This window comes from Mobula birostris, chromosome 11, assembly GCF_030028105.1.
Source record: "Mobula birostris isolate sMobBir1 chromosome 11, sMobBir1.hap1, whole genome shotgun sequence".
NCBI classification, from domain to species: Eukaryota; Metazoa; Chordata; class Chondrichthyes; order Myliobatiformes; family Myliobatidae; genus Mobula; species Mobula birostris.
This window is the reverse complement of record NC_092380.1, coordinates 30054177-30198355: the sequence shown is the minus strand read 5'-3', so window position 1 is coordinate 30198355 and position 144179 is coordinate 30054177. Positions and strand designations below refer to the sequence as shown.

At 43.2% G+C, this 144179-nt stretch overlaps 1 protein-coding gene across 3 annotated transcripts; it reads left to right on the top strand.

Moving 5' to 3' along the window:
* Positions 1 to 74453: 74453 nt before the first annotated feature.
* dlgap5 (discs, large (Drosophila) homolog-associated protein 5) lies at positions 74454 to 141690 on the top strand. Of its 3 annotated transcripts, none has more exons than XM_072273071.1 (18): positions 74454 to 74699; positions 93991 to 94199; positions 98490 to 98594; positions 101290 to 101419; positions 104616 to 104690; positions 106412 to 106482; positions 108307 to 108605; positions 111768 to 111892; positions 112228 to 112318; positions 113143 to 113231; positions 115256 to 115416; positions 116166 to 116255; positions 117310 to 117508; positions 124795 to 124984; positions 126501 to 126543; positions 127796 to 128051; positions 139816 to 139907; positions 140719 to 141690. In XM_072273071.1, the coding sequence occupies exons 1-18, from the start codon at positions 74510 to 74512 to the stop codon at positions 140836 to 140838; spliced, it is 2535 nt and encodes an 844-aa protein (XP_072129172.1). In that variant the 5' UTR covers positions 74454 to 74509; the 3' UTR covers positions 140839 to 141690. The 3 variants fall into 3 exon arrangements, with proteins under 3 accessions (XP_072129172.1, XP_072129171.1, XP_072129173.1); XM_072273070.1 differs by having other exon boundaries at positions 74455 to 74699; positions 117307 to 117508; XM_072273072.1 differs by lacking the exon at positions 74454 to 74699 and adding an exon at positions 87538 to 87627 and having other exon boundaries at positions 117307 to 117508.
* Positions 141691 to 144179: the final 2489 nt, after the last annotated feature.

Sequence of the window (144179 nt, the reverse complement as noted above, 5' to 3'; positions counted from 1 at the left end):
GTTCAGAACCATTAATAGAGGCATATTTTTAGTATCCATCAGTAGGTAGTTGTTGGCTTGAAAGGCATGACAAAATACTTGTGATAACCTCTCTATAGTGCATGTAAATCTAATAAATGATACCTATACTGCAAATTTGCATAACATCCTACATAAAATACGGATCCAATAAGTTTTCTGTCACCTTATAGTTAGCCAGCTAATCAAACTATAATCAATAAATTTATTGGGTGCATCATTTATATACGATAAAAAGATGCAAGTGCAAACATCCAGGCATAAACAGACTGATAGTTTGGATCGTGATTCATAATATTCATGCATTATAGATCAGAACATTCAAACCAAGATTCCCCTTATGCAGCTGTGCAGAGCTTTGCAAATTTGTTTAACTGGCTCAGATCAGGAGGTCTAACTAAAGCAGAATACTAAAGAACTCGGTGCTATTACCTTGTCTCCAACTGATTCTAACACTCGAGCTCCTCAAGTTAAATTGATTTTTCATTAACTTTATATTTTAGCTACTGTATACATTTGTTTGCTTCTGCATTTGTCCTTATCAATACCATATAAATTAAGACCAATGTTTCCCTGTTATTCAACACCTCTGTTTATATCATCTTGTCTAAATACTTACAATACGATACTGATTTCTTAACAACACATGCAAGTCTCCAGCCACGCATCCATGCATGCTGCCACCTACCTGTGTCATACACTGCAAGTTAACACATATAGTAATATAGACGCGCAGCCAATACTGATGTATTCACTCTGTTCCTGATTAATGCAATATATTAGCTCTATTTCCATAATCATTACCTTACAAACATTATTCCCAAATATATTGTGACTGCAAAGATGAATGAATGGCCTGATAAACATACCAGCTCCATATTACAAATTCATACATTGCCTATTTGTGGGTCACTGTCAGCTGAATTTCTAGTCAGACATTGAGTCCTGACTGTCAGTAAGAAATGAAAGCTCCTGGACAGAAATTCTAACTCCGTAAATCTGAGTGATTTTCTTAAATGTATAGTTCCATTGCAAGGCTGTGCCCTTTAATTACTGAGTAAAAAGGTTGCTGCAATATATTTCACCCATGCAATCATCAGGCAAGCTCTTAAATTAAGTATTGTGGGATTTGGGGCTTACTTTGGTAGTCGTACAATGCAATAATACTAATATTCCATTTATCAATATCATGGGCGCGCACACATTCTCTCTCTGTCTCACTCACACACACACACACACACTCACATTCTCTCTCTGTCTCACACACACACACATCACACCACTTCTTGCAAAGGTACAGAACCCACAGTTTCAAAAGCCCTGAAGACTTGCAAATTTCAATCCACCAAATGTTTGGTCCCCCATGAAACGTCTGACTGAAAAGCAGCCAGCATTTCCAAATAGATTCCACGTCAGATAATGGTGACAAATTTATATTGCTTTTATTTTTCTCACCCTCCAGTGCTGATTTATTTCTCTGCTTTTTAACCACGTTTTTTTTCTCTCTCCATCGTTCTCTTCCAATACAGAATGCTCCTATTCCTTACTGGATTCTTTGAATCACAAACCATCCCTTTTATTGTAAAATAGAGCTAACTTAAAGGTTCAGGTTCACACGCACAAGCACACACAGACACACGCACACACACGCACAAGCACACACACACACTCATTCACATACACACTGAATACAGAGAGAGATTTTGTTTACCTTCCCCCCTCAGGAAGCAAGGTTAAAAATGTGTCATACCTCAGCAGAAAGGCTCCTTCCATCTTCAGGGATGACCCACAAATGGCTCCTCTTGCCAACATGTGAAAGAAAAATCCCCTTAAATGAAATTTGGAGGACTGAGTAGAATCTAGCTGCTGTGACTTCTGCAGTGCTGTTGGTTGGTTCTGCGCTTGAACAGCTAACTCCACTTATAGTCTCACTGGCTGGCTGGCTGGCTGGCTAGCTCGCTCTCACGCTCTCGTTCTCTCTCTCTCTCCTCTCTCTCTCTCTCTCTCTCTCTCCCTCCCTCTCTCCTTCTCTCTAGCTCTAGTGTTTCTGCTCCAGACACACACATACATAGGCGTCTATATATTCACATGGATATGTGGGTATCCTGCACACGCAGACACGCATACACATCCGTGCATGCACAGAGAAGGAGAGAGAGAAGTCTGCTGCTGGCGCTGATGCCTGGAGCTCCTGCAGCAAGCTGCAATTTTATTGGCATTTAAACGAAAGTGATTAATTCAGCCTGGCTTGATTGAAAAGGTTTAGCTTTAACGCTGCAACATGCTGCTCTCAGCTGGAGTGGGGTTTTTCTGGACAGTCACACTGAATTGGAAAGATATCGAATATTAAAACAAATTTGTATGTTATTTGCAGACCTGGAGCCCTGTCTATGTTTCTGCTCTGCTTTTCAACACTGATTCATTTTAAGGAGAAAGCTGTTTCTCCTTTTCTGCAAGTTCCTACAAACAGTATTTGCTTTCTGTGATGCTCTTCCCAGTGCAAACCCCACTCCATCTCTACCCCCATTTGAAAGCAGGTGGGAACTTTTCCAAAGGTACCTGTCCTGTACTCACATTTGCCAGGAAGTCTCAGGGACATGTCCAAGAGTGAGGGCTCCTAACCTTATTTCTGTGTCAGCCTTAGGAAATGCAGCCAGTCGCCACCAGGCACCTTCCTCTGACTGAACATAGAACATAGTACAACACAGTACAGGCCCTTCGGTCCACAATATTATGCCGACCTCTTAACCTACTCTAAGATCAATCTAACCCTTCCATCCTACATAGCGCTCCATTTTTCTATCATCCATGTGCCTATCTAAGTGTCTCTCAAATGCCCCTAATGTATCTGCCTCTACCAGCACCCCTGGCAGGGCTTTCCACGCACCCACAACTCTGTGTTAAAAACTTACCTCTGACATCCCCCCTATACTTTCCTCCAATCACCTCAAAATCATGCCCCCTCGTATTAGCAATTTGGTACAGGGTCACCAAAAATCTCTACTGGGATGGGACGATTCTGTTTTGAAATTCAAGTTTAAAGTAAATTTATTATCAAAGAGCGTACATGTCACCATATACAACCTTGAGATTCATTTTCTTGCAGGCATTCACAGTAGAACAGAGAGATACAATAGGATCAATGAAAAATTGATTCCTCCCAAGACTATGGTCAACACGCTCCTAGAAGACAGCGGCACAGCTAATGTAGATGAACGGAACACACTGATGAGGGAGAGGGAGAAGTGGAGAGTCCATCATTGTGCCCGACGCCGGCCCCCTAGGCCTGAGTCGACGTAGTAGTAGTAGCAATGAAAAATTACACACAAGGACTGACAAACAACTAACGTGCAAAAGAAAACAAACTGCACAAATACAAAATAATAATAGCAACAAGAATAAATCACTAATAAGAGGAATAATTAATAATAATAGAAAAACAAATAATAAGAAAGGCACTCTCCAAAAACTAGCATGATGTAAAGAAAATACAAGAGATTTGCTGTTCATGTTAATTAGTGTCCATTGTGAGTCATGATGTGGAGATCCTCACTGAGATTAAAGTATTTCAATTTTATCATCACCAATAGAGAAGGATGTAAGAGCAAGATGAAAAATTTATTTATTCAAAGAATGGTAAATCCTTGGAATTCTCAACTGGTGAGCAATAGGTTTGTTTTTGGACACAAAGGGAATCAGGAGATATTGGGACGCTGGGAAAGTAGGCAAGGGATAGGATCAGTTTATTGAATGGTAGCACGGACAGGATGGGCCGAATGGCATATTCCTGCTCCTATTTCTGAGTCCAACTAATCCTTGCTGAAGAGGAAAAGGTTCTCTGGCAGGTTTTCCCAACTGAAGTTTTCTAGACCTAGTCTGCAAACATTAACAGAATAGAAATTTCAAACTGGTGCAATTGAGAAGGGAATACCAATAGACTGGGGAGTCAAGAACGAAGGAACAACGAACACAGAATGGAGGAACTAGGGTGGCACGGTCGCACAGTGGTTAGTGTAATGCTATTCCAACACCAGCGAGCCAGGTTGAATTCTCATAGCTGTCTGTAAGGAGTTTTGTACGTTCTCCATATGACCACTTGGATCTCCTCCGAGTGCTCTGGTTTCCTCCCACGTTCCAACGCCAGCGAGCCAGGTTGAATTCCCATAGCTGTCTGTAAGGAGTTTTGTACGTTCTCCATATGACCACTTGGATCTCCTCCGAGTGCTCTGGTTTCCTCCCACATTCCAACGCCAGCGAGCCAGGTTGAATTCCCATAGCTGTCTGTAAGGAGTTTTGTACGTTCTCCATATGACCACTTGGATCTCCTCCGAGTGCTCTGGTTTCCTCCCACATTCCAAAGACATACAGGTTAGTAGGTTATTTGGTCAGACAGGTATAATTAGCTCACTGAGTGGGAAGGGCCTAACCGTGCTTTATCTCTAAATAAACTCAGCATATATGGAGAGGAAAGAGCAATCGACATTTCGGGCCGAGGCCTTTCATCAGGACTGGAATATGGTTTTGGAGTACGGTCTGGCTATTAATGAATCGAAGTATTTTAAGCAGAGGATTATTACCTTCTTCCTAGTTAGCAATGGATATTTGAAGTTTGTGGGTAATGAAGGTTCAGATTGATATATTTTTAGCTATAAAGGAAACAGGTGATCTGACAAACAGGCAGAGGAATAAATGAGACACAAAATCTTACTGAAAAGTGAAACAGACTCAAAATGGTTATATAAAGACACAGAAGACTGCAGAAGCTGGAACCTGCAACAACAAATAATCAGTTAGGGGAACTCAGCCGGTCGAGCAGCATCTCTAGGGGAAAGGAATCATTGACATTTCAGATCAGAGTCCTGATGTAGGGTTTCAACCCAAAACGTCAACAGTTCCCTTCCTCCCTGTTTGACCCACTGAACTTCACCAGCAGACTGTGTGGCCCACTGCTGCTTGCAGTTTTTTGTTTGTGTATGTCAGCACCTCCCAAACCTGTGACCAAGATGGATAAGGGCAGCAGATGCAAGGGAAAGCCATTCTGCCGCTTCCCCTTCACGTTACACACAAACTTCCTGACTTGGAAATATATTCTCATTCCCAATCACCAATATGCTTACCAACAGATGCCATTGCATCTGTCATGCACCTGGCCCTAACATACCAAGAGAACAAGGACACATGTCGGAATGCTGTCTCCGGATTTCAGGTCGACATTCAACGCTATTGTCCCAAAGACCTTGGTGAACAGACTCCTCAGTCTAAATACACCACTGTTGGACTTCCAAGCCAATAGACCTCAGATAGTCAGGATGCACAACCGCTCCTCCTTCCCCATCGTCCTCCACCCGGGTGCTGACGATGTGAAGAAGGGTGTTTCCCAGGGCTGTCTGCTGAGCCCATTGCAGTTCACTCTGCTCCCACGCAACTGCAAGGGCAAATCCCCGAGTAATCACATTGTCAAGTTCACTGATGACACGACAGTGGTGGGACTCATCGCCAACAGTGATGAGATGACCTACGGAGAGGAGGTGGAAGAGCTCAAGGCCTGGAACCAGCAAATAGCCTCCTCTTCAATGTCAACAAGACAAAGGAGATGGTTATCGAATTCAGGAGAACTCGCTCCACTCACACCCTTCTTCACATCGTCAGCACAGCAGTTTCAAACTCCTGAGGGTGCCCATCTTGCACAGCCCCTCATGGTCCTAGAACACATCCTACACAATCAGGAAAGCTCACCAATGCCCCTTATTTCTGAGGAGGCTGAAGAGACCACGTCCATTCTTAAGTCATCCTACAGACGTGCAGTAGAGAGCATCCTGACAGGCTGCTTGGTGTGGAAACTGCCCTGTGGCAGACAGGAAGACTCTACAACAGATAGTCAAAACTGCTTAACGCATCATCGACAACAGCTTACCCACCATCAAGAACATATATACAGAAGGGTGCTGGAAAAGGGCCAGTAACATCATGAAGCATCCCACCCATCCTGCTCATGGACTGTTGATCCCACTGTCATCATGGAGGAGGTCACATACCATCCGCACCAGGACACCAGACTCAAAACAGTTACTTTTCCCAAGCAGTAAGGATCGACACCTCCACCTGCTAACCCACCCCTCCACACCCCCCACCACCAATACTTAATCATTTCATGTCAGTCACCTTATCTACAGACATTCCTGTGCCTGGAATCACTTTATGGACATACAATCAATCTATATATATAAGCTATCTTATTTATTGTGTTTTTTTATTATTGTGTTCTTTATCTTTTATGAGTTTTTTGTGCTGCATTGGATCCAGAGTAACAATTACTTTGTTCTTCTTTGCACTTGTCTACTGGAAATGACATTAAACAAGCATGAATCTTGAATCGTCAATCTTCATCACTGTTGATTGTATGCCGTGGAACCATCTCCCAACTTCACTGTGAAGCACTTTCACCAAAAGGACACGGTGGCTGAAAAAGGCAGCTCACTGTCACTGTCAAAAGCAATGCGTAATGCTCAATAAATGTCACGATCTTTTAGAGTATGGAAAGTATTCTGTTACTGTTATTTTCCTCCTTTGCAAGATCATTCGCCATGTTCCATGTACCATACCAGACTGATTGTGAGAATATAGCGAATACAACTGTATGATAGCGCAGTGAATCGCTTCGGCCTCTTTTGACATGGGTTTTTGAGTGTGCACGTCTTTCATCTCAGCGAGTCTGGTTCATGGATCTCATAGTATAAATTACCCAGTGTAGACCCTTATTTACATGACCTGTAAGAACGTTTAATCTTACTACTCCATTGTCATTCTTGCTTCACGCATACTTAGAACTGTTATAGACATCCAGCAGCAGAAGCAAGCTCATAATTTTTCTTGCCAGTAGAGATACAGCGATGAAAAGATGGTGCTACAAGATGGTGGAGGAGTATACAGTAGCTATAATTGGATTAAGTCAACAACATTAGCAATACCCCTCTACTGGTAAGAAATTTAAGTTACTTTCTCCCTGAGTACGTGAAGTATTGGTTGCTTAAAGACTATTTTGAAGACTGTACCACATGATTAAACGTTCTCTGAGTTACAACAGCATTTATAAGAAGTTCAGAGAGACAAGTTGTGGAGAGTTGTTGACTACGGAAGATACAGAATCAGATGTTGATATCCAGGAACTTAAAGCTGCTCACCGTTTCCACTGCTGACGCCTCAACTAGTGCATATTCTCCTGACTTCCCCTTGCTGAAGCCCTCAGCTAGTTCCTTGACTCTCATGTATATGTTTGCTCACTGCAGGTGGACGTTTGGAATCAATGGAGAATACCTCCCATGCCAACAGCACAGCCTCAGAGAGACGCACACATATTCCTCTGCCAGACACCTGGCAGACAAGTGCACATAGAGCCAATATCAGAAAATTGCACACCTTCAGCCTGTAATTTTCCAACCATTAACCTAAAGGTACTGATGTGACAACTTTGAGCCGCGATACCTGGCATGTGTGCGTTTCTGAGAAACTGCCAAAAGAAAGTCACCCTCACAGAAAACTAAGTTGAAAGGCGTTGAGGAGTAAGAAACCTGCAATATTAAAATGAAGATTCTGAGATGTAAGGCAGGGTATTTGTTAAAGGAAAGGTGCTATTTCCTTCAAAATGAAGGGCCTATTAGTAAGAGGAATAGCCTCAGAATATGAGATCTTCTATCTAGGACCAAGATGTGGGGAAATTTCTACACTATAGAGAGGAGGATCTTTGGAATTCTCAAAAGTAGTAGGTCCATGGATGCAAGAATGAGAGGGAGTCAGAAGCAGAAAATGCAGGAAATACTCATCAAGTCAGACAGCATCTGTGAAGAAAAAAACAGAGTTCACAATGTCAGGTCAAAGACCCTTCATCGGAAATGGGAAAGTGAGAAGACAAGCCAGTTTTAAGTTATTGAAAGGGTGGGGAAAGGATGCAAAAGGACAAAGACCGTATCTCTGATAGGGTACGGACAGAGTTGCCAGGGTGGTTCTGCATAGAGATGTTTGTTTGATAGATTAATAAGGGCAGTCAGAAGGAGAGAAGATAAACAGAGAGGCATGTAAACACAGGCCACAGCTGTTTTCGAATAGCTGATTGAGGGGTAGAGGACCCACCGAGAGAGGAAAAACTCAGTTACGTTACAGATTACCTTGCAATAGAATTACCAGTTCTGATACAAACTAGAGAGAGCAAGAAATTGTTTAATTTGATATTGATCCTGTTGGTTACTAAGGGAAGCAGTGAATTTAGGGAGGATAGATGGGGAGGTGAATCAGACTTGATCTTATTGAACGGTGAGGCAGGTTTGAAGGGCTGTGAGAAACATTGCAGACTTGTCTTTCCCTGAATGCTACTGGGAGACTGTTCCCCAGGTGACAGCTCCTGAGCTTTGCCAGCTGGCTTCACAGCAGGACCTATATACAACTAATCTCGTACAAACCTCACAATAGCATGGGCCTATTTCCAGCCTGTAAAGTAATCAACTGTGGGAACACCTCTCCTCCTCCTTGTCCCACAGGTGGTGAAGGTAGTTGTAAGCGTCCCCCTTTGCTTCCCTTTCCCCTTTCCAGAGGGGTTGGCATGGCAACTGATCTGCCCGTGACCACAAGAAAATGCAGAGAGTTGCAGACACAGCTCAACACATCACGGAAAACAGTTTCCCCCCCCCCCCCAGGGACGCCGTCTATGCTTCTTGCATCCAGCATAGTCAAAGACCCCACCTACCCCAGGCACTCTCTCATCCCCTCTCTCCCATAGGGTGGAAGATACAAAAGCCTGAAAACACGTACCACCAGGCGTCTAACCCAGTGTGAGATTATTAATTCAGTGTAAGATGATAAGATGGACCGTTGATCTCACAATCATCCTCGTCATGATCTTGCACTTTATTATCTATCTGTTGTGCACTTTCTCTGTAGATGTCACACTTTATTCTGCATTCTGTTATTGTTTTAACTTATACAACCTCAATGCACTAAGAAACGAAGAAATCGTTACTGTATACACTCGGTAGCCATTTTCTTAACTACCTCCTGTACCTAATAAAGTGGCCACTTGTATGTCCATGGTCTTCTGCTGCTGTAGCCCATCCACTTCAAGGTTCAATGTGTTGTGTGTTCAGAGATGTTGTTCTGCACACCTCTGTTGTAATATGTGGTTATTTGAGTTACTGTCAACTTCCTGTCAGCTTGAACCAGTCTGGCCATCCTCTTCTGACCTCTCTCATTAACAAGGTGTTATCGCCCACAGAACTGCCACTCACTGGATTGTTTTTGTTTTTGCACCATTATCTCTAAACTCTAGAGACTGTTGTGGGTGAAAATCCCAGGAGATCAGCAGTTTCTGAGATACTCAAACCACCCTATCATTCAACAATTACCAACAATCATTCCACGGTCAGAGTCACTTAGATCACATTTCTTCCCCAGTCTGATGTTTGGCCTGAACAGCAACTGAACCTCTTGACCATGCCTGCATGCTTTTATGCATTGAGTTGCTGCCACATGATTGGCCGATTAGATGTTTGCATTAAGAATCTTTTAAGAGACTCTTGGATAGGTACATGGAGCTTAGAAAAATATAGGCATCCGTTAGTCTCATGGGACCATGGATTTGCGCCTTGGAAGGTTTCCAGGGCGCAGGCCTGGGCAAGGTTGTATGGAAGACTAGCAGTTGCCGATGCTGCAAGTCTCCCCTCTCCACACCACTGATGTTGTCCAAGGGAAGGGCATTAGGACCCATACAGCTTGGCATTGGTGTCGTCGCAGAGCAATGTGTGGTTAAGTGTCTTGCTCAAGGACACAACATGCTGCCTCAGCCAAGGCTCGAACTAGCAACCTTCAAATCACTAGACGAACGCCTTAACCACTTGGCCACGCGCCAACACGTGTGATAATTTAAGTAATTTCTAAAGTAAGTACATGTTCAGCACAGCATTGTGGGCTGAAGGGCCTGTATTGTGCTGTAAGTTTTCTATGCTTCTATTAACAAGCAGGTGTACAGGTGTACCTAATAAAGTGGCCACTGATTGTATTTTCAGTTCCTTTTAGTAAGGTGCCTTTTAAACAGTTTCCCCAGCCCTCAGAGAAAATGCTCCTGTCCTATTTCTCAAGCGGAAAATAGTCCACTGATCACTTGTACACACACAAACCCTTAAGAGGCAGGCTCTATGTGAAATTTAATAATCCTGATTAAACTGGCAGAACCACATGAGTCCTTAGAGCCTGCATGGCAGTAAAGTGTGATGTGGTATTTCTAGTGAGAATACGGACATGATCTGGAGACACGGAGATAGAGAACGGAGGTCGCAAATATTATCATTCACGTTTTGGAGTAATCTCTCTTTCCCCATGTGACGAAGATTGTAGATAAAAGTGAAAACCACATAAAGAAACATAAGTGGAGAGCAGCACACACAAAAACCCTGGAGGAGCTTAGCAGGTCAGGTAGCATCCAGCATGAAAATAAATAATTGGCGTTTTGGGCCCAGACCCTTCATCAGAAGGGGTAAGAAACCAGAGTAAGAAGTTGGGGGTGGGAAAGGAGCACAAGTTGACAGGTGATAGGTGAAGTAGGGTGAGGGGGAAGGTAGATGAGACCATAAGACTATAAGATATAGGAGCAGAATTAGGCCATCTAGCCCATCGAGTCTGTTCCGCCATTCAATCATGGCTGATGAGCGGCCAAGGGGAGGTGTGAATGAAGTTAGAAGCTGGGAGGCCATAGGTAGAAGGTGCAAAGAGCTGTAGTACATGGAATCTGATAAGAGAAGAGAGTGGATCCGGGGAGAAAGGGAGGGAGGAGGGACAAGATGGACAAGTGAGCAGTAGAGAAAGGCGAGCGGGGAGTCAGAATGGGCAAGGAAAAAGAGAGGACAGGGTAGGCAAGAAGCTGGAGAAATTGACGTTGATGCTAACGGGTTGGAGGCTACCCAGACAGAAAATAAGGTATTTCTCCTCCAGCTGGCAGTGGAGGAGGGCAGATGAAGGACATATAAAGATTGAAAATGAACTGCCATATTTCTAAATCTGTATTGCATACACTGAGGAACAAGGGGTTATCCAAGAGTTAAATCACCCTTTTTTGATCCTTTTCACAGTGGAATCAAATGCAAAATTTGGTAAGGTAGTAGGGAGAATGGTAATGGGACACTGGGGGAAGGGAGGTGAAGAGGAAAGAAGGGCCATTCCCTCCAACGCCCTTCTATTAGAAACCATTAACATCACAGGTGTTGAGAGTTGAGAATTGCAGAATTGGGAGAAGGTTTTTTCCACCGACTTTGTCTGAACAGTCACAGAGTAACACACCACAGAAACAGGCCCTTTGGTCCATCTAGACCAAGATACCCATCCACGCTAGTCCCAATTAACGGGTGTTTAACCCACAACCTCTCCTATCGATATAGTTATCCAAATATTGTTGATATTCCTGCCTCAACTATTCCTCTCGTACCTCATTCCATAAATGTACTAATCTCTGCATCAAAATGTTGCCCTTTTAAATCTTTCCCTCTTGATCTTGACACTCCAAACCTACGAAAATGTCCAGGTGTATTCACCCTATCTACACCCCTCATGATTTTAGGTATTACTCAAGATTAATTTTTTATCAAAGAGTGTACAAGTTATACACCTTGAGATTTGTTTGCTCACAAGTAGCCACAAAGCAAGAAACCCAAAAGAACCCAATTAGATTATGAAGACATGTAGTCCCCTTTTATTGTCATTTAGTAATGCATGCATTAAGAAATGATACATTATTTCCTCTGGTGTGATATCATAAAACACAGGACAAACCAAGACTGAAAAAACTGACAAAACCACATAATTATACATATAGTTACAACAGTGCACAATACCATAACTTGATGAAGAAAGTCCGTGAGCACAGTAAAGTTCAAAGTTTCTCAAATGTCCCACATCTCACACAGTCCGGAGAGGGAAGAAAAACTCTCCCTGCCATGCCGACCACAATCCGACTCTGAGTCATCCGAAAACTTCGAGCTCTGATCAGCTCTCCGACACCGAGTACTGAGCGCCATCTCTGTCCGAGCGATTTGACCTCTTTCTCGGTTGCCAAAAGCAGGCAAGGCCGGGGATTTTGAGGCCTACCCTCTGAAAGATTCCCGACCGTACAGTAACGACAGCAGCAAACGGCGTTTCAGATATTTCTCCAGATGTTCGTCTGTGATTTCACGTCCATTCTCCATCAAATCAGAATTGTCCACGGCCCCTATTTAACGGATACGACATCATTTTTAACCGGAGAGCTCCTCCCGCCAAGAGAACAAAATTAAAAGAACAAAAAGAATAAGAATAATAAAAGATCAAAACTCGATGCACAAGAGAAAGGAAAAAGTACAAATCATGCAAACAATTGAAGCAAACAACAGCATTTCAAACCAAAATTGCATCTCCAGATCCGAACCCCGGAGCAGCCCAAAGCCTCGCTTATCAGTTCATCATATTAGCTGGCATGGAGCGCAGCAGCCAGGACAGACTTCATTGCCTCAATGCCATGGAGTTGACCATCGTGGAGAGCGAGTGAAATCAGCTTTCGTCCCAACCAACCCTCTGCCTTTTCAGTCTATCTGGGCCAGCATTTGAATTGACCAAACAACAGAACAGCAAGAGGCTACACGCCCTGGAGAGAGGAATGAACCTTGCAGAGAGCAAGCGAAATCAGCTCTTGCCTCTGATCTGAGCCGGTATTTAAATTGTCCAAACAGCGAATCATACCTTGTACTAGGCCTAGACCGCGCTGTCCAACAACTCTCTCTGGGCCCAGGCTTCGCCGTCCAGCCTGAAGCCACTCTCAAGCACTTCAGCTCAGCTCAGTGCCCGAAGCGATCCAACCTCACTCCCTGACTGGCTGTACGACCATCGGATCTCCAACTGCAACGATTCTGCTACAAACCATCTTGGCTTATCCTCCGAGCTCGCCTCGCCATATGTTCTATGGAGGGGAATAATAGTCAACGTTTCAGGCTGAAACTTTCAGCATGGTTAGAGAGGAAGGTGGCAGATGCCAGAATAAGGTGAGGAGAGTGGATGGAAGACCCTCTCTCCACCTTCTTATTCTAGCTTCTGCCCCTTTCCTTTTCAGTTCCTCCAGTATTTTGTGTGTGTTGCTCTGGATTTTCTGCATCTGCAGAATCTCTTGCATTTATTATGCATTCTATGTATTCCATTCAATCAAGTATCATCACCTCCAGTGTACTGATTGTATGCAAGTGCTTCATACTTTATGTAATGGCTTAACAATCATCAAAGCTGATATAATGTTTTCATATAACTGCATCTGGTTTGTTCATGGACAAGGAAAAATTAAGTACTCTGCTACAGTTAGCTATCAAGGAACAGGGAAACTACCAACGTCACACCAATATTAGTGATCATCAGAGTGAGACAACAATAGATGTACACAGTGATGAACAGGAGAGTGATGATACAGGACTAGTGGAGATGATGATATGTCTGTAAATGTACGCAGTGAAGAACAAGACAGTGATGATACAGGACTAGTGAAGATGATATGTCTGTAAATGTATACAGTGATGAACAGGATAGACATGATACAGAGCTAGTGGAGATGATGATATATCTGTAACATAGAAACATAGAAAACCTACAGCACCATACAGGCCCTTCGGCCCGCAATGTTGTACCGAACATGCACTTACTTTAGAAATTACCTCGGGTTACGCATAGCCCTCTATTTTTCTAAGCTCCATGTACCTATCCAGGAGCCTCTTAAAAGGTCCTATTATATCTGTCTCCACCACAGTCACCGGCAGCCCATTCCACACACTCATCACTCTCTGTGTAAAAAACTTAGCCCTGACATCCCCTCTCTACCTACTTCCAAGCACCTTAAAACTGTGACCTCTCCTATTAGCCATTTCAGCCTTGGGGAAAAGCCTCTGACTATCCACACGATCAATGCCTCTCATCATCTTATACACCTCTACCAGGTCACCTCTCATCCTCTGTCATTCCAAGGAGAAAAGGCCGAATTCACTCAACCTATTCTCATAAGGCATGCTCCCCAATCCAGGCAACATCCTTGTAAATCTCCTCTGCACCCTTTCTATGGTTTCCACATCCTTCCTGTAGTGAGGTGACCGGAACTAAGCACAATACTCCAAGTGGAGTCTGACCAGGGTTCTATATAGCTGCAACATTAACTCTCGGCTCCTAAACGAAATCCCATGGTTGATGAAGGTCAATGTACTGTATGCCTTCTTAACCATAGAGTCAACCTGTGCAGCAGCTTTGAGTGTCCTATGGACACGGACCCCAAGATCCCTCTGATCCTCCACACTGCCAAGAGTCTTACCATTAATATTATCGATGTCCCGCTGTAACCTCTGACGGCCTCCACACTATCCACAACACCCCCAACATTTGTGTCATCAGCAAATTTACTAAGCCATCCCTCCACTTCCTCATCCAGGCCATTTAAAAAGATCACGAAGAGAAGAGGCCCCAGAACAGATCCCTGAGGCACACCACTGGTCACCAGCCTCCATGCAGAATATGACCTATCTACAACCACTCTTTACAAGCCAATTCTGGATCCACAAAGCAAGGTCCCTTTGGATCCCATGCCTCCTTACTTTCTCAATAAGCCTTGCATGGGGTACCTTATCAAATACCTTGCTGAAATCTATATATACCACATCTACTACTCTACCTTCATCAATGTATTTAGCCACATCCTCAAAACATTCAATCAGGCTTATAAGGCACGAGCTGCCTTTGACAAGGCCATGCTGACTATTCCTAATCATATTATGCCTCTCCAAATGTTCATAAATCCTGACTCTCAGGATCTTCTGCATCAACTTACCAACCACTGAAATAAGACTCACTGGTTTATAGTTTCCTAGGCTATCTCCATTCCCTTTCTTGAATAAGGGAACAACATCTGCAACCTTCCAATCCCCCAGAACCTCTCCTGTCCCCATTGATGATGCAAAGATCATTGCCAGAGGCTCAGCAATCTCCTTCCTCACCTCCCACAGTAGCCTGGGGTACATCTCTTCCGGTTCCGGTGACTTATCCAACTTGATGCTTTCCAAAAGCGCCAGCAAATCCTATTTCTTAATGTCTATATGCTCAAGCTTTTCAGTCTGCTGAAAGTCATCCCTACAATCACCAAGATCCTTTTCCATAGTGAATACTGAAGCAAAGTATTCATTAAGTACCTCCGCTATCTCCTCCGGTTCCGTACACACTTTTCCACTGTCACACTTGATTGGTCCATTTCTCTCATGTCTTATCCTCTTGCTCTTCACATACTTCTAGAATGCCTTGGGGTTTTCCTTAATCCTGCTCTTCAAGGCCTTCTCATGGCCCCTTCTGGCTCTCCTAATTTCATTCTTAAGCTCCTTGCTGCTAGCCTTATATTTTCTAGACCTTTATCATTACCTAGTTTTTTGAACCTTTCATAATCTTTTGACTAGATTTTGAACAGCCTTTATACACCATGGTTCCTATACCCTGCCATCCTTTCCCTGTCTCACTGGAACGTGCCCATGCAGAACACCACGCAAATATCCCCTGAGCATTTGCAACATTTCTGCTGTACATTTCCCTGAGAACATCTGTTCCTAATTTATGCTTCCAATTTCCTGCCTGATAGCCTCATATTTCCCCTTACTCCAATTAAACGATTTCCTATCTTGTCTGTTCCTATCCCTCTCCAATGCTATGGTAAAGGAGATAGAATTGTGATCACTATCTCCAAAATGCTCTCCCACTGAGAGACCTGACACCTGACCAGGTTCTTTTCCCAATACCAGATCAAGTACAGCCTCTCCTCTTGTAGGCTTATCTACATATTGTGTCAGGAAACCTTCCTGAACACACCAAAAAAACTCCACCCCATCTAAGCCCCTTGCTCTAGGGGGATGCCAATCAATATTGGAGAAGTTAAAATCTCCCACCACAACAACTCTGTTATTATTGCATCTTTACAGAATCTGTCTCCCTATCTGCTCCTTGATGTCCCTGATACTACTGGGTGCTCTATGAAAAAAAAAGTAGAGTTATTGACCCTTTGTTGTTCCTAACTTCCACCCTCAGAGACTCAGTAAACAATCCCTCTATGACTTCCTCCTTTTCTGCAGCCATGACACTATCTCTGATCAGCAGTGCCATGCCCCCACCTCTTTTGTCTCCCTCCCTGTCCTTTCTGAAACATCTAAAGCCTGGCACTCTAAGTAGCCATTCCTGCCCCTGAATCATCCAAGTCTCTGTAATGGCCACAACATCATAGCTCCAAGTACTGATCCACGCTCTAAGCTCATCCGCTTTGTTCATGATTGATGTACACAGTGATTATACAAGGCTGTGGAAATAATGATATGTCAGTAGATGTACACAGTGATGAACAGGACAGTGATGACACCTTCAGCTAGTGAAGGTGATGATATGTCTGTAGATGTTCACAGTGATGATACAAGGCTGGTGGAGATGATGATATGTCTGTAGATGTTCACAGTGATGATACAAGGCTGGTGGAGATGATGATATGTCTGTAGATGTTCACAGTGATGATACAAGGCTGGTGGAGATGATGATATGTCTGTAGATGTTCACAGTGATGATACAAGGCTGGTGGAGATGATGATATGTCTGTAGATGTACGCAGTGATGATACAGAGCTAGTGGAGATGGAGGACAGGGATAGTAACAAGAGGCTCAGCTAAGTTAAGGATAGGATTTATCTTACAGGAGTGAGATAAGTCAGCTGGTCGAATAGTATCACAACAACAACCTTGTACTCAATGTCAGTAAAACTAAGGAATTGATTGTGAACTTCAGCTAGGAGATGTCAAGGGAACACACTTCTATAATCATTAAGGGATTAGCAGTGGGATGGTGAAGCAGTTTCAGATTACTAGATGTCAACGATTCCCTGACGATCTATCCTCAGCCCAACATATTGATACAATTAAAAAGAAGGCAGGACCATGGCTATATTTCATCGGGAGCTTGAGAAATTTGGTATGTCACTAAAGACATTCTCAAATCTCTACTGAGGTGCCATGGAGAGCATCCTAACTGGTTGCATCACTGCCTCATATGGAGGGGTCTCTGCCTGGGGTTGGGAGAAGCTGCAAAATGTTGAAAACTCCATCATGGGCACTGGCCTCACCAGCGTCGGAATCAGAATCAGAATCAGGTTCAAGTTAAATATCACCGGCATGGGTCACGAAATTTGTTAACTTTGCAGCAGCGTGATAAATCAACACAAAAAAACTGAATTGCAGTAAGTATATATATATACACGTATATTAAATAGTTAAATTAAGATAAGTTGTGCAAAAAACAGGAATTTTTTAAAAAGTAGTGAGGTAGTGTTCATGGTTTCAATGTCCATTTATAAATCGGATGGCAGCAGGGAAGAATCTGTCCCTGAATCCCTGAATGTGTTGCTTTTGGGCTTCTGTACCTCCTACCTGATGGTAAAAATGATGGCGCATTGATGAAGCTTCGAGGAAAACTTCAAAAAAGCGATGCCTCAAAAAGGCAGCATCCATCATTAAGGACCCCATCACTCAGAACATGCCCTCTTCTCATTGCTAGTATCACAGAGGAAGTACAGGAGCCTGAAGATACACACTCAGTGTTTCAGGAACAGCTTTCCAACCCCCTTTCCCACTATCAGATTTCTGAATGGACAATGAGCTTACCTCACTATTTTTTCTCTCTTTTGCTTTATTTATTTATCTATCTAACTATCTATCAATATCTATTTCAAAGGATCAAAGGTTAATTTAATGCCAGAGAAATGTATACAATACACATCCTGAAATGCTTACAACAAATTTCACGATATATGTTAGTGATATTAAACCTGATTCTGATTCTGGAAGGCAGAACATGTGGGGGAAAGGATGTAGTGATAGGAGAACATGCAAACTCCACATAGACAGCACCGGAGGTCAGGAATAAACTGGAGTGAGGTTATGTGGCACCAGTTGTCTCACTGTGCCAGGCCCACTACTGAGCAGGGGGCGCATGACGTCAGCACAGATCTAGGTTGGGGTAGGGAGGGAAAGCGATCGTCGACAGAAATATTTAACCCGGCTGAGTGGTAAGCCCAGTGATATCTCACAGTAACAGTGACTGCAGTCTGAAAGAATCATGTATCAAACTGAGTCCTTTACACTTGTGTGCAATAAACAATCTTCAACCTTGAATTCTGAAATTTGGCTCCATTGCTACTGACCAAAAATGAATTCCTGGATGACAGAGTTCACAACTCAAAAGAAATTAAGGTAGCAGATAAAGAAAGCATTGAAAAATTGGAGTCAGTCAAAATAAGCTGATTTCACTTGTATGTGTAAGTACACTCAGAGACCACTCCTGTACCTAATAAAGTGGCCACAGAGTGAGTGTTTGTGGTCTTCTGCTGCTGTAGCCCATCCACTTCAAGGTTCAACATGTTGTGCATTCAGAGATGCTCTTCTGCACACCACTGTTATAACACCTGGTTATTTGAGTTATTGACAACTGCCTCTCAGCTTAAACCAGTCTGGCCATTCTCCTCTGGCCCCTCTCATTAACAAGGCGTTTACACCCACAGAACTGCTGCTCACTGGATGCTTTCTTTTTTGTTTCTCGCACCATTCTCTGTAAACTCTAGAGTCTGATGTGTGTGAAAATTCCAGGAGATCGGCAGTTTCTGAGATACTCACGCCACCCTGTCTGGCACCAACAATCATTCCACAGTCAAAGTCACTTAGATCACATTTCTTCCCCATTCTGATGTTTGGTCTGAACAACAACTGAACCTCCTGACCATGTCTGCATACTTTCATGCATTAAGTTGCTGCCACATGATTGGCTGGTGTATGAAGTGGACACTGAGAGTATATGCGTAAAACATGACTTCCACATTTAGCTAGTATGGACAGGTGTGTTTTTTTTCATTTATCCCTTTCTACTTCCCGTCCCTTTTGCTGTTAACTCTCTCCTAGCCATTTCCTCATTACAGGCCCTACCCACTTTTTCTTACTGCCTACTTCAAAGCCATTAAATCTTCAGCTTATTTTCAGCACGGACTAGAAGGGCCGAGATGGCTTGTTTCTGTGCTGTAATTGTTACATGGTTATATGGTTATTTTAGTTTTTGTAAGTGCTCACCAACCCACAACTTTCAATCAGTTACTATTGTTAGATAAGACCATAAGATATAAGTGCGAAATAGGCCATTCAGCCCATTGAGTCTGCTCCACCATTCAATCATGGCTGATCCAATTCTTCCAGTCATCCCAACTCCTCTGTCTTCTCCCCATACCCTTTGATGCCCTGGCTAATCAAGAACCTATCTACCTCTGCCTTAAATGCACCCAATGACTTGGCCTCCACAGCCACTCGTGGCAACAAGTCCCACGGATTTACCACGCTCTGACTAAAGTAATTTTTCTGCATCTCTGTTCTAAATGGACGCCCTTCAATCCTGAAGTTGTGCCCTCTTGTCCTAGATACCCCTACCTTGGGAAATAACTTCGCCATTTCTAATCTGTTCAGGCCTTTTAACATTTGGAATGTTTCTATGAGATCCCCCCCTCATTCTCCTGAACTCCAGGGAATACAGCCCAAGAGTTGCCAGATGTTCCTCATACAGTAACCCTTTCATTCCTGGAATTATCCTCGTGAACCTTCTCTGAACTCTCTCCAATGTCAGTATATCCTTTCTAAAATAAGGAGCCCAAAACAGCACACATACTCCGTGTGGATTCACAAGTGCCTTATAGAGCCTCAACATCACATCCCTGCTCTTATATTCTAAGCCTCTAGAAATGAATGCAACATTGCATTTGCCTTCTTCACAACCAAATCAACCTGGAGGTTGACCTTAACTCCCAAGTCCCTTTGCATCTCTGCATTTTGAATGCACTCTCCATCTAAATAATAGTCTGCCCATTTATTTCCTCAACAAAAGTGCATGACCATACACTTTCCAACATTGTATTTCATTTGCCACTTCTTTGCCCATTCCCCCAACTATCTAAGTCTCTCTGCAGGCTCTCTGTTTCCTCAACACTACCTGCTCCTCCATCTATCTTTGTATCATCGGCAAATTTAGCCACAAATCCATTAATCCCATAGTCCAAATCATTGACATACATTATAAAAAGCAGCGGTCCCAACACCGACCCCTGTGGAACACCACTGGTAACCAGCAGCCAGCCAGAATAGGATCCCTTTATTTCCACTCTCTGCTCTCTGCCAATCAACCAATGCTCCACCCATGCTAGTAACTTCCCTGTAATTTCATGGGCTCTTATCTTGCTAAGCAGTTTCCTGTGTGGCGCCTTGTCAAAGGCCTTCTGAAAATCCAAGTACACCACATCCACTACATCTCCTTTGTCTACCCTGCTTGTAATTTCCTCAAATTGCAACATCTCTGACGATCATTCAATAAAGATCAGAAAATTATTTAACTGTTAGCTTTCCCATTTGTTGCATGGAGCGTACTTGTTCAATGTTAAAGTCAAATCTTTGTTCATTAATGTCGGAACCAAGTCACATTGTAATTAGATCCTCCAGGCAGTGGTGGCGCTGATGCTACCAATTCCAGGTCTCCCAGATCCTCAATCTCTGCCTGTCAGAAAATCCGTTAGATTGTTGTGTAAGTGATGGATCACTCGATCTCTTTGTTTCTGCTTTACAGTGGCTGCTAGTCCTAACGAAAAGGGTTAAAAATTCTTCTCTGCCATCCACCTGAATCAGAATCAGGTTTAATATCACTCGCATATGTCGTGAAATGTGTTGTTTTGCAACAGCAGTAAGTGACCATTCAAAGTATATCCACTGAGAAAAACTGGAAACCAAGCAGTCGTAGGAGAACGTGAAAACTCCACCCAGACAGCACAAGAGGGCAGGATTGAACCTGGGAGTGACCTCAGGTTCAATTAGGTTCACTGTGCCACCTCTGGAAATAGAGCGACTTGAGGGGTAATCTTTTGAGATTAGAAAAGAATATACGTAGAGGGAGGAACCAGAACTAAGAAACACAAATCTAAGATGGACACTGATAAGGCAGTGTGGTAGCGTAGTGGTTAGATCCATGCCTTACAGTACCAGTGACCCGGGTTCAGTTCCCGTTGCTGTCTTTGAGGAGTTTGTACGTTCTCCCCGTGACCTAGTGGGTTTCCTTCAAGTACTCCAGTTTCTGCCCAAAGACGTACCAGTTAGTAGGTTAATTGGTCATTGTTATTGTCCCGTGATTAGGCTAGGGTTAAATCGGAGAATGGCTGGGCAACACAGCTAGAAGAGCTTATTCTGTCCCGTATTTCAATCAATCCATCAATAAATAAATAAATACATCCAATAGGAGTTTCAAAGAAACTTCCTTTCCCCGATGCAGGCAGGTTAGAACTCACTGCCAGAAAGAGCAACTGACTTAAGTTGATAGACATAGATCGAGTGTACAGCCAGAGAATTTTTCCCAAGAGGCATAATTTTAAGGCGATTGGAGGAAGTATGGAGGGGGGAGTGGCATTCAGAAGCAGGTTTTTTACACAGAGATTGGTGGGTGTGTGGAACCTGCTGCCAGGGTGGTGGTAGAGGCAGATACATTACAGATAATTAGGAGGCACATGGACTCATTAAGGGAGGTGCCAACTCTTCAGATGATTAAAAACAAATATCTGATCCTTCATATTTCTACTCAACACACACAAAATGCTGGAGGAACTCAGTAGGCCAAGTAACATCTGTGGAAAAGAGTACAGTCAACGTTTCAGGCCAAGACCCTGATTAGAGTGTCCAGTAGAATGGTTATTTTCCTCGTAGTTTAACTTTCCTCTGCTTGCTATATTTTTATAGAATCACCTACAGATGGGAAATTGTTCAGTAAGTTTACATCAATTACAGTACAATTGGTTCTGTATTTTTCTGGAAGCATCTTGGGTTTTTTCTGCCGTGTGTGTCACATCACTGAATCTATTTTATAGTTTAACTGTTATTCCTGGAATTTTTTTTGGTTCTCTTCAGTCTGAGTATGAGACGAACACTACCGCCTTTTCCTTGGCCTTTTCTTTGGGTCGACACGTTGCTGTTGCAGTTAGCGCAATTGCTTTATAGTGGCAGTGAACACCAATCGGGGTTCGATTCCTGTCGCTGCCTGTAAGGAGTTCGTACGTTTTCCCCGTTCACCTCCCACAATCCAAAGACGTGCATGTTCAGGTTAGTAAGTGGGCACGCTATACTGGCACTGGAAACGGGGTGACCCTTCCATGCTGCCCGCAGCACATCCTTGGACTGGGTTGGTCATGCAGACAAAATGCACATTTCACTATATATTTGTAACAAATGAAGATCATCTCTGAAAAATGATCTTTGTTTGCCTTTCTTTGTTTGTTGTAACAATTAACAAATCACCGTAGGCAACGATATGCTTCATTCTTGAATTCTGCACAACCTTTGGATTTCAAAAGCATCAGGATCCAACCCCACTAAGGAAAATCGTTAATCCATGCAAACAGGATTATAAAAAGGCCTGCATTCCCACGTTGTTGCAAACGAGGTATTATGCAAGTAAGTATTATACCTCAGCCTATAGCAATTAGCAGAGTAGATGCAAGAAATATTTAACCTGATACAGACATCCCACCCTGCAAAAACTCATTTCAGGGAGGTAGCACCATCAATTTGGGAGAGGTGGGATGTCTGCAATGGAGTAGCTCCTTAGCAGCGAGCCAGCTAGTTTAAATAACGTTAGCTATGCTAATGAACGAATGACACCTGTTAAACTCACCTCAACATGTCTTTCACAGTCTTAACCCACCATGGGCAATAGAAAAGTCACTGTTGCAAACAGTGCAGCGAGCAACACTGTCATTATTTTGACCCCTGTCAGGCAGGGGTACACTTTAGTGTAGTCTGGGTGATGAACGTTTTATATTTTCTTTTTTTGGAACACTCTACCATGGCGCGCTCTCACTCTCTCTCTCTCTCGTGGTCACTCATGCGCTGTCTCGCGCTCTGGCTTGCTTTCTCTCTTGCTCTCTCGTTTGTGCGCTCTCGCTTGCTTGCTCTTGCTCTCTCTCTCTCTCGTGGTCGCTCTCATGCTTTCTCTTGCTTTCTCTCGCTCGCTCTCAAAAAAATTGATTTCCATGATATTGTATATAATTTGCGGGCATCAGGGAGCCACTATTAATATACAGGAGACGCCCGGAACTTCCGGGAGAGGTGGGATGTCTGCCTGATATGTGGGCCCTTGTTTCCTTTCAAAGATGCTAACTAATCTGCCATCTTCTCACTTTGTGTTGAGATGGCATCAAAAGCAGATATCATTTGTGCTGACTGAGCTGAGATTCAACATTCAAATTTATGTATCACTTGCACGTCGAAACATACAGTAAAAGGTGTCATTTGTGTTAACAACGAAGATGTGCTGGGGGCAGCCTGCAAGTGTCACCATACAGTTCGGCACCAACGTAGCAAGCCCATAATGCTCGGCAAAACAACACAAAACACAACAAACAACAAAACAACAATAACGAAACAAACCCCCTTCCTCCCTGCTACTCCACCCCCCCCCCGACACCTCCAACTCCAACTTTGGGCTTCAGCTTTCAGAGTTTTGATTGACCTTCAGTGTCGACCCCCCCAGAGTAGCCAGTGACTGGACCCTAAGCTCCAGGCTTGCCAACTGGCCGTCCCTCATGCCTCCTGCTCATATGCACATCCAATGTCAAGACCCACCGATCTGGGACAGTCCGACATCTATGGATACCCTTCATCACCCATCCACTTAGCTGGCCTTTAAACCGTCTCCGGTCTCCAGCTTCCAGCGGACTCCAACTCGGGCTCGTAGACATTGGGCTTTGATGTCCCCAGTGCACCAGAGTAACTCCATTCATTTTGTCAACATAAATTATTAGAATAGTGGTGGCTAACACACTTGGCCTTCTGCCACCCACCCTGGGTGCCCATTTTGTGGGCAAATCTAACCCAGATCACGCTATACGAGAAAGATATACCAGACCCTTTGGGCTGAGTCCTGATAAAGGGTCTTGGCCTGAAACGTTGCCTGTTTATTCACTTACATAGATGCTGCCTGACCTCCAGCAATTTGTGTGTCTAGTTTTGCATTTTGTGCACACACAATATTTAAAAATTACTAATCTTGTAAAGCTTCCTTATATCAAACGATAAAGGCTAAACGTTTGTTGACAGCTATGTTTGACAATTGTAATCATTTATCTATGATCAGCAATGCAGTGCGATGATGTATTAAGTATTCCAAAATGATCCATCAAGTAAGAGGACATCGCAGAGCAGTTAACACTTCTAAATTCACTTTTCAAATGTCACTTAGACACATATCTTATCTGTGTTTCATATGGCTGGGAATTCAGTTAGACAGATCGGTGAAGATCCACATGACACTGTCCAACCTAAGTTACGCCTAACTTAGTCACCCACCTTGGGAGAAAGTGATCCTGATGAAGGGTCTCGGCTCAAAACATTAACTGCATATTGCCACCCGTGGGTGCTGCCTGACCTGTTGAGTTCCTCCAGCATTTTGTGTGTGTTGCTCTGAGTTACCCATATATGGTGTCCAGTTCTGGTCGTCTCATTATAGGAAGGATGTGGAAGCTTTAGAGAGGGTGCAGAGAAAAGTTACCAGGATCCTGCCTGGATTAGGTGTTATGTCTTATAAGGAAAAGTTGAGTAAGCTGGGGCATTTCTCTTTGAAGCGAGGAAGGATGAGAGATGATTTATTAGAGGCATACATAATGTTAAGGGGTACAGATAGTGTGGATAGCTTCCACATTTTCCCCCAGGGTGGGAACAGCTAATTCACAAGAGCGTAACTTTAAGGTGATTGGAGGAAAGTCTGAGGTGGATGGCAGAGGTAAGAGTTTCCACACAGGGAGTAGTGGGTGCATTGAACACACTGCCAGAGATGGTCATAGAGGCAGCTACATTAGGGACATTTAAAAGTTTGTTATATAGGCAAATGGATGATAGAAAATGGAGGCACATACGGGAGTGAAGGGTTAGATTGATCCTGGAGTGGGTTAAAAGATCAGCACGATATTGTAGACCGAAAGGCCTGAATTTTGCTGCACAGTTCTATCTTCAATGATCTATGTTCATGTAGGATAGATGGTGTTAATATTAATTGAAAGTGTCAGCAACTCCAGACAGATCACTGAGAAGAAAGGTTGGCAGGTCATGTTTAAGACTTTGATTTGGTGTATACTCTGGAGTTCTGGTCACCACATTACAGGAAGGACATGAAGTCTTTGGAGGAGATGCAGAAGTGGTTTACCAGAGCATTGCCAGTTCAGGGTGCATTAACTATAAGGAGAGGTTGGACAAAGTTTTCCCTGGAGTTTCAGAGATCCCGGTGAAACACAGCGACACCCTGCTGGCCACAAATAAAACTACCAACTACTCTATTAATGACATTTTTTCTGGAAAATGATCACTGCAATCAATGACCTGTAACCTCCCTTTCAGAGTTGAGTCTTTGAAATGGCTTCTCAACCCGGCACTTTTGCGGTGTGAACTGAAGTCGAAGGTAAAGCATGGTTGAGGCATGGCAAATACAGGCCAAATTGAGGCAGTCGGGCCCAGGGCCAAAGACTTGGAGCGAGCCAATGTTTGACAATTGCCGGAGTAGACTTGGAGCCAATTCAAAGCGGTAGAACCAAGCTGAGGCAAAGTCAAGGTGGTGTGGCCCCAGCCCAAGAGCAAAGAATAAAGCTGATGTTTAACTATTTACGCACTGGGCTAGATTGGAAAGGTCAGGTACAGGCCAAATCAGAGTGATGGGGCCTAGGTCCGAGGGCGAGGAGCAACCCTTTGTTTGGCCGGTTTAAGCACCGGGCCAGATTGAAAAGGTCAGGGTGTCAGAGGTCAGGTGAGGCACGGCCTGGTATTCAGTTCACTGCTTGGTGAGGTTTAGTCAGCCCTGCACTGAACTGTAAGGCTGTGGCCTGCAACTAACATGCTCCTAGAGAGGCTGAGGTGATGACGATCTTTGTGGCTGCGAACTCACCTTCGTGAACTTTAGTTCAGTGTGTTATTTGCTTTCTTTTTGTTCTTTGCATGACTTGATCTCTTTTTTTTTGCACATGAGTGTTTGATGGTCTTCTTTTTAATGGTTTACTTTGTTTTGTGGCTGCCTGGAAGGAGATAAACCTCAAGGTTGTATGTAGTGTACACACATTGATGATGAATGTACTTTGAACTTTGAACTTTGAGATTGAGGGGAGTCCGGAAAGAAGTTTACAAAATTATAAGGGACATAGATATGGTTGATGGAGCCTTTTTCCCAGGGCAGACAATCTACCCTGCTATGATCTTGGATTTATCATTGACCTACTCTTGTAGCTTTTACAGTTTATTCTGCATTGCCATTGTTTTACCTTGTTCTACCTCCATACATTGGGTGATGATCCGATCAGTATGAACAGTATGCAAGACAATCTTTACACTGTGTCTCAGTACAGGCAACAATAATAAACCAATACCAACACAATAAAGGCATAGCTTTAAAGTGAAGGGGGAAAAGTTTCAAGAATATTTATGAAGCCAGTTGTTTTCACACACACAGAGCAGTTCGTGCCCAAAACATGCCACCAGGGATGGTGGTGGAAGCAAATATGACACCAACTTTTAGGAAGCATTTAGATAATAACACAACAGTCAGGACCTGTAGAGATGTGGACCATGTGCAGGCAGATGGGATTAGTTTAAATTCACATCGTAGCATAGTCACTGAGGGCTGAAGGGCCTGTACCTGTGGAGGGATGTGGACCCTGTGCAGACAGATGGGATTAGTTTAAATCTGCATCATATTCAGTATAGGCTTTGTGGGCTGAAGGGCCAGTCCTGCACTGTTCTATCTTCTATAAAAGATAAGATCAGTTTTATTTGTCACATGTATATCAAAACATACAATGAAGTGCGCCATTTGCGTCCAATCAAATCAGCGAGGATTGTGTCGTGCAGCTCCAACTTAACATGCCCACAACTCACTAACTAACATGTATGTCTTTGGAAAGTGGGAGGAAATCAGAGAACCCAGAGGAAATCTGTGTATTCAAGGGGAGAGCGTACAGACTTACACACCGTTCAGAACCATTGACCCTGTAAAGCATTGTGCTAACCACTCGACATACCTCTCCCTTTCATACTCTATGCTTTCCCTTCCTGTTCACTCGCTCATTCCACAGCTCCAACCAGACTTTAGCAATTCCACATTCCCTCAGCCGAGACTCTGGATTGTTGCCACATAGAAATCAGGCATAATGTTAAGGTAAGAGGAAAAATGGCAGCAAGGATTCAGGAGATAAACTCAGGAGCTAGAACACCCTGGAAAGCCTTTGCAAATTCTCATTCTCACCCTGTCTCCTTGCCCAGTGGGGAGTAACCAAGTACATCTCAAAAGCTAATGAAAAACAGTCTTCGCACACAATCTCTGCCACAAACCTGGGCCTGTGAAAGAAAGGGATCTTATATTTAGTAGCCACTTTTTTAGATACACCGGTACATCTGCTCGTTAATGCAAGTATCTAATCAGCCAATCGTGTGGCAGCAACTCAATGCATAAAAGCTTGCAGGCACGGTCAAGAGGTTCAGTTGTTGTTCAGACCAAGCATCAGAATGGGGAAGAAATGTGATCTAGGTGACCTTGACCATGGAATGATTGTTGGTGCCAGATAGAGTGATTTGAGTATCCCAGAATCTGCTGATCTCCTGGGATTTTTCACACAAGAGTCTCTAGAGTTTATGGGGAATGGCACAAAAAAACAGAAAAAAATCTAGTGAGCAGTAATTCTCTGGGCAAGAATGCCTTGATAATGAGAGAGGTCAGAGGAGAATAGCCAGACTGGTTCAAGCCGACAGGAAGGTGACAATAACTCAAATAACCACATGTTACAACAGTGGTGTGCAGAAGAGCACCTCTGAAAGCACAACATGTCAAACTTTGAAGTAGATGGGCTACAACAACAGAAGACCTCAAACGTACACTTAACGGCCTCATTATTAGGTGCAGAAGGTACCTAATATGGTGGCCACTGAGTGTATACCTTAAAATGGCAATCTTAAAGAAAGCAGTTATGATTAAGATCAGATTACCTGTGGAGGCCACCTGGAGGAAAAAGACAAACACAAGAGATTCTGCAGATGCTGGGAATCCTGAGCAACACAGACGAAATGCTGGAGGAACTCAGCAAGTCAGGCAGCATCTGTGGAGAGGAATAAACAGTCGATGTTTCAGGCCAACAGCTTTCATTAGGACTGGAAACCTTGCTTTCTAGGAAGGTAGCAGGCTGAAATGTTGGCCATTTATTCCTCTCCATAGATACTGCCTGGTCTGCTGGGTTCCTCCTGCATTTTGCATGTGTGTTGTAAGAGACAAAATGGAGAGCAGATGCTGGAGCAACACACAAAATGCTGGAGAAACTCAGCGGGTCATGCAGCATCTGTGGAAGGACGTGAATAGTCGAAGTTCAAAGTTCAAGTTCAAAGTAAATTTATTATCAAAGTACATATATGTCACCATATGCCCTGAGATTCATTTTCTTGCGGGCAATTACAGTAAATACAAGAAACACAATAGAATCAATGAAAGGCCACGCCCCACAGAGCAGACAACAGCCAGTGTGAAAACAAAACAACAGACTGAGCAAATACAAACAGAAAGACACATAAAAAATCATAAGCAATAAATATCAAGAACATGAGATGTAGTGTCTTTGAAAGTAGGTTCAATTCAATGATGGGGTGAGTGAAGTTATCTCCTCTGGTTGAAGAGCCTGATGGTTGAGAGGTAACAACTGTGCCTAAACCTCGTGGTGTGGGTCCTGAGGCTCCTGTACCTTCTTCCTGATGGCAGCAATGAGAAGAGAGCATGGGATGGATGTTGGGGGTCCTTGATGATGGATACTGCTTTCCTATGACAGCACTCTATGTTGATGTACTCGGTAATGGGGGCAGTTTAACCACTATAGACTGGACATACACATTGAGCTTTTTAGGCTTTTCCATACAAGGGTATTTGTGCTTCCATACCAGGTCATGGTGAAAACAGTCAATATACTCTCCACCGCATATGGTCCACATCCCTCCACAGGTACTATAAAGCTTATCAATTTAGATGAAATGCCAAATCTTCGCAAACTCCTAAGAAAGTAGAAGTGCTGTGATGCTTTCTATGTAATGGCACGTATCTGCTGGTCCCAAGACAGGTCCTCTGAAATGATAACACCAAGGAATTTAAAGTTGCTGACCCTCTCCACCTCTGATTCCCCCCATGAGGACTGGCTCATGGACCTCTGGATTCTTCCTCTTGAAGTCAATAATCAGCTCTTTAGTCTTGCTGATATTGAGTGAGAGGCTGTTGTTGTTGGGGAACCACTTGCCACATTTTTCAATCTCCCTCCTATATGCTGATTCATCACCATCCTTGATTAGGCTAATGACAGTGATGTCATCGGCAAACTTAAATATGGCATTGGAGCTGTGCTTAGCTCCACAGTCGTAAGTGTAAAGCGAGTAGAGCAGGGCACTAAGCACACAGCCTAGTGGTGCACCTGTGCTGATGAAGATCACGGAGGAGATGTTATTGCCAATCCGAACTGACTGAGGTCTGCAAGTGAGGAAATTGAGGATCAAGTTGCACAAGGGGGAATTGTAGCCAAGGACTTGAAGCTTATTGATTAGTTTTGTGGAGATGATAGTATTGAATGCGGAGCTGCAGTTGATGAAGAGCATCCTGATGTATGCGTCTTTGCTGTCCAGATGTTCCAGGATTGAGTGAAGAGCCAGTGGAATGTTGACTGTTGCGATGATAGGAAAATTGGAGCAATCCAAGTCACTTCTCAGTGGCAGGAGTTAACATTTTTCATCAACAACCTCTCAAAGTAGTTTGTCACAGTGAACGCAAGTGCTAATAGATGATAGTCATTGAGGCAGGTTACCACGTTCTTCTTCAGCACCAGTATAACTGAAGCCTGCTTGAAGCAGGTGGGTACCTAAGACTGCCAAAATGAGAGGTTAAAGATATCGGTGAACACTCCAGCAATTGATCAGCAGAGATCTTTGGTATCTGGCCAGGTACCCCGCTCTAGGCTGGATACTTTCCATGGGTTCACCTCCTAAAGGATGTTCTCATGTGGGCCTCAGGGACTGAAATCATAGGGTCGTTGGGGCTGTGGGAGTTCATGAAGGTGCCTCCATGTTCAATGGTCAAAGCGAGCAAAAAAGGCATTGGGCTCATCTGGGAGAGAAGCCTTGTTGTCACCTATGTCACTTGGTTTCACTTTATAGGAAGTGAAAGCATTCAAGCCCCTGCCACGGCTGTCAAGCACAAACATCCTCCAGTGGTTCAAGTTCGGTCTGGAATTGCTAATTGCTACTTTGTATGTAAGCTGGCTTTCCAGAGATTGTTTTGGTTCGAGACCCTTTGCCCTTGACCCTTCAAATGTGGACTCTTTACTTCCCACCCAGAAGAGATTACCCAGCTATGTAACAATGAAGGGGAATCCTAGAAATACTCAATAGATCAGCTGTCTCCTCATTGCTACCATCAGGGAAGTGGTACAGGAGCCTGAAGACACACACTCAACTATCTCCACCACCCAGGACATGCTGTCTCCTCATTGCAACCATCAAGGATGAGGTACAAGAGCCTGAAAACACACACTCAATGTTTCAGGAACAGTATCTTCTCTACTGTCAGAGTTCTGAATGGAAAATGGACCCTTGAGCATGACTTCACTATTTTCGCTCGCTTTCTGATCTATTTCTTTAATTTGATACTACTAGATTCATTTACTTTTAGGCGTTCACAGTAGAACAAAGAAATATAATAAAATCAATGAAACAGAGATTGATAAACAAGCAATGTGCAAAACAAACCATGCAAGTACAAATTTAAAAATCAAATAATAAGAATAATAAATAAATAAATAATGCTGACAACATGAGTTGTAGTGTCCATTGGCTGTGGAAACAGCTCAGTGTTGAGGTGAGTGAAATTATCCGCACTGGTTCAGAAGTCTGAAGGTTGAAGGGTAATGAAGTCTGGTTCTTTGCTTGTGAAGATCAGGATAGATGAAGTCATTTCACCTGTTCTCTATCACTGCAGGACCTTTCTTCCTGCCTGTGTTGTGTAAGTTTATAGTGAGGATCAGTGTGCGTGGACTGATTCCACTCTTTAGGCCAGGAGTCATTCCACAATGGCACAGGGAGCTGCGACGACCATGCAAGGCTGTAGGATGAGTATTGGAGTTTTCCTTCTCCGAGACACACTGCCCAGCAAGCCTAACGAGTCCCAACAAACTGGGTTTTGAATCAGAGTTGTTCTTCTCCCAGGCTGGCTGCCGGCTGAAGCTGATGAGCCCAGACTGCCCGCCCAGTTATACCGCTGGACACTGGGTCACACTATGACATAGCAGACTCAGTAAGAACAGGGACACCACTTGAAGGCGTTGCTATGGGTGTAGTAGTGTAGGAGAGGCCATCTATGAGTGACCACCTGCATGACAAGCCAAACAGTGGTCCTGCAGCAATCACTATACCTGGAAAGGAGGGGTTTGGGAGACACTTCACCTTCCTTAAGTGATAAGGACATCCAGTCCAGGACTCACCCGTCCATTGAAGGCCCTTGTCCTTCCCTTGGACAACATCAGTGTCGTGGAGAGGGGAGACTTGCAGCATGGGCAACTGCCGGTCTTCCATCCAACCTTGTCCAGGCCTGCAACCCTGAAGAGTGAAGACTTCCCAGGTGCAGATCCATGGTCTCGCAAGACTAGCGGATGCCTAAATATATTATTATATTTTATATTAAGTTTATGTATTGCGCGTGTACTGTTGCCATGAAACAACAAACTTCATGACATAATAATTCAGTGGTAATAATCCTGATTCTGATTCTGAAAAGCTGCAGAGGGAGAGGCAGGCAGACAAGCAGACAGAGTTCACATTTCAGCTCTGGGTTTTAAACAGCAGTTCAATGTAAGACTTGGGATTCAGAATCCAACTGGAATGCAGAGTTTCTCATTACCACCCCCTTATCATTTCCCAAACGGGTGATCCCAGAGCCTGGCATGTACCTACAGTATGTCATTGAAGTAAAGAAAGAAATTGTGCACAGAGAACTTCACAAGCTCAGGATGCCTCAAGATGCTTTACACATAATGAATTTCAGGACACCGTTATGTTTATTGTGTTTTTTATGCTTATTGCATTTTTAAGCTGTGTCAGATCCAGAGAAATGTCTATTTTATTCTCTTTTACGCTTAACATGCTGACAAAGAATACAGTCAAAGCAGCAGCTAATTTGTACACAGAAGGTTCCAACAAAAACCAGTATGACCATTGCCCCATGGCATAGCCTCCCAAATGTGGTTGCACTAGTCAATAAGGTGGTTAAAAAGAAGGCATCTACCATGCGTTCCTTTTGTATTGGAGGCACTAATTTCAAGGGATCAGAAGGCAATATTGCAGCTTTATAAAACTCTGGTCTGGACACACGTGGAGTAGTGCTATCAATTTTGTTCGCTCCTTTACAGGAAGAATGAGGAGGCTATGGATTGGTTTATCAGGATGCTGCCTGGATTAGAGGGTCTGTGCTATAAGGAGAAGTTGGACATACTTGATTTTCTTTCTCTGGAACAGTGGAGACCGAAGGGAGGGAGACCTGATAGATTTTATAAAATGACGAGAGGCATATTTAGAGTAGACAGCTGGTATCTTTTCCATGCCATAATGTCTAATACTAGAGGGCTCCCAGCTTCTCACTTAATTCTCCCTCCCTCAACCACCCACCTTCCCCCCTCACTTAGCTTCACCTATCATCTATTAGCTTCTACACATTTCCCTCCCCCACATTCTTATTCTGGCTTTTCCCCCTCCCTTTCCAGTGCCTCAGCCTGAAACCTCAACTCTTTATTCCTGACTTGCTGAGTTCCTCCAGCACTTTGTGTGTGTGTTGCTCTGGATTCCCAGTACCTGCAGAATCTCTTCTGTTTATAATACCAGAGGGCATGCCTTTAAGGTGAGAGGGTGTAAGTTCATCAGAGCTGTGTAGGAGAAGTTTCTTATGCAGAAGGTGGTGGGTGCCTGGAATATGCTGCCAGGTTTGGTGGTGGAGGCAGGTGAGATAGAGGCATTTAAGAGGCTCTTAGAAAGGCACATGAATATACAGAGTATGGAAGGATATGGCAGAAGGGATTAGTAATACGACACAGTGGGTAGAAGGGCCTGTTCCTGTGCTGAACTATCACCAGATGTTGATTAGGAACAAAAATCAGTTGAGACTTCATGCAAGGTACTCTACCTCATGTAGCCTGGGTTGATGAGTAAGGACCTTGTTTGACTATCTCATCTGAACAATGGCACCTCCTTCAGGGCAGCACTGGAAATCAGGTGGGTCTTTATGCTCGTGTCTTGGGAGTGAGATTTGAACCCACAACACTCTATTTCAAACAGGTGAGCACTACCCACCATCCCATGACTGGCACCCATCCAAAGCAACTTGGGTTGAGATGTATATTCACTTTCCAGGGCCTGAGGTGCTTATTGCTGACCTCAGCTCTCTCGTACAGCAGCGTGACCTTTCCAATGGATCAGAGTTGTTTGTGACAAAGTTAAGCTTCCAATCAATATTACTTGTTCCAGTTCTTGTTGTGAACAAGTAAACAGTGAGGTCTTGTAGGTACGTGTTAAATCAATGTAAGACAATGGGGTTATGTTAACTGGCTTGATTGAGTTTCAGGAAGCTTGCAGACAAGATTGAGGCTGTCACTTACCACCTCAAACATAGTCATGGGTTTAGATGATCAATCAATAGTTGGGATATTTGTGCACTCAGAGAGTCAGCGCTCACAGCATTCATTTTGGATGTCTGGGATCTCTGTCTCCAGAAGCTTTTAGATCATCAGTGTGAATTGTTTTGTCCCAACAAAAGTATCTGAAAAAAAAATCATCACATGCAGATAATGTCACCTAGTAGCATAGAAGCACAAATGTTGAAAGCATTGGAGATTGGAATGGAGAGCATTGGGGATTGGACTAGGGGGCATTGGGAATTGGAATGAAAAGTATTGGGATGTGGAATGGAGAGCATTGAAGATTGGAGTGGGGAGCATTGAGGACTAGAATGGGGAGAATTGGGGATTGGAATGGAAAGCATTGGGAATTGGAATAGAGATCACTGGGAACTGGAATGGAGAGTATTGGGGATTGGAATGGTAAAGCATTGGGAATTGGAATGGAAAGCATCGGGGATTGGAATGGAGAGCACTGGGGATTGGAGTGGAAAGCACTGGGGATTGGAATGGAGCGTAATGGGGATTGGAATAGAAAGCATTGGGAATTGGAATGGAAAGCATTGGGAAATGGAATGGAAAGCATTGGGGATTGGAATGGAGAGCATTGGGGATTGGCAGGAATGACAAGGAGAATGATAGAAAGAAGAACTAGAATTCACTCCTTAACATCAGTTTCTGCAACTCATTGGTATATTCTTTTAGTTCATAAGAATTGTACCTGTGTTTGGAAATCCTCTGGAGTTTATAAATCTTTTGTAATTCAGAAATCTTTTATACATCAGAATTTCTGTGTGTTTTTAATGTGTGTGAAGAACTAATGTCTAAATTGAAACATGGATCATTAAAATAAAATAAACTGTGTTTAATCTACTTTCTTAGCTGGAAGTATCTCCTTGTTGGTAGAGGGAGGGAGCCCACCACTACAATAGAGAGGTATTGGCAGCTAAGCTCACCACAAAGACTAGCCATGGAAGAAAGCTGATCATTGAAGAGTGGGTGGATACATCATGTGCCATGCCATATGACATGGACGATCATGGTCTTTCCAGGACCATGATTGTTCTTGGCAATCTTTTCAACAGAAGTCGTTTGCCATTGACTTCTTCTGGGCAGTGTCTTTACAAGACAGGTGACCCTAGCCATTATCAATATTCTTCAGACATTGTCTGCCTGGCATCAGTGGTTACATAACCAGGACTTGTGATATGCACCAGCTGCTCATATGACCATCCACCGCCTGATCCCATGGCTTCACGTGATCCTGATCAGGGGGCTAAGCAGATGCTACACCTTGCCCAAGGGTGACCTGCAGGCTAGTGGAGAGCCTTACACCTCCTTTAGTAGAGATGTATCTCCACCCTGCCACCCAGAGAATAACCTCCCTAAAGTGAGAGTACCAGTGGATACTGTCACCAGATAAGGCTTCAAATCTCCTTTTGAGTTTATGTCTTTGTGGGCAGGAACCCAATACCATCACAAAGCTAAAAAAGGGGAGCTAGTATGTGTTATAACTTGGTGAAGATTATTGCCCTAATATTATCAGGCTGAATTCACGGCATTTTAATTTCTTTTCCATTGCATGAATTTATGGTGAATAAACTGTTGCCAATGATGCTGGGAGTTTACTTTCAAATCAAATAATGACAGCATTAAAAAATAAACAGCTAATTGAATTATACTGCTTAGTGCAAACTCTTTGCCTCTTCTTGTGATAACCACGACTCATTAAATCACATCTCTCTTGCTCAGTGGCAGCCTTCTCAATGCAGACCGGGCAACGAGTGCAAGCAGTGCAGATCGCCTGAGCTTTGTGTAACTACTGCCATCAAGATGCAGCGTGGAAGACAACAGAACAGAAAGAAGTACCTTTGGGAAAACAGTGGGAGTCACTGAGTAGCAATAATATACTCTGCTGGAACTCTGTGTGGATCACAGGAATCATTCAGATGTGCAAATTATTTACAAGTCGCTGCAGCAAACCAAACTCAGTCTCTGTTTATCTACCAGGCACAGGCCAAGGATGGTCTTTCATTCTTACTACCTGTGGACGGGATATACCGTACGGGCTTTCTATGCAGTACAGTTTCTCGCTGCTTAAACCACTTCTGGCAAACTTTGATTCAAGTTCAAGTTTATTTATCGTGTGTACATTGAAATGGCCGTTTGCATTAACAACCAACACACACAAGGAGGGTGGTCTGCCTGCAAGTATAGCACCAGTAAAGCATGCCCACCATGCTCAGCAGAACAACATAGAACACTCTGAAATAGAACACAACAGGCAACAATGCAAGCCCCTTTCCTCCTTCCCACCCTCCCACGCTCACATGGTCCTCCAACGCTCGGACTAGGACAGTCCGTTTTCAGCCTCCAGTCTCCAGCAAGCCCACAATGTTCAGCAGAACAACACAGAACACGATGAGCAACAGCTAAACTAACCTTATTACACACACACACACACACACACACACACACACACGCACACACACACACACACACACACACACACACTTCTTTAACCCCAGGGTTAAACTCTCTTCGGAGAGGTTTTCCTAACTCTGAAATTTGCAGTCCAACTCAACACAGCCCACGAAAGCCTGAGATGAATCATGGAATGACCAAGGTGGGTTATTCAGCCCCCTGTGCCTATTACCAGGTCTAGGGCAGAGTATCAGTTTAGTCTCTGTTACTTATTTCACCCCAAGCATATATCTTCCTGAACTCTGCCTTGGACAGTTCCAAGCCCAGTTGTAAAAGAAGGAGGGTTGGGCAGGGGGATAGCAACCCGATCACATAAAAACCCAGAGCTACAGAAAGGCCAGCAGGAGCTCCAAAGACCTCATCCCTGGGAGAGGAGGGATCTTTGAAGATGGGCTACACCTGGGACAACTTGCAAAACTGGCCCAGGACAGATGATTCTAGTGAGCCGCTATCAGCGGTCTATGCCCCAGATGGGGTGATGGGCTAAGATATCTTCCTGAGGTAAAGATGAACTTGATTAAATATTAAATACACAACACTCCTTCCTGCTTAGCTATAAACTCCAACTCAATAGAGAATGCATCTCAACTAAATAAACAATATACTATATAATACAACTACTATATACAGACATCTGCAGCATTGTAAACTTTAAATTGTCCCATTCAGGTCTAAAAATTTAATCATTGTGGAGGATTTCTTACTCTTGTGGGATAACGTCTTTCCTGACCAGGGGGGTCACTCTGCTTTGCTGGTGAGACTTGTGGCTGTGAAACAATCTCAGTTTCTGGGGCCTCTTCCATGGTGGTTGTAGGAGTTGACTCTGGGACTGCAGGAAGTGGTTCTGATAGTGGTCGCCACCTTTCTTCTTCAGTTCTCTCTTTGGATCTACTACAGTCTTTATTCCCATTTCTTTTTCTTTCTCACATTCCTTCTGTCTTTCATACCATTCCCTTTCTCGTTCATATTCTTTCTCTCCATCTCTTTCCTCCTTTTTCTTCTAGTTTGTGCATCTTGATCTTGGGAAGATGCATTTAGTTCACTGGAGTATTCTCTTATTAATCTTTCTATTGCTACCTTTACAATCTGATCTCTGCTCTTGGTTTCTGCATCTACAACATCATCTGACAAATCCTCTGTTTTTGTCTCCCCATTGACTCCTTTTTCTTTGGTCTTCCATTCATCCAGCTGGGTATTTTGCAAGTACAGTAGCTTTTTGTTCATGCAATAACCTTAATGCACGCGGAGTGGATTCTGGTTCTTTGTACTCAGAAAAGCCGAATGTTTGCAACTTTCCTGAAGCTCCTTGAACTCTCTTCTAGCTTAAAACTAAGTAACATTTCACAAGTAACTACCTGGCTAACATATCAGAAGCTTTCTCAGATATGTTGCCTATGAAAACGGTTGTACTCAGACAACACTTTCTCTAAGCAGCATGGTCCTTCCTTGGTCCAATATACTTTCCAACCAAAGGCACAGAGGGTGACACCAACACCTAGAAACAAAGGAACATAGAAAATAGGTGCAGGAGTAGGTCATTTGGCCCTTTGAGCCTGCACCGCCATTCAGTATGATTATGGCTGATCATCTAACTCAGAACCCTGAACCAGCCTTCCCTCCATACCCCCTGATCCCTTTAGCCACAATGGCCATATCTAACTTCCTCTTAAATATAGCCAATGAACTGGCCTCAACTGTTTCCTGTGGCAGAGAATTCCACAAATTCACCACTCTCTGTGTGAAAAAGTTTTTCCTCATCTCGGTCCTAAAAGTCTTCCCCTTTATCCTTAAACTGTGAACCCTTGTTCTGGACTTCCCCAAAATCGGGAACAATCTTCCTGCGTCTAGTCTGTCCAATCCTTTTAGGATTTTATATGTTTCAATAAGGTGCCCTCTCAATCTTCTAAATTCCAGCGAGTATAAGCCTAGTCGATCCAGTCTTTCATCATATGAAAGTCCTGCCATCCCAGGAATCAATCTGGTGAACCTTCTTTGTACTCCGTCTATGGCAAGGATGTCTTTCCTCAGATTAGGGGACCAAAACTGCATACAATACTCCAGGTGTGGTCTCACCAAGGCCTTGTACAACTGCAGTAGTACCTCCCTGCTCCTGTACTCGAATCCTCTCGCTATAAATGCCAGCATACCATTCGCCTTTTTCACCGCCCGCTGTACCTGCATGCCCACTTTCAATGACTGGTGTATAATGACACCCAGGTCTCATTGCACCTCCCCTTTTCCTAATCGGCCACCATTCAGATAATAATCTGTTTTCCTGTTTTTGCCACCAAAGTGGATAACTTCACATTTATCCACATTAAATTGCATCTGCCAGGAATTTGCCCACTCACCCAACCTATCCAAGTCACCCTGCATCCTCTTAGCATCCTCCTCACAGCTAACACTGCCGCCCAGCTTCGTGTCATCCTCAAACTTGGAGATACTGCATTTAATTCCCTCATCCAAGTCATTAATATATATTGTAAACAACTGGGGTCCCAGCACTGAACCTTGCGGTACCCCACTAGTCACTGCCTGCCATTCTGAAAAGGTCCCGTTTATTCCCACTCTTTGCTTCCTGTCCGCTAACCAATTCTCCATCCACATCAATACCATACCCCCAATACCGTTTGCACACTAATCTCCTGTGTGGTATTTGGAGGGCATGGCCCAGATCCGGGTCAGGATCCGTTCAGCAGTCTTATCACAGTTGGAAAGAAGCTGTTCCCAAATCTGGCCGTACGAGTCTTCAAGCTCCTGAGCCTTCTCCCGGAGGGAAGAGGGACGAAAAGTGTGTTGGCTGGGTGGGTCGTGTCCTTGATTATCCTGGTAGCACTGCTCCGACAGCGTGTGGTGTAAAGTGAGTCCACGGACGGAAGATTGGTTTGTGTGATGTGCTTCGCTGTGTTCACGATCTTCTGCAGCTTCTTTCGGTCTTGGACAGGACAACTTCCATACCAGGTTGTGATGCACCCTAGAAGAATGCTTTCTACAGTGCATCTATAAAAATTAGTGAGGGTATTAGGGGACAGGCCAAATTTCTTTAGTTTTCTCAGGAAGTAAAGGCGCTAGTGGGCCTTCTTGGCAGTGAACTCTGCTTAGTTGGACCAAGTCAGGTCATCTGTGGTATTGACCCTGAGGAACTTAAAGCTTTTGACCTGTTCCACTTGCGCACCACCGATGTAAATTGGGTCGTGCGGTCCGCTACTCCTTCTGAAGTCAACAACCAATTCCTTCATCTTGCTGACGTTGAGGGATAGGTTATTGTCTTTGCACCATGCCACCAGGTTCTTAATTTCCTCTCTGTACTCAAACTCATCATTAACCGAGATGCGGCCTACAATTGTTGTGTCATCAGCAAACTTATATATGGAGTTCGATGGAAACTTGGCTACACAATCATGGGTGTACAGTGAGTACAGCAGGGGGCTGAGTACACAGCCTTGTGGGGCACCGGTGCTCAGAGTGATTGTAGAGGAGAACTTGTCCCCTATTTTTACAGCCTGGGTCCTGTCTGTAAGGAAGTTGAAGATCCAGCTGCAGATCTGAAAGCTGAGGCCCAGGTTCCAGAGCTTAGGAATCAGTTTATTTGGAATGATGGTATTAAAGGCAGAGCTGTAGTCAATGAAAAGGAGCCTTACGTATGCGCCTTTATTCTCCATGTATTCTAAGGAGGAATGTAGGGCCAGAGAGATGGCGTCTGCCGTTGACCTGTTGCTCCAGTAGGCGAATTGCAAAGCATCGAGGTTGACCGGTAGGCTGTGGTTGATGTGTGCCATAACCAATCTTTCAAAGCACTTCATAGCAATTGATGTCAGAGCCACAGGTCGATAGTCATTCAGGCATGCCACCTTGCTCTTCTTCGGCACTGGGATTATCGTTGCCTTCTTAAAACACGAGGGGATCTTAGACTGAAGCAAGGAGCAGTTGAAGATGTCAGCAATAGTTATTGCTTATTTGTTTGTTTGTTTGTCTGTTTGTTTATTTATTTGTTTGTTTGTTTGTTTGCTTGTTTTTGTATTTACGCAGCTTGTTGTCTTTTGCACATCGGTTGAATGCCCAAGTTGGTGCAGTCTTTCATTGATTCTATTATAATCATTATTCTATCCTGGATTTATTGAGTATACCCGAAAGAAAATGAACCTTAGGGTTGTATATGATGGCATATGTATTTTGATGACGTTTACTTTGAACTATGAACCCACAATTCTCTGTTATTAACTAGAATCATTTGAACCTTCTGTCTGAAGTGGAATGCTCCAGCATTCCTGTGTAAACCACTGATGCAAATCTCTCCGGAAGTACACAGTCATTCGTTGACCATGAAGCGTTATGTTATCCCACTCTGTGCCAATTTACTCATGAAGCCTTCTCAGGGGATAGCATGCTTTTACAAAGATTACTTGTGTCAAAACATGAAGGCATCTTGACTTTGGGTGGTTTTAAAAGCATCTTGCAACCCCTTGATGTTTGGAGCAAGTTTTATGGTAAAAATCAATGGCCCCTGATTTATCTTGTTAACCCATTCATTACCATATTTTATTTTATTTAGAGACAGTCCCTACAAGCCCATGTGCCTAATTATAGTCATTCAATACACTGACGACCCTCTATGTGTAAATGTGGCCCCTGACTCTGTGTCATATGTACATCAAAACATTTGCATCAACAACCAACACAGTCGAAGGATGCACAGGGGGCAGCCCACGAGCGCCACCATGCCCCTGGCTTCAACACAGCATGCCTACAACTTACCGTCCCTAACCAATATGTCTGGTAGAACAAAAATGGCCAAAAGGTCAGGCACCATTCGTGGAAAAACAGAGCTGATGTTTCAGATAGACAAAACTTCATCAGCAATAATGCCATACTTGTTTATGGAAGCACACATTTTACTTAGACAGGCCATTGGGCCCATCTTGTCCATGCATGATTATCATAAGCCTATACTGAAACAAGTATCTTTCTCAGCATTGCATAGAATTAATGAAACTGAACTGAATTATGGTTGAGAATATAACAGGTAAAGTTGCTAAAATAACTTTTTTTTTAACTGTAGTAATTTGCAAAATTCAATTCTGAAATTGGGTTTGTTTTGGAGAAAAGGATGAAAAGGATTGGCTTTGTCACATGTACATCGAAACATCAAAACATACAGTGAAACACATAATCAGCGTCAACGACCAACACAATCCAAGGATGTTCTGGGGGCAACACGAAAGTGCTTGCCGACGTAGCATTCCCACAACTCACCAACCCTAATCTATATGCCCTTGGAAGGTGGGAAGAAATCGAAGCACCCAGAGGAAGTCCATGTGGTCATGGGAAGAACATACAAATTCCTTACAGACAGTGGCAGAATTGAATCGAGATCGCTCAGTGAGTTTTCCAAAAACAGTTGTTTTTGTACATAGAACACAGAACATAGAAATCTAAGCACATTACAGGCCCTTCAGCCCACAATGTTCTGCCAACCATGTAACCTACTCTAGGAACTGCCTAGGATTACCCTACCACATAGCCCTCTATTTTTACAAGCTTCATATCGAAGAGTCTCTTAAAAGACCTCATTATATCCGCCTCCACCACCGTCACCAGCAGTGCATTCCACGCACCCACCACTCTCTGTGTGAAAAACTTACCCCTGACCTCCCCCCTGTACCTACTTCCAAGCACCTTAAAACTATACCCCTTATGTTAGCCATTTCAGCCCTGGGAAGAGGCCTCTAGCTATCCACATGATCAATGCCTCTCTTCATCTTATACACCTCTAGAAACTTTTTAGATTTCCGTAGCAGGTGTGATGCCACTTGAACCTGGCTATTTCACACTGAAGTTTGCTATTCATATGGGATGGCCATGAGTCCAGATTTTCCTTTGTTGCTCTTGTAACAATAAAACAATCATAAGTCTATGTTTCATTCTTTGGATCACAAAAGCATCAGGATTCAACACAACTCAGCCTTCATACTTCTCAGGACTGGAAAAGAATTCCTGCTCGTTCCTCTCCATTAAAGATCAATGCCTTATCCAGAGACCTCGCTTCCTGTTTCTGCATTCCTTAACAAGGAAAACATCCTCACTACATCTTACCTGTCAAACCCAATCAGAGCTTCAGTAAGATCACCTCTCATTCATTAACCAACCTCCACAATGTCTGCAACCAAGTGAACTTTCCCTGCACAGCTTCCAAGGCATGTACACCTTTCATTTTGGAAAAAAAAACGGTCAGAACTGTTCAACTTAATTGCTCCTTGAGGTAGCGAGTTCCAAATTCTCACCACTCTCCACAAAGGAAATATTTTGACAGACCAATATAGATTTTCCCATTTTATTGCAGTGAAAATCAATGGTTTATTAAGTGATTAGAGTTGCTTGGTTAATAAAAATCTTTAAACCCTTCCACCGAACATTTCCTCCCTGTTTAATATTTTAGGTTTGTGAAATTCCCTCGATGCTTGGAGTTCTATCTTTAGCCTTTCTTTCCTGTCAATATCTGACAGGTGACTGCCTCTAGAACTCTTCTTCTCTGAAGAAGAAAGATGCAAGTAAAGCCTACAAAGGATCACATAGATGCGTTGCATTGATAGAAAGTAAGATGTGCCTTTTTAAAGCATCCTTCACAACCTCTGAATGTCTCAAATCTCTATAAACCAAACTAAGGATCTTTGAAGTGTATCAGCATTGCAATGGAACGAGGTTTTTCAAACTCACACGTCAACATCAAGAAATATGCAACCTAGAGTAACAAAATGCTGGAGGTCCAGCAGCATCATTGGAGAGGAATAAAGAGTCAATGTTTCAGGCAGAAGACACACAAAGTGCTGGAAGAACTCAGCAGGTCAGTCAGCATCCATAGAGAGGTGAACACACACAAAATGCTGGAATAATTCCTACAAGGATTCTGCCACAATTATGTGCAGGCCCCTTGCTGCAAAATGCACGAGCCCCCAAAGTCTGTGCAACAGGGCCAGACCTGCACGGGTAAATGCACAGAGAGGCTTCAACTGTCTTCTTAGACAGTGGAGGTGCAGGGTGAAATCAGTTGAATAGCGGATTTTAGGATGGGAGTTTAAGGGGCAAAATAGTACCTGAGGACGGGGGAGAAGATGGAATATGGTGATGAGAATGATAATCATTCCAAATGCATTTAAATGTATTAGAAATTCGCAGAGGTTTGTTGGTCAGGGCATGACATGCAACAAAAAACTACATCTGTCAATTAAAAAGAATAAAGAATTATATAAAAATAAAGTTGGAGATTAATGTACAGATATGGAATATAATGTGCACAAATACATGAATAACCGGATGTATTTACAAAATAAAGAGCATTGTAAAAAGTAGTTAGAAGTGTTTACAGTGGAGTGCAGTGATGGGGGAAGTAGACAGAGGGAAATGGGGGGCTAACTAGAATGGTGATCAGATTAACTTCCTGGGGGAAAAACATTTTAAGATGGAGGGAAGTTTTAATTTTATTAGCTCTATAGCACTTTCTAGAAGGGAGCTTTTGGAAAAGGCAGTTTGCAGGGTGGGTAGTAGCCGTAATGTTTTATCCTGCCTGCTTAATTGTCCTGCGCATATACAAGCCCTGCAGTGATGGTGGAATGCAGCCAATGAACTTTTCTGCTGAGCTGGCAGCTCACTGTAGTTTTCATACGTTGTGAGGGGAAGCTGCACCAAACCAGACAGTAATGGCTGATGTGAGGATGCTCTCTGTGATGGCAGTGTAGAATTGCACCAGTATGTTCTGGGAGTACTACTACATTGACTCAGGCCTTGGGGGCCGGCCTCAGGCACAATGACGGACTCTCCACTTCTCCCTCTCCCTCATCAGTGTGTTCAGTTTATCTACATTAGCCACGCCGCTGTCTTCTAGGAGCGTGTTGACCATAGTCTTGGGAGGACACCCAGGGATCATCCTCCCGTGCTTGGGCTCCCATATGATGACTAGGCTGGCAGGTAGCTCAGGGTGGCGTGTTCTGGGAGGATGGAATTCTACCATCAGCTGCAGAAATACATTGTCAACAAACCCTTTTTTGTTAATGAAGGAGAAATAGTTCTCCCACTCTCAGCCCTATGAAGTAATCATGCATGAGGCAGGACTGCAAGAATCAGTGGGAGAGAAAGTGGATTATGTGGATGCAGACGGGAGGGACACTATCATAGGATAATATAGGATTGTGGAGAAAGCCAATACATCACGGGTGCGTCCCTCCTCACCATCAGTATCTATATAAGGTGCTGCCTCAAGTAGACAACATCTGTCTTCAAAGATCTCCACCATCCAGACCATGCCATCTTCTCACGGCTACCATCAGGCAGGAGGTCCAGAATCCTGAAACTCCACACCACCTGGCAGGAGTTCTAGAATCCTGAAACTCCATACCACCCAGCAGGATTTCTAGAATGCTGAAATCCCACACCACCCAGCAGGAGTTCTAGAATGCTGAAATCCCACACCACCCGGCAGGAGTTCTAGAATGCTGAAATCCCACACCACCCGGCAGGAGTTCTAGAATGCTGAAATCCCACACCACCCGGCAGGAGTTCTAGAATGCTGAAATCCCACACCACCCGGCAGGAGTTCTAGAATCCTGAAATCCCACACCACCCGGCAGGAGTTCTAGAATGCTGAAATCCCACACCACCCGGCAGGAGTTCTAGAATGCTGAAATCCCACACCACCCGGCAGGAGTTCTAGAATGCTGAAATCCCACACCACCCGGCAGAAGTTCTAGAATGCTGAAATCCCACACCACCCGGCAGGAGTTCTAGAATGCTGAAATCCCACACCACCCGGCAGGAGTTCTAGAATGCTGAAATCCCACACCACCCGGCAGGAGTTCTAGAATCCTGAAATCCCACACCACCCAGCAGGAGTTCTAGAATCCTGAAATCCCACACCACCCGGCAGGAGTTCTAGAATGCTGAAATCCCACACCACCCAGCAGGAGTTCTAGAATCCTGAAATCCCACACCACCCGGCAGGAGTTCTAGAATGCTGAAACTCCACACCACCTGGCAGGAGTTCCAGAATCCTGAAATCCCACACCACCTGGCAGGAGTTCTAGAATGCTGAAACTCCACACCACCCGGCAGAAGTTCTAGAATCCTGAAACTTCCACACCACCCAGCAGGAGTTCTAGAATGCTGAAACTCCACACCACCTGGCAGGAGTTCTAGAATCCTGAGTTCCCACGCCACTAGGCAGGAATTAAAGAATCTTGAAGTCCCACACTACCCAGCAGGAGTTCCAGAATCCTGAAATCCCACACCACCCGGCAGGAGTTCCAGAATCCTGAAATCCCACACCACCCGGCAGGAGTTCTAGAATCCTGAAGTCCCACACCACCAGGCAGGAAGTGTAGAAGCTGGAAGTCCCAGGTGCAAGAGCAGTTACTTCCCTTCAGCCATTCAGTTCCTGAAGCAACCTGCACAACCTTAATCATGACCTCAGTTTGGCACCAATGTGACCAGTTTGGCCACTTTTCACTACAATAGACTTTTACTTTGTTGTAATTGTGTTCCTTCTTGTAAACATTATGTATATTTTATCTGTATGTAATTAGTTCCTGTAAATATTACTTGACTGATGTGTTGGTGCTGAAAATAAGTTTTCAATTGCACCTGTGCACTACAATGTACATATTTTAGTTCAAATTGTGTTCTTTCTTATATGATTTATGTTATTAATCTATGTTTTTTCATGTGAACATTGTGTATCTGACGCAATGTGCCTGAGATGCTGCTTCAGCTAAACATTTCATTGCCCCTGTGCACACATGAACTTGTGCAGAAGACAATAAACTTGACATTGACTTTGAAGACAATAGATTAGCAGGGGGATGGAAAGGATCACAAGAAAAGGGAGGGAATTGCGGAGGAGAGGAAAGCTCTTGAGAGGGAGAATGGATGGCAGATGTGAGTGAGGGTTAGGCAAGGTTGATGATTGGTGATGATGGCTGGGGTGGGGTGGCCAGATAACCGTGAGCCCTACAAGAAACACTGTAGTGCTGATAAAAGATGGGAGACCCATCTTCTATCCCAGCCGGATGGAAATGGAACACCTGTCTGATAGAAGATGGGAGACCGTGAATTCCAGCCGGATGGAATAGAATGCTTGTCTGATAGAAGACAGGAGACTGTAAATCCCAGCCAAAGCCAGTGTAAGATAAGGAAACAACAGGAATTCTGCAGATGCTGGAAATTCAAGCAACACACATCAAAGTTGCTGGTGAACGCAGCAGGCCAGGCAGCATCTCTAGGAAGAGGTACAGTCGACGTTTCAGGCCGAGACCCTTCGTCAGGATGAAGGGTCTCGGCCTGAAACTTCGACTGTACCTCTTCCTAGAGATGCTACCTGGCCTGCTGCGTTCACCAGCAACTTTGATGTGTGTTGTAAGATAAGGAAGGCACAGTTTCAGTTTTTTCTCCTGGCTTTGCCACTGGCGTTGAGGACAGCAGTCCAATGAATACCATTTCACCACTCTTTATCCATGGCTCTTTTTTCCTCAATCCTCTCTTCCTTTTGAGAGCTGCATGAATTTGGTCACATCCTTTGCTTTACTCATTTACCTCCTCCTTCTGTCCTGCCCTTTCAAGATACACCGCAGGTCTCTCGCTTCCTACCTGGACTGCTCAACACATGGCAGCAATAGAACGAAGCTGATAACAGGTCAGTGTGAGAAACAGAGAGACAGACAGAGACAGATAACATATAACAGACTCACCAGCATGAGAAACTGACAGACAGGTGAACAGAGAGACAGACAGCAAGAGAGAGAGGGACAGAGACAGATAGAGAGGCAGACAGATGGACAGGGACAGAGAGAACAGAGAGATAATGAGACAGGCAGACAGACAGGTAGACAGAGGGACAGAATCAAGAGAGAGACAGGCAGATGGACAGAGAAACAGAGAGAGACAGAGACAAATAAAGAGACAGGCAGATACATGGTTGGACAGAGAGAGAGAGACAGAGAGACAGACAGAGACAGATTGAGAGAGAGGCAGATAGACAGAAACATGAGTAAGAGGGATGGAGAGACAGACAGAGACAAAGATAGAAACAAAGGCAGGGAGAAACAGGAAGACAAGAGAGAGACAGAGACAGGTAGAAACAGAGAGAGAGAGAAAGGGAGACAGACAGACAGAAACAAAGGCAGAGGTACAGACAGAGGGAGAGAGGGCGAGAGTGAGAGGGAGAGGGAGACAGAGGAAATGAGTCCCCTAGGCCTGAAGGAAAGTTAATGATTAATGAAAAATACATTATTCATCAGACAAAATACTAATCCAGAAATAGGGCAAATTGTGTACAATCCTTCTAGAATAAATAACATAGTGACACAGTAGGATTATCCCTGTTAACCAGTCAGTGGCTTGGATTCATCAGCTATTTCCCAGGTGAAAGTGAAGTAAAAGATTTTTATGTGCAGGTGAAGAATCAAAATCCAAGAACAATCAGGCATTAAGAGCATGAAGACTTCAGAAATCCATCCATGATTCTAACATAGCTGGTACGTATCTACTTGACCATTCATCACAGGCATATGAAAGGTGGACAGGCAGATGAAAAGATACACACAGAAATAAAGAGACAGATTATATATGTATGATGTAGAGAGAAAGCTAGAGAGAAAGATGATAGGTAGATAGACAGATAGATATGGAGAATTAATACAGAGGGAGAGAATGTGGGAGATAAACAATAGGTAACTAAGTAGGTAGACAGGTGATATTGATAAATATCTAGTTGTAGAGATAGAAAGTCCAGATGAAGAGGATAAAACTATATTTGAAGATCGTTCATCCTCTAAGAATAACAGGTCTTTCATCCTCTAAGAAAAGAAAAGAGGTTATTAATTGCCAGCAAGTACATTCATCAGGCTCAGGGAAATAACCTGGAGGAAGATGAAGCTTTTCCCAACACCTCACCATTAATGCCAGGGTGGATGAACAGCTGATGGAGAAGTTGGAAAATGACTGATTCAGTTTACCCATCTGATGCCTACTTCCACAACTCAGATACCGCCTGTACCTAATAAAGTGGCTACTCAGTGTACGTCCATGGTTTTCTCCTGCTGCAGTCCATCCACTTCAAAGCTCGGCATGTTGTGCGTTCAGAGATGCTCTTCTGCACACCACTGTTGTAACGTGTGGTTATTTGAGTTACTGTAGCACTTCCCGTCAGCTTGAACCAGTCTGGCCATTCTCCTCTGACCTCTCTCACTAACAAGGCATTTTCACCCACAGAACTGTCGCTCACTGCATTTTTTTTCTTTTTTTGCACCATTCTCTGTAAACTCTAGAGTCTGATGTGTGTGAAAATCCCAGGGGATCGGCAGTTTCTGAGATACTCAAACCACCCTGTCTGGCACCAACAATCATTCCACGCTCAAAGTCACTTAGATCACATTTCTTCCCCATTCTGATGTTTGGTCTGAACAACAACTGAACCTCCTTGGCCATGTCTGCATGCTCTTATACATTAAGTTGCTGCCACATGATTGGCTGATTAGATACCTGTATTAACAAGCAGGTGTATAGATGTACCTAATAAAGTGGACATACTGTATATGAACAATGTGGGACTTTACAGCACAAACCCATGATCAACCAGTGGAGTTCGACTCCTACCGCTGTCAATAAGTAGCTTGTATGTTCTTCCCATGGTCGTGTGGGTTTCCCCAGGCAGTCTGGTTTCCTCTCCCGTCCCAAGGATGCAGTAGGCATGCTATGTTGAAAGCATGGCAACAATTGCGGGCTGTCCAGCACAATCCCCACTGATTTCAGTTGATAATGATACTTTTCATGATATGATTCAATGTTTCAATGTACATATGACAAATAAGGCTAATCTTTAGGACAGAGGTGAGGAGAGATCTTTAGCCTCTACACCCAAGGTCTTCAAAGTTACAAGCCCATCTGAGGCTTCACCCCTTCGCTATCTCTGTGACCTCCTCTAGCTCGGCAATCCTGTTATTCCTGACACCCACCCACGCCCCCCCCCCCCGAGTTCTTCAGTCACAATCCGTCCACCCCTAACAGAACCCCTGAGAGGTTACAGCAAGGAAAAGGGTCATCCCATCCCTGTGCAACAGCAAACAAACTAATCCCATATTCCTACCTTCTCTACAGTGCTCGTCAAATCTTTGTTCCTTTAATGTACATACTCAGTTCTATTTTGAAAGCCAAGCCACTGGGATTTATTCTTGTTGACTCACAAACTTTAGAATTCCATTGTCCTGATACCCTCTCCTCATATGGAAAAATAACTTGCATTTGGTTAGTGTCTCTGTTACACAAAGCATTCCAAATTCCTCCAAAGAGTGCCCTCCAACAGAATCTACTGACGGTGCACATACAAGGACAGATGTTTGAGCGGGAGCGGATTCGGGAGTATCTTAGAGGAGAAGAGAGAATCGCTGAGGATAAGGGAAGGGAATTCAGGCTGCTAGAAATATAACTTCCAGTCAAGATGGTGCCAAGCTGCATTGAGATCGTGGCTCAGACTTAGCTGTTTTTCAAGTTCATAGAGGTGGTTTTAGGGACAGAGAGGGTAGTTAGGAGTCAGATTAGGGTTTAGAGACAGGGATGTGGAGGAGTTAGAAGTCAAACCAGAGTCTAGGCCTTTGCTCCATGCTCGAAGTTCAAAAGCGGGACAGGTGACAAAGGAGATCTGGAGTCTAGGCCTTCGTTCTGCACTCAAAGGCCAGTGATGTGGACAGGTGATGGTAGACATCCATAGATGGACTGTCCCAGGTTGGTGGGTCCCAGGATCAGATGTCAACGCAAGCAGGAGGCATGAGGGCCACTCATTTGGCAGCCCTGGAGCATGGGGATCCAGTCACTAAATCGTCCGGAGGTTGATACTGAAGATTAGAGCCCAGAAGTCCAGAAGTCGAAGCCCGAAGACCGTGTTATTCTGCAGAGCATTGTGGGTTTGCTGTGTTGGCACTAGAATGTGAGGGGACACTTGCAGGCTGCCCCCAGCACCTCCTTAGGTTATGTTGGTTAACGCAAATGATGCATTTCACTGTATATTTCCATTTACATGTGATAAATAGATCTGAATCTGAATCAATGGTGGAATGAATTAGATTTTGGAAGAGGAAGTAGCCAATTTTGAAGTACTTCAGAGACTTTGGGAAAAAGCAAACAAATGACATCAGTACTGTGTTTGCACAAAGCTGGTATGGACTTGGTGGGCGCAAAGGCCTCATTCTATGCTCTACCTTTCCTGAGCAACACACACAAAATGCTGGAGAGAGCCAAAGGGTCAAGCAGCACCTACAAAGAGGAATAAAGAGTCGATATTTTGGGCTGAGGCCCTTCACCAGGAGCTTAGGAGGATGATGGTGGCTAATGGCAACTCCTTTGTTTGCATCTTCACAAACAGCTCTATTTCTATCTGTAATCTCTCTAGTTTTCCCCTTCAGGGTTATTTTGAAGACCTTGGCCTGGAGTTACATGCTGACTTCAGTTCTTTGTGGGAATGGGACCCACTCTTGGGGTCTCACAAATGGCCGCTATTAGATATACCAAGGACGTGGCCTAGAAGACTAGCGCGCCTTCGGAGTTCTGGAATTTCGTGGCTCTGGAGGCGAGGTTGGTGCCTCCGCAGGAAATCCGTGTGTTGTGGGAGACAGAAGATCGAAAGCAACAAGCTGGCTGAGACCCGAGAGACCCGTGTTCTTTGGGCACAGAGCTCGGAAAAACCGACACAACAGACTTGTAACATCATAAGCCAGCGAGTTGTTTGTTATGTCTCCCCTCTCGCTGTGAAACAGAGATACCTCTTTTTCCCTTATTAGGAAGAGAGAGAGCCTGTGGCATGTCAAATTACCAGGTGAACGAGTAGTCTTTGGGGTACTGCAAGTCCATGACTTTATTAATGCTTTGCTGCACACTTGAGTGCTCGGTGGGGGGTGCTGATGCTTTTTTTGCTGGTGGAGGGGGGGAATCATTGCTTTGTTGCTGCTTATGTGTGGGTGGGGGTGCTGGGGGGGTCTTTAGGGTTCTAACACTTAACTGTCATTCATTCTTTGGGGCACTCCTCTGTTTTTGTGGATGGTTGCAAAAAAGAATTTCAAGATGTACGTTGTATACGTTTCTCTGACATTAAATGTACCTTTGAAACCTTTGAAAGGAAGGGGGCAGAATCCAGAATGACAAGGTGAGACCAGGTGAAGAAAAGGTGGGTGGGGGTGGGAGAGGGGAAAGAGTACAAGCTGGTGGGTGATGGGTGAGACCAGGTGAAGGAAAGGTGGGTGGAGTGTGGAGATGATAATTGGAAAAGGTAAATGGCTGAAGAAGAAACTTTGCTGGTTTCTGTTTTATCTGATGTAGCTCCTGCTGTAATGCAGGAAACCCACAGCAAGTGAGAAATTTCTTTAGATCGTCAATCCCTCAATGACTTGAATGATTGTGTTAGCTACAATGAAAAAAAGAATAAAATATTAGCCCGGAGGTGTGCTGTTACTCAAAAGAATGTCTTTTGCGGAAGATTGGCCAGGAAACCAGCTGAGTACCCTGTACAAAGGGCAGCATTTGGTACGATACCAAAGTCGCTCCACGTGGACGTGCACCCTCAAGCTCTGAAACAAGAGGTCCTTCAGCTAACACGCAGCTGGAGCTAAAAATGCAATTTCATATTCCAATTCAGTCTCAGATTTATTTATCACATGTACATTGAAACATACAGTGAAATGCATCGTTTGCATCAACAACCAAGGATGTGCTGGGGGAAGCCAGCAAGGGTCACCACACGTTCTGGTGCCAACATTGCACGCCAACTACGCACGGCAGAGCAACACAGACCACAGCAAGCAACAAAACAACAACAGCAAAACAAGCCCCTTTCCCCCCTCCCTCCCACACATACACACAGACAGCCATTCAACTCCAGAACAGGCCTCAGGCCTCCCGTCTCCAGGCTTTGGCCATCAGGCTTCAATTTCCAGACTTGCAATTGGCCTTCAAGATCCAATCTTTGCCATCAAGCCCAGAGTAGCCAGTGATGGGACCCCAAATTCCAGGCTGAAATCTTGGGCACAGCGACTGACTGGCCGTTGTGCCTCCAGCTCACAGAGACATCCAATCCCAGCACACACTGACCCACAGATGTCCTTCATCACCCATCCACGTCAACTGACCTTGGAGAACACAGCAGTGGCCTGACCTCTAACTCCCCCTCATCCTTGTCTCTCAACCCTAATCTGACCTCTAATTTCCCCAATTCTCTGTCCCTAAACCCTAATATCACCTTTAACTCCTTCACATCTCTGTCCTGAAACCCTAATTTAATCTCTAACTCCTCTACATCCCTGTCCCCAAACCCTAATCTGACCTCTAACTCCTCGACATCCCTGTCTCTAAATCCTAACCTAACATCTAACTGTTCCACATTCCTGTCCTGAAACCTTTATTTAATCTCTAACTGCTCCACATCCCTGTCTCTAAACCATAATCTGACTTCTCACTCCCATACATCCCTCTCCCTAAGCCCTAAATGGACTTTTAACTCCTCTCTCTGTCTCCAAAATCATCTATATGAACTTAAGAAAATAACTAATACTGTAATAACTAATTATGGCAGAAATTCTGGGCAGACTGTAGAGGTTACATGGTCAGCACAATACTGTGAGCCAAAGGGCCTGTAATGTGCTGTAGATTTCTACGTTCTATGAGCAATGATGACAATGGAGTTTGCAGTTTGATGCCATCTTGAAAAAGAATGCCAACTGCAGTATTGGATAGAGACAAATAAGTGGAATCCAACACCCTTGTCTGCTTGTACTAGGAGGAATATAACCTCCCAAATATCAAAGACATCTTCAAGTAGCAGTGCTTTAAAGATGGTGTGCATCATTAAAGACCTCCACCTCTCATGACATGCCCTCTTCTCACTGTTACCATTAGGAAGGAGGTACAGAAGCCCGAAGGCACACACTCAGTGATTCAGAAACAGCTTCTTCCCCTCTGCCATCCGATTCCTAAATGGTCATTGAACCTGTGAATACCACCTCACTAGTCATAGTCATAGTCATACTTTATTGATCCCGGGGGAAATTGGTTTTCATTACAGTTGCACCATAAATAATTAAATAGCAATAAAACCATAAATAATTAAATAGTAATAAAACCATAAATAATTAAATAGTAATATGTAAATTATGCCAGGAAATATCCAGGACCAGCCTATTGGCTTAGGATGTCTGACCCTCCAAGGGAGGAGTTGTAAAGTTTGATGTCCACAGGCAGGAATGACTTCCTATGATGCTCTGTGCTGCATCTCGGTGGAATGGGTCTCTGGCTGAATATACTCCTGTGCCCACCCAGTACATTATGTAGTGGATGGGAGACATTGACCAAGATGGCATGCAACTTAGACAGCATCTTCTTTTCAGACACCACCATCAGACAGTCCAGTTCCATCCCCACAACATCACTGGCCTTACGAATGAGTTTGTTGATTCTGTTGGTGTCTGCTACCCTCAGTCTGCTGCCCCAGCACACAACAGCAAACATGATAGCACTGGCCACCACAGACTCGTAGAACATCCTCAGCATCGTCCGGCAGATGTTAAAGGACCTCAGTCTCCTCAGGAAATAGAGAGGGCTTACCACTTTATTATTTCTGTTTTTGCACCACTTATTTAACTATTTAATGTACATATATACTTACCGTAATTCACAGATTTTTTCCGCTATTTATCATGCATCGAAATGTTCTGCTGCTACAAGGTTAACAAATTTCATGACATATGGTGGTGATATTAAACCTCATTCTGATCCCTGTTACATATTCCAACAGAATTCTGTTCTGCTCTTGGGCAAGCTGCTAAATATTTAAAGATAAAGATTACCTTTATTTGTCACATGTACACCAAAAAATTCAATGAAATGAGTCACTTATGTCAAATCAAAGCTGTGAAGATGTGACGGGGCAGCATGCAAGTGTCACCATGCTTCCAGCACCAATGTGGTATGCCCACAACTCACTAACTGACAGGGATACAGTAGTGTAGTATGACACTAGTATGACAGCACCAGCTGTGAGATCGGGGTTCAATTCCACCACTGTCTGTAAGGAGTCTGTACGTTCTCTCCGTGACTGCATGAGTTTCCTGCAAGTGCCCCAGTTCCCTCCTATATTCCAAAGACGTTAGTGTGTTGTAAGCATTCTATGCTGACACTGAAGTGTGGTGAACTAGCATCACCTTCGCTGATTTGATTTGAAGCAAACGTTGCTGAAAATTTTGATGTGCATGTGACAAATAAAACCAATCTTTTATCTTTTAAACCTAAACCATACCTCTTTGGAAATAACCTCGCCCTCCTCCTTCCCTTTCTCCCACAGTCCACTTTCCTCTCTGATTTCTTCTTCTCCAGCTCGTTACCTTTTCCATCTATCACCTCCCAGCTTCATACTTCATTCCCCACCCACCATACTTCAACTAACACTGATGAAGGGTCTCGACCCAAACAATCCCCTCCATGGCCTGACCTGCTGAGTTATCCAGCATTTTGTGCATGTGCTCTGGTTTTCCAACATCTGTGGAATCGCTTGTGTTTATAAACTGCAAAATAATATAATATTTACTATCGATTTGTAATCCAGGGAGCAGGAAGCGCAGAATCAAATATCACTGTGATGATTGTAGGTTCTAGTATCAATTGTTTGGTGACAATAAAGTATAAGGTAAAAAGTATAAATTTGCTCCACATCCCAAAGCCTGCAGCACCACCTGCTGGACTTTTCCTGCAACTGTGATGTTATCATCCCCACTTGTCCTGGACATCCCAAAGTCTGTAGCGCCACCTGCTGAACTTTTCCTGCAACTGTGACGTTATTGTCCATGCTTGTCGTGGAACTGATGATGTAAATAGCTAAAATTCATTGCCTTGAGACGAATAATGAGTCCACCCGCATTACAAAGACATATGGGTTAGACTTAGTGAGATGTGGACATACTTCTCAATTTCGCAAACACGAGGAAATCTGCAGATGCTGGAATTTCAAGCAACACACATAAAAGTTGCTGGTGAACGCAGCAGGCCAGGCAGCATCTCTAGGAAGAGTTACAGTCGACATTTCGGGCCGAGACCCTTCGTCAGGACTAACTGAAGGAAGAGTTAGTAAGAGATTTGAATGTGGGAGGGGGAGGGGGAGATCCGAAATGATAGGAGAAGACAGGAGGGGGAGGGATGGAGTCAAGAGCTGGACAGGTGATTGGCAAAAGGGATATGAGAGGATCATGGGACAGGAGGCCCAGGGAGAAGGAAAAGGGGGAGGGGGGGAAAACCCAGAGGATGGGCAAGGGGTATAGTGAGAGGGACAGAGGGAGAAAAAGGAGAGAGAGAAGAAGAATGTGTGTATATAAATAAATAACGGAGGGGAAGGTGGGGCATTAGTGGAAGTTTGAGAAGTCAATGTTCATGCCATCAGGTTGGAGGCTACCCAAATCTCCCAGTCTCCATCGGGTCTCGCCAATATATAGAAGGCCACATCGGGAGCACGGGACGCAGTATATCACCCCAGCCGACTCACAGGTGAAGTATCGCGTCACCTGGAAGGACTGTCTGGGGCCCTGAATGGTGGTAAGGGAGGAAGTGTAAGGGCATGTGTGGCACTTGTTCCGCTTACAAGGATAAGTGCCAGGAGGGAGATCAGTGGAGAGGTTTGGGGGGGGGAACAAATGGATCCACAGGGATCCATTCCGCAGGGATCGCTCACATCTTTCCCTCCCCCACTCCTCTGCTTTCCGCAGGGATCGCTCCCTACGCGACTCCCTTGTCCATTCGTTCCCCCCATCCCTCCCCACCAATCTCCCTCCTGGCACTTATTGGTGAGACCTGACGCAGACTGGGAGATCATTTCGCTGAACACCTACATTCTGTCCCCCAGTGGCCACACATTTTAATTCCACATCCCATTCCCATTCTGATATGTCTATCCACGGCCTCCTCTACTGTAAAGATGAAGCCACACTCAGGTTGGAGGAACAACACCTTATATTTCATCTGGGTAGCCTCCAACCTGATGGCATGAACATTGACTTCTCAAACTTCCACTAATGCCCCACCTCCCCTTCGTACCCCATCCAGTATTTATTTATATACACACATTCTTTCTGTCTCTCCTTTTTCTCCCTCTGTCCCTCTCAGTATACTCCTTGCCCACCCTCTGGGTTCCCCCCCCCCCTTTGTCTTTCTCTCTGGGCCTCCTGTCCCATGATCCTCTCATATCCCTTTTGCCAATCAACCGTCCAGCTCTTGGCTCCATCCCTCCTCCTCCTATCTTCTCCTATCATTTCGGATCTCCCCCTCCCCCTCTCCCTCCCACTTTCAAATCTCTTACTAGTTCTTCTTTCAGTTAGTCCTGACGAAAGGTCTCGGCCTGAAATGTCGACTGTACCTCTTCCTATAGATGCTGCCTGGCCTGCTGCGTTCACCAGCAACTTTGATGTGTGACACATCTCAATTTTCTCTGTTTATCCTCTGAATAGAGGGCCCAGTAATGCAGTAGTCAGCGCAACGCTTTACAGTACCAGCAATCGCGATAGGGGTTCAATTTTCACCACTGTCTGTAAGGATTTTGTACGTTCTCCCTGTGACCATGTGGACTTCCTCCGGTTTCCTGCAACATTTCCAAAAGATGTATGGTTCGGGTTAGTCAGTAGTTGGTACAGGAACTGTGGCAGCACTTGCAGGCTGCCCCAGCACAAGCCTTGCACTTCACTGTATGTTTCAATGTACATGTGACACATAGAGCTAATCTGTACCTTATTCTATCAAATGTCTCTCCATCAGCATCCATCATCAAAAGCCCCCACCATCCAGGTCATGCTCTCTTCTCACTGCTGCCATCAGGAAGGAGGTACAGGAGCCTTAAGTCCCACACCACCAGGTTCAGGAAGTTATTACCCTTCAACTATCAGGCTCTTGAACTAGAGGAGGTAAGTTCACTCATCCCATTACTGAACTGTTCCCACAACCTACAGGCTCACTTTCAGGGACTCTTCATCTTGTGTTCTCGATAGTTATTGCTTATTTATTATAATTATTATTTCCATTTTTGCATAGCTTGTTGTCTTTTGCATATTAGTTGTTTGTCCATTCTGTTGGCTATGGTCTTTCATTCAGCCTATTGTATTTCTTTGTACTTACCGTGAATGACTGCAACAAAATGAATCTTAGGGTTGCATTTGGTGAAATATATGTACTTTGATAATAAATTTACTTTGAACTTTGAACTCCTTATTCTTGTGACAAACTGGGAGAAATACTAAACACTGAACATACTTCCATGCATTAAACCCAGTCCCCAAACAGAAAATTGTCTTTTGAAAATGTCAGAGTATTCAGACTTTAGCCAAAGACTTCATCTGTTGTGTAGTGTTGTTACTGGCAGCTCTGCTTATCCAGATCAAACACAGCAAAGGTTTAGGAGTTCCAGGGGTCTTGAGCCAGGGGTAACAGGTAGACCAGCACAACAATGCCACCTTCTTCAATGGAACAGCCAAATCAAGGTATGCTTACCTGAAAACTACATGGAGCTAATCCAAGGAGCCATAATGTACTGGAAGTTAGAATATAGAAAGGTTCAGCACAGTACAGGCCCTTTGGCCCACAATGATGTGCCAACCCCTTAACCTACACCAAGATCAATCTAACCCTTCCCTCCTACATAGCCCTCCATTTATGTTTCATCCACATACCCATCTGAGTCTCATAAATGTCCCTCAAATATCGGCCTTCAGCATCCCCAGCAGCATGTTTCATGCACCCACTACTCTCTGTAAAAATACCTACCTCTGACAACCCCCTATACCTTCCTCCCAACACCTTAAATTTCTGCTCCCTTCTGTTAGCAATGTCCACTCTGAGAAAAAGTCTCTGGTTATCTACTCTGTCTGTCTGTCTAGGTACCATATCCGATGTGGACAATGATCATATAGATCTATCCTTCCTTTTTTGGATGACTTCCATTTCCTCGATGTGTAGCCATCTGGCTATGCTTTTGATGTACATAAGCCGAGGTCTTCCTCTAGGTTTGCTCCCCTCAATCTTTCCAGAGAGTACGAGTTTTTCTAGCTCATCTTTCCACATGCTATGTCCTAGGAATCTGAGTTGTCTTTCTCTTATTGTTGGTAAGAGTGATCGAACTGCTTGGGCTCTTCTGAGAGCTTCTTCATTTGATGTGTGTGTGGTCCATGATATTTCTAACATTCTTCTGTAGAACCATAATTCAGCTGCTTCTAGTCTCTTTTCTATTAATGAGGAGATGGTCCAGCATTCACTTCCATAAGTCAGGATGGAATAAATGTAGCACTGCAGTATTCTGTTTTTAGTGTACGTGCTCATCTTTCTGTCTGTTAATATGGTCTTCGTTCTTTGGAAAGCTTCTTTCGCCATTGCTATTCTGTGTCAGATATCTGTGTCGCACCTGCCATTACTTGTTATTAAGCTGCCAAGATATTTGAATTTGTTGACTTGTTTGATGTTTGTATTTCCAATCTTGATCACACATTGTGGGATGTTTGTCTTTCTGGAGATGACCATGCTTTTTGTCTTCTTGGTGTTGATTGAGAGGCCTCTGCAATTACTTTCTGCTGCCACTATATTGAGTAGTGTACATATAATAGTATCTACTCTATCACTCTTATTATCCTTTACTCAATCGTCCGCTCTCAACTGCTTTCTCTCCAAAGAGAAAAGCCTTAGCTCACTCCACCTATCCTCAAAAGACAGATTCTGAGATCCTGAGACTAACTCAAATGCAAGTTTCCGAGTGGGATCTTCACTAATTAGTGAAAGGACACCTCTTCCACATCTTCACTTAATGAGGGTCTTTCTGCCAATTCAAATCCCCTGACTGCGTCTTGTTTAGGGACAATTTCCCCTCAAAAGTGGTTTACTTGAGACATCTGGACCTGGAGATACAAAATGGTGACCTCTACTCTCACTGACGACAAGAGCAGCAGGAGCAAGGGAACAGCGCCACCTGCAGTGTCACCTCCGAATCACAAACTGTACTGATTTCAAAGTACCTCACCACCCCTTCATTGTCACTGAGCCTAAATACTGAAATATAATCCCCAACAGGACTTCACCAATTTAGGAAGGAGGATCACCACCACCTTTTATTTAATTAGTTAGTTTCTATTTAGAGATGCAGCATGGTAACAAGCCCTTCTGGTCCAACGAGCCCAGGCTGCACAATTACACCAATTTGACCAATTAACCTAGTAACCGTTACTTCAAGGAAACCAGAGCTCCTGGAGAAAACCCATGTGGCCATGGGGAGATTGAAAAAATTCCTTACAGGCAGCGTCGGAATTGAACCCGGGTCGCTGGCATTGTATTAGTATTACACTAACCGCTACTCGATCGACAGGGCCATCAAATGAATATGCAACAAATCGGATATAGACTGAGGGTTAATATCACTACTGTGCCATCCCATCCCACTCACCAAACAACCCACTTGCCAAACCAATGGTTCTTTAACATGAACGGCGCTGGAGCATCAATCAGGCCCGTACCTGACCGTCCCTGGCAGTAGCACAGTTTCATCTTGCAAATCAAGTGACTAGAGGTCGTGGGGCCAAAGCAATCTCAATCTATTCTCACCTTCACAAGACCAATTAAAGATAGCCAGTCTGTGGTACTAACTCTGCCATGGGCAGTCTCAAGCCCAGCTGCAAAAGGAGGAGAATTGGGCAGGGGGCTAGCAACCCCATCTTGTAAAAAACCAGAGCTGCAGAAACACCAACAGAAGCTCCAATGACCTCATCCCTGGGAGAGGAACGATCTTGGAAGATGGGCTGCACCTGGAGACAATGTGAAAGACAGGCCCAGGAAGGAGGAGTTCTCTGGTGAGCTGCTGCCAACAGCCTATGCCCCAGCAGGAGTGATGGGCTTAAGGAGAATATGTGGTACTGTACTACGTAGAACAGTACAGCACAGAAGCAGGCTGTGCACCCCACAAAGTCAATGTTAACTCTTGATACACTATCCAATCTCGCTTCATTTCCACAAAGCTCTAAAAATCATCTCATCTCATCTGCCTGCCCGACTACTGAAAGTGCAAACATGAGGAATTCTGCAGATGCTGGATATTCAATCAACATACACAAAATGCTGGTGGAACACAGCAGGCCAGGCAGCATCTATGGGAAGAGGTACAGTCGACATTTCGGGCCGAGACCCTTCGTCAGGACTAACTGAAAGAAGAGATTTGAAAGTAGAAGGGGGAGGGTGAGATCCAAAATGATAGGAGAAGACTGGAGGGGGAGGGATGGAGCCAAGAGCTGGGCCGTTGATTGGCAAAAGGGATACAGAACTGGAGAAGTGTGGCTGTGATGAAGCCACACTCAGGTTGGAGGAACAACACCTTATATTCCATCTGGGTAGCCTCCAGCCTGATGGCATGAACATTGATTTCTCTAACTTCCATTGATACCCCTCCTCCCCTTCTTACCCTATCCCTTATTTATTTAGTTAGTTATTATGCTCGCCGCCGCCCCCCCCCCCCACTTTTTTTCTTTCTTTTTTCTCTCTCTGTCCCTCTCACAATCACTCTTTGCCTGGTCTCCTTCTTCTGGGCTCCCCTCCCCCTTTCTTTCTCCCTGGGCCTCCTGTCCCTTGATCCTCTCATATCCCTTTTGCCAATCAACTGTCCAGCTCTTGGCTCCATCCCTCCCCCTCCTGTCTTCTCTTATCATTCTGGATCTCCCTCTCCCCTTTCTACTTTCGAATCTCTCACTATCTCTTCTTTCAGTTAGTCCTGAAGAAGGGTCTTGGCCCGAAACGTCGACTGTACCTCTTCCCATAGATGCTACCTTGCCTGCTGTGTTCACCTGTAATTTGTGTGTGTTGATTGAATATCCAGCATCCGCAGATTTCCTCATGTTTGCACTTTCAGTAGTTGGGCAGGCAGATGAGATAAGATGATTTTTAGAGCTTTGTGGAAATGAAGTGAGATTGGATAGTGTACCAGGAGTTAACATTGATTTTATGGGGTGCACAGCCTGCTTCTGTGCTGTACTGTTCTACGTAGTACAGTACCACATATTCTCCTTAAGCCCATCACTCCTGCTGGGGCATAGGCTGCTGGCAGCAGCTCACCAGAGAACTCCTCCTTCCTGGGCCTGTCTTTCACATTGTCTCCAGGTGCAGCCCATCTTCCAAGATCGTTCCTCTCCCAGGGATGAGGTCATTGGAGCTTCTGTTGGTGTTTCTGCAGCTCTGGTTTTTTACAAGATGGGGTTGCTAGCCCCCTGCCCAATTCTCCTCCTTTTGCAGCTGGGCTTGAGACTGCCCATGGCAGAGTTAGTACCACAGACTGGCTATCTTTAATTGGTCTTGCGAAGGTGAGAATAGATTGAGATTGCTTTGGCCCCACGACCTCTAGTCACTTGATTTGCAAGATGAAACTGTGCTACTGCCAGGGACGGTCAGGTACGGGCCTGATTGATGCTCCAGCGCCGTTCATGTTAAAGGACCATTGGTTTGGCAAGTGGGTTGTTTGGTGAGTGGGATGGGATGGCACAGTAGTGATATTAACCCTCAGTCTATATCCGATTTGTTGCATATTCATTTGATGGCCCTGTCGATCGAGTAGCGGTTAGTGTAATACTAATACAATGCCAGTGACCTGGGTTCAATTCCGACGCTGCCTGTAAGGAATTTTTTCAATCTCCCCATGGCCACATGGGTTTTCTCCAGGAGCTCTGGTTTCCTTGAAGTAACGGTTACTAGGTTAATTGGTCAAATTGGTGTAATTGTGCAGCCTGGGCTCGTTGGACCAGAAGGGCTTGTTACCGTGCTGCATCTCTAAATAGAAACTAACTAATTAAATAAAAGGTGGTGGTGATCCTCCTTCCTAAATTGGTGAAGTCCTGTTGGGGATTATATTTCAGTATTTAGGCTCAGTGACAATGAAGGGGTGGTGAGGTACTTTGAAATCAGTACAGTTTGTGATTCGGAGGTGACACTGCAGGTGGCGCTGTTCCCTTGCTCCTGCTGCTCTTGTCGTCAGTGAGAGTAGAGGTCACCATTTTGTATCTCCAGGTCCAGATGTCTCAAGTAAACCACTTTTGAGGGGAAATTGTCCCTAAACAAGACGCAGTCAGGGGATTTGAATTGGCAGAAAGACCCTCATTAAGTGAAGATGTGGAAGAGGTGTCCTTTCACTAATTAGTGAAGATCCCACTCGGAAACTTGCATTTGAGTTAGTCTCAGGATCTCAGAATCTGTCTTTTGAGGATAGGTGGAGTGAGCTAGGGCTTTTCTCTTTGGAGAGAAAGCAGTTGAGAGCGGACGATTGAGTAAAAGATAATAAGAGTGATAGAGTTGATAACCAGAGATTATTTCTCAGGGTGGACATTGCTATCAGAAGGGAGCATAACTTTAAGGTGTTGGGAGGAAGGTATAGGGGGATGTCAGAGGTAGGTATTTTTACAGAGAATAGTGGGTGCATGAAACATGCTGCTGGGGATGCTGAAGGCCGATATTTGAGGGACATTTACGAGACTCAGACGGGTATGTGGATGAAACATAAATGGAGGGCTATGTAGGAGGGAAGGGTTAGATTGATCTTGGAGCAGATAGTGTTTGTCAAATGTGTTGAAAGGTTTCCTTTATCAGTATGTAAAAGTCACAACAAGAGAGTGTGCGATACTGAATCTGCTGTTAGGAAATGAGACAGGGCAGGTGACAGGTGTTCACGTAGGGCAAACACTTTGCACCTAGTGACCACAATGCATTACTTTCAAAGTAAATATTTAAAAATATAGGTGTGGTCTGTGGGCTGAAATTCTAAATTGGGGTAAGGCCAATTTTGATCGTATCAGAAATGATCCCACAAATGTGGATTGGGGCAGGCTGTTTTTTTTCTCGCACAGATGCACTTGGTAAGGGAGAGGCCTTCAAAAGTGAAATTCTGAGAGTACAAAGCTTATATAAGCCTGTCAGAATAAATGGTAAAGATAACAAGAGTAGGGAGCCTTGGTTTTCAAGAGATATTTAGGCCCTGGTTAGGGGAGAAAAGGAGGTGCATAGCAGGTATAGGCAAGCAAGAACAAATGAGATGCTTTTGAAGGATAAGAAATGCAAGAAAGCACAAGAAAGAAATCAGGAAGGCTAAAAGAATGTATGAAGCTTCTCTAGTCGACAACATGAAGGAGAATCCTAAGGAATTCTACAGTTATGTTAAGAGCAAAAGGATTGCTCATCTGGAAGACCAATAGTAATCCACGTGTGGAGCCAAAACAGATGGGCGAGATCCTAAACAATTTTTTTGCATCTGTATTACTCAGGGTACAGAGAGTCTATAGAAGTGAGGCAAAGCAGCATCAACTTCACGGACCCTGTACAGATTACAGAGGAGGAGGTATCCGGAGGAAAATCAGGATGGATAAATCCCCATGATGTTCCCTCAGACTCTATGGGAGGCAAGTGTAGAAATTGCCGGGGTCCTAGCAGAGATATTTAAATCATCCTTAGTGACAGGAGAGGTGCCAGAGGATTGGAGGACAGCCAATGCTGTTCCACTATTTAAAAAAGGCTTTAAACATAAACCAGGAAATTGTAGGTTAGTGAGTCTGACATCATTTGTGCGAAAGTTAATGGCAGGTATTCTAAGAGAAAGTGTATATATAAGCATCTGAATAGACATGGACTAATTAAGGATAGTCAGCATGGCTTTGTGTGTAGAAGGTCACGTCTAACCAATCTTATAGAGTTTTTGAGGAAGTTACCAGGAAAATGGATGAAGGCAAGGCAGTGAATGTTATCTACATGGACTTTTAGAAGGTACTTGACGATGTGCCGCAAGGGAGGTTGGTCAAAAATGTTCAGTCACCCAGCATTCAAGATGAGGTTGTAAATTGGATGAGACATTGGCTTTGTGGTAGAAACCAGAGTGTGGTATTAGATGGTTGCTTCTCTGATGACCGGAGGCCACTGACTAGTGGTGGGCTGCAGGGATCGGTGCTGGGTCCTTTGTTATTTGTCATCTATATCAACGATCTGGATGATAATGTGGTCAATTGGATTAGTAAATGTGTGGATGATACCAAGACTGGGGGTGTAGTTGACTGCGAGGAAGTCTCTCAAGGCTTGCAGAGGGATCTGCAACAGCTAGAAAAATGGGCTGAGAAGTGGCAAATGGAATTTAATGCAGATAAGTGTGAGGTTTTGCACTTCAGTAGGATCAACCAGGGTAGGTCTTACACAGTGAACAGTAGAGCACTGAGGAGTGTGGTAGAACAAAGGGATCTGGGAATACATGTACATAATTCATTGAAAGTAGCATCACAGTTAGTCAATGTCATAAAGAAAGCTTTTGGCACATTGGCTTTCCTAAATCAATGAACTGAGTTCTGGAGATGGGATGTTACGTTGAAGATGTACAAGACATTGGTGAGGCCTAATTTGGAGTATTGTGTGCAATTTTGGTCACCTACCTACAGGAAAGGTGTAAATAAAATTGAAAGAGTACAGTGAAATGTTACAAGGATGTTGCCAAGTCTGGAGGACCTGAGTTATAAGTGAAGATTGAATAGGTTAGGACTGTATTCCTTAGAATTTAGAAGATTGGGATGAGATTTGATAGAGGTATACAAAATTATGAGGGATATAGATAGGGTTAATGCAAGCAGGCTTTTTCCACTGAGGTTGGGTGGGACTACAACCAGTGATCACAGGTTAAGGGTGAAAGGTGAAAAGTTTAAGAGGAACATGGGAGGAAATTTCTTCACTCAGAGGGTTGAGAGAGTGGAATGAGCTGCCAGCACAAGTGGTGCACACAAGCTCGATTTCAATGCTTAAGAGAAGTTCGGATAGGTACATGGATGGCTGGGGTACGGAGGGCTTTGGCGCAGGTGCAGGTCGATGGGAGTAGGCAGTTTAAATGGTTCTGGCATGGATTAGATATACGAAGGACCTGTTTCTGTGCTGTACTTCTCTATGACACTATCCATATGACCATAAGACATAGGAACAGAATTAGGGCATTTGTTATATTGAGTCTGCACCGCTATTCCATCGTGGCTGATTTATTTTCCTTCACAACCCCACTTTTATGCCTTTTCCCGGTAACCTTGGACATCCTTGCCAATCAAGAACCTATCAATCTCTGCTATAAATTTACCCAATGACTTAACCTCCACAGTTGTCTATGATTCCACAGATACACCACCCTCTGGCTAAAGAAATCCCTCCTTATCTCTCATATCAAAATAATAAAAACTCTGAGCTTCACACATCAAAGTTGCTGGTGAACGCAGCAGGCCAGGCAGCATCTCTAGGAAGAGGTACAGTCGACGTTTCAGGCCAAGACCCTTCATCAGGACTAACTGAAGGAAGAGTTAGTAAGAAATTTGAACTTTCCACCCACTTTCAAATCTCTTACTAGCTCTTCCTTCAGTTAGTCCTGACGAAGGGTCTCAGCCTGAAACGTCGACTGTACCTCCTCCTACAGATGCTGCCTGGTCTGCTGCGTTCAACAGCAACTTTGATGTGTGTTGCTTGAACTTCCAGCATCTGCAGAATTCCTGTTGTTTGCGTTTTTAAAACTCTGAGCTTGTCAGGCTAGATGTTAAGAGCTCTAAAGAAATGGGTTGAATGCCTTGAGAGGCCCTTGGTGGACTGGTGGGATTGGGAAAGGAACACAGATTGAGAGGGAAACCTGAAACTGGAAAACTGGAATACTCATTCCCCATGGTGTCGGGCTGTGGGCCATCCAAGCGCAATATGAATTAAATATATTTGAATTAGATCATTCTCAAGAGTTAGGGGAGAGTGACATCACTTGGGACATTATGTTCCAGTTGTATAAGTCAATGGTGAGGCCACACTTGGAGAACTGTAGACCGATTCTGGTGATCCTGTTATAGGAGCTATGTGGTTAAATTGGAAAGGATTTATGCGGATCTTGCTAGGACTACAGGGCTTGAGGTTCGCCTGGTTATCTTCATTACTTGGAGGGTAGGAGAATGAGGAATGACCTTATAGAAGTTCATAAAATCAATGTGAATACATAAGATGGTTGGTAGCAGTTTTTTCCCAGGGTAAGGAAGACCATGACTGGGGTGCGGGGGGGGGGGGGTCATAGATTTTGATTGAGAGGGGAACTATTTAAAAGGGACCTGAGGGGCAACTTATTCACACTGGGTGGTGAGTACATAAATAAGCTGCCAGAGGAAACTGTTGAGGCAGGTATTATAGTATAATTTCAGAAGCACTTGGATAGGAAAGCTTGCACAGATATGGGACAAACCCAGGAAATTGGGATTAGTGGTGTGTGCACTGTGGTCAGCATGAAATGTTTGGGCCAAAAAGCCTGCATCCAAGCTGGATTGCTCTAAAACACTAAGTCCATGATTGTAAATTAAGATTTTTATTCTCACAAGTCAATGAATATGTTGTAAAAAAATCAATCCCTACTCTGTACAAGATAATTATTATGTGAAGATTTGTGACAAATATGATTATATGATATATATGTACAATATCTGAAATACAACTTATGGAAATGTTTGTTTGATGATGAAATTCAATAAAAAATAAATTACAAAACAAAAGATTCGTATAGCAGACCTAAGGATTATGTAATCATTTGCTCCAGAGCTACAGTACATGATCAAGTAGCTAAAGAGGAATACAGGAGAGAACTGGAGAACGAGCTTGGGCAGAATAACATATGGGAGGTGTGGAGAGGCATAAAGAACATCACTGGCTTCAACCAGCCTAGCGGTAGAGCCTCGGAATGCAGCCATGAATGAGCTAATGAATTAAACCAATTCTTCAATAGGTTCATTTTCGGATCTCCCCCTCCCACTTTCAAATCTCTTACTATCTCTTCGTTCAGTTAGTCCTGACGAAGGGTCTCGGCCCGAAACGTCGACTGTACCTCTTCCTATATATGCTGCCTGGCCTGCTGTGTTCACCAGCAATTCTTTATGCATGTTTCTTCAATAGGTTTGACATGCCCTCCTGTTTACACCCCCCCCCCAGCACACCAGTCCAGGTGGCAAGGCACCCAATGCTCCCTCAGCATCAATGCCTACCCTCCTCCCTCCTCCCCCCTCCAGTTCAACATGTGGATGACCAACACAGGCTACCATTGTCCGCATTCCCTCCTTGTCCTACCATCCACATCTCCACATACCAACTGCTATCGTCTCTGGGCTCTGGGAAACTCAGGCACGGCAAGTCATCGGGACCGGATGGTGTGAACCCCAAGGTCCTGAAGGAGTGTGATGAGCAGCTGTGTGGAGTTCTCCAGTGTGAGTCTCAGCCTAGAAAGGGTCCTAATCATGTGAAAACCAGCATGTGTAGTCCCGGTACCCAAAAGGGGCCAACTGAAAGTTTTAAATGACTACGGTCCAGTGGCCCTGACCTCACACATCATGAAGACCCTAGAGAGGCTGGTCCTGGCTCACTTCCAACCCCTGGTCAGATCAGCCCTTGATCCCCTGCAGTTTGCCTACCAGGAGCACATTGGAGTCGACAATGCTGTCATCACCTGCTGAAACAGAGCCTACCACAAACAAGAGAAAATCTGCAGATGCTGGAAATCCAAGTAACATACATAAAATGCTGGAGGAACTCAGCAGGCCAGGCAGCATCTATGGAAAAGAGTACAGTCAACATTTCGGGCCGAAACCCTTCAGCAGGACTACTACCATTTGGATAAGCAGGGCAGAACTGCAAGGATCATGTTTTTTTGCTTCTTCAAGTGCCTTCAATACCATACTGCCCTCATTGCTGGAGGAAGAGCTCCGTTCAATGCAGGTTGGCAATTCCTAGATAATGGACTTCCTGACTAGCAGAAACAGTTTGTGCGGCTTCAGAGCTGTGTGTCAGACATGGCTATAAGCAGCACTGGGGCCCCACAGGGGACTCTATTGGCTCCCTTCCTGTTTACCCTGTATACCTCGGATGTTAGATACAAGACTGAGTCATGTCATCTGCTGAAGTTCTCTGATGACTCAGCAATAGTTGGGTGTATAAAGGGAGGGCGGGAGGATGAATACAGGGCCCTGGTGGAGGACTTTGTCAAATGGTGCAAGCTGAGTCATCTCCAGCTCAACATCAGTAAGACAAAGGAGACGGTGATGGACTTTAGAAAGACTAAGCCTGCACTGCTCCCTGTGACTATTGATGGTGAGGGCATGGATGTGGTGAGGATCTACAAGTACCTGGGGGTCAACCTGGATGATAGACTTGAGTGGAGCACCAACACAGAGGGTGTGTACAAGAAGGACCAGAGTCACCTCTACTTTCCAAGGAGACCGAGGTCCTTTGGAGAATGCAGGCCTCTCCTTCACATGTTCTACCAGTCTATTGTCACCAGTACAATCTTCTATGTGGTAGCGTGCTGGGGCAATGGCATTAGTACGGGTAATGCCAACAGGCTTAATAACTTTGCCTCCAACTTCCACCCTGCCCTCAAATGTACCCGGTCCATTGCCGACACCTCCCTCCCCTTTCTCGATCTGTATCTCTGGAAACAGCTTATCTGCTGATGTCTATTATAAACCCACTGACTCCCACCACCACCTAGACTATTCCTCTTCCCACCCTGTTACCTGTAAAAATGCCATCCTCCTTCTCTCAATTCCTCCATCTCTGCTGCATCCACTCTCAGGATGAGGCTTTTCATTCCAGAATGAAAGAGATACCCTCCTTCTTCAAAGAATGGGGCTTCCTTTCCTCCACCATCAAAACTGCATCTTAACTCACCTCAACTGCATTTTTTCCATTTTGCACATGTCCGTCCTCACCCCATGCTCTCACCACCCCACCAGGGATAGGGTTCCTCTTGTCCTCACCTACCACCCCACCAGCTTTCACGTCCAACACATAATTCTCCATAACTTCCGCCATCTCCAATGCGATCCTACCAGCAAGCACATCTTTTCCATGTTCTGCTTTCCGTAAGGATCGCTCCCTATGCAACTCCCTTTTCCATTCATTCCTCCCCACTGATCTCCCTCCCAGCACTTGTCCTTGCATGTGGAACACCTGTCCCTACACCTCCTCCCTCACTACCATTCAGGGCCCCAAACAGTTCTTCCAGGTGAGGCGACACTTCACCTGTGAGTCTTTTGGGGTCATATACTCTATCCGGTGCTCCCAGACTGGCCTCCTGTATATCGGTGAGACCAGACATAGATCCCCTTCACTAAGCACCTATGCTCCGCCTGCCAGAAAAAGTGGGAACTCCCAGTGGCCACCCATTTTAATTCCACTTCCCATTCTGGCATGTCAGTCCATGGCCTTCTCTACTGTCATGATGAGGTCACACTCAGGTTGGAGGAGCAACAATTTATATTCTATCCCAATAGCCTCTGAACAGAGGGCATGAAAATCCATTTCTTGAACTTCTAGTAATGCCCTCCCCCTTCACCATTCCCCATTCTCTCTCTCACCTTATCTCCTTTCCTGCCCATCACCTTCCTTTGGTGCAGCTCTGCCTTTTCTTCCTTCCATGGCCTTCTGTGCTCTCCTATCAGATTCCCCTGTTCTCCAGCCTTGTATCTCTTTCACTAATCAACTTCACAGCTCCGTACTTCACCCCTCCCCCCTCCCGGTCTCACTTATCACCTTGTGTTTCTTCCTCCCTTCCCCCTCACCTTTTCACTCTGACTCCTCATCTTTTTTTCCAAATAGGTTTATTTCATGACAGGGAAATGTATCCAATATACATCCTGAAAATCTTTTCTTCACAAACATCCACAAAACAGAGGACTGCCCCAAAGAATGAATGACAGTTAAATGGTAGAACCCCAAAAGTCCCCCCAGCTCCCCCCTCTCATGCACAAGCAGCAGCAAGGCAACAACCCCCCCACCAGCAAAAAGCATTAGCACCCTCCACTGAGCACTCAAGCATGCAGCAAAGCATCAATAAAGACATAGACTTGCAGTACCCCAAAGACTACTCGTTCATCCAACATCCCCATCCCCCTCTCTCTCCCTAACAAGGAAAAAAGATGTATCCGCATTTCACAGCAAGAGGGAGACATAACATACAACTCGCTGATTTGCGATGTTAAAAGTCTGGGTGCGTTGCTTTTTCTGAGCTCTGCACCCAGAGTTTGTCCCCAGAGAAACATAGAAACATAGAAAATAGGTGCAGGAGTAGGCCATTCGGCCCTTCGAGCCTGCACCGCCATTTATTATGATCATGGCTGATCATCCAACTCAGAACCCCGCCCCAGCCTTCCCTCCATACCCCCTGATCCCCGTAGCCACAAGGGCCATATCTAACTCCCTCTTAAATATAGCCAATGTACTGGCCTCAACTGCTTCCTGTGGCAGAGAATTCCACAGATTCACCACTCTCTGAGTGAAGAAGTTTTTCCTAATCTCGGTCCTAAAAGGCTTCCCCTTTATCCTCAAACTGTGACCCCTCGTTCTGGACTTCCCCAACATCGGGAACAATCTTCCTGCATCTAGCCTGTCCAATCCCTTTAGGATTTTATACGTTTCAATCAGATCCCCCCTCAATCTTCTAAATTCCAACAAGTACAAGCCCAGTTCATCCAGTCTTTCTTCATATGAAAGTCCTGCCATCCCAGGAATCAATCTGGTGAACCTTCTTTGTACTCCCTCTATGGCAAGGATGTCTTTCCTCAGATTAGGGGACCAAAACTGCACTCAATACTCCAGGTGTGGTCTCACCAAGGCCTTGTACAACTGCAGTAGTACCTCCCTGCTCCTGTACTCAAATCCTCTCGCTATAAATGCCAGCATACCATTCGCCTTTTTCACCGCCTGCTGTACCTGCATGCCCACTTTCAATGACTGGTGTATAATGACACCCAGGTCTCGTTGCACCTCCCCTTTTCCTAATCGGCCACCATTCAGATAATAATCTGTTTTCCTATTTTTGCTACCAAAGTGGATAACTTCACATTTATCCACATTAAATTGCATCTGCCATGAATTTGCCCACTCACCCAACCTATCCAAGTCACTCCGCATCCTCTTAGCATCCTCCTCACAGCTAACACTGCCACCCAGCTTCGTGTCATCCGCAAACTTGGAGATGCTGCATTTAATTCCCTCATCCAAGTCATTAATATATATTGTAAACAACTGGGGTCCCAGCACTGAGCCTTGCGGTACCCCACTAGTCACCGCCTGCCATTCTGAAAAGGTCCCGTTTATTCCCACTCTTTGCTTCCTGTCTGCTAACCAATTCTCCATCCACATCAATACCTTACCCCCAATACCATGTGCTTTAAGTTTGCACACTAATCTCCTGTGTGGGACCTTGTCAAAAGCCTTTTGAAAATGCAAATATACCACATACACTGGTTCCCCCCTATCCACTCTACTAGTTACATCCTCAAAAAATTCAATGAGATTCGTCAGACATGATTTTCCCTTCACAAATCCATGTTGACTTTGTCCGATGATTTCACTGCTTTCCAAATGTGCTGTTATCACATCTTTGATAACTGACTCCAGCAGTTTCCCCACCACCGACGTTAGGCTAACCGGTCTATAATTCCCCGGTTTCTCTCTCCCTCCTTTTTTAAAAAGTGGGGTTACATTAGCCACCCTCCAATCCTCAGGAACTAGTCCAGAATCTAACGAGTTTTGAAAAATTATCACTAATGCATCCACTATTTCTTGGGCTACCTCCTTAAGCACTCTAGGATGCAGACCATCTGGCCCTGGGGATTTATCTGCCTTCAATCCCTTCAATTTACCTAACACCACTTCCCTACTAACAAATATTTCACTCAGTTCCTCCATCTCACTGGACCCTCTGTCCCCTACTATTTCTGGGAGATTATTTATGTCCTCCTTAGTGAAGACAGAACCAAAGTAATTATTCAATTGGTCTGCCATGTCCTTGCTCCCCATAATCAATTCACCTGTTTCTGTCTGTAGGGGACCTACATTTGTCTTTACCAGTCTTTTCCTTTTTACATACCTATAAAAGCTTTTACAGTCAGTTTTTATGTTCCCTGCCAGTTTTCTCTCATAATCTTTTTTCCCCTTCCTAATTAAGCCCTTTGTCCTCCTCTGCTGAACTCTGAATTTCTCCCAGTCCTCAGGTGAGCCACTTTCTCTGGCTAATTTGGACAGCTCTTTGGACACACAAACCACGGCAGCTAATCCGCTGTTCTCCCGCGATGTTTCAGTCAGGGGCACCGGCCTAGAATCAGCATGTCTCCAGAGCCACGAAAATCAGGAACCCTGAAGATCTGGTAGTCTTCCTGGCCACATCCTTGTTTTATCAAAAAGTGGCTGGTTGTGAGGTTCTGGGAGCAGGTCCCATTCCTGCAAAGAACTGAAGGCAGAGTGTAACTCCAGGTCAGGGCTTTCAAAAGAATCTGGAAAAGAAAAATAAGAGATATCAAAGATAGAAATAGGGCTGTTTCCAAAGATGCAAGCAACGGATGAAAGATCTCGGCCCGAAATGTCGACTATAGTCTTTTCCAGAGATGCTGCCCAGCCTGCTGAGTTCCTCCAACATTTCATGTGTGTTGCTTGGATTTCCAGCATTTGCAGATTTTCTCTTGTTTGAGGCTTAAAAAGCTGATTAGAAAGGCTGGCTCTGTTATAGGAGTCAAACTGGACACACTGGAGACTGTGGTAGAACAAAGGACCCTACAGAAATCCTGGCAATTCTAGATAATGTTTCTCACCCTCTGCCTGCCACCTTGGCTGAATAGAGGAGCGCTTTTAGTTATACACTCAAGGCCAATTTATACTTCTACGTCAAATCTACGCTGTACCCTGCACCATAGCCTGACGCGCACCTCCCCAAAAATGTAACTACTCATCGCAGCGATGCAGACCGCAACAACTGTGATTGACCCGCTTGGTAGCATCGCATTTCCTCCTACACTGCAATAGCTTCCCATTGGGTGACCGAAGGGCAGGGAAGGAACTCTGGCTGCAATGCTTTCTATAAAGCTTTACAGACCTCCAAAATTATGGAGGACCCTGTGCTTGATGCCAGTTTGTAGCTAGCTTGTTGACTTCCACCTGAAGCTAAAACTCAAATGGTGATTGCCAGTCTCTGAGTATACTGTGCGTACACTGATGCGAAATAAACGGTTGGAGACAATGAACCAAATCGTCAAATCTACCTGCTGACATCCAAAAATATTTGAAATGCATTTCCTCGTCCATGTCTCTCAGTGGCCGGACAAACCATTGTTTGAAGTTTGAGTTTCTTTGTGTTGAGTTTCACAATGGCATAGAAACCCCAACTAACGTTTTGGCGGTGAATTGCAGAGCGACGCAGACACACCAATGCACAAGTATAAATGCTCACAACGGTGTAGGCTACTACGCAGAAGTATGTCAGCCCTAAGACAACAGCGCTGCTCCATAGAGCATTATATGAAGTCATTCATAGGGCCATTAGGCTCTACAGTGAATTAACCTATAGCCAGGGAGGTGATAACCCCCTCCTGTTAGACTGTTGAGGTTTTTTTTATTCTTTCTTACTTCTCTTCTAATATTTGTCTATCTGTGCATTAGTAATACTACTGTGACACTGTGATTTCCTTTGAGATCAACAAAGTTTCTATCAAATAAAGTCAATTCAATTTATTAAGTTCTATCAAACTTTCAAATCTCCCGCCTTGAACTCATTAAACAGAATATGGACAAACACGAGAAAATCTGCAGATGCTGGAAATTCAAGCAACACACATCAAAGTTGCTGGTGAACGCAGCAGGCCAGGCAGCATCTCTAGGAAGAGGTACAGCCGACGTTTCAGGCCAAGACCCTTCGTCAGGACAAACAGAATATGGGTGTTGCCCAAACGCTTAAGTATTTACAGGGCTACGTCACATCAGCCAATCAGAACAGTCGTTGGCCGTGTTTTTCCAACCTTACTCTTGGAGATTCACGCAATCATATTCCAGTTGACCAATCGGAAGGCAACTGTATTGCCGTATGACCAACCTGTTATTTTCAGCCAATCAGAGTTGAACTGCTCTGTGAATGGTTGTAGTTCATCTAGTGTAGGTAAAATAATCCAATCACAGCCTGATATTGAATTGACAGACGTTTAGAGTGAGCCAATAAAAGAGAAGGGTTAGCCCGGCCAAGAGGGCGGGGCGCGTTTCAAATGCGAGGCGGGCTGTTTGACAGTTGGTGTGTGGAGTCAGGCTTGCCCCAACATGGAAGCCGCGTCGAGCCGCTTCGCCGAGCGCTACAAGACGGCGGGGCTCAGCGTGGAGGCGCTGCGGGTGAAGAGGGCACGGCGCCGCTCGGCTGCGCAGAAGGAGAACAGGGAACGCGCCTTCCGCAAGAGCCGGCGCTTCGAACCGCCGCTGCCGCCGCCGGCTGAGGAGGCCGAGCCGCCAGCGAGTGAGTACCCGGGCGGGTGGGGAAATCCCTGCTGCCTCTTGGCCCTTCGATAAGAGGGTTACCCTCGCCTCCTGTAATGGATTTCACCTCAGGGCGCCTATAAACTCAATAAACAGATTGCTATGTAGCGTCTGTGGCAACAGACCTGTTACCGCCGTTTCGATTTGCCTCGCTTCATCTGTGAGTGGGGGGAGGGTCCGGGTCAAAGCAGGAGATGATAGGTGGAGCCAGGTGACGTGTGGATGATTGGCAGGGGAATCATGCTGGTGGGTGGGTGGGGTCGATGGTGACTGATCGATGGAGGAAGAAACATTCCAGGCTTGATCTTCTGCTTCATTTTCACCTCCCTGCATTGTGTTCGGTTCCTCAAGTATCTCCTCCTGAATTCATGTCTTAAGGGGTGGAGAGTTTGATCGACTGGTCATCCTCGGTGAACCAAGACACTGTGAAACTAGATGAAGGTAGATGTTGTCCATGTGGACTTTGGTAATTCTTTTATGCTTGTAAAGTGTAGAAACAGCGGCTTGGGACCACTGCATCGCTGACCTTTGTATCTATCTGTCCCTATCCCATTTACCTGCATCAATTGTATGAACACAGGAACACACCTGTATCGTTGGTCACTTAAAGACATGAATTCAGGAGGGGATGCTTGAAAAACCGAACTCAATGCAGGGAGGTGAAACTAAAGCAGAAGATCAAGCCTGGAATGTTTCTTCCTCCATCCATCAGTCACCATCGACACCCCTCTCTCTCTCCCCAGCATGATTCCCCTGCCAACCATCCACACCTCTCGTCATAGAGCACAGGAACAGACTATTTGGCCCACAGTTTTGTAACAAACCAGCTAAAGTGCCTATCAGAAACACTCAAGCACTAATCCCAACAACCTGCACCATACCTATATTCCTTCATCTTCCTCACATTCAAATCTAATGTATTTGCCCCTGCCATCATACCAGGCAGTACATTCCGGACATCCTCCCTGTCCCTCACTTCCACCCCCCACCACCTTCAATGCATGCCCTCTGGTATTAGACATTTCAACTCTGGGAAACAGATACTCCACCTACTTGATCTATGCCTTCCCATAATCTTATAAACCTCTGTCATATCTCCTTCAGCCTCCAACAGTCCACAGAAAACAATCCAGGTTTATCCATCTTCTGATAATCCAGGCAGCGTCCTGGTAAACCTCTACTGCACCATCTCCAAAGCCTCAACATCCTTCCTATAGTGGGGCGACCAGCTTTTAACAAGGTCCAGAACATTAGCCACATGGGATCGGAGCTGTTTTGAAAAACAGGGCCTAAAATTGGCTTGAAGATTGGTAGAGGGTGGCTTTGCTGACTGACTCGAGTAACCAGCAGCATACTGAAGGGACACTTGTTTGTCATATATAATTGACTTGGATAAAAATGGATGGTATGATAAGTCAGTCCGGATGATACGGAAGTCGATAGTCATATATAGTGAACAGTGTTTAAGGATGCTGTAGGGGGTCATTTATACTAGAAAATTGGTTGAAGTGGTGGCAGGAGATATTTAACCAGGCCATGTGCAATAAATGCCAGAGTTTTTGGTGATACAAGTGAATAGGGTAATGAAGTAAGTTTCACATCACTGAGTACAAGAGTTGCATGAGTACATGTTGCAGCTGTATAAAACAGGCTGCGTGTAGAGTATATACACTGCAGGAAGGATGTGGTAGCAATCGTGTAAAAGAGATGCACTGAGAGTGGAGAGCTTTAGTTACAAAGAGAGACTGGACTGGCTGGGCTGCTCTCATTAAATACGAGAGAACACAAAGCGTTTATAGACCTGACAGCATAACCCTTCAGGAATCTTGCGATAAGATCCACATCATCCCGTTAGTGTGCGTCCCGCCTGCGCCCTGCATATATACATCATAACAAATAAGCAACCCACGAATGACCAGTAGAGCGGCATTGGCCAGCTCCATGCGAGAAAGTCCCAAAGTCAAAATGGCTGACTTTATAGAAATTTAAAAGGTTGAGGGTAGAAAGTCTGTTTCCCAAGGTAGGCTAGGTTTAAGTGGTGGGGGGGGAGAAATGTAAGAGATCCAAGGGAAAGTCTTTCCTTGGAACAGTGGTTTCCAAAGTGGGTATCACCTGCCCCGAAGTTTCTAAGGAACTATAAAGGTAAAGAGGGTAGTGGGGGGAGTGCACTCAGTAACAAGGGTGGCTACTGGCAGATTACAGGCCTATTTTAAGAAAGTAATTACAGTGGACATATTGGGACCAATGCACTTTGGCCCAATTAAGCAGCTGCCCACTTAGCTGAAGCTTCATAGAAAAGTTTTAAAAAGACAGACTACTGTTAACTGAGTTTTTAAAAATTGTGTATTTTAAACAAATTGCAGGATCAATTTCAACATTACCAATAGTACTGCAGTACTATAAAACTTTGTAATAGTTATTGATGGTGGAATTCAAACGTGTGCTGCCATGCTCTTTTGACTGTAAATGAACGAAATCAGCACACAGTGCAGACAATGGAGCCTTCCTGCATGAAGTAGTGTCAAAAATCACTGCTTCTAGTCGGTGTTGGTCAGCCTAGATAAATAACATAACACAAGCGTACATAACTGATGCTATTTAAAAACACGGTCTAGTGTCTAAGCCACACAGGGGCACGTAACTAATACAAGTTAGTAACTGTTGCATCCCCCTTGTAAATTTCACAATGATTGGTGATACCTTAGTTCTTCGTAGTTTCTTACTTGAGTTGTAAAATAGTTTTATTTTCACTCCCAGCAGTTTCTGCAGTAAAGCAGTTCTGAATTGTCGTGTTGCTTACTTCTCACCAATTATCAGTGACAAATATCACTGCATTTTGAACACACATGTATGTACCTGACACTAGTTGGAAACTATTCAGCAGCAGTTAGCTGTCCCAACTAAGCAGTGTAGTGTCCAAAATAAACAGAAAGCTGGCTATTTTCTTGGTTAGTTTTTGTTCTTTCAGAGTTGACCCAAATAGTGGCTTCAATTAATCGGAATGCACTGTATTTGTCACTTCACTGCTTTGAATCTGCAGTTCCTATTTTCCTTCACTGCATCATAAAACAAATTCTTTATAGTTTGTATGTAATGGCCAGAAAGATGGGGAAGCTGTGGATGTGGTCTGACATCAAAGGGGAGAGTAATCCAAAATAGTTTAGGAGCCACTACTGTTATAGGGGATAGTGGAGGCAGAAGCAGTTGTTGGAGAAGAATAGAACATTGACAATATGGCATAGAATGGGGCTTTTGGCCAAGCCCAGACAATATAAACCTCTTCCACGCTCACTCTACCCTTTCCTCCTACACAGTCCATAGCCCTCTGTTTTTCTTGCATTGATGTGCCAATCTCAGTCTTTTAAATGTCTGTGTAAAAGAAAACCTACCTCTGACATCTCCTCTAATTTTTCCTCCACTCACCTTTAAATGGTATCTTCTGGTATCTGTCACTGCTGCTCTTGGAAAAAGGTGCTGCATACTCTATATCTTATACATAGACATATAGATTTATAGAACAATACAGCACAGGAACATGCCCTTCGGTCCACTCTATCAAGTCACCTCCTCTTCTGTCCCTCCGCTCAGCCTTTCCTCATAAGATGTTCTCTAATCCAAGCAGTATGCTGGTAGATGTCCTCTGCATCCACTAAAGCTTCAGTATCCTCCCTATAATAAGGTGACCAGAACTGAACCTGGTCTAACCTGAATTTTACAGAGCTACAAAATTACTCATGACTCTTCAATTCATTTCCCCATTAATGAAGGTGAACACACCATAGAGCACCTTAACCAGTCTATCAACTTGGTCACTAAGATCCCTCCATTCCTCCACACTGCTAAGAATTGTGCAGTTAGCTTTGTTTCTGGCTTTCAAGTTCAATCTTCCAAAGTGTATCACTTCACTGTTTACTTGACCGACCACATGACTTTCTAAATGAGCCTACACCTTGCTAAAATCCATAAGATTAATGCATGTCTTATGGGGCTAGTGTGAGTGAGCTAGGACATTACATAAGAACAAGAAATGGGAGTAGGAATAGGCCATCTGGCTGGTCGAGCCTGCTCCACCATTCAATAAGATCATGGCTGATCTGGCCATGGACTTGCCTCCACCTACCTGCTATGCGAAAATCTATCCAATCTTAAGTATATTTCCTGAAGGAGCCTCCACCACTTCATTGGGCAGAGAATCCCACAAATTCAGCACTCTCTGGGGAAAGCAGTTCATCTTCATCTCCATCCTAAAGTGAGTGAGTGGGCCAGTGAAGGAGTGGAGCTTTGAGGCTTCGACGAGAAGAGACGGAGGACGAGCTTGCTCCCAATTGGGCTTTACAATGCCTCCCAAGATAGTGATGTCCCTCTCATGTGAGATGTGGCAGTCTTGGGAGAGCTCCCCTCCCCCACAGAGTCACATCTGCCAGAAATGCATGCGGCTGGGCGATATGGAAGACCGTGTAAGGAATCTGGAGCAGCAGCTGGATGACTTTTGACTCAAAAGGGAGAATGAGGCAGTCACAGATAAGAGCTACAGGGAGGTAGTCACACCTAGGCTGTCGGAAGCAGGTTGTTGGGTGACAGTCACACACAGTCAGAGGGGGGAAAGCAAGGGTGAGTAGACAGGTAGTGCAGAGCACCCCTGTAGTCATTTTCCTGAATAATAAGTATACCATCCTGGATACTGTTGGTGGGGACGACCAACCAGGTGTGAGCCATGGTGGCAGGGCCTCCGGCACTGAGTCTGACCCTGTGGTGCAGAAGGGTGGGACGGAGAAGAGGAGAGCTGTCATCATTGGGGACTCTATAGTCGGGAGCAGACAGGAGATTTTGTGGACATGAGAAGGACACCCGCGTGGTTTGCTGCCTCCTGGGTGCCAGGGTCCGGGATGTCTCTGACCAGGTGCACGACATCCTGGTATGAGAGGGAAAGCGACCAGAAGTTGTGATACATGTTGGTACCAAAGACATAGGCAGGAAGAGGGATGAGGTCCTGAAGTATGAGTTTTGGGAACTAGGCAGAAGGCTGAAGAACAGGACCTCAAGGGTGGCGTTCTCAGGATTGCTGCCAGTGCTACATGATAGTGATGGTAAGAATTGGAGCAGATGGCAGTTGAATGCATGGCTGAGGAGTTGGTGCAGGAGGCAGGGTTTTAGATTTTTGGATCATTGGGATCTCTTCTGGGGAAGGTGGGACCTGTACAGATTGGATGGGTTGCACCTGAACTCGGGGGATTGATATCCTTGCAGGTAAGTTTGCTAGCATGGTTTGGGAGGGTTTAAACTAATTTGCAAGGGGTATGGGACCCAGAGTGACAGAGCAGTAAAAGAAGTGCATGGAGTAAAGCCAGATCTAACATATAGAGAGGGTTTGAGGAAAGAGAAGTAGAATAAATGGTGTAAAGACAGTAAGGTAGAAGGGCTAAAGTGCATGTACTTCAATGCAAGAAGCATCAGGAACAAAGGTGATGAACTGAGAGCTTGGATACATACATGGAATTATGATGTAGTGGCCATTACAGAGACTTGGCTGGCACCAGGGCAGGAATGGATTCTCAATATTCCTGGACTTCAGTGCTTTAAAAGGAATAGAGAGGGGGGGAAATGGGAGGAGGGGTGGCATTACTGGTCAGGGATACTATTACAGCTACAGAAAGGGTGAGTAATGTAGCAGGATCCTCTTTTGAGTCAGTATGGGTGGAAGTCAGAAACAGGAAGGGAGCAGTTACTCTATTGGGAGTATTCTATAGGCCCCCTGGTAGCAGCAGAGATACCGAGGAGCAGATTGGAAGGCAGATTTTGGAAAGGTGCAAAAATAACAGGGTTGTTATCATGGGTGACTTTAACTTCCCTAATATTGATTGGCACCTGATTAGTTCCAATGGTTTAGACAGGGCAGAGTTTGTTAAGTGTGTCCGGGACAGATTCCCATCACAGTATGTTGACAGGCCGACTAGGGGGAATGTCATACTGGATCTGGTATTAGGTAACGAACCAGGTCAGGTCACAGATCTCTCAGTGGGTGAGCATATGGGGGACAGTGACCACCGCTCCCTGGCCTTTAGTATTATCATGGAAAATGATAGAATCAGAGAGGACAGGAAAATTTTTAATTGGGGAAGGGCAAATTATGAGGCTATAAGGCCAGAACTTGTGAGTGTGAATTGGGATGATGTTTTTGCAGGGAAATGTACTATGGACATGTGGTCGATGTTTAGGGATCTTTTGCAGGATGTTACGGATAAATTTGTCCCAGTGAGGAAGATAAAGAATGGTAGGGTGAGGGAACCATAGGTGACAAGCGAGGTGGAAAATCTAGTCAGGTGGAAGAAGGCAGCATACATGAGGTTTAGGAAGCAAGGCTCAGATAGGTCTATTGAGGAATATAGGGAAGCAAGAAGGGGGCTGAGAAGAGCATGAAGGGGGCATGAGAAGGCCTTGGCGAGTAGGGTAAAGGAAAACCCCAAGGCATTCTTCAATTATGTGAAGAACAAAGGGATGACAGGAGTGAAGGTAGGACTGATTAGAGATAAAGGTGGAAAGATGTGCCTGGAGGCGGTGGAAGTGAGCGAGGTCCTCAATGAATACTTCGGTATTCACCAATGAGAGGGAACTTGATGACGGTGAGGACAGTATGAGTGAGGTTGATGTTCTGGAGCATGTTGATATTAAAGGAGAGGAGGTGTTGGATTTGTTAAAATACATTGGGACGGATAAGTCCCCGGGGCCTGATAGAATATTCCCCAGGCTGCTCTACAAGGTGAGGGAAGAGACTGCTGAGCCTCTGGCTAGGATCTTTATGTGCTCACTGTCCATGGGAATGGTACCGGAGGATTGGAGGGAGGCGAATGTTGTCCCCTTGTTCAAAAAAGGTAGTAGGGATAGTCCAGGTAATTATAGACCAGTGAGCCTTGCGTCTATGGGAAAGCTGTTGGAAAAGATTCTTAGAGAGAGGATCTATGGGCGTTTAGAGAATCATGGTCTGATCAGGGACAGTCAGCATGGATTTGTGAAGGGCAGATCGTGTCTAACAAGCTTGATAGAGTTCTTTGAGGAGGTGACCAGGCATATAGATGAGGGTAGTGCAGTGGATGTGATCTACATGGATTTTAGTAAGGCATTTGACAAGGTTCCACATGGTAGGCTTATTCAGAAAGTCAGAAGGCATAGGATCCAGGGAAGTTTGGCCAGGTGGATTCAGAATTGGCTTGGCTGCAGAAAGTAGAGGGTCGTGGTGGAGAGAGTATATTCAGATTGGAGGGTTGTGACTAGTGGTGTCCCACAAGGATTGGTTCTGGGACCTCTACTTTTCGTGATTTTTCTTTTCTTTCTTTCTTTCTTTCTTTTTAAATCTTTTTATTAATTTTCAAAGTTATAAACTCAATAACAAAGTTGGTACAAAGAGATTGGAATAATCTTAATCAGCATATACAAAAAGGATTTTAAGTAAAATAGGTATAATAGACTTCCAAACTCATAATGAAATTAGTCATAAAAAATAAATAAAAAGAAAAAGTATATATATAAACAAAGAAAAATCCCCAAAAGAAAAAGAAAAAAAATCAAAAAAAAACAGAACAAAACAGGGCTAGACCAATATCTTGAATCAGACACGTTCAATAATGTCGTCAACTCTGCTCCTCTATTCATATAATTTAAGTTAGAAAAAAAAGATTCAGAAAGGTCAGATTACATCATATGAAAATGTTGCATAAAAGGTTTCCAAGTTTCTTCAAATTTAACCGAAGGATCAAAAATATCACTTCTAATTTTTTGGAAATTTAAACTTTAATATAGTTTGAGAAAACCATTGGAATGTAGTAGGAGGATTGATTTCCTTCCAGTTCAACCTTCTAGCCATTAAAGTAACAAATGCTATCATCCGACAGGCTGAAGAAGACAAAGATCTATGTTCTACCATTGGCAATCCAAAAATTGCCATAATAGGATGGGGTTTTAAATCAAAACATAGAACTGTTGAAATAATACCAAAGATATCTTTCCAATATTTTTCCAAAAGAGGACAGGACCAAAACATATGAGTTAGAGGCCACCTCAGAGTGACATCTGTCACAAGTCGGATTTATATGGGAATAAAAACGATCTAGTTTATCTTTGGACATATGGGCTCTATGTACTACTTTAAATTGTATTAATGTATGTTTAGCACATATAGAAGAAGTACTAACTAATTGAAAAATTTTATCCCATTTCTCTATAGGTAGACAAAGTTGAAGTTCCCTTTCCCATTCGTTTTTAATTTTATCAGATATACCTGGCTGTAATTTCATAATTATATCATAAATAATTGCTATTAATCCCTTCTGAAAAGATTTAAACCTAAAATTTTTATCAATAATGCGAGTAGGATTTGAAGTCAGAAAGGTAGGCAACGTAGTATTTTAAAAAAATTACTTATTTGTAAATATCTTTAAAAAAAAATGGGATCTAGGCAAATCAAATTTCTTAGATAACTGCTCAAAAGACATAAAACAGTTATCCAGAAATAAATCGCGAAAACATATTACACCTTTCGTTTTCCACATCAAAAAGGCTTGGTCCATTACCGAGGGTTGAAAAAAAGAAATTAGATATAATAGGACCTGATAACATAAATTCATTCAGGCCCAAAAATTTACGAAATTGAAACCATATTCGCAATGTATGTTTAACTATAGGGTTAAACATTTGTTTATTCAATTTAGATAGTACAAAAGGAAGTGAAGTTCCTAAAATGAAAGTTAAAGAAAACCCTTGTACAGAGTGGCCTTCAAGGTTTACCCAATATGGGCTTGGAGTTGTATTCCAATCTTGCGTCCAAAATATTAAATATCGAATATTACTTGCCCAATAATAAAAACTTAGGTTAGGCAATGCCGAACCACCCTCTTACTTAGATTTCTGTAAGTATTTTTTACTTAATCTGGGATTTTTATTTTGCCATATATGAGAGGAAATTTTAGAATCAATAGTATCAGAAAAGGACTTAGGAATAAAAGTTGGTATCGTTTGAAATAAATATAAAAATTTAGGTAAAATAATCATTTTAATAGCATTGATTCGGCCAATCAATGATAGAGACAATGGGGACCACTTAGTAATCAGTTGTTTAACCTGATTAATTAATGGTAAAAGGTTAAAATCAAAAAGATCCTTGTGTCTCTTAGTAATTTAACTCCTAGGTAAGTAAAATAGTCAGTAGTCACTCGAAATGGAGAGTTTCTATAAGTGGGAACCTACATATTTAATGGAAAAAGTTCACTCTTACCTAGGTCCAATTTATAACCAGAAAAACTGCTAAACTGAGCAAGCAAAGTTAATACTGCCGGAATAGATTTTCCTGGGTTAGAAATATATAATAGCAGATTATCTGCATATAGTGATAATTTGAGTCTCATTTTCACAAGTAATGCCAAATATATTAGGGGGGTCATGAATAGCAATAGCTAGCGGTTCCAAAGCAATATCAAATAGTAGTGGGCTAAGAGGACAGCCCTGCCTAGTACCACGGAATAAATGAAAAAGAGGGGATCTTTGATTATTAGTAAATACCGAAGCCAAAGGGGTAAGATATATCAGTTTAATCAAAGGTATAAATATCAAACTAAAATTAAATTTCTCAAGGGTGTTAAATAAATGTGTCCATTCAACCCTGTCAAAAGCTTTCTCAGCATCCAATGAAATAACGCATTCTGGAATTTTGGGTAAAGGCATATAAACAATATTCATTAATCTCCTAATATTAAAAAAGAGTAATGATTTTTAGTAAATCCAGTCTGATCAGCAGAATTAATTTGAGGTAATACATTCTCTAATGTCATTGCCAATATTTTAGAAAAAATCTTAGAATCCACATTCAGCAAAGATATAGGCCTATAAGATGCACATTCAGTGGGATCCTTATTTTTTTTAAGAATTAGGGAAATAGAAGCTCAATAAAAAGATTGTGGTGATTATAGATACTGCATCCCTAAAAACACTACATAGCCAAGGAGTCAGAGTAGTCAGAGTAAATTGTTGTCAGAGTGTAGTCAGAGAAAAATTTTTAAAATTCTACTGTAAATCCGTCTGGGCCAGGTGCTTTACTTGAGTTCATCAAAAAAATAGCATTCTTTATTTCCTCTACTGTAATATGTACATCTAGCTTTGAACATTCATTAGATGATAATTTTGGAATACTCAATTTCTTAAAATTTTCATGCATTATAGTAGAGTCATCAGGAAATTCTGATTGATATAAGGAGGTATAGAATTCTTGAAAGGATTTATTAATCCCGTCATGGTCAGCTGTCAAAGTGCCATCTTGTTTACGAATCTTAAGAATCTGTCGTTTAACCAAGGCCGATTTCAATTGATTAGCTAAAAGTTTCCCAGTTTTATCACCACGTATATAAAATTGACTTTAGTTTTGATTAATTGACTTTCAATCGAAGATGATAATAAGAGATTATGTTCCATTTGAAGTTCAACTCTCTGTAAAGTTTCTGATTAGGAGCTATAGAATATTTCTTATGAACTTCTTCAATCTTGTCAACCAGTTTAAGTATTTCCGTAATAGTTCACTTTTTTAAACCAGCAGTATATGAAATAATTTGTCCACAAATATATGCTTTAAAAGTATCCCAGAGTGGCCCACTGGAAATATCCTCTGTAGAATTCATTGTAAAGAAAAAGTTAATCTGTTCCTCAATAAACTGAACAAAATCTGAATCTTGAAGCAAGGTGGTATTAAATTGCCATTGTCTAGAATTAGTAAATGTGTCCCTTAAGTTAATAAATAATTTCAACGGTGCATGGTCAGAAACAGCAATAGAATCATATCCGCAACCAGTAACAAGAGGAACTAATCGAGAGTCGATTTTTAAAAAAAAATAGTCAATTCTTGAATAGTGCTGATATGCATGTGAAAAAAGAGAACTCTTTCTCATTTGGATGTAAGAATCTCCAAATTTCTGAGATTCCAGAGTCGGTCATAAAAGAGTTAATAAGGGTAGCCAATTTGTTCGGAAGTACTTGATTGGACTTGGATCTATCCATCAAAGGATTTAAACAACAATTGAAATCTCCACCCATAATCAGCATATAGTCATTTAAGTTAGGAAGAGATGTGAAGAGATTCTTAAAAAAATAAAAAATCAGGACAGTCAACATTTGGGGCATAAGCATTAAGCATAGCAACTTTTTTGTTAAATAGCAAGCCAGTAATTAACAAAAATCTGCCATTGGGATCTGAAATTGTCTCATAATGCAGGAATGAAATTGACAGATCTATAAAAATAGAAACGCCTTTTACTTTAGCCTGTGAGTTCAAGTGGTACTGATAGTCCTTCCAGAATCTAAAAAAACACTGATTATCTTCTTTCCAGACATGAGCTTCTTGCACAAAAATAATATGAGCATTCATCCTATGGAATAATTTTTAAAATTTTCTTCCGTTTAATTGGGTGGTTTAAGCCATTTGTATTCCAAGAAACCAAATTAATAATCTTATCCATCGTAATAAGCTTGAGTATAAGGTATGTAAAGGGTTAACCAGAGTACAGACTCATGACCCCGGAAGAGGCAAAAAGGTCCAATGAGGAACCGGAAGTTATGACATTTCAGACATTTTGGTAGTTTCATGTCAGCCCGTTTAAAAGGCAAAAATGAAATAAAAATAAGAACAAAAATACCACCCACCTCCCACAAAAACCCAGAAAAAAGCCAGACAGTGGCCAATGCTACATCTAAAGCTAATCCTAACCCCATCTTTCCCGAAGGCAACCCAAAAGAAACATGTTTATCAAAAAAGATACCACCCATATTTTTAAAAAAGCTATAATGGTAAGAAAAAGCTTACAACAATTATAAGCATCGAATAGTTCCTTCTTACTCATATTTCAAAGAACATTAAACGTTAGATCATATTACTGTATTAATTTTTCATATATAAATGATCGGAAGTGACGTTAGAGACAGAAAGGATTCTGGGGAGAAGAAGAAAACAATCCACCATTTTAAAATATACTCCAGTAATATTACAGAAAGAAAACAAGCATTAAAATTGTAACTAAATAACTTTCAAAAAGTATTAAGAGTAAGACATACAAGATCACCAACAGAAAAGCATCATATCATTTAACAATATAAAGCAAACCTACACTGCAAGATCAAGGGGGAAAAAACCCTTCAACTATACAAATCAAAGACGAGAGAAAATACAAAGCGATACATTAGTTAATCCTCCACAGAGGGAGGCAGATCATCAAGAAAACTTTGGGCTTCCATTGGATTTTTAAACAGGCTACACGAGTCTGGCATAACCACTCTCAGACGGGCTGGAAACAGTAACGCTATTTCATAGCCCTGACGATAAAGTTCTGCCATCTGTGGTTTAAAAGTCATCCATTTTTTCAGTACATCTTGGCTGTAGTCTTCAACAATTCTGAACTTGAATTCTCGAAATTCGATCATACCTTTCTTCCGGGCAGCTCGAATAACTTGTTCCTTATCATGGACATAATGAAACCGAATAATGATTGGTCTTGGTCTAGCCACATTCTCCGGATTAAAACGAAATGAACGATGTGCACGATCTAATAGTGGGGGCTCCTCCAATATATCAGAGCCAAACGCATCCATTGGCAATTTAGAAAAATATTTGGTAGGATCTCCTGTCTCAGCATCTTCAGGAAAACCAATTATTCTCAAATTCTGTCGTCAGGAGTGATTTTCAAGATCGGTAGTCTTAGCTTGATAACGTTCCAATTGCTGAGTTACCGAAGTTAAACTTTTTTTCAAGAGTTTCAATTTTTCTATCCCTTTTGCGGCCATCTTCATCTAGTTCCGAGATTCTGACTTGAAGTTGATCGATTTCACGTCTGAATATTCTTGATTCTTCTTGCAACGACTTCAACACTTCTTCAATTGCGGTGAGTCTTCGATTAACTGTATCTTCTAGAAGTTTCTTCATTAGTTTCATAGTTATCGGAGCTTCCTTCGCTGTTTCAGGATCACCATCATTTTTTCCATCCCCGCTGGGACCCTTTCCGTTTTTAACTTCTCGTCCTCTGGTGTGCATTTTCAGTAAGTAAAAGTCGAAGTTCGATGATATATTTGTAGTATAATTCATTTAGTGTCAGTATAGGTAAAGTTAATAAGAGTGGTTATATGTTATAAAAAAAAAAAAAAAAAAAAAAAAAGTAAAGGGTATGGAGCGACGCCAAAGTACAGCTCACTCCATGGGCCCCCTTCTGGAAAGTCCTCGTGATTTTCAATAATGACCTGGATATGGGGGTAGAAGGGTGGCTTGCCAAGTTTGCAGACAACACAAAGGTTGGTAGTGTTGTGGATAGTGTTGAAGATTGCAGAGAGACATTGATAGGATGCAGAAGTAAGCTGAGAAGTGGCAGATGGAGTTCAACCCAGAGAAGTGTGAGGTGGTACACTTTGGAAGGACAAACTCCAAGGCAGAGTACAAAGTAAATGGCAGGATACTTGGTAGTGTGGAGGAGCAGAGGGATCTGGGAGTACATGACCACAGATCCCTGAAAGCTGCCTCACAGGTAGATTGCATAGTTAAGAAAGCTTATGGGGTGTTGGCTTTCATAAGTCAAGGGATAGAGTTTAAGAGTCGCGAGGTAATGATGCAGCTCTGTATAACTCTGGTTAGGCCACACTTGGAGTACTGTGTCCAGTTCTGGTCGCCTCACTATAGGAAAGATATGAATGCATTGGAAAGGGTACAGAGGAGATTTACCAGGATGCTGCCTGGTTCAGAGAGTATCCATTATGATCAGAGATTAAGGGAGCTAGGGCTTTACTCTTTGGAGAGGAGGAGGATGAGAGGAGACATGATAGAGGTATACAAGATATTAAGAGGAATAGATAGAGTGGACGGTCAGCTCCTCTTCCCCAGGGCACCACTGTTCAGTACAAGAGGACATGGCTTTAAGGTAAGGGGTGGGAAGTTCAAGGGGGATATTAGAGGAAGGTTTTTTACTCAGAGAGTGGTTGGTGCGTGGTATGCACTGCCTGAGTCAGTGGTGGAGGCAGATACACTAGTGAAATTTAAGAGACTATTAGACGGGTATATGGAGGAATTTAAGGTGGGGGGTTATATGGGAGGCAGGGTTTAAGGGTCAGCAAAACATTGTGGGCCAAAGGGCCTGTACTGTGCTGTACTATTCTATGTTCTAAATCTACTCCCCCAAATCTTGAGGCTATGTCCCCTAGTTCTAGTTTCACCTGCCAGTGGAAACAGCTTTCCTGCCTCTATCTTGTCTATCCCTTTCATAATTTTATGTTTCTATAAGATCTCCTCTCATTCTTCTGAATTCCAATGAGTATAGTTCCAGGCGACTCAATTGCTCCTCATAGTCTAACCCCTTCATCTCTGGAATCAACCTGGTGAACCTCCTCTGCATTGCCTCCAAAGCCAGTATATTCTTCCTCAAGTAATGAGACCAGAACTGCACACATCACTCCAGGTGCAGCCTCACCAGTACCCTGTACAGTTGCAGCATAACCTCCCTGCTCTTAAGTTCAACCCCTCTAGTAATGAAGGCCATCATTTCATTTGCCTTGATAGCTTGCTGCACCTGCAAACCAACCTTTTGAGATTCATGCACAAGCACTCCCAAGTCCCTCTGCTTAGCAGCATGCTGCAATTTTTTTTTTTTACCATTTAAATAATAATCTGCTCTTTCATTTCTCCTTCCAAGGTGGATGATCTCGCATTTACCAACATTGCACTCCCATCTGCCAGACCATTGGCCACTCACTTAACCTATCTATATCTCTTTGCAGACTCTCGGTATCTTCTGCACAATTTGCTTTTCCACTCAATTTAGTATTATCAGCAAACTTAGATACACTATTCTTGGTCCCCTCTTCCAGATCATTAATGTATATCGTGAACAGTTGTGGGCCCAACACCGACCCCTGCGGCACACCACTCACCACTGATTGCCAACCAGAGTAACACCCATGTACCCCAACTCTCTGCTTTCTATTAGTTAACCAATCCTCTATCCATGCTAAAACATCACCCCAAACTCTATTCATCCTTATCTTATGGATAAGTCTTTTATGTGGCACCTTATCAAACACCTTCTGGAAATCCAAGTAAGTAATGTCAGTCTGTTCCCCTCTATACACTGTGCTTGTTCATTCCTCAAGGAACTCCAATAAGTTTGTCAAACAGGACCTGCCTTTGCTGAGTCCATGCTGCGTCTGCAAGATGGATCCATTTCTTTCCAGATCCTTGCTATTTCTGTAATGATAGCTTCAAGCATTTTCCCAACTACAGATGTTAAACTAACTGGCCTACAGTTACCTGCCTTTTGCCTGCATCCTATTTTGAACAGTGGTGTGATGTCCTCCATCTTCCAATCCACCCGGACCTACCTAGAGTCCAGCGAATTTTGGTAAATTATCACCCAAGCTGCTGCTATTACTTCTGCCATTTCTTTCAGTACCCTGGGATGCATTCCATCAGGACCAGGAGACTTGTCTATCTTCAGGTCCACAAGTTTGCTCAGTACTACCTCTTTTGTGATGGCTTTTGTATCAAGGTCCTCACCACCCATCGCATCTATAACATTTCTGTTTGGCATCTTAGATGTGTCCTCCACCATGAAGACCGACACAAAATAGTCATTTAAAGCCTTGGCCTTTTCCTCGTTACCCAATATCAATTCTCCCTCTTCATCCTCCAAGGGACCTACATTCACTTTAGCCTCCCTTTTCTGCTTTATATAGTTATAAAATCTTTTACTATCTGTTTTTAGATTGTGTGCTAGTTTATTTTCATAATCCAGCTTCCCTTTCTTTATTGCTCGCTTAGTGGTACTTCTGTTGCTTTTTAAAGTTTTCCCACTACTCTTGGCAACTTTGTATGCATGAGCTTTTAGTTTGATGGCTTCGTTTATTTCTTTAGTTATCCAAGGCTGTCACTTCCCATCCTTACTGTCCTTGCTTTTAAATGGAATAGACTTCTGAGCACCATGAAAAATCTCCTTGGAAATCTTCTACTGTTCCTCAACCGTCCCACCATGTAGCCTGTGTTCCCAGTCTACACTAGCCAAATCCTCCCTCATCCCATTGGAGTCTCCTTTGTTTAGGCATAATTCACTGGTATTAGATCAAACTATTGCACCCTCCATTTATATGAGAAATTTAATCATACTGTGATCACTCTTTCCAAGAGGATCTGTAACTATAAGATCACTAATTTTACCTGTCTCATTGAACAGGACCACATCTAAGATAGCACATTCCTTTGTAGGTTTCGTAACATGCTGTTCAAGAAAGCCATCACGGATACATTCTATGAAGTCCTCAAGATTGGGTGAATCAAGTTGGTCGAAGCAATCTATGTGCAAGTTAAAGTCCCCCATGATAACTGTTGTTTCATTCTTACATGCCTCAGATATTTCTGTTTATTGCCTGTGCCACTGATGTTATTATTCAGTGGCCAAGAAACTCCCACTAGTGGATTTTTTTCCCTTTACTATTCCTAATCTCTATTCAGATGGATTCAACAGTCTGTTTCTTAGATCTTCTATTGTCTCTCACTATCGCCCTGATGTCATCTTTAATTAAGAGCGCTACCCCTCCTCCCTTGCCTTCCTGCCAGTCCTTCCATATTACCTCATAGCCTTGGATATTTCATTCCCGATCCTCTCCACCCTTCAACCATATTTCTGTAAAGGCTACTAAACTATGCCTGTTTGTACTGATTTGTGCCACAAGTTCACTGATCTTGTTTCAAATTCTATAGGCATTGAGATAAAGTGCCCTTGCACTCATTTTGCTTTTAAAATCTTTTACTCTTCTGCACTTGACTTTTCTTCACTCTTCTATCCTCAACCCTAGTCATGTGATTCACTGGAGTCCAGGTCCCATCACGGTTCAGGTTGGAGCCAGTCCCATTGGTACAGCTCCCTCCTTCCCCAATGCTGATGCCAGTTGCCCATGAATTCAAACCCACTTCTCCCATACCAATCCTTGAACCACGCATTTAACTTTCTAATCTTCTTAACCTTATGCCAATTTGCACGTGGCTGAGGTAGTAATCCAGAGTTTATGGAGCAAAGGAGGATGATTGGTGACTAGATAGAGGTGTACAATATGATAAAGGCAAAGGAAGAGTGGATATCCAGAGACTTCTCAGGGTGGAAATGGCTAACACGAGGGGGCATGGCAAGACCAATACCATGATGTCAGAGGTAGGTTTTTTTTTACAGTGGTGAGTGCATGAAAGCTCTACTGGGGTGGTGGTAGAGGCAGATGTATTGGAACTTTTAAGAAACTTAGATGGATACATGGATGAAAGGAAAAATGGAGGGCTATTTAGGAGAAAAGAGTTGGATTGATCTTGGAGGAAGTTAAAGGGGATTGTACTGTTATGTTCTATAGTCTGTAATTCCCAGGGTTGTCTCTATTGCCTTTAACATTTTCTTACAATGTGACCATGCTACTTCAGATAGGACGTGTGAAACTACAGATCCCAGCCCCTGATGACAGTTTGATCCTAAACTATTGTCCTTCCCCACAAAACCTTTGAAGGGGTCGATCAAGCTTCAGCACACCCTGAGCACTAATTACTCTGTCAACCACTTTTAGCAGTTCATGCCATTAGAATGCCAAACATATTTCTGAATGTACTTAATTCTGGCTTCAGTCATGGGAAGCAATTACCAGCAGTGGAGCAAAACATTTGTGTGTACTCAAAGCTTCCTAGGGGAAGGTATGGCATCCCTACCAATTCATGGGAATGCCTGACCTTGGCAATGCTCAATATGGCAAAGGATGTTATTGAGCATCTTGCATCCATACATAACAAGTACAGATGCCTACTCGTCAATGTTCAGAGTTTGCCATCTTGAACCTCATGGTCACCTCTGCGGGCACCACCTGCTCTCTGCTACCTGGAAGAATTTGTGATTCTCATATTGGCCTCATTAGTTAATTCAGAACCCACAGAACCAGAGTGGAAGTGAGCAATCTTGCACTCAAATCCTAAGGCAGACATTGTATCATTGTCCAGGCTCCATTTGATATGTTGATGTTAAATTGGAGAGGAGAAGATGGCGGCGCGGCACAGCGCCACTCCGGTGATGAATATCTGTTATCTGTCAAGTAGGGTGCCGTGCACAATTCTGATTTGATAGAGGCAGACGTGAGAGCACAGAGGAATATCTGGTGAAACTTCTGAAATACCTGTTTCGCTGCTGCTGCTACTGTGTGATCCGAAATCTCCGGAGGGGAAGGCCCCGAGTCCTCGGCTTTGCTCGTTGCTCGGCGGCCGGGGCAAGGTCAAAGCGCTCAGCAGAGACGGTGCTCGGTGTCGGAGGGTTGGTCGGGGGCTCGAAGTTTTCGGACATCACCTGTGGTTGGGTGCTTCCAGGATGCTGCATCGGCAAGTTTGTGGCACTGGAGGCTCATGGCAGGGAGAGTTTCTCCCTTCTACCGTCTGCGTGAGATGTTGGGGCTATCAGGACTTTGAGACTTTCTTTTTTTTCCGTGCCCATGATCTGCTCTTTATCAAATTACGGTATTGTTTTGCACTGTTGTAACTGTATGTTATAATTATGTGGTTTTTGTCAGTTTTAGTCTTGGTCTGCCCTGTGTTTCGGTGATATACTGGAGGAACATTGTATCATTTCTTAATGCATGCATTTCTAAATGACAATAGACGAGTACTGAGTGTCCTCATGATCTAATCTAATATCTAGCCATTAGGTAAGGCAAATAAATTTACTTCTGAGTTAAATAAGATGGATTTAAGGTTTTGGGCAACCAATAAAGGATGTAAATGAAGAAATTTTTGATACAGCAGGAGGCAAGTCCAGGAATCTGATGTTTTAGGTTGTTGGAAGTAGATGTGATTTCAAATGGAAATAGCATTGGCAGTTGACGGATATGGCCTGCAAGCTGTCTGGAGGGGGAATGGATATCCCTCCAGAGTACTGACTTGGACTTGATGGGATCCATGCCCTCTATTGGTGTGACTAAAACATTACAATATGCATGTGCAGGACTGGGGCAGCTGAATTCAGTATTCCAGTCCTTTATCTTCAGCAGCTGTCGTCTGGTGCTACACTATTTTCATTCACATGATCTCAATCTGTTTCTCAAAGGTCCTTGAATGGCTTATTCTTCTCTCATCCTTTACATCTGTCATGTGATTGTAGCAGGGAGGAAAATGTCTTGACCCCTGCAGTACAATATTAGGAACAGGCTTTTTTTTTACTCGAAATTTATGTTGTTCACTGTCCTTGTGTTTTCAGAACCATGTAAGACTTCGGAGCAAAGTTCTCGCTTGGTGATGCTACAACGTTACAAAGAGGAAAAGTCACTCCGAAAGATGAAAGAAGAACGCAACAACCCCAAACCTGTCTTCAAAGTTGGGATTTACAGGCCAGATACAATCCCATTTCGGGATTTAAATCTGCTGCCGCCACCAGCACGAGGTCAGCTACCCAAATCCAAAGCCAAGGTACAGTGCTGATGCATCGGAGCAATTCTGTAAATATAAACAAAGTATAGTAGTATACTAGTGGATGAACGGTGAAAGTTACATTCAGATTAGTGTAAATGGGTGATCAATGGTCAGAATGGATTGGGTGGGCTGAAAGGCCACGTGACTGTTAAAAGGCAAAATCACCAGTGATAGAATGTGTAACTAAAAGTGGCCATGGTAGTGATGAAAAGAATTGGGTATTGTGAAAGTATTGATAATTGTGCAACATGCAGTAGAATATTACACTGCAGAGATGGGCATTCAATATATCACAATGGGAACTGTAACTTTGCATTTAGATTGAATGATGTTTGGTTATCATTGCCTTCCACATGAGACCGAACATGTGGACTTCTAGTGAAGTCTTAATGGGTTGTTACGTACCCCGTAACTGGATTGCCAAACCAGCAGAAATGGATCACTCAGTTGGAGTCTGGATTACTAGAACTAAGAAAGTTTTATTAAAGAAACGAGCAACACAGTAATCAAAAGGATAATAAATGCAACAGTTCAGCAATGATAAACACACATGTGCACAGAATTAAGATAACAGGATCAATCAAGCTCTATCGTTGTCTAGGGGTAAATGACCGATTTCAAAGTGACGCAAAGTTCAGTCCAATTTCCTTCAGTTCGCGGTAATCGTTGCCGTGGCGATGGACAATGTGGGGGAAGGAGAGAGAGAACAAGAACGAATGATCATTCAAAATGGCTTCCACACACAGACCTGCGATATTGCTCACAAGCAGCTTTTGAGCGAGTCCTTTGTGATGTCACCAGAGGTCACCGACTGTGACCCCTCCTCCAGATGCGGTCGATCCTCTGCAGTGAACCTGGCACCCAAGCAAGGGTGGACACACACCGGGTTCCCGCTGATCGAACCTTTCCACCCTGTGCGTCTATGGCTTGGTTCCGCAACCAGCCTTCCAAACGACTCCCGCCGACTTGCGGGGGGGGGGGGCACCGCTTCCAGGGTCTCGTTACTTCGTGGTGTCGTGTGTGTCTTGCCTTAGCGAACCTGTCCCTTTTTATCCCCCTGCTGGGGTATCGCCTGTCCATCACACTTCAAACAGTTCAGGGTTCAAAGGGGGAGCCGATCTTGACAATACCCAGACTGATGGCTCCTTCATTAACATCTCCAAATGCTGCTTCATTGTGTTCCTTATCTCTCCCTCCCCTGAGGACAGGTGGCAGACCAACTGCTGATGCCACTGGTGCTAGCCCAGGCCAGCAAACATCGTAATTTATGTGTATTCTCGTCACAGGGTACATTGGCGTCTAGGCCATATATTTAAGCAATGTGCCCCACCATTAGTTTATGCCTCCTGTAAGGAAAAAAAATGGGGCTGGCAGCATTGATGGATATTGTCTTTCCTGCTTTCCAAAGGAAAAACTTCACTCCTAATGATCCTCTTGGATAAAGATTGAAGCGACAAGTTTGAAAGGAAAGTAATGAGATGGGCTAGAAATTTCCTGACTATTCAAATAGTGATCAAGAGTGAGCTAGCCATCTGAAGAAAAGGTCGGCTTAGTGGTAGAAATTGGCGGGTAATAGTGGAGAGTTGTTCAGATTGGTTGCCTCTGTGACCAGCAGTATGCCACAAGCATCTGTGCTCAGTCCACTGTTTATTACGTATCTTATGAGTTGGGTGAGTTGATCTTGAAGGTTGTATCAGCATCAAGATCAGGGCTTCCTAACTTGGGGTCAACGGGTCTCTTGATTACTGGTAGAGGTCCATGGGATTAAAAAAAGGTTAAGAACCCCTGATCTAGATCAACTAGAGATGTCAAGGAATAGCATATGGAGTTTTATTTCAAACGAGTGCCAAGTATTGGATATTGGCAAGTTAAACCATTGCAGGGCCCTGGAAAGTGTTGTAGAACTGAGATCCAGGGTACAATTACATAGTTCCCTAAAAGTAGTAACACAGATGGCCGTGGTGGTGAAGGTGTTTGACGCACTTGCATTTATCAATCAGAGCACTGAGTATAAGATCTGGGAAGTCATGTTGGTGGGACCACTCCTGGTGTTGTGTGTAGTTCTGGTTTCCATATTCTAGGAAGGGTGTCATTAAAATGGACAGAATGGACTCGCAGCCATGTTACCAGAACTGTAAAGTTTGTTATAAGGAAAGACTGCAGACTGGATAGGCTGCCACTGTTGTTCCTAGAGAACAGAGGCTGAGGTGTGACCTTGGAGCAGGGGTTCCCAACCTGGGGTCAGGTTGGGAACCCCTGTAGTGTAGAGGCATATAAGATCAGGTGAATGTTCAGTTTTTTTTTGCAGGTCGGCAAGTCCAAAAACTAGAGGGCATAGATTTATGGTGAGAGGGGAATGTATAAAGGGGATGAGGGGTAAAATTTTCCACACAAGTGGTGGGTATGTGGAATGAGCTGCTAAAAGTGATAGAGACAGGTACAGTTACAATGTTGAAGACATTTGGACACGTACAGAGGTAGTAAAACTATAATGGTTTCTGTGCTGTATAACTGACTGTAGGATAATGGGACCAAGTTGGCAGAATATGAACAGTATATTCCATTAGGATATGTGGGTTTGAGCATTGTCTAAAGGTATGAAATGATTTATTGCCATAGCACAAATCTAACTGATGTAGAAATTTTTTAATTCTGTATCGGTTGTAAATGTAAGAATGATGTAATGAAACAAATGCACAAAACTGAAAGATAAAATTCATTGTAAAGCCTGGTTTAAACTTCTGCGTTAACTGGACGCCGTGACCTACGGAAGTGGCCTACGCGCGTTGTGAGCATTTATACTTGTGCGTTGGTGTGTCTGCGTCGCTCGGCAATTCGCGCACATCACGCATGCGCAGTCACCTGCCCGCACAAGACTTCATGGTCGTAGTAGTCTCGGGGTGAACAAGACGCGAGAGTCTTTTTTCGTGCGAAATGTGTCCATAATTTTGGAGGTCTGTAATGCTTTATGGAAAGCATTGCAGCCAGAGTTCCTTCCCTGCCCTTCAGTCGCCTAATGAGAAGCTATTGCAGCGTAGGATGACATGCGATGCTACCAAACGGACCAATCACAGTTGTTGTGTTTTGCGTTGCGACGCGCGGTTACATTTTGGGAGAGGTGCGCGTCGCAGCAACGCAGGCTCTCACGTAGGGTTCCACGTAGGGTTTGCGGCGACGCAGACCTTATGGTGACGTGTTGACGCAGAAGTATAATTCAGCCTTTAGATGTTGCTGACCTTGGACCTCTGAAGAAACAGAATCTGGTTTGTTAGCACTGACATCTGTTGTGAAATTTGGTGCTTTACATAGTACAATGCAACACAAAACATTTCTAAAAGTTACAACAGAAATATGTTTTTAAAAATTAGTGCAAAAAGCAAGCAAAATAGTGAGGAAGTGCTCATGGGTTCTTGGTCCATTCAGAAATCTGATGGTGGAGGGGAAGAAGCTGTTTCTAAAAAGCTGGAAACAAGATTGAGTAGTGGGTACTAGTCTTTGTGCAACATTAAATTCTGAGTATATTCAAAAGATCATTGCTAATCTTTGATGACCCTTTGGCCCATCTAGTCTGCCAAAACATTTATCTGCTTAGTCCCATTGACCTGCTTCATGCTTCAAGTAATGTCAGAAATTGTGCAGCGATGTTGCATTCCATCAAATTTTGGTTAAAATTGGTGTAGTTTGATGTCAAAATGAGTTAAATGTTAATTAATGTTTTGTTTTATTATTGAAGGACGAAGAGGGAAGTGAACAGTCCAGTAAACAATAAAGCTTGCTCCTCTTCCTCTTTGACCTTTATTCCTCAGTCACTCTGAAAAGTGGAGTAAGGCAAATAGAGGTCAAAAACTTCCAGTGTTTGACAGCTTTTACTTCAGGAAGCTATGATGCTAGCAGCACTAGGGGTGAAAATTGCCAACTCTCTTCTTTTGTAATTACGGGATTCACTGAGTCTGTTTAGCATTTAATTTGATGGTTCCTGAATGTATATTTAATTCATTTATTGGGGCCGCTGCAATAGTTTCTGTCTGAAACAGCTGTTGATGTTACAGCATCTTTGCAGCCCCTTCTACATTAGCAATTCTAAAACTGCTTTTCAATATAACAAGACTAGATTTGCATGCAAATTTGTTGAAAAATAGGCTATTAATGAGCATGTGTTTTAAGTATTTTGTTGAAGGTAATTTAGTGGAATGAATAAATTACCTTTCATTAGCATTGTGTACATACAATGATTAAATGAAGTGGTGTTGCTATTTACTTTGTAATTGTCGTCTGTTTTGTTTTCAGACAGCAGTGTCGTCTTCTGAGCTGAGAGTAACTAGGTCAATGTCTAAAAATCAGGGATTACATATGACTCAGCCAACTGGGGCACACAGATCTACAGCTCCCAAGGTAAGTTTTTTAAAATTTACCTACAGAAATGGATGCTTAGTTCAGATAATCTAATATAAATTACAGTTTGGTTATTAAGGTTTTAGTAAAGGAAATATAAGGTGGGGAATACTAGGGTGTTTCTCTTTTCAGACAGAATTTCAGACACAAAATCCCACCTGAAAAACTGATGAGAGGAACTAAATTAGTGCATTGATTGTCATCCCTGAAGTTTGTAAGCTCTGGAATGAGGCTCATGGATTTTGTTCCACTCTCATCAGGGAGTAGGCTGTGTAGTGACCTCACCAAAACAACTAGACTTGAAAGCAGTTACTTTTCCCAAGCCATCAAACTGTTTAACACTTCCGCCATTTAACCCATCTCTCTACACACAACCGCCACTCCTTTATTATTTCCTGTCAGTCACCTTGTATACAGACACACCTGTGCTGGGTGTCACTTTATGGACATACAGTCTGTCTCTGTATATAAGCTATTTTGTGTATTTATATTTATTGTGGGTTTTTTTAGGCTGCATTGAATCCAGAGTAATAATTCTTTCATTCTTAACACTTGTATATTAGAAATAACATTAAGCAACCTTGAATGTTGAGTTATGTAGATTGGAAAATAGTAAATGTGACACTATTTAAGAAAAGTAGGAAATACTAACCTGTTAATCTAATGTTTTCAGTAGGGTTTAATAGGTACATTTAATGTCAGAAATGTGTACAATATACTGTACATCCTGAAATTCTTTTTCTTCACAAGCATCCTCAAAAACAGGAGTGTCCCAAAGAATGAATCACAGTTGAATCTTATAACCCCAAATTCCCCCCAGCTCATCCTCCCACACGTAAGGAGCAGCAATGTGAAGACCCCCGCCCTCCCCAACCAGCAAAAACGCATCTGCACCCTCCTCGCCGAGCACATATGTGTACCACAAAGCATCAATAAAGACTACTTGTTCACCCGGTAATTCGATATACCACAGGCGCTCTCTCTCCCTAATAAGGGAAAAAAGAGGTGTTCCCATTGCATAGCGAGAGGGGAGACATAACAAAACTTGTTGATTTATCATTGCGTCATATCAAGTGGCAGCACTGACCTCGAATCCGCCCGCCTCCAGAGCCACGGAGATCTGGCACCTTGAAGGCGCGCTAGTCTTCCATGCAGAGTCTTTGTCATATCAAAAAGGCGGCCAATTGTGAGGCCCTGGGAGCGGATCCCATTTCTGCAAAGAACTGAAGTCGGCGTGTAACTCCAGGTCAGGGACTGCAAAAGAACTCTGAAAAGAAGAGATGTTAAAGATAGAAATAGAGCTGTTTCCGAAGATGCAAGCAAAGGAGTTGCCATTAGGTGCCATCATCCTAAGCTCCACCCTACATAATGGCAGTAGTTTGAGGAAAATGCTGGAATCGTGCAATTAAGGATGTGTTTTTTTTTAAAAAAAACAACCTGCAATGAGCAACAGGGCCAAGCAGCATTGGCTATTTGTGCGCAAGGAAAGTATTGTTTGACTAATAAATCTTTAAGGATGTGACTAGTAGAATAGATCAGATGAATCCAGTTGGTCTGGTGAATTTAGAAGACTTGAGGTCCCAGGGTTGGTCAATGAGGTTAGTGTATATGGAATTAAGGACTGTTGTAGTTTGAGCATTGGTTAACAGACTAACAGTTAATGGGAATACACTGGTTGGTCTTGGGTTATCATGCTATATGTGACCGGGATTGGCACTTGGGGCCCCCAGCAGTTCAGACTCCATTTATGACTTGGCCGAGGATCTGTCATATTTGATCTTTCAAACTGTACATAACTGAGCAGGAAGGAGGATACAAAGAAAATTGTAAGGAATATAGTGAGCAAAGAGCATGGCATATGATGTATAATTTGAAAGGATATTTGTTATTCACTTTGCCTGTTTAATGCAAAGTGGTGATAGTCATGCGTACCTGAAAGCTAGCAGGTTTGGCAATGGAAGAGCTGTTGGCATTTTGGCCTTGTTGCTGGAGGATATAAATATAGGAGTACAGAAGGGCCTTGCTGAGACTACACCTGGAATATTGTGTACTCTTTTGGTTTACTTTTCTAAAACTAACACTTGCAATTAAGGAAGCGTGAAGATGTGTCACACCTGTTCCAGAGACTGTCTTGAAGCACTAACTGGACTAAGTCAGAATTCTTGAGTTTAGTGGCAGGATGGATAAAGAAAGGTGTTCTTCATGGCAAAGAGTTGAGAGCCAGGAATCAATGTCTACGTACAAGGTGAGCAGAATTAGGTATTCAGACCTTTGAATGTGTTCTGCCATTCCATCACAGCTGACTTACTCTCCTGCATTCTCCCTGTAACATTTAATGCCCTGACTAATCAAGTACACATCACCTTCCGCTTTAATTATCCTCAACGACAGCCAAATATGGCAATGAATTTCATAGTTTAACTATCCTATACTACAAGTGCATTGTTCAGGAGTGAAGTGTGAAATTTCTTTACTCCGTGAGTAATGTATTTTTTGAAACTGTCTTGCCAGTTGAGCCTTGGTCGTTAAATTCATTTAAGCCAAGGGTTTTGTCATGAGAGAATGAAGGGATGTAGGAATAGTACAGAATGTGGATCGTCTACAGTAAAGAGGCAGTACATCGGCCATATTCTGTATGGAAGAGTTGGCTTGAGGTGCTGAATGCCACTGGTTTTGTTCTTTACTCTCTCCACAGGGTGGCACTGTCAAAGCCAATATGGCAATTAATAAGACAAGTTGTACAATGCCCTTGGGATCCAGGACCCAGCAACAAAGAGTGAATCAAAAAGCTGGGACAAAAGTACCAGCTGCAAGGGAGAAAGAAGGTAAATTTATAACGACTTCACGTAAGTCAGAATCGGGTTTAATATTCCTGGCGTACTGCATGCTGTAAATTTTTTAATTTTGCAGTCAGTGCAATAAAATACTATAAAATTACAATAAGAAATGTACTCAGTGGCTTTTAGGTACACCTTTCTAGTACTGGATAGGATGCCCTTTTGCCCTCCAGAACAGTATGGTTTCAGCAAGGTGCTGGAATCATTCCTTGGAGATTCTGGCCCATGTTGACAGACAGCATCACACAGCTGCAGCTTGAGATGTATGCTTTGTGACATTGCATGTTATCCTGCTGGAAGTAGCTATTAGACTGCCCCATAAAGGGATGCAGATGGTCAGTAACAACACTCAAGTAGGCTGTGGTGTTCAAACGGTGCTCAGTAAGGGGCATGATGTGTGTGCTATTACACCACCACCAGCCTGAACTGTTAACACAATGCAGAGTAGATCCACGGATTTCAATGCATGCCCATAGTCTGGAGGCTCCTCTCTCTGCGACACTAAGGCGGTGAGACTGCTTCATGTCTGTGAACTTTGCAGCAACTTGCCCCACTACTATGAACTGAATACTGAGGCTTTGGGCCCACTTCGGGAATTTGGATCTAAGGACTCAATTTGGTTTGGAATGTTGTGGCTCACTTCTGTTTGCATGAACAAGAGAAAACCTGCAGATGCTGGAAATCTGAGCAACACAATGCCGGAGGAACTCAACAGGCCAGGCAGCATCTATGTATAGGGAAAAAGTACTGTTGAGGTTTTGGCCCAAAACGTCAACTGTGTTTTTTTCCGTAGATGCTGCCTGGCCTGCTGAGTTCCTCCAGCATTTTGTGTGTTTCTTTGTTTGCATGATTTGTTTTTTTTGTTGTTTGCACTGGGGTTGGTCTAATTTTTTTTTAATTGGGTTCTTTGCTATGTGACTGTCTGAGCAAACAAATCTCAAGGTTGTATAATTTATACATTTGTAGAAGAAAATACACTTCAACTTTGTGTGTTCAGAGATGCTCTTTTGTATACTACTGTTGTAACACATAGTTATTTGAATTACTGTCACCTTCCTATCAGCTTGAACCAGTCTGGCTATTCTCCTCTGACCTCTGTCATTAGCAGCATTTTTGCCCACTGTACTGGTGCTCAATGGATGTGTTTTTTTTTAAAATGTCATTCTCTGTAAGCTCTAGAGCCTGATGTAGAGATCAGCAGTTTGAGATGCTCAAGCCACCTGGTCTGGCACCAACAGACTTTCCAGTCAAAGTCACTTGGATTTCATTTCTTCCCCATTTTGATGTTTGGTCTGGAAAACTACTAAACCTGAACATCTCTGCATGCTGTTATGCATTGAGTTACTGCTACATGATTGGCTGATTAGATATTTGCATTAAAGAGTGGGTGTACATAAAGTAGCCGCTGAGTGCATTTGAACAAATGTAAGATTCCAGTGAGTATATAAATCTAGGTCATTGGGGATTCATTGGAAAGATAACTGTCAGAAATATTTAAGATTTCACTGTAATAATAAAGGAGTTGTGCTGGACAGGCCTTTAGTGATATCATCACCTGGCTGCTGTTTAAAATGCCAATAGACAAAATTGACAGATCATCAACTCGGTGAAAGACGCTCTTTGGTCGGCCCGAAACTTGATGGTCTGCCAGCTGACGGAGATGTCCGTGACTGAATGCTGCCGACTGGCACACTCTCGTCTGCAGGAGTACGTTCTGAGGGATGCACTCAAACTTGGTGCAGCCACCGCGAAGGCCCGGTGGGGAAGGACCACAGTTTAACGTTCATCACCCGTAGGAGGGGGAGAGGTTGGGTGGGGAGGAGACCTACCCTCATCAGCTGTGTGGACAGATAATCAACATGGTGCCCAAGGAGTGGGTGGAATTGTTAATTTGGGAAAGTATTAGAGCCATTGCCTGCCTTTATTGTTGAAATTATTGATTGTTAATAAGTCTTAACTCTTGACCAAGGGTTGAGAGTAAACGCATGATTTACTGTAAACATCTTTCATTTGTAAATGAACAGAGAGTCAATGCAAAATTTTTATTGTTAATAACTGTATTGAATAAGGACTCACAGTCAACGAATGGTTTTCTTTTCCTGTATGTAATTATTTTTATTTTGTAATATTTCTGAATAAAGTATTTTTGGGAAAAAAAAAAAAATGGCCAATTTTGCAGTAATTAAGTGCAATGTTTGGAACCACTGCCAAGTATAGTGTTCCCTTATGCAGCCATAGCTAGAAAAATTTTTGCTGAGCTGGGCAAGAGCATAGAAACACCCATGCTATTTTGCTCTGGTTCTAAGATTTACAGTAGGTAGAAAGGGAATGGAGAAGTTTGTCAGCACTTGGGAAAGTGTATGTTGGGAGTTATCTCCAGGGCAAAATAGACAATGGGTGCAGGAGAAGGCCACTTGGCCCTTCGAGCCAGCACCACCATTCACTGTGATCATGGCTGACCATCCACAATCAGTACCCCGTTCCTGCCTTCTCCCCATATCCCTTGACTCCACTATCTTTAAGAGCTCTATCTAATTCTTTCTTGAAAGCATCCAGAGAATTGACCTCCACTGCCTTCTGAGGCAGAGCATTCCACAGATCCACAACTCTCTGGGTAAAAAAGTTTTTCCTCAACTCCGTTCTAAATGGCCTACCCCTTATTCTTAAAATGGGACAGGTTTTGAGAAACCTTTTGAGCATTGCTAGGGCAGAGGTGGACAATATGAAAACATAGTCTTTCCTGTTCTGAATTGGCATTACCACCTCAAATGGATTGCATCAACAAAAGCACATTTTTAGATTTACATTTTAATTAGTTTCAACTGTCAAGTTGTCAGGTATATAATGTACTGCCTTTAATAAAACAGACTCAACCATTTATATGAATAATTAAAATTGAAGTCAAAATGGCTCACTGGATTAAAAGTGTGCACATAAATTAGTATCTCAGTTTTTGCTCTTGCCTTGGTATCCTTTAGCCTACTCAAATCCTGTTATTCCATTGTGCAGTTTACTTTCAGTGATCATTAATTTTAATGCCAGCCTTTGTTCATTTTAATAGAAGTGTATTCCTGGCAGATAGTAACTTCTGGTCTGTCTTTCAAACTATCTTCCAAGTGCTCTGAATCCGCAGTTGCAGTATTCAGTCGTTGTAATTTCGATAACTGTCTTGCCAAAACTCTAGATGTCAAAACTGCAGCTGCTACACAATTACAGTCGAGGAAGCGGCCGGAGCCAAAAGTTCCTGCACCTGTTCCAGGTATGTTCCATGCTTGGTCGGTTCATGGCAGGTAACTATTTTACCTGCTAACTGAGTAATTGAACTAGACAAATGTGCTCTTACTGCCTGTAATTGGGGATGGGTAAAATCTACTTGTTCCATGTGCATGATGCCATTTTATCAACAGTGAAATGCTGTCAATAAAAAGGAGCTGACGCACAACCAATAAAACATTAACCTGTTACCCTCACTGCATGCTCTGCCTGACCAATATAGACTAACAATAATTGGCAATGAATGCAGGAAAGGGAGTTCTTGAAATTAATCTACAGCTACTTAGGTCCATCTCCAGTTTTATACTGAAAATTGTTACTCATTGGGTTTGACTATTTTACTCCGGAAATAATCTACATGTGATTGGGGTTAAGGTGCGGAGGATCAAACATGGAAATCCTCTAGAGCCCAGTGGAACTACAGACAAGGGGAATGATATACTGGAGTCAGAAATTAAAGTGCTTTTTCCAGTAACAGATGTAGTGATGAGGGCAGTGTTTGGCACAATCACTTGACTTTGTGATGTTGCCAACAAAATCTCCTGCAGTTGAAATGTAGGCAAAATGGCAGCTGTATGGAACAAAATTTATGAACAACCTTGTGATAAAATACCAGATTTTTGCTTGTTTGGCAACTGGGACCCTACCATGTGACAGTACTCTTACATATTACGGTAAATTCCAATTACTTGGGACGCATCAGGGCAAGTACGTTATGGCGCAATTAAGTGGCTGCCCTGTTAGCTGAAATTTAATGGAAATGTTAAAAATGTATATTTTAAAGAAAGACAAACTACTGTTTAACTGAATAACAAATTATGAACACTGCCAATAGTGCTACAGTACTAAAACTATTAGTTCCTAAGTTGTCAATGGAGGATTTCATCCAGTATACGCTGTTCTGGTTTTGTTCTTTTACTGTCAAAAGAACAGAACAGACACCTAGAGCAGATAATGGGCTGCCTTCATGCAGTGCTTTTGACAATTTTATCCTCCATTGTAACATTCAAGATGATTATCAATACCTTCAAATTCTTCGAAGTTAATTTGAAGTAGTAAATTTGTTTCATTTTCACTCCCAGCCATTTCTGTCGTCAAGCCTGAATGCTTGAAACCACAGTGAGCAAAGCAGTTCTGAGCAGTAACTCATTTCTCATTGACTATCAGTGACAAAAATAAATGTTTATTGAACACAACCAATTGATGTTATTTTCAAAACTGTTTGCTCCAAGTACAGTGTAGCGTGGTAGCACAAGTACATGCGCCAAATGCTACTTAGAAACTGTTCAACAACAGTCTTCTGTCCCAATTAAGCAGCATAGTGCTCCAACTAAGTAGCTGCTCCGATCAACTGATGGCCCAGTTGACTGGAATCCACTGTATTATCAGATTGAATGCAATCTTGGGTAAGGAGATCCATTTGCTGGATGGGGAAATTGCTGGCATAGCTTTCCTCTTCCTTACTTCAAACCCCTTTCAGTATTCTGAAAAGACAGGGTCATAAAGTGGAAGGTTACTTTGAGCATTGTCCAATTGTCTAGTTTTCAAATTCTTTGCTTTCTGGCAAAATTTCAGACTAGCTGGTTGACGTCTTTAAATCTGGCATCTTGTACATAAGTAGTTGGACCTCAGTGGCAACTTGTACTTGGCTGTGACTTAGATCAAAAATTTAATATTTATTTATTTATTTGTTTGTTTATTTTTTAGCTACCAAGCCCACAATATCAAGCAAAACAAAAAACGCAGGCAAGTCAAGTGAAATTTCAAGCTGCAAACCAGTAAGTTTGTTCTTGCATTTTCTCCATTTCCAAACTCGCTGAAGCATCTGTTAAACCTGTATCACACTTTAAATTGGATTTGTTAATACTTCCCAGTTTGTAATTCCAATCTTGCTTGCCAAACCTTAAAAGTATGGCCATGGGCTTCCCACTGGGGAAATGAGCTGGTCTGTGGCTTACTTTTTTAAAGAAAGCATCCAGGCTAACTGCTTTGCTTGATGCTTTCCCTTGCATAGAATTCTTGTAGCAGGAAATGTCAAGCACTTTCTTTTTGAGGAGCTGCAGTCCTAGTTATTTCCTGCTCAGAAACCACCTGATCTTTCCCAGTTCTGTTACTGTGTTCAGGTCTCCTTTGACCTGGGACTGTATTGTGTTATGCTGTTACTCGACATGTTTAACCATTGCCCATATTTGATGCTTCTACAGACACCATGACTTCAAAGCGTTGTAATGGTAACCCTTCACAACAGGGTTTGAGATGATCTGGTTTGTTCTCTGTAAGGTGTGGTTGTTTGTAAGTCAACAGTTTCAGTTTGGACACCGATCCTTGAGGTTTTGTTGGGAGAACCTTGTAAGATTCATTGATCCTTATCTATTCGTTGGCCACGTTATTGTGGATCTGGCATTTAAGCTGGACTGTACAAGTATGCAATTAGAGAACTACCTCCTTCAGTTACCCCTCCTGTTTACCTCCCACAGTTCACTGTTCTCTCTGATTCAATTCCTTCAGCCCCTAACCACCTCCACCTATCAACCCTCCTCTGCCCCCCCCCCCAAATTTTATCCCATCACCCACCCCCCTTCACCTGGTTTCACCTCTCAGATGCCAGCTTGTACTCCTTCTCTCTCTCTCCCCACCTTCTTACACTAACTTCTGCCCCCTTGCCAGTCCTGATGACATTTTTGGGCCAAAACACTTCAACTGTTTATTCCCTTCCACGGACGCTACCTGTCCTGCTGAGTTCCTCTAGCATTTTTTTTGTGTGCTCCTCTGGATTTCCATTATCTGCAGAATCTTTGTTTAAATTTTGTATGCTCCACTTAATCACCTGAATTTAAATTCCATGATCATGGTCCTGGACTTGTTTAACCACGGAAGCATCATTGTTGGGGCTGAAAAATATTGGACTCAAGATCTCAGTACTTGAAATTGTATTTCCTCATTTGCAGTCAAGCTGATAAATTGTAGATTATTAATCTGTCAAAGTTTTATCTTCATGTGATAAGATTCCAAAATTATCCAGTCCAGTTGGTGCTTGTTTAGCTTTTATGCTGGACAAGCAAGAACTTTATGGAATTTGCTGGACTTGCAAATAACTGAATTGGAACTGTATAATCTTGTCAATTTTATTCTGTTTACATGTGACTAAATTTGCTTTCTGACTATTCAGCTTTAAAATTGAATAATGTTGTCCGTTCATGGATCAACTTTATTTGCCACATACATTTACATGGATTGGGCATTTTCTGTGGTGTGTTGGGCAGGGTGCAGCATGCAACAAAGACAACATTCAATTCTAAAGAGTAAAGAATTATATTAAAATATTAAAGTTGTGTACAGTATACTGTTTATGATGCAAATGCATTATAGTGGTTTAAAGTGCTTGCACTGCAGTATAGAGACTGAGGTAAGGGGAGTGGAGGCTTCTAGAATAATTAATCAAATTAAGTTTGCATGAAGTTTGTTTTAATATACCTACACACTTCCAGAAGGGAGAATTTTGGACACCAGAAGACTAAAAATGTTGCTATTACCTTCTACTGCTTGCAGAAGTTTATATTTAAACTAGCACTTAAATGTATTGAATAAAATCTATTTTGCAGATTCCTCCAAAGCCAAAGTCTGACCCTTGTGTAGAACCGTGTATGAAGGCCATTCCTGAGGAAGAGATTCTGTCACAGACTTCTGACATCTTATTGGCTCAGAATGAAGAGGGGGACCAACAGCCACTGAGTGCACCCATAGATGTTGAAACTGAGGAGAAGAAAGTCTCGTTTGCCCCTGAAAACTATGTCTTTGAACCTGTGCCTGGATTTGCCCAATTCAAATTTACCCCACTCAGCCCGCGAAGTGTGAATAACTTTTTTAGCTCTCATACCTGGAGTCCTGCCAAACACCATTTGTAAGTAATTTGTAAAGCTTGAGTCCAGTAATGAAGTTTTTCACTTTTTTGAGTGGGACTAAGAATGGGGCAGTTGATGAATTAATAGATGGTGAGGTAGGGCAGGCAGATGATACTGCAAAATTGCAGTCAGAGGGATGAGTTGGATCAGCTGAAGTGTAACTTCAGGGTGATGAATACAGCACTGATGCTGTTATATTTGAATGCATGCAGTATGCAGTTTAAGTTAGATCTTGAAGCACAGGTAGAGATTGGCAGGTATGAAGTTGTGGGCAACGCTTTAAGATCATAATTGGGAGTTTAACATCTAAGTATACCCATTGAATCGAAAGGACAGGCAGGGAGAGGCTCAGATTTTTTTTTAAAGTTGAAATTAAATCCTTAAAGGTGACATAGGGTGGGAAGGTGTAGCAGCCTTGTGGATGGAGTGAAGAAACTGCAAGGATCCTGGTGGAAGTTGTATACAGGTCTGAGCAGTAGCCAGGATGTGGCTACAAATTACAACAAGAGGTAGAAAAGGCGTGTCAAAAGGCAATGTTACAATAGTCATGGGGGATTTCAATGTGCAGGTAGATTGAGAAAATCAAGGTTGGTGCTGGATCCCAAGAGGAAATTTATCGAATGCCTTCAAGATGGCTTTTTATAGCAGTTTGTGGTCGAGCCCACTAGAGGAAAGGCAATTCTGGATTGGATGTTGTGTAATGAACCAGATTTGACCAGGGAGCTTAATGTAAAGGAACCCTTGAGAGGAAGTGATGATATGATGGGTTTCACCTTGCAGTTTGAGAGGAGGAAGCTGAAGTCAGATGTATGCTTAATTCAGTGGAGTAAAGGGAATTTGAGGCACGAGAGGAGCTTGCCCAAGTTGATTGGAAGGGGACACTAGCAGGGATGACAGCAGAACAGCATTGTTGAAGTCTCAGGGACCACTTCAGAAGGTGCAGGGTAGATGATCCCAAAGAAGTATTCTAAAGGGAGGATGATGCAACTGTGGCTGTCAAAGGCTGCATAAAAGCAAAAGAGGACATATAGCAAAAAAAATTCAAAGTTTTTAAAAAGCCAATAGAAGCAACTAAAGAAAAGCCACAAGGGGAGAAAAGATGAAATGTAATGGTAAGCCAGCCAGTACAGAGGATGCAGTTTTTTCATATACAGTACAAACAGAGGCGAGAGTAGGTATGGGACCACTGGAAAATTATACTAGGGAAATAGAAATTTGGGGGGGGGGCAAAAAAATAGCAGTCAATGAGTGTTTTTGCTAGATTCTGAAATGGTTCGGGGTGACTGGAAAATTGCAAATGTTATTCTCCTTGTTTAAAAGGGAGGAAAGCCAGTTAGCTGACCTCAATCGTTAGGGAGATGTTGGTGTCTAATAAGGGTGAGTTTTTTTTTTTGGATACTTGGAGATGCATTGTAAAATAGGTCAAAATCAGCATAGTTTCCTTAAGGGGAAATCTTGCCTGACCAATCTGTTGAAATTCTTTGAGGAAATGGTAAGCAGGATACAGAGTCTGGATGCTGTTTACTTAGATATTCTGAAAGCCTTTGGCAAGGTGCCACAGGCTCTTGCTAAGCAGCCCATGGTATTACAGGGACAGGGCTTTGGCTGTTTGGCAGAAGGTAGGGTGGAAATAAAGGGGCCTTTTTTTCAGGTTGGCTGCTGATGACTAGTGTTCTGCAAGGTTTGGTTTTGAGACAGCTTTTCACATAATTTGTCAATGATTTTAGATGACCACGTTTGCATGTGATATGAAGATGGGTGGAGGAGAGAGCAGGGAGTCTGCAGAATGATTTGGACAGATTAAGAGAATGGGCAAAGTAGCAGATGAGATAGTTTTGAGAGGTGTATGGTCATGGACTTTGATAGAAGGAATAAAGTTGTGCACTATTTTCTAAACTGAGAAAATTCAGAAATCTGAGGTCCAGAGACTTGGGAGTCTTGGTGCAGGATTCCTTGAGGTTAACTTGCTGGTTGAGTCAGTAGTAAGAAAGGGAAATGCGATGTTAGAATTCATTTTGAGTGGACTAAAATGTAATGCTAAAACTTTATAAAGCATTGGTCAGACTGCATTTTGAATATTGTGAGCAATTTTGGGAGGCTTATCTAAGAAAAGATGTGCTGTTACTAGAGAGGGTCCAGAGGAGGATTCACAGGAATGATTCTAAGAATGAAAGGGTTAACGTATGAACAGTGTTTAATGGCTCTGGGCCTGTACTCACTGGAATTTAGAAGAAGGGGGGTGGTGGTCATTGAAACCTATTGAATGTTGAAAAGCCTGGATAGTGGATGTGGAGGGGATGTTTCCTGTAGTCTGAGTCTAGGACCAGAAGGCACTGCCTGAGTGTAGAGGGACGTCCATTTAGAACAGAGATGAGCGATTTCTTTAGCCAGAGGGTAGTGATTCTGTGGCATTGATCGTCAAAGACACCTCTGCCAGCCAAGTCATTGGTGTATTTAAAGTGAAAGTTGATAGGTTCTTGATTAGTAAGGGTGTCAAAGGTTACAGGGAAAAGGCGTGAGAATGGGGTTAAGGCTGATAATAAATCAGCCATGATGGAATGGCAAAGCAGATTTGGTGGGCCAAGTGGCCTATTTCTGCTCCTATGTCTTGGCTGTTTGTGTTGCAAATGGTGAAAATCTAATTGAAGTTTTAAGAACATTTGCAAGTACACTTGAGCTGTTATATGACGGGAGTGGTCTCTTGTCCTGGTATTCCTTGCCATATTACCAGAGAGCTCCATCTTTCTACTGTTTACCCCTTAATATTCTAAAATTGTGCATAAGAAGACCAAGAATATTTAAATCGTATGTTGATGACAGATCTTGGCTACCATGTGTTGTCCCATATACTTCAAGCTGCAATTCTTTTGGTTTTTTGCCTTGAATTTGCTTCACTCATAAGAACTGTCTCTAAGAAGATGCAGAACAGATGTAAACCATTTGGATCCTCAAACCTACCCCATCACCCACCATTCAGTATGATTGTAACATGCCTGCTTTAGGCTACATCTAAACAGTCGGAATGAGGGGCAGTTTTCCATAGCCCCTCGTTCGTTGTTTTTCTTTTCATATTTTCTTTTTAATTGGTGTTTGATCCATGTTCCTACACTCAATATTAATCCTACCATAACAGTAATTGAGAATTATCCTCTCCTTTTCAGGGAAAGTAAAACAGGCTCTTCTACAACAGCGAATATTGTAGCAAAATCAACTGGAAGTGCTTGTGAATCAGGAGTTGAGTCATCAAGCATGCCTGAAGCAAAAAGTGAAGAACCTGTTAGGACTGGTTAGTGCATTATATATTCACTTCTCATAGACTGAGTAATTAATTCTATCACACTATAATCCTTGTGCAACTACCATACCTGGCACAATAGCAGGCTTTATGTTTAATTTTCCTTTTTTCTGGAATATTTTAAAAACTGGTTTATTTTCAGTTTTATTTTTTACTTAACAGTGCAGTCTTGGGGTATATTTACCTGGCTTTAGCTATTTGTATAGAATACTTCAGCTTATTAGTCTAGGTGGGGGTGGAGATTGAGATCCATTTGATTGTGATCTTTAAATCTTGACTTTATTCCTTCTCTCTTCTCCCCCCCGCCCCCCCACACCAAATTGCAGCTTTTGAAATTCCTGAGACCAATAAAGCACAACCTTTTGGATGCTCATCAACTGGTGACAGTGAATCAGTCCATGATGTTGCCTATTTCAGGTTAGCATGCAGCAGTGATATTGAAAAAGAGATTGGTTTAGTGTATCTAATCCAATTTTATAAGAAATGCAGTTTCATGCTCAGATAGTAATACTCGTGTAGAGCCAACAAGATCTTAAATGTTCTGCAAAAGTAGTTTAGTCATGGTAAAGTTCAATGTTTTGACCAGACCTACTTTACCTTTGTGTATTTTTCTAGTTTTTTGTGGGGCATTTGGAGAGGACTAATTAGAAGTCTGATTTTTTTTCCAACATGTACGATTAGAGCTTTGTTTCCAATCTGGCTAGCTATAAGCCGGAATCATGGACGGCAGAGTTGACTGACCATTTTTGAGAATTGTTTTATGCTACTGTGTCTAGTTGTAATAAGATTTTGTACAGATTTACACTAATGAGTGTATTAACATTAAAAGGATGGTAAACTATTGCAAGTGCCTCTCAATAGTTCCAAATATTAAATATGAAGAAAGTGCTGTTTTGCCTTCAGCTGTGTGGATTAATTTAGCATCAAATATTGCCTTCTACTGAAGCAGATTACACTGTTTTGTTTTTAAAAAAATAAATAAATTTAATTTACTTGAACAAGAAATTTGGAAAATAAGATTAAATGGATAGCCTGTGGAAGCTTTTGTTCTCATTGGCTTTACTAATCCAGATTGCATCTAAATAATTTAGCGAAATGCTTTGGTCATTGTAGGGTCATCTTTCTGATGGATTTTGGGGTTCCTAGCTAGGCCACTTCAGGGATGGCTTAGGTCTATTGGGGTACATGGAGGTAGTAGCTTAAACCATCCCACTGTGAACCCATTCATAACTTTCTTACAGAGGAGTCATTGCATCAGAGACAGAGAATTTGAGTCTGCATTGCCAGCAGTGGAATGAATGGGTAAATTCTGAGGTGGTCCCGGATCGTGGTAAGATGGACGTCGTGAGTTAATACCAACATAGTAAACAAATCTATCACCTCGCCAACACCAAATCTTTCAATTCCCTTTATATCCAAAAAGTATCCATTTTTTTTTTAATAATGGGCTCTCCAGATCCCTCCTGTGTAGAACTTGAACCTCCAATCCCTTATTGTCAGACACCTAACAACCCCATCAAGATCTTTTATGTCTCAAATTAACTCTTTCTTCCAAACCATGCAATCTCAGTTATCTTGGTTAGATCCCACCATTGGCAGCTCTTGTACCATCCCTCAATAGAAATTATTTATTTTTGTATTTCTTGGAGAATGGGGTCACTGGTTGTATGAACAGGCTTGTTGAGAATTGTTGAACAATGTCATCTCCTCACCCTTTGAAATGTTTTAGACCACGATTCTGTTGAAGGCTAATCAATATAGTCAAATGAATGGCTGTACCTGCCAGCATGTGAAATCTTAAGATGACTTTACTCTTATTGGCATGCAGCTTCACTGCCTTTTGGGTATCATATAACTAAACTAAACATGGCTTTTTGCACTTTCTGAGCTATTTTCCATAAAAAACAGAATCTTAAGTAGGTATGGATTTTTCCTAGTTTGTGTGCTATGCTGCCACTTAAACCAAAAGGGCTGCAGTTTATTCACTGTTCCAGAAACTAGTGGTGTTGCATCAGGTTCAACACAACTTCCATGAGTTGAAGCCAAAGGCTTTGTATGCTTGTATCCTTGCCTTCTCTTTTGCAAACAGTGTCAATGATGAAGACACTGAGTTTGAGCACTGGAACCTAGTAAGTTTGAATTTGATTTGTTTTTAATTTTTTTTAATGATATCGGCAAATTTCTAAAAATGTTAAGCAGTTACATGAGTCCCAATGCATAAATACAAGAATTAATTTATTGAGTTATGGACTTAATTGATTGCAAAGTATTTAACTGGAGATTCTGATATAGATTTACTCATTGTTTCTATCTTTGGTTAAACCAGCACAACTGATATTTTTGGTAGTGTCACCAAGATTCTATATAATTTCAGTGACTTCCACTCAATGACCCCTTTATTAGATACTGGGGTGTACTTGATAAAGTGGCTACGTGAGTGGAATCCATTTAGTTTTCTACTGTAGCCCATCCACTTTAAGGTTTAATGTGTGTTCAGAGATACTCTCCTGCACACCACTGTTGTAACATGTAGTTATTTGAATTACTGTTGTCTTCCTGTCAGCTTGAACCAGTCTGCCCATTCTCCTGACCTCTCCAAGATGTTTTTGCCCACAGAACTGCTGAGCACAATTTTTTTTTTTCCACACCATTCTCTGAACTCTAGAGACTGTGGAAAATCCCTGGAGATCAGTTTCTGAGATACTCCCATCAATAACAAGTTCATAGTCAAAGTCATTCAGATCATATTACTTCCCTGTTGATGTTTGGTATAAACAATATCTGAGCCTCTTGACCATCTCTGCATCCTTTAATGCATTGAGATGCTGCCACATGATTGGCTGATTAGGTATTTGTATTAACATACAGGTGTGCCTAATGGTGCCCCAAGTGTATCATTATTGTGTCACGTATTATATCAGTATTGCTTACTTACTGTCGTAATCTACTTGAATTATTGCAGGGGGGATAAATATTTAAAGAAAATCTAATTGATGTTCATCTTTAATGTCAATTGGAATGTATTCTGAAGTGTAAACTAGTCTTTGGTAACCTGTCTTTGTTCAAATTCTTTGCACCCTCTTTTGCAATAGTATTGAGGATGGCTATTGTTGTAATCTGTAGATTGTCTAGTAATTAGATTTTGCCTAATGTGCTTTTTATCATTTTACATCCCAGTCAACACATACACTTAATTCTATTTTAATCTTTTACTCTAGTGGATAATTTGCTGTAATTGAACTTATAATCTTTGCTTTCAGTCAGCAGTATCATTTTTCAAAATCACTTCTTGAGGAAAAGTCGGATAATCTGCTTAGAGTCTGACTCTAATCAAAAGTATTACTTTTTGGCTAGTTAAGGACCTGGTTCGTTCTTCTACGGGACAGGCACGCCTCCTCATGGCTGAGCGATTTAAACAGTTTAATGGTCTTATCGACAACTGCGAGTTCAAGACAAGTGAAAAAGAAGTCACCTGTGCAGATCTTGAAGGGTTTTGGGATATGATCTACTTCCAGGTATCTGAAGGCTTCCTTTTGGCTCCTTAAAACAACCTCAAATCAGTTCCTATGAATAAATTGGAACTGACTTTTTTCTTTTCAGAAGAATGCAATCACATTTTATTGGTAGATTGACAAGATCTGTGTTTTGTATTTCCTCTGGAGTTTATTGACTTCATATTGGTAGATAATTCTATTAATGCTAAAACAATCTCGTGGTTCCACAAATAACAAATAAGAAGTGGCTGGGGCAGCTGGGAGATTAAAGTATTGATCATTAGTGCACCCACAAGCACTTGCAAAAGAAATCAGTGAGATGTAGTAATTTGGACCTCTTCAGTTCCCCTGACTATGGGCAGAGCTTGCTACTCCTAATCTGAAGAATTGACCAGTTCTTTTCAAAGGTCACAAGAATAAGAAATGCAAGTGCTAGGCAAATGGGTACAGCAAGGTGAGGAGAAAACTGGGCAAGAGCTTCCACCTAGTTGGAGGTACTTGAATGAATTTGCTAACTATAATTCCTTGCTATGCATTAGTTGAATCTAAATGACAAGCCATAGTTTTTTGTATTTAAACTGACTAATGCAGTGAAAATGGAGATGGAGTTGAAGCATAAAATTAAATTTGTTCTCAAAGCTATTGTCCTTGCATTTTTAAAATACAAAGCCATCTAGCTACTCCAGTTTCCAGTCCCTGACTTGTATTTTCAATGTGCTATCAAACCTTTAGTTCATTGCATTTATTTTTTTTTTATCATTTTTCCCCAGGTTGAAGATGTGAATAAAAAATTTGAGCGTTTGAAGAAGATTCAAGCAAATAACTGGGAAGAGCCATCATCACCCAAAAGAGTGGTCAAGGTAAAGGATTAGAAATTTAAGAATCTAGCACAGTTACTTGATAGTTGTGTTGTATCTTTACAGAGAAAATGTATAAATATTGGTGAGCATTCTAGTCAACTTTGAAGCCTACAATATTTGTCAATGTTCAGTTAATGCAAGTCCCTTCTGCCCATGACCAATGTCTTTAGCATTGTTCCAAGGTCCAAAAATTATCAAATTAATAGTTTTGTAAGAAGCCATCTTCAAGGCCATCATTTTTATTGTTTTTAAATGAGATTGCTATAGCAGTCGAGGGATTAAAAAATCTGTCAATTCGTCCTACAAAGATTAAAATAGTTGAAGGATTTGGGTGACCTCCCGTTGGGAAGAGTAAAGCCTTTGGGAAGAGTATAGCAGTTGTATGAATCTGTTTAAATAATGGCTTTATTAGGCAACACCAGTTTCAAAGAGGTAACATTTTCTGAAGATGCAAACATCAACTGAAAACAGTGCATAGAATATAAAACACTACAGCACAGTACAAGTCCAATCTAACCCTTCCCTCCTGCATAGCCTTCCATTTTCTATCATCAGTGTGTCTATCCAAGTTTCTTAAATATCCATAATGTACAGTAGTTATGTCTACCACCACCACTTGCAGCATCTTCTATACACCCACCACTCTCTGTAGTATTTTTTTCAAAAAACTTGCCTGAGATCCTCTGTACTTCAATCACCTCAAAAATATGCCCCCTTGTATTAGCCATTATTGTCTTAGGGAAAAAGTCTCTGGCTGTCCACTCAAACTATGCTTATTATATTCACCTCTAAGTCACTTCTTTTCCTGCAAAGGGAAAAGCCCTGGCTTGCTCAACAACTCCTCATGAGACATGCTCTCTAATCCAGGTAGCATTCGTTGTGCACTCTCTAAATTCTCTCTATCCTTCCTATAGTGAGGCAAACAGAACTGAACCAATTCCAAGTCTGGTCTAACCAGGAACATTAGTGTGTGGCTCTTGAACTCAAGCAGGTGTGTGTGAATTTAATGAAGTTTTTTCCATATGTGCTAACTAAATGCTTTTTCGTTTAGAAGAAGGCTGCCAAGTCCAAACCAGGGGAAGTAATAAAAGCCAGTGTAGCACCAAAGAGCCATTTGGCAGCTGTGAAGGCAGCAATGAAGGCCAGAATGAAAGGGAGGATGGCTGACTCCAACAGAAAAGAAACTCAAAGTGATCTCATTGTTTTTGATGCAGGATTCTTCAGAGTGGAGAGTCCTGCAAAAATCTTTCCTGGTAAGATTTGTTCCCACAGATCAGTGTAATGTTCCTAAACTTGTACAGACATCTTGTACTCAAAACTGCATAAAGGTGTATTGGATTTCTTGATGCCTTTGACAAATTCTGTTCAAATTCTTGTTTGCATGCTGCTCTTCTACAGTTTCATTGGGTGGAATGGCTGCTCTTCTGTGGTCCAGAAAACTTAATTTCTAACCTACCTTGGTGTATGTTTCTGTCTAATTTTTGAAATATTTGTGCCATGTGCATTAAACCAGTGGTCCCCAAAGCATGTGCTACCGGGCCGCGAGGAAACGATATTATTTTGCGGTATGAAGCGATATGAGTCAGCTGCACCTTTCCTCATTCCCTGTCACGTCCACTGTTGAACTTGAACGCACGCGAGGTCGTCAGTCGGTATGAGTAAAAAAACAAACGTCGCTATGTGGCGACCCACTTTCTAACACACACGAACTGGCTCACGAAGCAGCGCGCGCAGGCAGAGAGGCCGGCCATCTTCATCAACAGGGGGAAAATCCCGTGCGCGGAAGGAGTCTGGGAATATGCATTCCCCATGGCAGTCCCACCCAGGGGAGGGCAGGAATGGGAAGGCTTTAAAGCAGGCCACGAAGTTTGAATAAATCTCTTTCATCGCAACTCTAACTCACCGACTACGTGTGGTTATTTTAGCGCTGTGTGTAGCACACCGCTACAATTGGTGACCCCGACGGCCCAAACGATATTTGGACCAGAGATGACCGATGCCACATCTGTTCACGCAGTTTCGTTAAAACTGCCAAGCTTTTGGGCGCCGCAACCCCGTCTGTGGTTCGAACAAGCAGAAGCACAATTCCACATTCGGCAGATAACCTCAGAGTCCACTCGCTACTACTACATGCTGAGCTCCCTCGACCAGGAGACAGCTGCACAAGTTGAGTTTATACAGTCGCCCCCGGAGGACGGCAAATACACAGCATTCAAAGCCCTGCTCATAAGGACTTTCGGACTCTCACGGCGCGAACAAGCACACCGCTTAATGCGCCTGGATGGTTTGGGAGACAGGCCGCCATCGGCACTAATGAACGAGATGCTGGCCCTAGTGGAAGGACACAAACCCTGCCTCATCTTTGAGCAGGTGTTCCGAGAGCAACTGCCCGAGGGCATGTGCCTGTTGCTGTCCGATGCAGATTTCAGCAACCCCCGGGAGGTGGCAGCCCGGGCAGATGCGCTGTGGAATGCCAGGAAAGAGAGAGGGATGTCCGTCGCACAGACCACCAAGCCGCCTGCCCAACGGCAGACCAGACCAGGCCCGGCAGCAGAGCCTACAAAACCCGGCGACGGGAGTGAGGAGCCCAACAAACAATGGTGCTTCTACCACCAGCAGTGGGGCACAGAGGCCCGCCACTGTAGACCACCCTGCAAATTCCCGGGAAACGCCAGGGCCAGCCGCCGCTGATGTCTATGGTGGCTGGCCATCAGGACAGCCTCCTGTATGTCTGGGACAAGCAGTCGGGACGCCGCTTTCTGGTTGACACCAGAGCAGAGATCAGCGTCTTACCTCCAACGAGTTACGATACCCGCAACAGAGAACCGGGACCCACCCTGAGGGCCACAAATGGCAGCACAATACGAACCTACGGCACCCACACGGTGCAGCTACAGTTCAGCTCCAGCCAGTTCACGTGGGACTTCACACTGGCCGCCGTGGCCCAACCACTCCTGGGGGCGGATTTTCTGTGAGCCCACAGCCTGCTGGTCGACCTGCAAGGGAAGCGATTAGTCCACGCCAAGACTTTTCAAACGTTCTCCCTGGGTGAAGCAAAGTTGCCAGCCCCACACCTGGACTCCATCACACTGTCCGACAACAAATTCACCAGGGCCCTGGCAGATTTCCCATCAGTACTGACACCGCAGTTCACGGCAGCCATGCCCAGACACTGAGTACAGCACCACATTCCGACCCAGGGACCACCCCTCCATGCCCCTGCTTGAAGGCTTCCCCCGGACAAGCTCCGACTGGTGAAGGAGGAGTTCAAGAAGATGGAGGAATTGGGGATCATACGACGGTCCGACAGCCCATGGGCCTCCCCCCTGCACATGGTGCCCAAGGCAACGGGAGGCTGGAGACCATGCGGTGACTACTGCAGACTGAACAAGGCTACAACGCCAGACTGCTACCCTGTGCCGCACATTCAAGACTTCGCAGCAAACCTACACGGCGCAAGGATCTTTTCCAAGGTAGACCTCGGCCGGGGATACCATCAAATCCCGGTATATCCGGACGACATCCCCAAAACAGCACTCATCACCCCGTTCAGACTTTTCAAATTCCTCTGAATGCCGTTCGGTCTAAAGAATGCCGCATAGACGTTCCAGCGGCTAATGGACGCGGTGGGACGCGATCTGGACTTTGCATTCATCTATTTGGACAACATCCTCATAGCCAGCAGTAGTCGTCAGGAGCATCTGTCCCACCTCCACCAGCTCTACTCCCGCCTGAGTAAATTCGGCCTTACAATCAACCCAGCCAAATGCCAGTTCGGACTCGACACCATCCACTTCCTGGGCCATAGGATTACTAAAGACGGGGCAACCTCGCTGCCCGCCAAGGTAGACGCGGTCCGCCACTTCCCCCGACCCAGCACAATCAAAGGCCTGCAGGAATTCGTGGATATGGTGAATTTCTACCACCGTTTCCTCCCCTCAGCAGCCTGAACCATGTGCCCCCTGTTCACTCTGATGTCGGGTAAGGGCAAGGACATTACCTGGGACAAACAGGCCACAGCCGCTTTCGTTAAAACCAAAGAAGCCTTGGCAAACGCCGCAATGCTAGTACACCCCAGAACGGATGTTCCTACTGCCCTCACAGTGGACGCATCCAACACAGCAGTCGGTGGAGTGCTGGAACAACTCATCGAGGGTCGCTGGCAACCCCTGGCGTTCTTCAGCAAACACCTACGACCACCTGAACTCAAATACAGTGCTTTCGACTGGGAGCTATTGGCACTATACCTGGCAATCCGGCATTTCAGGTACTTAGAAGGTAGGCCCTTCACCGTGTTCACAGACCACAAACCGCTTACCCTTGCGTTCACGAAGGTGTCCGACCCCTGGTCGTCCCGCCAGCAGCGACATCTGTCCTACATCTCCGAGTACACAACGGACATCCGGCATGTCTCGGGAAAAGACAACATAGTGGCGGACGCACTCTCCAGACCACCATATAGGCCCTGTCCCAGGGGGTGGACTATGCAGCACTGGCGGAGGCACAGCAGGCAGATGATGAGATCCCTAGTTACAGAACTGCGGTCTCCGGTTTGCAGCTCCAAGACCTCCCCATAGGCCCAGGTGAGAGGACCCTACTATGTGACGTAGCTACCGGCCAAGCCCGCTCCATTGTCCCAGCAGCCTGGCGCCGGCAGCTTTTCAAATCCATTCACCAACTTAGCGCACCCCTCCATCAGGACAACTGTCTGGCTGGTCTCCAACAGGTTCGTGTGGCATGGGCTTCGTAAACAAGTCAGTGAATGGGCCAAAACGTGCATGCAGTGCCAAACGGCCAAGGTGCAGCGGCACACCAAGGCTCCGCCGCAGCGGTTCGAACCCACCCGCCGGCGGTTTGACCACATTCATGTGGATATCGTGGGGCCCCTGCCAATGTCGCGAGGAGCGTGATACCTCCTGACTATGATAGACCGGTTCACCAGATGGCCAGAGGCAGTCCCGCTCACCGACACCACCTCCGAATCCTGCGCCCGAGCACTGATTGCAACCTGGTTAGCCCGCTTCGGGGTACCGGCCCACATCACCTCCGACAGGGGCGCCCAGTTCACCTTCAGCCTGTGATCAGCTATGGCCAGCCTTTTAGGATCGCAGATACACCACACAACTGCCTACCACCCACAGTCGAACGGACTAGTGGAGCGCTTCCACCGTCACCTGAAGTCGGCTCTCATGGCCCGCCTGCAGGGGCCTAACTGAGTGGACGAACTTCCCTGGGTCCTGCTCAGAATCCACACGGCGCCCAAGGAGAATCTGCACACCTCGTCGGCCGAGTTGGTGTACGGCGCACCCCTGGTCGTCCCAGGAGAGTTCACACCAGCCCCAAGGGGGCAAGAAGAACCCACAGCAGTCCTGGACAGACTACATGAGAGGCTCGGTAACCTGGCCCCCATACCCACTTCACAGCACGGACAGAGCCCGACCTGCGTACCCAAAGACCTGCAGAACTGTAAGTTTCCCTTTGTACGACGGGGCAGACACCGGGCACCGCTACAGCGACCCTACGAGGGGCTGTTTAAGGTGACCAGGAACAATGGGTCCAGGTTCGTGCTGGACATTGGGGGGAGAGAGGGGGTTTTCACAGTGGACCGACTCAAACTGGCCCATGTGGACTTGGCGCAGCCGGTCCAGGCTCAGGCACCGCGGCGCAGGGGCAGACCTCCCAATCAGAGGCCGATCCAGACTGTGGACATTGGGGGAGGTATCGCCGGTTCTGGGGGGGAGGGGGGTGGCGGGGTTATGTGGCGACCCACTTTCTAGCACACACGAACCAGCTCACGAAACAGCGCGTGCAGGCAGAGAGGCCGGCCCCAAAAAGGGTGCCAGGCCTTCTTCACCAGCAGGGGGAAAATCCTGCATGCGGAAAGGGTCTGGGAATATGCATTCCCCACAGTAGTCCCACCCAGGGAGGGCGGGAACGGGAAGACTTTAAAGCAGGCCGCGAAGTTTGATTAAATCTCTTTCATCGCAACTCTAACTCACCAACTACGTGTGGTTATTTTAGCGCTGTGTGTAGCACACCGCTACAGCTTGAGAGTTTCTTTGGAAGAGGTGGAAAAGGACATAAAAGGCCTAACGATGATAACGCAGAGACTGCAAAAAAAAAAAAAGAAAGCTTCCTTTAACGTAAACTACGACGAGTCATACATAAAATACAGCTTTATTGCAACCTGCAACCCGCACGCTCCAAGCCCCCTGTGTGTGATATATGGAGGCAAGCTGTCTAATGAGGCAATGAAGCCCTCAAAACTACTTCGGCACCTTGAGTCCAAGTGTCCTGCACTTAAAGGCAAACCTGTTGAGTTTTTTTGAGAGGAAAAAACGTGAGCAAGCGGGACAGAAGCAAGTGCTGAGAGCAACCCCCTCCACAAATGCTGCTGCTCTGAGAGCATCGTACTTGGTGGCTATCTGTGTGACATCTTCAACCTGCTCAATGAACTCAATTTGTCACTTCAGGGGAGAATGACAACTGTCTTTAAGTTGGCAGATAAAGTGTCTGTTTTCAAAGCCAAACTGGAATTGTGGGGACGGCGAGTGGACAGGGGCATATTTGACATATTCTCAACATTAACTGGGATTTTGGGAGAGACTGAGGCTGCACTGTCTTTCTCACAGCTGGTGCGCCATCACCTATCTTCACTGTCAGCAGAATTTGAGCGTTACTTCCCCACCACAAATGACCCAAGACGTGCAAAGGACTGGGTCCGTGACCCATTTGTGAATGTCCCCGGTAAATCATCCTTGTCAGTGCAGGAAGAAGGTCAACTCCTCAAGCTTGCAAATGACGGTGGGCTGAAAAGTATGTTTGATATAACATCTCTGCTGGCATTCTGGATCAAAGTCAAGGCTGAATATACTGAGATAGCCACGAAAGCACTGAAAACATTGTTTCCATTTCCAACATCATATCTCTGCGAAGCAGGATTTTCCACAATGAATGCAACGAAAACTAAATTGCGGAATAGACTGGACATAAGGAAACCCCTTTGGGTGTCACTGTCTCCCATCACCCCTCGATGTGACCATCTTGTTGCAGGGAAACAAGCCCAGGGCTCCCACTGATTCACCGATATTGGTGTGTTGCAATGATTTTATATGTTCATACAGGGAAAATAATGCACTGTGTGTTTAATATCCAAACGTTACTTAAAATGTTATGATGCTATTGACTTATAAGTGACTTGTAATTGCCTTATCACTATATTCATGGGAGGAAAATATGCGTTGTGTTTAATATTAAATTCGTTAGATAAGCCCTTTTAGAAACGAAATTGAGTGTTATTAGCCACTTACAAGTGACTTACAGTTTTACCTATATTCCGGTCGTGATTAACACCCCCCCCCCCCCCCACACACACACACACAGTCGGCCAGTCCGCAGTGCAAAAAAGGTTGGGGACCCCAGCATTAAACTACTCAATTTAAGCTGTTTGCATTGTTAAGGGTATCCAATACTTTCCCCACACTTTTTGGAAGGATGTAATTGAGTATAAAGTGGAGATTCATCAGGATATTGTCTGGACTGCAAGACATAAGTTGTGTGGAGATATTGGATAGGCTGGGCCTGTTTTCCTTGGAGTGAAGGAAACCATAGTATAACTTGATGCAATATTAAAACTGAGGGGTAAAGACAGTAGATAGTCAAACAGTCTTCCATGGCAAGAGTATTCCATGGTGAGTCAAAGGGCTTTGTACTGTTCAACTCTCAGATCCTGACTCTAGCTCTTGACTCAACAGTCCATGGCTTGGATATTGCAGATTCAGAATAGCAGGTCTCTACCACAATGTGTTAAATGTCTGAACTTCAAGTAGGCTCTTTAGCCTCCCATTAAGCAGTCCAGCTTTCCCCAGACTTGGCTGTTTCTGTAGCCGACCCCGAGAAGCAATCCAAATTGAGCATTCCCCTGGATTGGTGCTGTGAGCTTTATCACCCCCAGGCTATCTATTGGGCAGAGATAGTAATTGACAAGTTTGATCCAGTAATCTTTGCGAAAGTTGTGTAACTTCAAATGCTCCTAGCCTAGAAGTATGTTTAGTCTTTAGCTAATTATTGTAATTAGTAAATATTATGCATCCATAATTTGATGTTTTGGCCTGTAATTCATCTGCACTTTTGTTGAGGTTTAACAAAATATTAGATAATTTTGTCTTTTTGCAGTGGATACCACATGAGCAGATCAAATTAACTGGATATTTACCTTGAATTTCTGCTAACTTGCAATGCCTGGTGTTAGTTTTGTCTTTTCTAACCTCATCACTCAAATGTGATTGGAAACTACCAGCATAAACCAGTATGCCTTCTGATTGTATCAGCTTATGTGTCCCAAGTGCAGCAAGAATATGAAATTCCATTCAATTTAAATTAAAGCTCACATTAAAGAAGAGCCTGTTGCCAATGAAAGGCACTGTTTTCATTCTGTAGCTGCTGAGTAGTTTGTCTAGAACAAAATTTAGAATTAGTTGTTTGATACGTCAAATTCGAAGTGACAGCAATTGACTTTGAAATTCTAACATTAATCTAGCAACTCCCAAAACTTGTACAAATGATGGAGCATCAAAACAAAGATCAAACGAGCAATGCAGCATCACTAGATCGAGTTTCTGTTCTTCAGCCCTTCCTGCCTCTCCTGTGCCATGTATGGCAGGCAAACAGAGCCAACAGATTTGTGACAGCTATAGTTCCAGGACAAGTATGGAATTGCTTGGAGAGAGGTAAGTATCCTGCTTGCTAAATTTATTTCAAGATGTGCAGTCTATGTTGGGACTGGCTTATTCCTGCTGTATTTTGTAGTAATGAATGAATCTAGTCCATGTGGTATCCGCATGCATCCCTTAATCCTGTCAGTTGTTCAAATTGGTATAATAGATTTCCTAATTTCATCACTTTTTCATTTTTATTATTGTAGGAACAAATTTGGTGTGGCAATTCTCCATTTAAACTGAATTTTTCCTGTATTGCTAACAAGTCCCTCGCCAGCACCAATTTAAAATTAAGATTGTTTAATGTCAATTGCAGAATACAAGTGTAAAGGAGGAGAAACTAACTTGCTCTGTATCCAGTGCAGCACAAAAAATATAAAGAACACAATAAAAGCAATGAATATAAATAGTTTGTATACATTGATTTTATGTACGGAAAGTGATGCCAGACACAAGTATCTGTACGTAAGGTGACCGGCAGGAAATGATAAAGGGGGGGGGGGGCACGTGTGTGGAGGGGTGGCTTAGTGGGTGGAGATGTTGTTCACCCTTACTGCTTGGAGAAAGTAACTGTTTGGGTCCAGTGGTCCTGCTGTGGATGATACATAGCCTACTCCCTAATGCGCATGAGCAGGGTGGGTGGGTTAACTGAGCTAGGCCCCCATCATGGCAAGGCAAAAGCAGAAACCTCTAGCATTAAGTGGAGGTGACAAAGAGTGTGCACAGTCCCAAGTAACAATTAGTTAATTTTTTATGAAGGAGTGATACATCTTCACATCAAGAACATATGCAGTCAGGTAGCTGACATCATTCACCCTGTCATGATTTTGTATATTCAAGTTAACAGGAATGTGAGGAGAACAAAATGATATGTAGTGTAGAAATGAGTTTGGTAATTTGGTAATTTGTTTGCTAATAAAGGGCCTTTACTCTGTGCTGCTAGACTCCATGACAAATGCAAGATGGTAGTTGGTTAAAACTATTGGTTCGAGTTTCCTTAAAATCAGCACATCTTTTGCAAGAGACACACAACTGTGAGAATTTTTTCTTGAAAATATTGGGTGTAACACCTTTGTGCATTCAAGTCAAATGACTAGGTAACTTGGAACTTTTCCCAGTAATGGTGTAGATCTGTTTGCCAGGTCTGAAATCAATCACAGAAAAATACTCTAACCCCATTTTACGTGGTCCAATGATTCCTAATCAACCCAATGCTTAACTTTGTAAGCATTCACTGTGGTTTAAAGTAATTTATATATTTTATTATGGGAAGCAGGATGATATGACAGTTATGGTTGGACTGATTCCAGCTTTGATTGTGGATCTTAATTTTTTTTTAGAAGCACTTCATTTGTGCAGATACTTGTATGATGTTATAAAGCAATGAGATTCAAGTCTTGTGCTTCAGAAAACATTGAAAACTAGAAGGTGGAATTAATTTGGGGAAGGCTTCCATATGCTTACCTTGCAAGTGGTTATGTGCAAGGCTGCTTGAGAAATCTTTCTAATGAACGTTTCTTCTATTTAGTGTCCCGCAACAAGGTACTTGTACTGGCGAGAACATAGAGCAGGTAAGTTTAAATTTAATGGCTCTATATCTGGAGCTTTATTAAACCAGTATGTTGATTATTGGTCATAATGCTTTGTAGTGGGTGAGCCCCTCTGTCCCTTCATACCATTAATAGGACTAGGATAGGGTTGTCAATCTAGAAATTGAAATTGACTCAAAGGAGCCACTATTGAGTGTCCTGATCAGCTCCATCACCATCTATTACAAGAATTGCATGGCACTTAACCTCAACATCCTACAAAGATTTGAAAGAACTGCTGAGGGATCATCTTCCACCCATCTGAGATGTTTACCAGGAGCACTGCCCTGGCATTTTCAAGGATCCTCCATCTTTTCTTTAACCTCCTGCTATTAGGTAGCATTAGGACAAGGACTGTTGGGATGGGAAACAGTTTCCCCTAAGCTGTAAACTACTGAACTCCCTGCCATAACCCAGGACTCATCATGTACTATAGGAAGCACCAGTAGCATTGTAAGTGCACCTCATTTATTAATTTATTTGTGGTAATATTACTTTGTGTTACATGTATGGTGTTGTGCACCTTGGTCTGGAAAGATGTTTCATTTGGTGGTATCCATGTGTACAGTTCAATGACTAAACTTAAACTTGAGTTTTTATGATTAGAATTTTGTATCAGAACATAACCTGACCAAGGTAGAAATCTTAAAATATTTCAAAGAATATCCACTGTAATGTAGAATTGAAGAATGACATCGCTTTAGAGCAGTTCATTAAATAATTAGCCATTTCACCCTAGATTCTTGTTGAGCCAGGCTCCTAGGCTAAATAAAACTGAACTTCAATTCATGGTGGTTTCAAAATTCACTTAGTGTTATTTTCAGATGGAATATACCTCCACTGTATCACCAATAAATCAGGAGTTTGCTCTCTACTGAAAACTGACATACAGATCAAAGCTTTTCCAAATTGTTTCTGTGATAAATTAAACTCTGCCCTTTGGTGCAGTAAAGCCAGATTTTGCCCTCTACATGCAATCTGTTCAATATTTGGTAGCGGCCAATGAATAAGCCAAGAACTCAAAATGGGAAAGTGTATCAGTGTAAAAACAAAACCAGGAAAAGTGGCTTGTCATAAATTATTGGCCAAGAATAAGTTGTGTGTGGAAGACGGATGATGTGATGAAACTCTCTTTGCCTTTGGTGTTGAGCTGTTCCTACTAATATTTATTTTGTAGCTGCTGCATATTTTGTCTGCAAGAGTAAGTTTAAGGCTGCAATCTTGTGCCTCCTAGATGGAATTTGAAAAGTACCTCCAACCCAGTGATAGTGTTCACAGCATGCCAGAAACACTGCAGACCCCATTTCATAATGAGAATGCTGCCAGGTCCAGTTGCACTCAAGAAAACTCCACAAATGACATTGAACTGCCAGAAGAAATGAAGCCTTCAGTGGATCATTGCGTGGAAATGGAAAGTCCAGTGTGTGAGCATCCTCCAAATGGTGTTCAGCCAATTTCACAGCAAGTGTTTCCATTGACCAATAGTTCAGGTAAATTGAGTTGTTAGTGCATGTAACACCTTGATTTAAGTTTGTTGTCCTAAGCCAGAATCATTGATTTTCAAATTCATTGGAATTTAAAAATGATTAATTTGATGGTTCTCTATAGAAAGTCATTCATACTTTAAAGCATCAACTACTGTAAAAATTAGTCAATGTCTGAAATTTGCAACTGTATTCCAACCTGTAATTCATTCATTTATTGTGTTCATTGTCAAAAGAAGGGGTTTCTAATATTTTTTGTACCATGGACCAATGCCATTAACCATGTACCCCCGGTTGGAAACCCCTGATCTATAGCAATAACCTTGTGCAAGCAAAGGTTATCACTTAAGTGCAACCATACCTTCTACCCAGGAAATACAGCCTGAATAAACTTGCAGACACCATGACATTTTATTAGGTCAATATTTACTTCTGATTAATAAACAATATTTAGTGGCTGATTTAGTATTTAAATGAGAGAACAGATCCTGTATTCTGGAGATTGGAATTAAGATTCAGAATGAATTAATGGGATGGTCTTCTACATATCTTGAACTGTAAGTGAACTGATTTTGGTTTTTTAAATTTATCTGCCAAGATAGTGTCAAATAAAATGAATTTCATCCTCTTCACCTACAGTGTTTGGTTTAAATAATCTGGTCTGGTCAGTCACCAGCTTCTCACTGGGAGCCCCAGTTCCTGCAGTCCCTTTCTAGTCACTGGAACTCTGGTTACAATATCCCATTAGATAATGGACGCAAATCTGGTAACTACATTGATTTTAAGAAAATATGTGAATAAAGAGCAACTATTAGGGATTTCCATCAGAAATAATGTCTCCAAGTGTTTCTGTTGAGCTTTTTCTCAAACTAGGGCTCAAAGGTTCATTGCCATTGGAGAAGATACACTGATGCATATTTTGCGTATCCCTACCATAGCAACATTCAGCATTGTTCAAGATATGTGTAATGGTTCTTGCACACATCAAGATATGTGGGGAAAATAAACAAGATTTTGAAGATGCTGAAAATCCAGAGCAATACTCACAAAATGAACTCTGTCTTACATACATGGGAAAATGAATCATGGTTGAGTCTGAGAGATCTGGATGATGGGCATCATTGCAGGATGAGCGATAAACAGTCAATGTTAGTGTCGTCTTCCCCCTTCCTTCCCACTCCTGATGAAGGGTTTCAGCCTAAAAGTCAACTGTTTATTGCCCTCCATAGATGCTGCCTGACCTTCTGAGTTCCTCCAGCAATGTATGTGAAAATCAAGGTTGGGTCTGGGAGAGATTGGGGATGATGAGTGTCATTGCAGGATGGTAGGTGGAGGCTGTAGCAAGGACCCAGTGGATAGGTTCTCAGACTGCAGCTGGGGCCAGTCAGGAAATAGAGGTATTGAAGTCTAGCAGTTCCCAGTGCCAAATAAAAACAAGCCCACCTCCAGAATAACATCACCTAATTCCTTGAGTGGTACCTAAAAAGGATTGAATGAAGTTGCTTTTGTGTTCATGTCAAAAGCAGAAAACATAGTAGCAGGCATGGATTGACTGGGTTAACCCAGCTGAATGTCTTTGGTACATTTTTGATCCAGAAATTGCCACATTCACATCCCATTGTTGAAATTATGCCTTAATGTCATTAATATATTTCAATCAGGTACTCTTGTGGTTCTGTTTGTGTGGTGTGTTTTTTTTCCCTAACCTATATTGTTTAAGCCCATCATATGTTTGTCCTTGTACAGAATGAAACAGTTAAACCAAATTATAGCTATTGATACAAAAAAACCAACAGAATTTCGCAAACTCAGGACAGTAATTATGGCCCCGATAAACTTTGTTCCAGTTTAAACTTTAAAAAGTCCAAATGCAGCATCTTGTCTTCTACCAGTTATCCTGACCAGACCAGATCTCTAGTTTAATGAACAGCACGAAATGCCAATGGCTCCATAGTGGGCCATCTTTCCAGATAAAGACAAACTGTCTCCAGTGAAGCAAAGAATGTAAATTAAAATTAGTCATAGAAGACCACAGCACAGAAACAGGCCCTTTGGCCCTTCTAGTCTGCACTAACTGTTGTTCTGCCTAGTCCCATCGACCTGCACCTGCACCATAACCCTCCATATCCTTCCATACACTTGTCCAAACTTCTCAAATGTTGAAATCAATCCCACATCTACCATTTGCGCTGGCAGCCTGTTTCAGTCTCTCACCACCACACCATTTGAGTGAATAAGTTCTCCCTGATGTTCCCCTTAAATATTTCACCTTTCACTTTCAACCTATGACTTCTTGTTCTGGTTTCACCCAACCTCGATGGGGAAAAGCCTCCTCGCATTTGCCCTATGGATACCCCTCAATTCTGTATATGTCTATCAGATCTCCTTTGTGCTTCTATGCTCCAGGGAATAAAGTCCTAACCTATTTGATCTTGCCCTATAAAGTCAGGTTCTCGGGTCCTGGCAACATTCTTGTAAATCTTCTCTGTATTACATCAATCTTGTTGATCTTTCCTGTAGGTAGATGACCAAAATTACACACAATACTCCAAGCTGGGTCTCACCAACAGCTTGTACAACTTCAAAATAACATCCTCTCTCCTGTACTCAATACTTTGCCACATTAACTTTCATAAATCAAAGCTTTCTTTACTACCCTATCTACCTGTAACACCACTTTCAAAGAATTATGGATCTGTACTCCCAGATCCCTCTGTCCTACAGTGCTCCTCAATGCTCAACTGTTCACTAAGTCCTACCTTGGTTTGTCTTCCAAAGTGCAGAAGCTCACCTGTCTGCATTAAATTCCATTTTTCTAGCTGGTTCAGAACTCGCTGCAAGTTTTGATAGCCTCCTCTTTGTCTATGCCCCCAATGTTGGTGTTCTCTGCAAACTTGCTGATCCAATTGATCACATCATCCAGATCATTAATACAGATGACAGACAGCGACAGACCTAGACGGGTGACAATCTACTTCCACTCTGGCTTCTTCTGCAAAGTCAATGAGTAACTAAAGCTTCTCGACCAGCCTCCCATGTGGGACTTGGCCAAGGCTTTGCCAAAGTCCATGTGGTCAACATCTTCTGTTTTTCCTTCATCAGCATTCCTGGTAGTCTCCTCAACTGGGGTTATTTAGACATGACTTGCCAAGCACAAAGCCTGTTAACTGTCCCTAATTGGGCTCTGTCTATTCAAATACTTGTATATGCAGTCCCTTAGAATACTTTTAGTAATATACCCATTACTGATGTCAGGTTCACCAGCTTATAATTTCCTGGTTTATTTTTTTAGAGCCTTTCTTAAACAATGGAGCAACACTAGCTATCCTCCAATGCTCCTGCACTTCTCCCATTACTAAGGGCATTTAAATATTTCTGCCAGGGCCCCTGCAATTTCTGCACTAGCCTTCCACAAGATCTGAGGGGACCCTTGTGCCCTGGGGATTTATCCACCCTATTCTGCTTTGGATCTATAGACTGCATTCATCTCCTGAGTATATACAGATGCAAAAAAACTAAGATCTCCGCCATTTTTTTTCACTCTATGCACTGGTGACCATGCTGATCCTCAAGTGACCCAATTTATTCTCATTTTATCCTTGTGCTTGATATGTCTGTAGAAGTGCTTAGGATTCTCCTTCACCTTGTCTGCCAGAGCAACCTCATTCTCTTGACCCTCTTTATTTCCTTAAGTGTTTTCTTGCATTTCTTGTTCTCAAGCATTTCAATGGTTCTTTAATCCCTATATTTCTGTGCATCACCTCCTTAACCAGGGCTTTAATATCCCTCAAACCAAGGTCTCCTAAACCTGTAGGCATTGCCTTTTAGTCTAACAGGAATATACAAACTTTGCTCTCCAAGTTTTACTTTTGAAGGCCTCCCACTTAGTAAGCATCCCTTTCTCAAAACAGCCTATCCAAATTCACACTTGCCAGATCCTTCCTCTTGGTATCAAAATTGGCAGTTCTCCAATTTAGAATCTCAACCTGAGGACCAATCCTATCTGTCTCTATAATTACCTTGAAACTAGTGGCATGATGATAGTCAAGCTTCTGTTACCTATCCTGTGTTCATTCCCTAGTAGGAGATCCATTATGCTGTATTTGGGACCTCTATATTAAAGAATCTTTACTGTTGCGGGGGATGACTTACCTGGGACAAGCTGCAGTAGCTGGATCTCTGGCACTGAGTCTGGCTCTGCAGTGCAGAAGGGAGGGGGGAAAAAGAGGAGAGCGGTAGTGATAGGGGACTCGATAGTTAGAGGTGCAGATAGAAGGTTCTGTGGTCGTGACAGAGAATCCAGGATGGTTTGTTGCCTCCCAGGTGCCAGGGTCAAGGATGTCTCTGATCGATTGCATGACATTCTGAAGTGGGAGGGTGACCAGCCAGATGTCATGGTGCACATAGGCACCAATGACATAGCAAGGAAGAGTGAAGAGGTCCTGGACAATGAGTATAGAGAGCTTGGTAGGAAGTTGAAAAGCAGGACCTCAAGGGTGGTAATCTCAGGATTGCTACCTGTGCTAGGTGCCAATGAGGGTAGGAATAGGATGCTCTGGAGGAGGAACAAGTGGCTGAGGAACTGGTGTAGGGGGCAGGGTTTCAGATTTCAGGATCATTAGGACCTCTTCTGGGGCAGGTGGGACCTGTACAAGAGAGACGGGTTACACTTGAACTACAGGGGAACCAATATCCTTTCAGGGAGGTTTGTTAGTGCTGTTGGGGAGGCTTTAAACTAGATTTGCAGGGGGATGGGAACCAGAGTGCCAGAGCTGACAGTGTGGCTGGGGTGAAAATAAATGATATTGAAAGTTTAAGCAAATCCGCTGATAGAAAGGTTGTGAGTGGTGGTAAAAATCTTCTAAGGTGTATATATTCCAATGCTAGGAGTATTGCGGGGAAGGCGGATGAGGTGAGGGCGTGGATTGACACGTGGAATTATGATGTTGTAGCAATTAGTGAAACTTGGCTACAGGAGGGGCAGGACTGGCAGCTTAATATTCCAGGGTTCCGATGTTTCAGATGTGATCGAGGCAGAGGAATGAAAGGTGGGGGAGTAGCATTGCTTGTTAGGGAAAATATTATAGCAGTGCTCAGGCAGGACAGATTGGAGGGCTTATCTACTGAGTCCTTATGGGTGGAGCTGAGAAACAGGAAAGGTATGGCCACATTAGTGGGATTGTATTACAGACCACCCAATAGTCAAAGAGACTTGGAAGAGCAAATCTGCAGAGAGATAGCAGGCAACTGCAGGAAACATAAAGTTGTGGTGGTAGGGGATTTTAATTTTCCATACATTGATTGGGACTCCCATACTGTTTGGGGTCTAGATGGTTTAGAGTTTGTAAAATGTGTTCAGGAAAGTTTTCTAAATCAGTATATAGAGGGACCAACTAGAGGGGATGCAATATTGGATCTCCTGTTAGGAAACGAATTAGGGCAAGTGACAGAAGTCTGTATAGGGGAGCACTTTGGTTCCAGTGATCATAATACCATTAGTTTCAATTTGATCATGGACAAGGATAGATCTGGTCTTAGGGTTGAGGTTCTGAATTGGAAGAAGGCCAAATTTGAAGAAATGAGAAAGGATCTAAAAAGCATGGATTGGGACAGGTTGTTCTCTGGCAAAGATGTGATTGGTAGGTGGGAAGCCTTCAAAGGGGAAATTTTGAGAGTGCAGAGTTTGTATGTTCCTGTCAGGATTAAAGGCAAATTGAATAGGAATAAGGAACCTTGGTTCTCAAGGGATTTTGCAACTCTGATAAAGAAGAAGAGGGAGTTGTATGAAATGTATAGGAAACAGGGGGTAAATCAAGTGCTTGAGTATAAGAAGTGCAAGAAAATACTTAAGAAAGAAATCAGGAGGGCAAAAAGAAGACATGAGGTTGCCTTGGCAGTCAAAGTGAAGGATAATCCAAAGAGCTTTTACAAGTATATTAAGAGCAAAAGGATTGTAAGGGATAGGATTGGTCCTCTTGAAGATCAGAGTGGTCGGCTTTGTGCGGAACCAAAGGAAATGGGGGAGATCTTAAACAGGTTTTTTGCGTCTGTATTTACTAAGGAAGCTGGCATGAAATCTATGGACTTGAGGGAATCAAGTAGTGAGACCATGGAAACTGTACAGATTGAAAAGGAGGAGGTGCTTCCTGTCTTGAGGAGAATTAAAGTGGATAAATCCCCGGGACCTGACAGAGTGTTCCCTCGGACCTTGAAGGAGACTAGTGTTGAAATTGCGGGGGCCCTGGCAGAAATATTTAAAATGTGGCTGTCTACGAGTGAGGTGCCGGAGGATTAGAGAGTGGCTCATGTTGTTCCGTTGTTTAAAAAAGGATCGAAAAGTAATCCGGGAAATTATAGGCCGGTGAGTTTAACGTCGGTAGTAGGTAAGTTATTGGAGGGAGTACTAAGAGACAGAATCTACAAGCATTTGGATAGACAGGGACTTATTAGGGAGAGTCAACATGGCTTTGTGCGTGGTAGGTCATGTTTGACCAATCTGTTGGAGTTTTTCGAGGAGGTTACCAGGAAAGTGGATGAAGGGAAGGCAGTGGATATTGTCTACATGGACTTCAGTAAGGCCTTTGACAAGGTCTCGCATGGGAGGTTGGTTAGGAAAATTCATTCGCTAGGTATACATGGAGAGGTGGTAAATTGGATTAGACATTGGCTCGATGGAAGAAGCCAGAGAGTGGTGGTCGAGAATTGCTTCTCTGAGTGGAGGCCTATGACTAGTGGTGTGCCACAGGGATCAGTGCTGGGTCCATTGTTATTTGTCATCTATATCAATGATCTGGATGATAATGTGGTAAATTGGATCAGCAAGTTTGCTGATGATACAAAGATTGGAGGTGTAGTAGACAGTGGGGAAGGTTTTCAGAGTCTGCAGAGGGACTTGGACCAGCTGGAAAAATGGGCTGAAAAATGGCAGATGCAGTTTAATACTGACAAGTGCGAGGTATTGCACGTTGGACAAACCAACGTAGAACATACAGGGTTAATGGTAAGGCACTGAGGAGTGCAGTTGAACAGAGGGATCTGGGAATACAGATACAAAATTCCCTAAAAGTGTCGTCACAGGTAGATAGGGTCGTAAAGAGAGCTTTTGGTACATTGGCCTTTATTAATCGAAGTATTGAGTATAGGAGCTGGAATGTTATGATGAGGTTGTATAAGGCATTGGTGAGGCCGAATCTGGAGTATTGTGTTCTGTTTTGGTCACCAAATTACAGGAAGGATATAAATGAGGTTGAAAGAGTGCAGAGAAGGTTTACAAGGATGTTGCTGGGACTTGAGAAACTCAGTTGCAGAGAAAGGTTGAATAGGTTATTCCCTGGAGCGTAGAAGAATGAGGGGAGATTTGATGGAGGTCTATAAAATTATGATGGGTATAGATAGAGTGAATGCAAGCAGGCTTTTTCCACTGAGGCAAGGGGAGAAAAAAACCAGAGGACATGGGTTAAGGGTGAGGGGTGGGGGGGGAGTTTAAAGGGAACATTAGGGGGGGCTTCTTCACACAGAGAGTGGTGGGAGTATGGAATGAGCTGCCAGATGAGGTGGTAAATGCAGGTTCTTTTTTAACATTTAAGAATAAATTGGACAGATACATGGATGGGAGGTGTACGGAGGGATATGGTCCGTGTGCAGGTCAGTGGGACTAGGCAGAAAGTGGTTCAGCACAGCCAAGAAGGGCCAAAGGGCCTGTTTCTGTGCTGTAGTTTCTATGGTTCTATGTACTCAGTTGACAAACTATACTATCCAGACTTTTTACAGTATGGGAGTCTCACTCAATGTGGAAAGTTAACATCACCTATCACAACCTTTTCTTGCAACTGCCTGCAAGATTTTGTTCCTCAAAATCCTGCTAATTTAATATATAATCCTATTAACTTGATCATGCCTTGCTTATTCCTCATTTTCACCCATCCAGCCTCAGCAGACAAACCCTCTAGTCTGTCCTGACTGCGCACTGCTGTAACATTTTCACTGAATGGTAATACCACACTTCCCCCTTTAATTCCTCCCACTCCAAGTCTAAAACAACACAGCACCAGAACACTGAGTTGCCAGCTATGGCCCTCCTGCAACTGTCTCACTCATGTTACAATGTTATAATTCCACATGCTCATCCATGCTGTAAGATAACTTGCCTATAATACTCCTTGCATTGAAATAAATGCCACTCAGATTATTCCTTGTGCCATGCTCAACCTTTCAGTTCCTGTATTTGTAAGTAGGCTTAACATATTTCCCTACAACCACTCCGCTACTTGCCCTGGAAATCTGGTTCCCAAACCCTTGCAACTCTAGTTTAACAGCTCCACCAATACCACAGTGCAGCACCAGCAAACCTTCCTGCTGAGATATTAATCCCTCTCCAGTTCAGGTGCAAACTGTTCTGTACAGATCCCACCTTCCCTGGAAGAGAGAGCCCAATGATTCAAAAATCTGAAGCCCTCTGTCCTGCCCCATCTCCTTGGCTATGTGTTCCTGTTTAATTTTCCTATTTCTGGCCTCATTAGCATGTGAAATGGATAACAATCTGGAAATCACAGCCCTGTAGGGGTCCTGTCCTTAACTTAGCACCTCAATCTCCAAACACACTCTGCAGGACCTCATCACCCTTCCTGTCTGTTATTGGTACTGAAGTGGACCACAACCTCCTGGCTGCTCACCACCCACAAACCCCACCCTTAAAAATGCCATAAATTTTCCAAGATTACGCTGACCCTGACACGTGGGATGCAACATGCCATACCATCTGGGAATCTCATTCTCTTCCACGGAACCTCTTGTCTATTTCCGTAACCAATGACTCTCTTATCACTACTGCTCTTCCCCCCCAACCCTCTCCGCCACACCGCCTTTCCCTTCTGAGTCCTAGAGTCAAACTCAGTGCCAGAAACTTGGCTGCTGTGATTTTGCTCTGCTAGTTTGTCCTACCCTAATAGATTCCAAATCAATAGGTACTTGTTGCTGAGGTGAATGCCACAGGGGTACCCTGCATTAGTTATCTGTCCCCTATCCCTCTCCTGACAGTTACCCAGTACCTGTGTCTGCCTCCTTGTATCTTATGTCAATCACCTACCCAAATGGTCTGGAGTTCATCCAGCTCTAGCTTCCCAACAGTCTGTAAGAAGCAGGTTGGATGCCCTTCCCGCAGGTGGTGTCCTAGAGAACACCAGAGGTCTCCCCATCTTCCATAACCTGCGAGAGGACTGCACTAGCCTACCTGGCAATCCCACTGCTCTGCTTGTGCAGAAAGAAACTTACCAGAAACCTACTTTAACCTCTGCCTCCTCACAGAAGCCTCTTGAGCCAAAGCCTCAAGCTCCCCACTCTCATCCTGTTCACTCCCACAATAGCTGCTCCATTTAAGTCAAACTACTTTTTGTTGCCCCTTGACAAGTGCCTAATTACCCAATGATCTCAAATTTCCCAACTGGCCTGGCTCACTTTTCAATTCTTGCACTCATTCGTGTGATCTCAAGCCCAATAAAATCTGAGACCCAGCGCTGCCTTGTAATATTTTTGTTTTAATAGCAAGCGCTAAACCCTTTTGAAATGTCAATAATTGAGGTTGGTTTCAACCTGATAGCTTGTTAAACCATTCCACCGTGACCACTTATACCTGCTGATAACTCAGTAATCATTTGTCATGTATAGTAAACGTCTAATCTCAAACGCTGGGGACTCTGATAACATTGGACCAGCAGATTTTTGGATGTTACTTCCATTAATATAAACATATTTCACATTTTCCTGTGAACCCAGTGAGATGAGAGTGCAGATGTGCCTTTGACTGCAAACCTACCCCCATTCCAGATTGTTCAGTGTTCTGTGTCTCAACCCTGACACTACCTGCATACCCAGCCCTTTGTCCGAATCCTGGTTCCAGCAGCACTCTGGCCACGATTCCTCTTGCTCACGTTTCACTCTATCAAGGCTACAAGGAAGGTATCAAAGCTTGCAGTGGGATTTGGGCCAACTGGAAAAATGTGCTGAACAATGGCAGGTGGAATTTAATGCAGATAAGTGTGAGGTGTTGCACTTTGGGGGGGGGGGGGCACATGTCAAACCTGGATAGGTTTTATACAAATGAATGGTAGGGCACTGAGGAGTGCAGTAGAACGGGGATCTGGGAATACAGATCCATAATTCCTTAAGTGATGGTACAGGTAGATATGGTCATAAAGGATTTTAGTGTATTAACCTTCATAAATCCTTGATTACAGGAGTTGGGATGTTATGTTGAAAATATATAATTGTTGGTGAGGCCTAATTTGAAGTATTGTATGAGGTTTTGGCTCACCTACCTACAGGAAAGATATCAATAAGATTGAAAAGAGTGCAGAGATAATTTACAAGGATAGTGTGGAGCTTGAGGACCAGAGCTATAAAGAAAGGTTGAATAGGTTAGGACATATTCTCTGGAGCATGTATGAATAAGGGGAGACTTGATAAAGGTATACCAAAGTATGAGGACTATAGATACAATAAATGCAATCAGGGTTTTTCCACTGAGGTTGGATGAGACTACAACTATAGGTTAAAGATAATAGGTGGAAAGTTTAAGGGGAACATAGGAGGAACTTCACTCAGGGTTTTGTGAGTGTGGAATGAATTGCCAGCAGAAGTGGAGGATGCAGGTTTGGTCTCAACATTTAAGTGAAGGTTAAATAAGTACGGGGAGGTTTATGGTCCAGGTGTAGGTCGATGAGATTAGGCAGAAGACTAGGTCAGCACAGATTAGATGGGCTGAATGACCTTATGCTATAGTGCTCTGACTCTAATGGGTGAGCCAGATGTCTGAACAAATTGATGCTTAGTTCTTGGAATTTTATTTTAACGTGCATCTTAAGCTGTTGCCTGCACTTCAGGAAAGCTCATTAACCTGAAGTGTTTCGTGTTAAGGGAATCAGTAACGATGACAACCAAAGGAATAGTATTCTCTTAATCTTTCTGACTTTTATTTAATTTTGAAGTTACCCACTACAACCCAACAAACTGCCTTTTCCAAAAGTTCCCTTCTGGAAAGTGCTATAGGGCTATTAAAACAAAGACTTCAAAATGCAAAGTTAATTTGTTATCAAAGTACATGTATATCACCATATGCTACCTTGAGATTTATGTCATCTTCCCTTGGAGACGATCATCTCCATCATTCTAGTTAATTTTCCCCCCTAATACTCCTCCCATCAATGACTCCATCACTGCACTTTAAACCACTTTTTCTAATGCTGGTTACATTGTAAATGCTGATTTATGCAGTTTATTCCATGTCCATACTTCAGCTTCTAACTTTTTTATATAATTTGTTATTTATAATTGTTAAATATTGTTCATTCTTGTTGCATGTTGCTCCAACACACCACAGCAAGTTACTAACGCATGAAATGTCCAGTTAATGGTGAATAAAGTTGGTCGTTGATCCTTTTATTGGGCATCTTAACTGACTGATGCCTGGATTTAAGGAAAGCAGAAGTGCTTTATGGCAAGGGATACGACGATAACTAAAGTGTTCACTTAATCTTTCCAACCTTTATTTAATTTAGAAACACAGAGGTTTTATCTCACAGATTTATGTTTTGATTAGCCACTAGGTGGTGCTCAATGTAACAGACAGAAACCTACCACCATTCCTTAAATAGTGTTGTTTGTCTAATATGGATTAACTTTATCTGACATGTTATCTCATCACCAGAGACTGAAACATTGTGTTTTATCTGTTTCGATCGACTTGCTCTTATTTACACTGGGTTTCCACCTCCAGGTTTGCTGACTCCCAATTTCATTACAACAAAAACTCCTTGTTCAAATTATGTGCCTGATCTGTCGGCTGCTGGGAATGTTGCCCATGAAATGGTAAGGATACTAACAGCTCGGTAAATTATTAACCTTACATAAAATTGTCTCTGCCTAGATTGCAGATATTCAGCAAGTGACTTGATTTTTCACTTATCTGCAGTGCCTGATTTGAAAATGTATCTGGTGTGTTCATTCTTCAAGGTGGGATGAACTGAAGTGTAGTACGTAGTTGATATGCTTAAGTGTTCTTGAATCCAAGATGAGGAATAGATGACACTGAATGGTAGAATGAGTCCAACAGGCTCAAGGAGCCGGTGCAGTGGCTATTGCCAGTCCGTAAGCCTTTGTCTGTAACTTAAGATGACCTCCCTTACTTCTGCAATCCATTTGCCTGTACGAAGTACCTCATATTTCCTAGTATTTATAGATATGCGAAGTAGTTCTGGAAATACTTCTGTTAGAGTGAACTTTTTAACTACAGTATTGCGATTCTCTATTGAATTTGAAATGGAAGTAGTTGAGCTACAATCAGATGTTCAAACTATGAATCTGTAATCCATCTTCTCCTCCTCAGCCTAAGGGTGGTATTAAACAGATGCTTTCTACCTGATGTTGCTCAATTGCTTTATAACTGGAATATGACTAGCATATGTGGCTCATGAACTTGAAGGCATGACTCAGTGCCTGTATGCACTCGACTGACTTTTCTGGGAAGATCATGTCTCCAGTTGCATGGTCTCCATTCCAAATGCTTATGCCTTTCAACTCTCAACTGATTAATCCATGTTAGGCATTGATTTTAGTGCCTAGTTTTGTTCTGGTAACTGAGAAATACATGTTCAAATCTAACAACTCTTATATTTTTAAGGAGAATGAAGGAACTTACTTGAGCCCTTTTGGAACTATTAAAGAAGGCTGCCCAGTGCTTCCATTCCAAGCAGCTCTCCAAGATCTGATATCATTCAGTCCCAGTGGAAGCTCTCAGTGAAGACTGGTGAAGCTGAGGTGTTGCTGTCAAAACTACCAGCTATCATCAGACTATGAATGTCTTGTAATGGATTTGAAGGATAAAACATTATGGATTCATTCTAAATGGAGACTGTTGCTGCCCTAGTGTTTAGTGGAGAGCACTCTGAAGACCAGAGCCTTTGATACTTAATGAATAATGCCTTTGATTGTGAGTCTTTGATTATTCTAGCACTAGGCTCAATCCAGCCTTTGCTTGCAAGTGCATTTTCTGCCAATAGATATTAAGTTGCTGTATGTAATTCAACACTGTATTCACTTGTTTCTGGCAAATAATTTTTTTTGATGTTCTGTGGATTTGTTGAGTTCTTCTAGCAGAAAGGAAAGGATACTGCCAATGGTACTTAAAAACAGTATTGGTCTGCAATGTTTCTTGTCCGTTCCTGATCTGACATGTCTTCTGTATTTGCAGCTGGAAAGATTTGGTGCATGAAGCCCTTCAGCTTCCTATATCTGAACTGTTCTTGTGTGCACAGTGCCCAGATCACTGGCACCATTACCAACACAGAGTAGACAATTGCATTGATGGCTTCAAGAGAAGGCATCTATTGACACTGGCAGTTTCAATGAATTAGAAACTTTTGGATTTTACATGTTTTCAAAGTTTTAAAGTTGAATTAATGACACCCCAAACTAAAATGACTACCTCACTAACATGGGTCTTCACTTTGGTCATTGCAACATTATAAAAGAACATTTTATTTTAAAATGAACAAAAAAAGATGTGAAATTTGTAACTGCATAACTATTGTCTGTATTTCTTTGTATCATTTTGCTTAAATAAATATTTGCATGTTCCTAATTTGGAACCATTTTGACTAACCATCCCAGGGTTAATAATGTTGCAACCATCGTCAACAGTTTGCAGCTTTGAGATTCTATTCACATCATTATCATATGATAAATTAACGTGTCACTCACTCATGTTTTGCTGAAACGCACATCCATTCTTACGTCTAACTATTCCATGTTTTCTTGGCTTACCTCACTTATTCTACTCAAAATTCCATGTTGCTAAACAGCAGTTATTACGGTTGTGCCAGTACATTCGTGAAGGGAAGCACCTGATGTCTGCGCCTCCTGCCTGATGATAGATGCAAGAAGATGGTCTGGCCTAGGTGGTGGGGATCTTTGGATATTGTATTCTTCAGGCAGTGCCTCCCTATAGATATTACAAATGACGGAGAAGGATATGTCTCTGATGTATTAGGCTGTCCACTATTCTGCAGATAATTATTTCCTGTGCATTCAAATCTCTCCACCAGATCATGGTGCAACTAGTCAGGATGCCTTCAACAGTACGCCTGCAGAAGTTTGTTGGAACGTTCGGTAACTAACTGAACCTGGTCAACTTGGGGAGTAAAAGCAATAATATGCCTTCCTTATGATTGCATCCATCTGCTGGGTCCCGTTCAGGTCCAGGTACAGTTGATGTTCATTCATCTCATTTGCTTCAACTGTGAAAGACAAGGGAAGTCTTGGCTTCCTTTAAGCATCACAGCAACGTATTTTCAAATAAGTTTTTCCCTCAGTTGATTTACCTGTTGATCCACATGTTGGTACCTGTCCCAAGTTAAAGTTCAAAGTAAATTTATTATCGAAGTACGTATTCTACCCTGAGGTTAATTTATTAGCATCTGTAGTAGAATAAAGAAATACAACAAAATCACTAAAAAACCACACACACGCACAGTCTACCGAATAACCATTGTACAAAAGAAAACGAACTGCAAATAGAAATAAACATGTACGCAAGTACTGAGAACATCAGTTGTAGAGTACTTGAAAGTCAGGCCATATGTTGTGAAATCAGTTCACCGTTGATGGTGGCTCCTGTAACTCCTTGATGGTAGCACTGAGAGAAGAGTGTAGCCTGGATGGTGTGCTTCCTTGGTGATGGACACCGTTCTCTTTTGGCAGTGATCCTTGTAGATGTGCTCAATGGTGGGGAGGTCTTTTTCTGTGATGGACTAGGCTGTGTCCACTACTTTTCATAGGCTTTTCCGTTCCTGTGCATTGTTGCTTCCATACCAGGCCGTGTTCCAACCAGTCATGATACTCCCCACTGTGCATCTGTAGAAGTTTGTCAGATTTTTAGATGACAAGCTGAATCTGCACAGACTTCGAGGAAAATAGAGGCACTGCTGTGCCTTCTCCTAGGGTTGCACATGTCTACCCAATTTGACAGATTCAACCTTTCTACATGAGTGTCAAAGTTCAAAGTACATTTAATATCAATGTGTGTATACTATATACAATCTTGAGAGATTCATTCTACAGGCAGCACAAAACAAAGAAACCAATACTGTAGAATGCATTTTAAAAAAATCTCAGCACCCAGTGTGTAAAAAAAAACCACAAATCATGCAACCAATAAGATATAAACAAATAACACTTAGAAGTAAAGTTCACAAAAGTGAGTCCACAGCCACAAAGCCACTATTGATCCAGAACCCTGTTAGTTACAGGCCATAGCCTCAATTCAGCACAGAGACAAGTAAACCTCATGGAGCAGTGAGCTGAACACCAGCCCGACCCTGCCACCCCAACCATTTCAATTTGCCCTGGTGCTTATATCAGCCAAATGTCGGCCCGCTCCTTGCTCTTGGGCCGACATGCTGCTCCGAGACAGCCCCAAATCCACTCCAGCAATGGCCAAACATCAGCTCGTTCCTCAGGGTCTCGGGCCCTGCTGCCTGGATTCAGCCCGTACCTGACCCTTTCCAGACATCCCACCCTGCAAAAGCTCATTTCAGGGAGGTAGCACCCCCACCCCCCGCAACCCCATATCCCCCCCCAACCATCGACTTCCAAGGGTGTATGTAATACTTTGTTTAGTGATTTTGTCTAATCTGTAAACCAAGTTGAGTATATGCAGAAAATGTGACATTAAAATATATACTTATATTATCATGTTTATTCTATCACAACTTTAAGCAAGTTTACAGGGAGTTTGGCCTCATCACGTAGGACGTCAATAGCATAGGTTCAGTTGTTGGTCAGACCAAACATCAGAATGGGGAAGAAATGTGATCTACATGACTTTGACTGTGGAATAATTGTTGGTGCCGGATGGGGTTGTTTTGAGTATCTCAGAAACAGCTAAACTGGGATTTTCACTCACAAGGGTGTCTAGAGTTTACAGAGAATAGTGCAATAAATAACAAAATAAAAAGTCGAGTGAGTGACTTTTGTGGGAGAGGTCAGAGAAGAACGGTTAGACTGATTCAAGCTGAAAAGAAGTCAAATAACCACGTGTTACCACAGTGGTGTGCAGAAGAGTATCTCTGACTGCACAACACA

What these genes read in the sequence shown, in the direction of transcription:
- dlgap5 (XM_072273070.1), top strand. Translation starts at nt 74,510, where the DNA reads ATGGAAGCCGCGTCGAGCCGCTTCGCCGAGCGCTACAAGACGGCGGGG. An exon ending in AGTTCCTGCACCTGTTCCAG is followed by an intron (nt 104,691 to 106,411) that starts GTATGTTCCATG and finishes TTTATTTTTTAG; the next exon opens with CTACCAAGCCCACAATATCA. An exon ending in CACCCAAAAGAGTGGTCAAG is followed by an intron (nt 116,256 to 117,306) that starts GTAAAGGATTAG and finishes TTTTTCGTTTAG; the next exon opens with AAGAAGGCTGCCAAGTCCAA.